Consider the following 110070-nt stretch of genomic DNA (forward strand, 5'->3'; position numbering starts at 1 on the left):
GGACTGGCAGGCATCTTGTCCCACGATATGAAGACGAATCCGCAAAGCAGTCGGGCTTGACGAAGCACGAAGCTGGACGCCATAGGTACCTAGGTAGGTAGCTGCGTGACTGCCAGAGCAACAGTGGGCGCACGGTGACATGGGATGGACCGGTCGCTGTAGTCAGGGCCGCGGTGGTGGGGTCGGTGTCTTGCGTTGGGCGAGGTACAAGCAGTTGGCGTTGGCCGATGTGGGTGTGAGAGTACATGTGTGCGTACAGATCTGTATGGATGGAAGGGCAAGGCACATCTTCATCTCGGACGTGACAAGAGAACTCGGCAAGCCATGTAGTTGGAAGAAACAATCGGGCGAATCGAGGCAACTGGGAGAGGCGTTGGAGGGTTCACCCTGAATGACGAGATACGTACCCTGATCGTCTTCATATTCAGGTCAGGCCCGGCCAAGCCAGCCAGGGGAACAACGCCCTAGGCGATGGAAAGCACTCTGGAAGATACCTGAGATGCCCTGACACCATCAAAAATAGTCGGAGGATGGAGATGGGGACGGGATGCAGCTCCTGCTCTCAGTGCCTTACTATGTAGATGTAGGTACGTTGACTCATGTATTGCGTACAGATGCAGCCTTGAGCTGCTGCGCTTGCTCTTCCACGCAAGTGACCTTCCTTACAGTACCTTGAGTTCATCCCGCTTGCATCCAAGTTCCTACTTACCTACTACCTACATAGCACATAGCCTATCTTACCTTGCCGCAGACGCGACTCGCAGGGCACCTTACCTGCCGCACCATGCGCTTACTACCACTGCACATCCTCCATCGCCTTGCATTAGCACCGTCAATCCTCGGAGGAGAGGAGGGGCAACAACTTCACTCGGTCCATCTCACCAAAGACTTGGAACCACCCAGACTTGCTTAATTCAGGAACCAGCATACGAATATATCCCTTCGCAGTCAGAACAGTACCCGCAGTGGGGAGCAGCCACTATCAATCCGCTATTCGTACGGAGTATCCTGCTTCGAAACTGGACTTCCCACCAACAATGAAAGGGATGGACTGACTCTGATCTCTCTGAAGTCTCCGCCTCGTTGAAGGCTCGAGTCCGTGTCCGAGTGCCCTCCGGTCGGCAGTCGCCGTCCTGTTCTATTCAGGGAGCGGTGCCTCATTAGAGCAATAAGTCCGAAAACCCGGCCCGTTCGCTCCGCTCGTCTTGTCCCGCCGGGACAGTCAAACCTATCAGTCAAACCTATCAGTCAAACCGACACAACTCGAGATGATGCTACTGATGCTCAGATGAAGCCCGAAGTCAATGGAAAAGACGCCTCAGTTCAAACACACACCCAGAACCCTGTTCTTTTTTCCGGCTGACCTTGCGGGCTTGAACACGCAACAACATTGTCTGGTGCAGCGTCTGGCTTCATCACTGCTACTACGCCTTAGTCGTTGCCCGGCTCTCGTGCTGCACTTCGTACAGTTAAATGAGGAAAATCAAGCCTGCAACCAACAAGTCGACGGCGGAACGAAGCCCCGCCTGGAAACCTATCGCTAATCGTCATGGACTCGCCCTAGAATACGATTGATCCACCTCACCGAACACGACTACTTCGTACGGACCATTAGGACGGCCCCTTGGTTTCTCAGGTGGCCCGAATGCCACACCATGATGAGGCACCCTGGTTCAACTTAAGGTAAGCTGCCGATACAACCTTCATCTTATCGGCATATGGGCCGCCGTGGTGCTTGGCCAGCAGCTGTCCGTCGCACCCTGCCTGCTAATCCCTGTGCCAGATCTTTTGATCGCCTCGGTGCCCCAGCTGCCACTTCCGCGACCCCAGGTACACCCTGCACAGCGCGCTAACCAAACCCTCCAAATTGTCAACCCTTCTTTGCTTCGCTGACAGCGTCCCCCAAGACGAGTGACCCAAGGCTGCTGATAACCGGAAGCAACTTTGACATCATGGACTTCAGCTATGCGCCATTTCCCATCTGTACTCCACAAAGTCGAGACGCTTCTCTCCGCGGCGCCCGTCAGGATCGGATGGCCCAAGTTGCACAAACTGCCAATGCTTGTCAAAGTGACGGACAGGGGACGCCGTCTCTGTTCTCCCGCTTCCCTCGGCTGCGGCAACGCTCAAGTTACACAGTGAGGAATTATTGCTGGCAGTCCTCCCAAGCCACTATTATTGCTACGATGCATGTCAAACAAGAAGCTACGCGATTGGCTCCAAGATCGACACGTCAGGTCAACTGATAACGCGGAAAAAAGGCACCAAGTCCAAGGGAACGCGGAAGAAAAGCACAGCCGGAAGGATTGGCCACGCCTGATTACCCCAATCCTAGGCTCGGCATGCTGAACCCTCAGTCTCCCTCAGCAACAAGATTCTGCTGCGTGCAGATGCTATCGAAGCACTTGCAAGGGTCATGGAAGATCGCACACCTTTCTTGGCGGCCACGAACGCCGCCAATTTTGCTCTACCGTCCCGTATAGCCGCTTGGCTTGACGCTGTCTCTCGTTTCGCCTGTCTCTCATCTCACCGTCTTTCCCTTGGCTAAGCTAAGCTGCTTTCTTCTTTTGTGAATTAACTTTCAACGGCTGATCTCACCATCCCCAAAGAAGGAACTTATTATTCCACTCGTACAAATCGGAGAAAAAAAGCAACGGTTCCATTGCAGCAATCTCCGAGTAGCACCCGATTTGCATCCGTATTCCAACAATACGGCTGGGCCAGAGCTCCGGGTTCTCAGCCCATGCCCAGCGGTGGTGACACTGCGGCAGATATGTCGTGTAGGGCCATTGTTTCTCAATGACTTCAATAACCAGAGGCAAAAGCACGTTGAAATCAAAATCAGCTAGCTGGTTTTTACATGCTGTGCCTCACTGCTACGCCATGCGTACCGTTCCATCGCGACTACCCATGGCTATCGACAAGCTGCAACCCTGATACGAGGGCCAGATGAGCAGCACCAACGATGTGGTCAGCACCATACCCCTGGACACCGCCTGTTCTTTGTGCCGAGCCCGGCATATTCCAGCTGGCTCTTAAGCATGGCATGGCCATCCACACTCTTTTCGCAGGGAACAAGACCCTTGCAGTCATTTCCCGCACCCAGATGTAACTCACAAGCGCATCTACAACCCAGCATTTGCATGCGCAGACGGGGAAATATTGCATCCTGCGTCCCCCCAACAGCCCTAATCCCTCTATGAATGGTTGGGTGTGAAGCATCCCGCCTTAGCGCTTTTTATTCACCGAGCCTTGCAGCAGTCCCTGGTCCCGGTCCGCACTCTGGCGGCTGACGACCAAAAAAGGTCATCCCACTGAACACTCGGCCGATGGGCGTAGTAATGGCAGCCTCCCTTGCCAAGGATCAGCGGGGAAGTCTGCGCGGTCGACTTCGTGGCGCGACTGGCTTGGGTTGACAGAACTTCAGTGCGACCGAAGCGATATTGAATGTCAGCTTGAGTCGTGCCAGCTGACGCCTTCTGGTTGCCTCCCGTTGGTGCGGATTCGATTGCTGACGCCGCGCAGGACCAAGGTGTCAAAGTCAAACAGTCCATCACTTTCCTAATCTGGATCGTTCTCCGTTTAAGCGGCCTTGAGACTTCTCCACTCCGCCGGTCGGTCGCCGTGCCGGAGGTGGGTCCTTCCGGGCCTCGCCGTCCGGGGCCGGTCTGCGTGTGCGATGGAACGCTTTCAAATGTTCTGCTTCGCGGCAGACGCAGAAGCCCACGAGGATCAACGTGCTATTTTTCAATCGCTCGGCTTCATCCAAAGATAAACGTCGTTTCAACTGTACAGCGGAAAGCCCCTTTCCGTGAGAACGAGCAGTCGTCGTCCGACAATTGCCCCACGAAGGAAGCTATATGCGCCCACAGATTTTACTGCCAATGGACTCCGTGGAAGCAGTTAGCGGAGGGAGAAACTAGTCGAAAAGCCATTGCAAAGCCCTGTCGGTTCCTGTCAACCCTCCGTGCTTTGACACCAGGAACCAGAGGGTTGGGTCTTTGCTCGCGCTTTGATCGCAACGCAGACCACTGACCTCCCTCGTTACCGCCCAACCGCGTCGGCACCCCACACATTGGAATAATTCCACGGAGCTGCGGCCATTCAAACGGACTTTTACGAGCATCGCGCTCGGTTCCAGTTTGCGTACACACTGGACGGGCACTGGGACTTGACCAGCCATCTTTCTTTTCCACCTGCACGATCTCTCGGCGTACCGTTGACTATGCCCCTTGAATACAGGGGCAAAGTCTGGCTGGTAGAGTCTCGACACAAGGGCGCGTGCGATTGACATGGCCTTCTCCGAGAGGTCGGGCGAGAGTGGATGGGCACCGGGCGGCTGGGAAGCTCCGTACCGAACACGAGACCTTCGCTAACCTGTGGTTTTATCTGCCATCCATTTCTGTCCGCGCGAACGACTATGGCACCGCCGTGTCTAGAACTCTCAATGTAGGGTTGTCGCTAACTACATTACATCGGGTGGATTGGGCATCCCGGTGGGCGGTCTTGTAGTCCGCGAGGGTCGAACTTGAAGATGAACCTGTCGCCTGGGCTGGAAGCTGTGGGCTGGTTGGAAAGTTTCCGGCATGCTGGGCTCTTTAGGGCAAATCTCGATCATTACTACATACACGAAACGGGGTTGGTGTTGAAAACGTCCCGACAGTATGGGTGTAATAACTTTAATCTAACCCGTCAACTGTGACAGATGTCTTTAAACTCAACCAGAAGCGTAGGTTGCTGATGTCGTTCACCCATCCATCACACTGGTAAATTTGAGTCATGAGACGATATTTCGAGATGGCGTGCATGTGAAGCACTTTCAATAGGTCGCCAGCTGTCAGCTTCGCGGTCGTGTCCCGACACAACTCGTACGAGAAAATAATGAAGACCGAATCGAGCAAGTGTAACTCGCAAACGTAGGACAACCACGAGCTTTAACATGACCCTACATGTGCCAGTCGAGAGGCCTAGGAGCCCGAAAGTCTGGACAATCAACTTCTTGAAGTCAACAATGACCCCCTTTCTTTCTGGCTTCTTGGCTGAACTTGATGACGGGGGCTTTGTTCCACTTGACACCTTCACCCAGCCCTGAAATCCCCGCCTCTTATCCTGTCCTCGGGACTTCCGGCTGATCTTTCGGTTTGCTAGAGCTGTTGCTCTACGAGTTTGAGCCGTCAACTATACCACGTCTAGAATGAACCCGGACTTCTCCTCCGGGCGTATATGAAGGTTGTTTTTGGCCGCTGGTATCCCAATATGTTTTACTAAGACTAAACGTGGCCAAAATCTTTGTATCAGCTAAACGTTGTTGTTTAAAACCTTATAAACTTTGGTACATTCTTCTCATATCTAAAGATGCTTTGAGTGCCGCCCATTAGCGTGTCATCGCGAGTCAAGCTCGTGACCCGGCCATATATGGAGGTTAGTACGTGCTGTATGCCTTCAAGGCTATGTTGCTGGTGATGGCTCTTGTGGTTTCGGGCAACTGAGGGTTGCCGTTCATTGGAACTCTTAGGGACATTTGCTTCCAGCGCACTAACATCGAATATCGATTCGCATGTTGGTGAGTTCGGCTCGAAAGCAAAACTGGCTCATCCTACTTGAGAAGAACTCGCAATAGAGGATCTGGTTGCTGTCCCCGTATTTGGCAGATAAATCTTGCTGCCACGCAAGGAACAGACGGGACGGACTGAGTAGGATGCCTTTCCGTTTCATATCGAATACATCGGTTTAGGTGAGTGAGGAGCTGTGAAGACGGCAGAAGGTGTTCCTGAAAGCAAACAGGTCTCTTCAAGAATTTTCGCAGTGGTTATGTACTCCGCTCGAGGCACTGGACAGACGGATCATATATTATGTCTATAGTTGGTATGGAGGAGAGGCTTTCGGAAGCCGGGGAGGCCGGAGGTGAGTTGGAGCTGTGTAGCTTACGACTGGTTACTGATATTGGTTGGTTGACAAACACAGATTCTCGTTTGTCTCGAGAGTTGCAACTCCTTTATAGCTAATATAATGCTACTATGCTGGTTTAGCTGGCTTGCAAAGATATAGGTCTCGTGGAAAAGATACCCGTCAAACTCAAAACTACGTGCACCCCAACGAATCACGCGAATTAGTGAACATCTGTGGGTATGGAATGCTTTTTTAGTTCGCTATTTGACTCGTCTTACTCAACCTTCTCGCCGAGCAATTGACTATGAAGAGGAAGCTGAAGGCCGTAAGGGCGGGCATCACGCAAGACCGCAGTAACAATCGCAGTCGGCCCCGTTGGCCATCTGTCGTCCTCCTTCCGTTCGGCACTAGATCGCCAGTCAGCAAAATCCGATCCAAGATGGGACGTGTACCCTGCGAGACGCGCTCCTCAGATGCGCCCCGCGCAGCTGCGTGAACTCACCTTCTGACCGCAAAGAGTCTTGCAGTCCTGCTGGTCCGTCGGGCTGCAGTTGGAAACCCACTGATGAACACGCTCACAGTTAGCCGATTGACGACTCCCATGTCAAAAGAAGCGCGGGCGGGTTTGAGAAAGCGCAGCCATAGATGGAGGAGGGGAAGAGGACTCACGTTGGTAGGGAATGTGGTTCCACACTTTTGCAATCGGAGAGTGGCGCTCGCGAAGGAGATCTGCAGCGCAGCGAGGAGGAAAGCAAGGAAGAAACGCATTGCGACTGGCGGTGGAGACTCGGCCGATTTGTTATGAGGATGTACAAGAGAGCGAAGTTGTGATGAACGAACTGTGACTAGATAGATGATGAATGTTCGATCCCCAAATTCCGAGAGGAAGCGCGATGTATTTACATCCTCGCCAAGACGGAGCACTCCTTTAATCACTGCTCGGATCACACGAGTTGGATCGTCCAGTTCGATGAAAAGTTGCCTGTTTGATCTGGTTGAGGCTAGGCCAGCGCCGACTGACTCGCAACTCAATCTATTAGACTCAGGAATGAACGTCCCGACATACTCTATCCGAGCCTTATTACTCTAATTTTTAAGTAGACGTACAGGCCAAAAATGGGGAATACACTTGGCGGTGGTTTCACCCTATTTCCTTTTTGTTTGTTCGTAATTCCCGCTGACAACTGTCGTTACGCGGAGAAGAAAGCGAACCCGATGCGAACTCGGGGGGAGGTTGACCTCACCGACAACGAAGTGGGGCGATTCTGAAGACTAACCTACCAACGAACTTGCTCGCGCTTCTAGACGAAGACTTTAAGTGATGGAGTTTAAAAAGTCTTCACGCATGAATCATTGACCGTCTTTTGACGTCAATAAGTTATCGCTTAAGTTGTGGGCGCAATCAAGTTTTTGCTCTGCAATGTCTTCACCAGTCCATAGTAACACATTCATGAAGTTGAGGAGAAGCTTGATGATTCAGATTTAACATCACAGCCCGACTGTGTTTACTCAATCGCTGTCATTCATCGTGCAAGTAGCCGAATTGGCTTTGCCCGAACTAAAGAGTTTTAAGTCTTAGATCATTCAAGTTGACAGTCCAAACTTATAAGAGGCGGGTGGACACCAATACCCGGAAAGCCCACAATAACCCCAGGGCTGTTTGAGCGTGTCAGACAGACCACTTTTGGCGAGATGGTTGCTCGGTATCGTATCCCATTTTCACTTCCCTGCTATTAACCATCAACTGATTGAACGAGTCTTCAGAGGATTTGAGTCTAGACCGGAATGTCAGACAACGTTTTCAAAATCTGCATGATACCCTTTTGTGAAGCAGGTTCGTGTTCCTTCATCTTCATTTTTGTCGCATCAGTAAGGCTCATCTGGTGCGGGTTGCTCCGCACAGCGTAGGACACTTGTGAGGCGGTGAGCTTCGAAATCGTCGAGAACTTGTCTGTTGTGAAAGTTTGACTGGAACCGAGGCCAGGCTGTCTTCACCTCTGTCCTGAAAGCGGGTTCGAAAGGGGGTATTCCAAGGCTACAACCGTGGCCGGGGTTGGCGTAATGACTGTAGGTGTTGAGTGAAGCCATTCTGAGCCGAGGTCAGAGTCAACCTCGACACCTGCTTCGACAACTTCCATGGCAGCCTCTCAACATAGTCACGCCGCTGGGTCGTCGAGCCGAGTATCATGCTTGGTTGAGATAATCTGGAATCATCCAGCCTCCACCCTTCCCTTCAGCTGTTGGGCCTCGGAAATAGGAGACGATTCAATCTCCTTGTCCAGCCCTCCAAGCAAATCTCCCTCTGCATATCCTTCGCCAAACTGATCCGTAGTCTAGATATCACCCATATTCTGCAGGATGGGTGCGGTATGTGGCTCTGCCATCTCTCTCAGCTCGATCCCGACCTTGCTCGCGCTTGTCATCCTCATGTGGCTTGATTGTCGGTATGCCGACCGAGAGTCCTCTGACATGGAGTTCGATCCGACAGGCACGTTTTCGCGTACACAGAGATGGTCTGATAATGTTCAGTAGTAGGTTAAACACATTGGCAGGTTCACTCGACCACAGATCAAGTACCGTAACATCAACCATATGACTCAAGACCAATTATGTTCACATATGCAGTGCAGTGCGAAACTGTCCAAAGTCGACAAACTGCCGATGGTACATGTTGAACACGCTATACCAGAGAACGGAATAAAATGGGAGTCCCAAACGCCGCGACTGGCTTCTCTTTTGATTTGAAAACCTCTCTACCCAGAAAAAATCTCCTCCAAGCCGCTCCATGTCCCCTTGGACCTCTCCTCCCAGTACGAGTCCTTGCCGGTCCTCAGCTTCCAAACCTCCTCGCCCTCTGGGCCTTGTCCGACCTTGACGAACCACTTCGGCCTATGCTCTTCGCCCTTCTCTTCCAGCACGCGACGGCGTGCTCGCTGTGCCTCCTCGAGCTTGACCTTCCACTCCTCTGCCTGATCCAAGTCTCCCTTCTCCGCCAAGCGCTGGTCGGGTCTCAGTCTGCTGTCCGTTGGCGGTAGTCTGTCCTTCTCGATATCGGTGACCTCGTTCAGAGCGGCAGCAAATGTCGTCATACCGTACGTATTGGCGGCATTGTCGACAAGCTTGCCAACGCGCCAGATCTCCTGACCGGCGGCCTTGCCGGCTTCGACAACGCGAAGGCTGCCAGTCCACGTTCCCGACAGACTGCTGCCAGTGTGGACACCATCCGGACCGTATGTTTCCACCTGGACGTCTTCGCCTCGTCCTCCAAACATTCCCTTGCTGCGGAATTCGACGGAGGCCTTGGCACCAGTGGTGTCGTTGGTAATCGGCATAACGCCAACGGGTTCAACGTACTTCTCACCCATGACTACGTTGCGCAGGAACATCGTGGCATGAGTCCAGGAGTACAGCTCATCTGTTCCGTCAGGCAGTCTCAGTGCGACGCGGACGCGGCCTTCCGTGGTGATTTCGGCACTCTTGCCCCAGAACTTTTGTGACGGCGCGGGAGACTGGCTGAAGGACCAGTTTGCCGAATCCGCCTGCATGGCGAGCCTCACCGGGCGATGGCAAACCTTCTCGACAAGCAGGCGAAAGCCTCCTGGTACCTCCTGTTCTGTTCGGAGCATTTCGTACGTTTCTCCGAGAAGCGGGTTGAAGGGCTTGCGGATAGCACGCTCCTTGGCTCGTCCGCTGCTGAATTGTGACACGGCAAAGGCGGTGACGTACAGGAGACGTTCCTTGGGCTCCTTTGCGCGCGCAGCTTGGTCGAGAAGCTGCGCATACTCTAGCTGTTCCGCTACACGTTGCAGGAGTGATATCGGCTCGTTCGCAGACACGGGCATACTGATAGTACTGAGATCCTTGCCGACGTTCTTCCGGACGAAAGCGATCAAACTCGGGGGCTGAACCAAGGCCGGCGGAACCTTGGTTCGCCTGGTTATTGAGATGTCAACTGGCAGCGGCGACAGGCTCTTGGGCTTTGCCGGGTAGCAGCTCGTATCATCTTGCCCAATGCCGGCATCCGACTCTGGTGCCGATGAAATCGAGGATGAATCGGTCAAATTACCCTCGTCCGGCTCAGAGTCCGGGCTTTCATCTTCACTCTGAGCAATTCGGACAATTTGCGAACTCGTCTCCCCTGCCTCGGCATCGAAGAATTCGTCCGTTGACATGGTTTCCATACTCCTGCGAGAGGGGGCGGCGGACAGCGGAGCGGGTGCTCTGCGGCGCTTGCTGTTGGCGATCAGCGTCGTGAACTCAGACACCACAGAGTCAAGGTCATTGAGAAGTGATGCACAGTGCTCTTGTGTACTCTTCTCTTCATGGATTGAGGCCTTTGACTTGGAGTGGTGGTGACGAGGACCATTGGAGGAAATGGTGGTCGTGACCGTGTTCGGGGCCGGAACAGCCAGAGCGGTCGCAGCGGATGCCTGATGCGCCTGCGGCGTTGTAGCTGTTGGGGTCGCATTACTCGATTTGCGCTTCCAAAATGGTCGTCTCTGTGCCTGCTGCTCGGTTGCCTGAGGGGAAGGGGAGGGAAAATAGCTGTCGGGCTCTTCGCCCATGCTGGTGGGAGACAGGAAGCTCGACGCTGCCATGCTGACAGGCCTTTGATTCGACATGTCCTTGACCAAGCGACGCAGAGCATCTCGGGTCCCAACCATTCGGCTGACCAACGTCTCAACCTGCTGCCATTCGCGGTCTTCCTCCATGCTTGTCGCATTTGGCTTCAGATGGGTGGTGTTGACTCGTAAAGGCGCCGACCTGGCATTGTTCGGTTGGTCATCGGGGGCCTCCAACCCTCTGGCCGCGCGGCTGGCCTTTTCCAGAGCCCGCGCCCAGTCGTTGAAATCCTTCGCATTGGATGCTCGCAGGTGCCAAATCTCAGCACCTGAGTCAATGTTGATCTCCCTGCGACGTTCGTCGGCCGCGATAGCTGCGAGGCTGAGAGGTATGGCACCGCGCAGAGCCGAAGAGTTGCGGTTATAGTAGTACGACAAGGTGCAAGACGAGTAGTCGAGGGAGAAGAATCTGCGCGCATATCCTTGGCCCTTCTTCCTCCTCCTCTTGTGAAGAATACCCGTATGGTAGTTGGCATTCTCGCTGCGTCCCGAGGCGGACGTCGGTCGCACACCGCCGCCGGTCTTATGGCTGTGGAGACTGTCCTGGGAAGCGGAAGTGACGGTGGTCACTTGGGGCAGGCTGGTTCTGCTGGCACTCGCATTCGCAGCTTGGAGGTTCGGGAAGGCGTTGGCGGTAGTCTGGGGCGGGGCACCGGTCGGGTAGGTCAGAAGGACGAAGGTCGCCGTCTTGGAAATCTGCTTGGAAAAGGTGTTGTCAAATACCAGGCCGAACATGCCGCCCTGGCCCTTCTCGACATCCCAGGTGCCGGTGGACACCTTGTCTGCATCGCATTTCCCGTGCCATTTGACGGGTATGAAGCCCTTGCTGGAGAGCTGGTCTTGGGCGGTGATGGAGTCGCGCTTGGCAAAGCGACCCTTGGGTTCGGCTACGCCGGAGGTGAGGGCGCCGGCGGTTGCGGTGTCGTCGTTCTGGTTCGCAATCAAGCCGGTGGCACCGGTGCCCGGATGCTTGACGATTCCAAAGTTTCTGCCTCGGCGTGAGGTAAGCACGTGTCGAGTTGGAGAAGTATAGCGAGGAGAAGAGGGGGGAGAGGTACGCACATGGACTTTTTGTGTGGTTGAACGCTCCAGGATATGGTATGGCCTTCGTCGACTTTGACCCAACGGACGATGTAGGACTGGTGACAGAGAGCAGCTGTTAGCTTGGAGATAGGCCTAGGGGAGTCGAACTGAAGACGGCACGGAGGAGAGAGGGCCGGGCAATGACGACTCACGTACCTTGCTATGGATCTCCAACTGCTCAATGCCCGCCATTTTTTCGAATTGGGGCGGGAGCTTGAGGTGGCGCTGACGTCTGGAGACAGCGTGAGGTGACTGCGGTTCGGTCGAAGAAAGGTCGCGGAAACCACAACACTAGTGAAGGCACATGCTGCGGAAGAGAGGGGATAAATATGAAATCAATTGCTGAGGGAGGGAGTAAGGTAAGGCAAATGGCGAGGCAGGCGGAGAAAGGTGAGAAGACGGGACGGGGACGGGGACGGGATGTGACACCCCTGTCCGGAGCTTAGGTTGCAGCAGTTAGCAGGACCAGCAGCAGTTAGCACAAGGCACAAGGCGCCGTAAGGTACGCGGATAGGTGAGGTGTGGTACTGCCCGTGGTGGGTGGGAGGTCGTTTTGGACACCTCAGCCAGCCCAGCCACAGCAGCAGGAGTACCCTTGACAGTTGGTTGGGGGCGGAACGTCATTCGGAGCGATTCCACGGCAGGTGACTGGCTGCGTGCTGGGAGGAATAAGCGGAGACGGGATGTGAGGGGGGACATTCACTGGACACCACTGGCACCCTCAACTCATGGAACTCACCACCTCCACCTCAGGTACTGCGAGTCTGCGACAAGCAAACGACAGACGGACGGGCTGTGCGAGGTGGTGCGGTAAGCCGCGGACGGGCGCGGGCGCGAGACAGCAGGGCGAGAGCCAGCACTCTGCGGTGGCAGGTGCTCAGAAAGTGGATGCAGCTGATGAGGCTGGGGTTCTTCTTCCCCTTGCACTTCCCTACACTCGATAGTGGTAAGATGGCTGCCAACCAATAATGAACGATGAGACCCGTTGACGCTAGGCTGGCTATTTACAGATGCAATGGTCAGTTCGGACTTCACCCACGTTACTGCATTCTTTCAGTCTCCTAAACACTTCAAAGCCTTTCTAATTCGTACTACCTTACGCAGGCAGTCTGTTGGATCTCAGGGACCTTATCTGGGGTCCCCGATATTGTGCCCGTGGATTGCTTAGATAAGAAGGTCGGCAGCGAGTGTCGTCCGTCGCCGTCCGGGCGTTTGCGAGACGGTTCGCTACGCAGTGCCCGCCCTGTCAAACCAACGGGTACGGGCGCGAGCGCGACATCCGCGTACTCCCGCTCGCTGGAAACTTGGTCGTTACCTATTCGATCACGCGGACCGGCATTCCGCTTGTGCCGATCGGAGCCACCAGCCCTGTCTGCCATGCATACCTACTTACACGGCGCCGAGATCATGTCCGTAGCCTGTCGGGACAAGCACGATTAGTGAAGCTCCGCCTCGGCATATAAGATTATCTATCGCCGGTATTGACCAGGTCGCCCCAGAACGCCGAGTTGAACCCACCAGACACAGTTTTGAGCCCACGGTCTTTGTTTGCGTGTGCAAGTAGGCTCTACTATGCATGCATATACGCCAGCCAGGTTCCCTTCATCGAATGGAGGCTCGGGGACAAAGCGTTGAAACGGCTGCGAGAGGGCCCCGATGTCACGATAACAAACCTGCAGTACCTGCCCTGCCTGCCCATACACCGGCAACAGCGGATAGTCATTTTCTGGGGTTGTTTTCTTGTCTGCAGAGACCGAGACAGCCGCACCTTATCAAACAGAGACACGCTTGTCCCTCGGAGACACCGGACGTTGTTGGCCAAGTTAGCTAACACGGCAAGCTGGTGTCAAGTTGGATATTGGCAGCTGAGTCATTTCTCGGAATCACAGGGTGAGATATCGGCAGCGTATATATGCCGACTTGTCAGAGCGATGAGGTCAGACGGCATCTTATGTCATTCTGCCTTGCAATCTGCAGTCGCGAGGCCGTTGCGCAAGGCGAGTTGCAGCAGCTGAAACGACGACCCAATCAAACAGGTCCCGTAGGTCTGGAAACGCGAATCAACACTCGATATGACCGTGGGCAATAGCCTTGCCCGGTTGACCCCCAACCCTGGCAGGACCCCGAAAGCAACAACAGCATAAAAAAAGAAAAATCATGTGAAAGATGTCCAGAGAGAGAGGGACCCCTGAGAAGGCTCAGATGCGGTGGAGCGCAGACTTGAAGACAACCTTGAACATCCCTGCCCTCCCTTCCAGAGCCAGTCGCGTTCTCGGCAGCACCCGCAGCACCACCAACTTCACCGGATAATCGTCGGGCCTGTTTCCGCGGGAAAGGGTCAACGCCCCAGCCATCCTGAGGTGCGACTGGCCAACCAGGTTCGAGGACACGGCCAGGGATCCGCAGCTACGCCTGGTACATGGGCCAGCCGAGAGCCAATTCGCGGACAGCCGAGCAAAGGGTGGGGAACCGCTTCTTATCCACTTCCACGCGTTCTTCGCTCTCCATGTCCACGCTGCCAATTCAATTTATTTCGTAGGTGCTGATGCTGGCCGTGCTGCTGAGCCGGTGCCACTGCCAATGCCAATGCCAATACCAATGGGTGCTGACTGCCTACCTTACCCAGGCGGGACGGATGTCCTTCATGATGGCATGGTCTGACCTGGCTGCCAGTGTGGTTTTAATTGATTATTATTGATTATTCCTCCTACCTTACCTACTCTACCTTAGTCACCGGGCCCCCTCTTTGTCCAGACCCGTACCTAGCCTGCGCCCCCAGCCCCAGTCCAGCACTCGCGAAGGTCATTCACACTATCCTCTTTCGGCTAGAAGACCGACTCCACCCGCGATTTCCCTCCCCCCTCCTCGCACTCGCAGCACTCACATTGCGAGTTGCACTGGTATCCAGTCTGGCTTTCTGCTTCCAGGGCTCTCTGGTTGCTGTTGCTGTTGCTGCCGTACCGCTGATCGATCGTCTCCTTTTTTCCCACGGCTATCCGTACTGAGTCGCGCACTACGCCGCCGTATTACACCAGCACCACCAACCACCACCACCCACGCTCACCCTCCAACGCCGCACACCCAATCCACCTTTGACCAAAACACACGCACATCTGCTAGACCTGGTGGACCGGTGCCTTGTGTCTGGCTGTCTTTCTTTGCTTCCGAAGGCAATCTCCTGTCGCTCCATCCGCGCCGAGGCCTGTCGTCAAACACTCAAAGCAGCTGCGACGAACAACCTCTGCTTCCGCTCCCTTGGCCCTCCTTCACAACACTGATTCGCTGCCATCGAACCGGTCTCAGATACGCCTAGACTCGTCTCGAACTCGACACAGTACTCAGCCTTCCCGACGCATGACGGAGGCCATGGTTGTCGTCGCGGTTCCCTTTCCTCCTTCGACATCGGGTTCCATCTTCCCCAGTGCATAATTTCCATGGTACACCTTGCTTCTTAATACCCCTTCCTAATCCCATCTTTCTGCCCAATTACCTGCCGCCGTCCCTGGCTCGCCCGACAACCCCTCGATCTACCTTCCAATCCCAAGGAACCGCGCCTTCGCCCAATCCAAACTTGTTTTCCACGAATCCCACCGAACTGCGCGCGCGCCAAACCTGCCCCCAACGTCGACCGTTGCACTTCATTCTCCAGAATGACGGGCGTCCTCAGCAAGCGCCAGCAGGCGCGTAACGAAAAAGTCCTGCACGATCTGGTCCAGACGGTCCCGGGAAACAACTTCTGCGCCGACTGTCAAGCACGAAACCCAGGTAGGTGCAACAGTGCCCTCCCGCTCAGACCGGTTCTCGATACTGACAGCACTTCGCAGCATGGGCCTCATGGAGTGTAAGCACCGCCAACCCCTTCCGCGCCCTATCGATGCGACCCCGTTCCGACAGACGACGATGCGGCATATAACGGACAAATACTGACAGGGTGCACAGCTAGGCGTGTTCCTTTGCATGAGATGTGCCGCTATCCATCGAAAGTTGGGTACGCACATCTCCAAGGTGAAATCCTTGAGCATGGACAGTTGGTCCAACGAGCAGGTCGAGGTTTGTCCACTTGTTGCTCGTTATTATGTGGCTGTCGCACCTAACGCGGCGCATCTGTAGAATATGAAGAAAGTCGGCAACGTCAGATCCAACGGAATCTACAACCCAGACAACAAGAAACCGCCAGTCCCAGTCGACGCCGATGAGGCCGATTCCGCGATGGAGCGTTTTATTCGATCCAAGTACATGAACAACAACCCGGCTCCTGCGAGAAAACAACACTCGGGTCTCTCCGATGAAGGTGTCCCGCCACCTCTGCCCCCCAAGGCGGGAGGCAAGTTCGGATTCAGATCTGCTTCGTCCATCTTCCCGTTGTCGTCCCGCTCCAAGAAAGAGGCCGCGATGCGCAACGCTTCGAACCCTAGAGATATGCCTCGAAGCCCGTCGCCCAGCGAACTGCCCAATAAACCGTCCAAGGTCTTTGGCCTGAGCGTTCAGTACGAGCAAGAGGACACCGAGCGAAAGCTGGCCAGCCTCAGGGACATGGGGTTCCCGGACAATCAACGGAACGCTGCGGTGCTCAAGGGCGTCAACGGCAACTTAGAGCGAGCCATTGAGACGCTGGTGCGTCTGGGTGAGACTGATAGGAGGTCTCCATCTCTGACGGGTCCTCGCGAGAGCTCTTTGCGCGCAACGCGTTCGCACGCCAACTTGTCGTCGACATCAAGCGGTCTCTCAGCGCCACAGCAAACATTCAGCGACCACCCACAGTCACCCTCGACGGCCTCTAGCAACAATCCATTCGACTTGCTCCCGCCTCAACCCCAGTCTTCTCAGTCAACTGGAACTTTGGCCAACAAGAATCCCTACGCCAACAACCCTTTCGGGGCCCCCAGTCAGACTCAGCAAGACTTCAACCAGGCTTTCAGCAACATGTCTTTGGCGCCCGCTCAACCCTTATTCCCGCATCACACCGGCGGTCTTCCAGCGTCCCAGCCGCCGTTTGCTCAGCCTCAGCAGCAGATGTATCAGCAGTCCATGACACCACCGGCACTGCAAGCGCAGCAGAACTACAGCCATATCAACTTTAATAGTAATATGACATATCCTCAGCCTCAACCGATCCAGCCTCAGTCGACGGGCTACAACCCGTTCTTCACGAACCAGACGCAGCCTGCTCCGCAGCAGAGTCTGGCCGTGAACACGACCGGCGCGTTCGCAAACAACCCCTTCGCTCGATCACCCACGAGAATCCAATCTCCATCATTGGGCCAGATCCCCGAGCAGACACAGTCGAACTTCTACACCACGTCGCCGCGACCGCTCTCGCCGCAGAACACCAACCCATTCTTCTCACAGATGGCTTCGCAGCCGACAGGGCAGCAGCAAATGCCTACACCGCAACAGCACCAGCAGCCATTCCAGCAGCAGTCCTTCCAGCCGCAGCCGTTTCAGTCGCAGCCGTTCCAGCAACAAGCCCTGCAGTCGTCACCGTTCCAGCAGCAGTCACCATGGCAGCAGCAACCGCCGCAGCAGCCGCAAGTCCAGCAGCAGGAGGTACCTCAGCAACAACAGCAGCAGCAACAGCAGCACCAGTGGCCAGGACAGGACTTTTCTCAGCAACAACAGGTGCAGGCACCCGCTCAGCAGCCCTTGTACCAGCAGCCGCAACAGCCTCAGAGACCTGACAAGGCCTCTATTCTGGCGCTGTATCACATGCCGCAGCTGGCCCCTCAGCCGTTCCAGCAGCAGCCGCAGGAACCTGCACAGGCAGAGAACGCTGCGGCTCCCCAGGCCGGCCAAGAAGCCAACGGACCAGCTGCAGGGACCAAGAACCCCTTTTTGTCTAACGGACCGACTTCGCCCGTCATGACCCAGAAGGACGTTGGCCCGCGCAGGACTGGCGTGAGCCGGGAGAGTATGGCTTTTACGGATATGCAATGGACAAACGGCCGACACAGCCCTGACGCCTTCGCCAGCCTCAGCGCAAGACACATGTGAGAGGCGCCGGTCGTGATGGGTTTTTCTTGTACATAAATGTCCTTTTTGTAAGATAACGTCGATTTGGGACGCTGGAGATCTACATCCCATGGCCATTGGTGTCCACATGATAACGAGGGATCTCCCTGTGGATACATCACCCTTTGTTTTTTTTTTCACACTCTCCGTTTTGGTTCCCGTGTATATGTCGACAATTTTCTGCCATCTGATTTTCCCATTAGAGTTTAGTTGATACGGTTTGTCGTGAACTGCGTGCGTTCGCAGAGTGGCCCGCGGGGAACTCGAGTTTCCACCCACACGGGGGTTCCCAGACGGTCCCGAGATCGGAATTCCCGGGCAAAGCCGGGCCACACTAGACCCGGATCGGATCGGTGCTTACGACCTCCCCACATGGACTTTGCCGGGCCCCGGTTCACCGACTTCAAATCCCGCAATGACTCAAACCCCGGCGGTTCCTTCGGATGGCTCCCGAGGTAGGCTCGTTGTCTCATAAGCGTTGCTGGTTCGCTGTTTGGTAATACAGCCTGATTTTCACGTACCACACACCACACCGCTCAGACACGTTCAGTCGAGAACTCACTCATTCAACAAACATCATGGCATCCCCTGAATTCCACGCCCGGCTCCGCGCCTCCCTCCCGGACGACGACCAGGCCGCGACCCTCCCGCCCGCGACGGCGCTCTCGGCCGCCTCGAAGTCTCTCCCCCGGCCCGGCGGTGCGGGATACCTCGCGCCGCTGGGCACCGAGGCGACGCTCGCGCATATCCTGGACGAGATCGTGCCCGGGCTGAACGGCCAGGCGCGGAGCGGGCGGTACTACGGCTTCGTGACGGGCGGGACGCTGCCTGTGGCCGAGGCCGCGGACAACATCGTCACGGCGTTCGACCAGAATGTGCAGGTGCATCTGCCGGGCCAGACGGTGGCGACGGAGCTGGAGAGCGTAGCGCTGAGGATGCTGGCGGACGTGCTTGCGCTGGAGCAGCCTGGAGAGGAAGAGGTGTGGAAGGGGCGAACGTTCACGACGGGGGCGACGGCGAGTAACGTCCTTGGTCTCGCGTGCGGGCGGGAGGCGGTTGTCGCGCGGCGCGGGGGGAATGTGGGCGAGATGGGGATTCTGGGGGCTTGTGCGGCGGCGGGGGTCAGGGAGATTCAGGTGCTGACCAGCATGGGGCATAGCTCGCTGTTCAAGGCGGCCAGCGTTGTCGGGCTGGGCAGGGGGAGTGTGAAGGAGGTTAGGGTGAGTGATGACGAGCCGTGGAGGTTGGATTTGGAGGCTGTCGAGAGGGAGTTAGGCCGGGAGGGCGTGGCGAGTATCATTGCTGTCAGCGCGGGAGAGGTGAACACTGGGCGGTTCGCGACTGGATTCGAGGAGATGAAGAAGCTGAGAGAGCTGGCGGACCGGTTTGGAGCTTGGATCCATGTGGATGGAGGTAACGTATCCCCAACCCCTGAGTGACGTCTGGAAGGCGATGCTGATGGGTTCAGCTTTTGGTATCTTTGCGCGGGCGTTGGACGACAGCCCCGAGTTTTCCAAGATCAAGAACATGGCGGCCGGGTTGGAACTCGCGGACAGCATCACAGTGGACGGGCACAAGCTTCTGAACGTGGTACGTTGTATCAGCCTCTTACCCCCTTTTCCGAAAACCAAAGAGACACTAACTGTGTCCGCCAAGCCTTACGATTGCGGCATGTTCTTCACACGGTCCCTCGAAACTCTGACGTCCGTCTTCACCAACCCCAACGCGGCGTACCTCTCCTCGGGCCCCTCTAGTATCCCGTCCCCGCTCAACATCGGCCTCGAGAACTCGCGCCGCTTCCGCGCGCTGCCCGCCTACGCCGTGCTCCGCTCCGAAGGACGCTCCGGTCTCGCCGCGATTCTGGGAAGGATGGTCCTGCTGGCGAGGAAGATTGCGTCGTGGATCCGTGAGTCGGAGGCGTACGAGCTGCTGCCGGAGGGGGGTTGGAGCGTGGAGGACACGACGCACATGGTGGTCCTGTTCAGCGCGAAGGATGAGAGTGTCAATGAGGAACTTGTCGGACGGATTAACGGCACGAGGGAGATGTATGTTAGCGGGACCAGCTGGAAGGGGAAGAAGGCGGTCCGGGTTGCGGTGGGCAGTTGGAGGGTTGATGTCGAAAGGGACTTTGAGGTGGTCAAGAGGGTGTTGGAGCAGGTCAAGGGGTGAAGGGCAGATGTTGCAGAGGAGGAATTCCAGCCGTGTCTTCCGTCCCGCACTTGTGGTCCCTAGATTTCACCTGCTGCCCCCGAGGAGGAAGGCGCGCCCCTGGATCCGCTCCTTCCCTCCCACGCCCGCCTCACCCCATATTCACCTTCACCTTTTTCATCCCAACCTCCCACGCGTCACGCGCCCTCGCTACCGTAGAATCAACAGAAGCGCACCCTGCCCTACTTTGTTCCAAATCGTCTAGAGACTGTCACCACTAGAAGGCATCTTGGTCAGGCGGGACAAGTCAGGTCAAACTAGCTGGTGAATCGCCAAGGTCGACCGTTCGAATCCCGATCGAAGCCTACTCGACGACAGGCTACCCCCCCGACCGATACCTCACCGATCCGAGAGATGCCGCACCGATCCGAGCGATGCCACACCGATCCGAGTGATGCCGCACCGAACCGAGCGATGAAGATATCCCAGCATGAGCACCAAGAGATGTAGCCCACACCGGTGGGTGAACTCTTTTGACCCTTTGATGCTATTGATCCATGCTATTTCACCTGCGCGTGGAGGTCTACAAAGTGCGCTTGCGCGATGCGCTGCTGAACGAAGGAGATTGTCGCAAGAGTAATTACGACGTACTGTCGCGACGCGCAAGTTCGCACCTTTGTGGTGTTTACTCTCTACTCTCCGCACTCCACGATTGTACCCTGACAAGAGCTGCGACGAGCCCTCTCGCGGGAAGACATCTTTACTTCCACTGGTCACTCGTGCGCTTTCTGCAGTGGCGTACGTTTTGCGAATCCCATTTCTGCTGCTTGCCTTCGCAACCCGTCTCGCTCAAACGATGATCTGAATCCTTACGCACCCAGGTCTTGAGATTGAGGATGCCCCGGGAAATGCGACGAGATAGCTCAACGAGTTGGACACTGTTGCTCTCGCAGTTATGCATGGCGATCTACTGTCGCAAGCGCAAGCGCAGGAAATATTGCCAAATGTACACTTTATTCATCACCCTATAATACAAGTCTAGGCGTCCAAGATGCTCTCCAGTGGCACACCCCAATACCAGCCGGCCACTCCCATCGCACCCATGCTCATCGTGAATGCCATCAGGAAATTGACATCATTGTTGTCCAGGAGATCCCATCCAGTCTCAATCACACGCGAAGGCTGCGCGTCGCCGAAGCTAGACTTGCGGTGCTTGTCCTTGGGATCATATCTCGTGGCGTCTGCACTCATCTCAGGGGCGTCAATGTCCTCAATGGCGCTGTCCGTCTTCTCCATTTTCTCCACAGCGGCCTTGCCCTCTCCGTGGAGCACCGCAGCCTTGACCGCGGCGCGCTTCTGGTTCTTATCGGCGTGGTCCGACGAGTCGCCGGAGATCAGAACCTTGGTGCCGCCCTCGCCCTCGACAATCTTGCCAGATCGCACATCCTTGACAGAGCGCTGGAAGACGGCGCCGAGTACACTGTCGAGGAGACTGCCGAGGACGCCCCAGGCAGTCAGGCCGAGCATGAGTGTCGACCGCTGCTGCGTCGTCCAGCCACTGAGTCCACCGCCGACCTTCCCAGCAGTGCCTCCGCCGCAAAGAGGGAGGAAGACCATCGAAGTGGTGACAATGATCATAGATCCGAGGGCTCCAGCTGCAATTCCCAATGGCGTCACACCTCCATTCGTGCCCCGCGGGACCTTGCGGAAGGTAGGGGATGTAATCAGTCGAGGTTCGCTCTTGGCCAGAATGCCCAGTTCAGAACTGAACGTGTCGGCGGCGACGGCGGCATAATTGGCAATGATACCGATGACGAGGAGATCTCCTCCCCAGGAGAAGCAGAGGGTACCGGAGGGGTTCGGGGTCGTGGTGTCCAGGATCGCATCCTTTCGCTTGTTGAGTTGGTAGGCGTGGAGAAGGGACAGGCACGAGGCCATGAGGGAGTTCGCGAAGACTGTATTGCCAAGTATTAGATCGGTTCGCATACTCGAACGGGCTTTTGGGAACGTTCTGACTGACCTTGGACATGGGTTCGCGGGCCTTCACCTCCCGGCGTGCCTTGGGAAGCGACCGTCAAAGTGGCCTTGATATCCTTCTTGACCTGCTGCTTGTGAGAACTTGCCGCTCCACAGAAGCAGCGCGCATACCTTAGTGGCCCTCGTACCAGCGAGAAAGAACACGCACAGCAGGGCGAAAGGCAGGTTCCATGGGTGGTAGGCGTGAGCAATGGCAGTAATGACAGCTGCCGCAATGCCTGCGGGGGTCAGCGACTGGTGCGACCAGGCTCGATAGACGAGGGCAAAAGTCGCCGGAACGGCGTAGATCGCTTTCATCGTGGGGTTTGGTAGACAGTCGCGATGTTTGGGGAAAGTTTGGGGTGTCCTTGCGACCTCGAAGGTGTGATGGACCGAAGTTCCTGTCCTGGCCAGACGGGTTGGACTGGTGCTTGCTTCAGTGAATGGACGTCAGCTCCACGTGACGTCAGTCTGAACGCTGAGGCAGGAGCTCTCAAAATCGGGGGGTAAGCTCTGGACCCCTGTCACTCCCCCAAAACGTCTCGCGTACCCCCGCACGGTCCACCGAACGGTCCTTATTCTGTTTAAATGCATCAAAAGTAGTGGGATGGACCCCGGTTAGGAGCATCCAAGCTCTGCGATCCCCTCTGGCTCTTTGATGTAGAACCAACAAGATCATCTCGTCATTTATCTTAGGCTAGGTATTTTCGGATATAGATCTGCACTTTTCTTTCTGGTGTAGCCATCGCCATAACCAGCCCTGCGGCGCTACAGCGCAATTATACTTAAATACTCCAGCAGCCAAGCTCGCTGCATTATACCATGAACTGAATCCCGGACATCGTCTATTCTGTGACCACAAAGCCATGACGGAACAACTCTCCTTGACCACCGATTCTTCTGCGATTGATGCTGCGCTAGATCATCAGGAGCAAGCGCCATTCTTTCGTCTCCCCTGGGAAATCCGAATTGACATCTACGAACTCGCATTTCCTCGTATCAACTCACCACAGCTCATCTACACTGATGTCGGAGGCATACCCTCATTCAACGATATCGGCAATATCCCCTCCGGAAGCCCTCAACAATTGAAACGAATCGCATGCAACGGCATATTCGACGATAAGGGAAACGAGATCAGGGCACAACGTTTCGCTGCACGTTTCAAAGCCGAAAGATTCGACGACGGGAACGCGTTTTTCAAGTCTGTCCTGGACTTGATCAGGCGCCCTCACGATGAATCCATTTACCCACTCCCTCTATTGCTTGCATGCCGACGGATGTACGAAGATGTCGCACCTCACTGCGACCAGTCCCTTGCAATTCAAGATTTCTTCTCGCTCGAACTGTTTTTAGACAGAATGTCCAATGGGGTTTTGGCAGATGGCCTCTCGTCTCGCCTCAATAAAGTCTCGCTTGATGTCAAGCTCAGTAGCGACGGCGCGTTCAAGCCATCATCCCGGAAAAAGATTCTCGGCAGCTGGTCTAAAGCATGCCAAAGGCTCACATCACTCAGAAGTATTAAGCAGTTCCATGTCCGACTCGAAATCCCACTGTCTCAGCAAAGATCAGTGCCTGGACATATTCATCTCGAAATGATCAAGCAGTTGAGTTCCGTCGCTGCAGTCATGCCCAAGATTGAAGTCGAACTGATGCTTACATCAACGGTTCATCCCAAGTCGGAAAGGATCTGGGTGTACCGGCCGGGACCGGTTGAACAACATCGTGGCTACGAGGTGCCGGGATGGACGGCGGAGATATCGGTATGGGGCTCATTTCCCCGTCTCGACGATGTCCCATCGCCGCTGAAGCAGTTTCGTTAGATTATTTGCGGCGCGCAGCAAAGCAATGACGTGTTGAACGAACGGGCCAATGAGGCTTGATGCGTATGCGATTACACCATCCGTATCTATCTATCCATAGCGTCGGTCCGATACAAGCTTATCCGACCCCGGAGTCGGTTCCTTTTGTTTAGCGAGCCAAAGAGCTTCATGATTCATGACGACGGAGTTAATAACTCAAGGTGTACACGACGTTCTCGATTGATCGCGTTCTTGCAATGGATATTGTGTGATAGCCACTGCGGTAACCAGGAGACAAATTCTCTCCTGTAAAGCCCTCGGAATCTTCCGCCGGCTCGACGGAAAGTGACGATAAAATCAATTGGGATCCCTGCCGGTCACTCGAAATCTCACTCCGCAATCGCACTCATATCACCGTCCCAGACAAGATGGCTGCAGACGTGAGGCAAAGACAGGAGCAGGCGCCCAAGCCCGAAGTGAAGAACTACAAAGGCTTCGTTGCCGGCGTGTTCTCCGGCATCGCGAAACTCTCAGGTTGGTCACTCATTACTCACGGCGTCGCCAGCTCGTCTCAATCACTGACACTGCGAAGTCGGCCACCCTTTCGACACAATCAAGGTCCGTCTCCAAACGACAGACATCTCCCGCTTCAGCGGACCTCTCCAATGCGTCGGCCAGACACTGCGCAATGAGGGAATTCCGGGTCTCTATAAGGGCGCCACGCCGCCCCTCGTCGGCTGGATGTTCATGGACTCCGTCATGCTCGGCTCCCTGACGGTCTACCGCCGCCTCGTCGCCGAACGCCTCTTCAAACTCCCCGGTCCCGAGAACCTGCCCTCGTACGGACACGGCATCGCGGGCATCATGGCCGGCAGCACCGTCAGCTTCATCGCGGCGCCCGTCGAGCACGTCAAGGCGCGCCTGCAGATCCAGTACGCCGCCAACAAGGCCGAGCGGCTGTACAGCGGGCCCGTCGATTGCCTGAAGAAGATTTACTCGCACCACGGCATCCGCGGCGTCTACCACGGTCTCAGCGCGACGCTGCTTTTCAGGGGTTTCTTCTTCTGCTGGTGGGGCAGTTACGACGTCTTCTCGAGGTGGATGAAGGACAACACGAAGCTGAGCGCGCCGGCGATAAACTTCTGGGCTGGAGGACTAAGTGCTCAGATCTTCTGGCTGACGAGTTACCCGTCGGACGTTGTGAAGCAGCGCATTATGACAGATCCGCTGGGAGGCGGGCTGAACGACGGCACGCCGCGGTTCAGGAGGTGGAAGGACGCGGCGACTACGGTGTATAGGGAGAGCGGATGGAAGGGATACTGGCGCGGATTCTTGCCGTGCTTTTTGCGGGCGTTCCCTGCCAATGCGATGGCGCTGGTAGCATTCGAGGGTGTCATGCGCGCCTTGCCAGAGTAGACAATATGTACACTTTTAAAAGGAGACATGGATAGACATGGGTGGACACTCGCACATCATAGACTGTAAAAGGATACCCAAAATCACTTCTCACGGATGCATCGAGGAACGAAAATGTGTGGTGGCAGATCAACAAGCACACGAGGGTGCTAACTTTTGGTATTTCCCATTTTTAACCTTGCCAAAAACAGTGCCCATGCCGACCCAAGTAACCTGAACCCGACCCATGCACACGTGAAACCATGTTACTGGTCACGTTTACTCGTCATCCTCATCAGCCTCGTCGTTAACGACGTTGAAGAACTTGAGCTCGTAGACACCCTTGGAGGTAGAGACGACACGGAGCCAGTCACGGAGCTGCTGCTTCTTGAGGAACTTCTTGGTCCTGCGGGATAACGAAAAGTCAGTAATCTGCGTTATGCGACTGCGGGTACCAGCTGTTGCGGGAATACTCACAGGTACTTGAGGTAGCGGCCGGAGAGCTCGTTGTGGGCGATGATCTCGATCTTGCCCTCACCCTGCTGGGAGATCTGGACCTGGTCGCCGAGGTTGCCGACGCGACCCTCAACCTTGATCTTGTCCTGGAGGAACTTCTCGAAGGCAGCGACGTCGAAAATCTTGTCGGAGGCGGGCTGAGAAGCGTTGATGATGAACTGATGGGCGCCAATTGGTTAGCCTTCTGTGGTTGACCGGATCGCATCGCATCTTGGAGGATTGGGTTCTCACCTTCTTGGTGACCTTCTGGGCCTTGCCCTTGCCGGTGCGCTTGATCGCCTGTTGAAAAAATGACCTTAGCCTACTGTTTCACGCCGCCGCCTCTTTCGAGGCTTGGCCAACAGCAAAGCGGTGTGATCATGTACATACTGCTTGAGGAGCCATTTTGGACGGATGTGTGGAACGCAAAGAGGTATGATCCTGCGTCTGTTGGTTGTGGTGTGGTGAGGGAAGAGAGGTTTTTGTCTTCTGAGATCGCTGGGGTCCGAACTTCACGAAATTCCACGGGTGGATTTTCGTTGTGGGCTGGAAAATGCCCGCGAAAAAAAATTAGGGCAGCGGAGCAAAGGTTCTTCCGGGTGGTGCTCACCGAGGTGAAGGCGGGAGGGCAGGACGGGACTGGGCAGGATTGCAACCCACTACCTAGCCATATTTAGAAGGTGGGTCTATCCCTGAACCCTGAACACTGAGAGGTTGGTTCCCTTCACCATTCATCGTCTTCCTTCAACACCATTACTTTTCCCTCCAGTGTCTTTTTTTGCAAAGGACTTCCTCGAAGGTCGCAATTGAAATCGATTCAAACACCGGGACAATGGACTTGTTTGCCTGGCCTTCTGCCTGCACCCCCACGTCAGAAATACCGTGCATGCCGCTGCGTGAATCACCGGAGTCATCCCCAGAGAGCCGACCGTGGGCCTGTCATTGGCCAGCTTGACATGCAGCTCTGTTTCGTCGAGTCGTACAGGTCTGCAGTCCAGAACCAGTCAAGTTTAGATCGCTCAAAGTGCCGGCTTCTCGTGCCCTCGAATCTCTTCCCAAGGGGGTTCTCGTGGCATGTGTTGCGGCTCCAGGTGGACCAGTAAGAGTCTGTCTGGGGCACAGGCGTCCTGTATCCGATCATTCTCTGATGCTTGTCGGATCTTGCATCCGCGAACCGTTGCCAACTCCAACTTGAAACGAATGCCATGCAAAAAATAAGTGGAAATAGCCTAAGCACCTCGTATTCGAGGCAAGTGGACGGTGTCAACCGACTTCGTCCGCGCCTTCTGGCGAGTAAGAAGGCTCATCACGAACGACCAGTATGGAATCTCTCGGAGGACTGGCATTGCCCAGCCGTTACAACCAAAGGCTTCCGATAGTACGTCTCCAAAACTGCGGGTTCGTAGTCTCAAGGAGGGCTATGCGTTTTCAGGCAACCCTTCTGAAATACCCCAACGGGGTTCTCGTGCTGCGCAGGCGCTTTTCTTGTGATAATGACCTCGTCCAGACAGCGTTCGCGATATGGTCGCGTGCGAATATTTGAGCTCCATCAAAGGTCAGCCCAACGTCATCCGACAGGCAGCCAAAGTCTCGGCCAACCAGGTCTGGCTGAGTAAATGTAGGAATTCTTGACGGCGATGGCTGCCTCCTATATCATGACGACTTCGGCAGCTCGTAGTCGAGAGGTGGAAAAGAAGGGTCGGATGACGTTGATCAGAGCCATGGGCCCGCCATGGGCCCACGTAACACCAGTCGCACAACGTCGGTCTTAACAAGTTTACCTACCGTTGCGGTTTGCCTAAACGGAGAACTTTGGCCTCGTTCAATAATTAAATGAGAGTGAGCCAGTAGTAGCCACTCCGGCCCTTGTTGTATCAGATAACAAGGTGGTTTGGCCGCATCCTGTCCGCCGGAATTAACCATATATCTTGGCAGGAGAGCAGCTGAGGCATGGATACAGGTGGGGGGCATGGCATTGGATTGATTCGATTCGAGGAGAGTCGGCAGGCTAATCCTCTGAGGTTCGCTCATGGTCTTCATCGTCGAGTAGAATCCATCTAGGTTACTCGCAAAAGTCATGGTCGTCTGATAACTGCTTGAAAGTTGCGCATCCGCGAAGAAAGGCTGTCCCCATCGTCGCCGGTCATCGTCAAGTTGGGATCCCTCTCTCGGCGCGCTGAATGATGGAGTCAAAGGAGTGCCTGGAGGCTGTGATGAGATGGATGGAGGCGAAGTTAGTCTTCTGCTGTCGGAGGCTGGACCTGGTTTAGCGGGAAGGATGATGAAGGAATGGGGATTGGGTGAGATGCGAGTGAGTTCCCGTAGTGCAGTGCAGGGGGGCAAGTCCTTTGACGCACAGACGGGGATGTTTTGGTTTGTGCACAATCCCTCCTCTACGTATGCATTCACAAAGTAATTATGCGTAGGGCTGAAGTACGTACCGAAAAGGCCCCCAACCGGACTATCTCCATTGTACAACGGTTACTGCAACAGTACCCGTCTTGAGTTTGGCTTGCCAGAGAACGATTTCTCTGATCCAATTGCTGCAAAGTTAGGCATCCAGTCCCGTGGCTGTGTATACACACAGAAGCCTGTTCCCCCGGTCAGCATTGCGCCAATGGCAGGCTGGCGCAACGCGTTGTACACTTCGTCACGACTCTCCCTCGATCCAACGTCGATACCTTCCAATCGTCTGCCGCAGCGGCATGCTCAGCACCGTTACATTTCCGAGAACTCAAAGGCTCCTGCCTGTAATTGTCTTGGTATCTTTCATCCGGTTGAGCCTCGGTGAGGTGGACCTGTCTGGCCGTAGACCACCCACTTTCTGTTCTCATTCGATGCCGGACTCCGGGCTAAAGGACTATCCCACCACACCACCCTCGACCTGCCTATTTGCTGTCCACTGAGATATTGTCGTTGCCATGTAGTCAACTCAGTCATCTGCCGTGAGTACGAACTCAAAATTCAATGACCAGTGTCTCTCGCGCACATGCTCGACCTGAGCCAGCCCCAGCCGCCCTTCAGTGTGTCCCCAACTTGTCCCACGCCCCTCTCGCCCTCCCGCATGTCTCAACTCGAAATCTGTTTGGTCTTATCATTCTACAATTACAGGCGCCACGGCCTAGTCTCGCCGGACGTTGATCGCGTGTTCACGCCAGGGTTGACTCATGGCGTACCCCTCGATGACGACGGGTGGACGACGCGACTTCGGGAAACGTTACAGACGACATAATTGTGGCTATCAGATGAATTGTTTCAGATGACTTACACTCCCTCTGTGTGGTGAGAAGAACTGTGCCGCGACCTAGGAGTTGGGACGTCGGTTCTTGTCCGTATGGGTGTGCACCTGCAGCCGCTTCTCAGGGCCAGGCATCCTTGCTGCTCCTTCTCGACCAGGTCTTAAAATCAGCCCCGGTAACAAGTACAGTTTACGACTACCAGTATCAGGGCAGGTACATGATATTAAGAAAACGTCGTTCTGCCTCATGGCTCATATGAGCAGGACACCTCCGGTGCGCGACGCGTTCACTACCTCATCAGCGACCACTCGATCTACACCACGACGAAGTTTAGGACCCCACTTCTTCTTCAAAAACTACTCTGAAGCCGCTCTGGATGTCTTGAGAGTATAGTTACATGACTTGAACATTCGACTCGTCGCCATCGTACACCGGAGTCTTCCGTTTTCAAGATTGTGTTTGGGCTCGTAGACTCTATATTGGACCTCGACTCGAGCCGATAGGCTTTTCCGTCTCGTTGCCTTGTAGCACAGTAACCAGTAGCATTCAGATAGCGGCTTGAGTCACTGCCTTTGTTCTCAGGTGGTGTGGACTACATATCGACATTCTGATTCGACTTCACGGCCACGACGTTACAGCAATGGCGTACACAAGGCAAGTCGTCTCTACAAGCCGCCGCTAATAGCCCCTTGAGCGGCGAACATATAACCCGGAATCCTTATAACCTCCAAAGCACATCTCCTCTAACGTTCCTCAGGATCATCTCCCAACGAACACATACTGCCGCAGCTATGATGAGAATTGCAATCGCAGGAGGCGGTGGTTTCGCTGCTATCCTCGCTCACAACATCGCTCTGACAGCAAATGCGCTGGTCGTTCTCTCGAGAGAGGTAAAACCAACGTTCCCTCTCTTTTATACAGTAGCTCATATCTTCCCAGCCAAAACCAGAGTTTGAACAACGTTACGAGTGTCAAGTAGCCGTCGTTGACTATGACGATGAAGAGAACTTAAGATTCGCCCTCATGGGAATCGACCTCGTCATATCCACCATCCGCGGGCAGGAGCAGATCAACCTCATCAAGGCTGCCCGCCATTCCCGCGTCCGACTATTTGTCCCCGCCGAATTCGAAGGCTGCATTTCTCACCGACCGTCAACATCTGACCATCCGCTAGACTATGGCTCCAACGAAGCTCTTGAGCTTCTGAAACACTATGCCAACTCCAAGTCTCGCAAGATGGATTACACCGTATTCTCTTGCGGAATTCTATACGAGCGCTTTGCGCCAGGCGGTTTGGCAGAGTACGGAATGGGAGCTCACCAGCATATACAGGGTCAGGGCAGCTATCTTGTCGACGTTGGTAACGCAACCGCCGACATAATCGAGACAAACGGCTCAGGACGGCCAGTTCAGGTATCCATGACCTCAGTCGCTGACGTTGCTCGGTTCGTTGCTGCTGCAATCGAGCTGGGTCCAGGCACCTGGCCGAGGGAATTCAGGATGCGTGGAGACAGAATGTCTGTTCGGGACATCTTTGCTAAATGCAGCAATGTCCGAGGAGGTGAGTATCGTTCCGCCCCTTAATATGAAGCGCAAATTCATGAGCTTCATTTCACTAAATTCCATACAGTTGCCTTCTCTCTTAGGACCCGCCGATACTCCAAACTGCAAAGTGACCTCTCGAGTTACGAACGAAGGCAAAATTGGGATCAGTGGTGGAACATCCAGAGACTCATCGCCACCGCTGATGGTCGGTACGATTTCCGCCAAACAAATCTCAACGAGGCTGTCGAAATCGAACCCGTCAGCTTCAGAGTTTGGCTGGAGTCGCAATGGGGCTCTGGTTGACCAGGATGGGAACATGCATCTGGTCTTTGATGCATGTATGAACGTGACGGTTGCTTTTCTCCCACCCACCTTCTCCATCGTCTCTGGGTGTGATGGTACGCATCCTATTTTTGACCCACTCTCATTTGACAATTACAAGACTGCGAAGCACATGCATTATGCATCATGTATGTGCTCCCATGGAATCCCTTCTAGGCAAAGCCCTGCCTCTCGACTTAGACCACACGTTTGCTGCAAGTCGTGCCACGAGCACCAACTGAGTCCCAAGACTCTGTATTGCAGTAACTTTCATAGCTCGTCAATCGTATAAGCTGTTATTGCATCTTATTTTCCTATGAACATTTTGAACCTCTTCTCAAGGCCCGCAGTAATCTAAGGAGGCCTCATGAAGAGCTGAAGTACCGATCTCCGGAGGAAGCCACCCCAAATCGGTACTCTGAAAGCCTACGAATCCTTCGAACTTCAGCCGGTTTAGCTGCAAACTTCACCGATCAGCCTTACCAGGCGAACCATTCGAAAGGCAGCAACCAGGTCCCCTGAAACGGCTCCGAATACATGAATTAGCGCAGGTGCGTTGACGCACATGGTCCCAAGTCCCAGGAAACCCACCCATCCCCCGTGCTGCGCCTCCCAAAAGGGGTTACATTTGCTGACATTTCCCCTCGCTCCGACGAGCTGGTAACAAACTCCCATTGGTCAATTATACTGATGTCGGCCAATTTCACACCTGCTGCTGAACCCTGGCACATGTACGGATACCCAAAAGCGGTAGATGGGCCGTCGCTCCGGGTGACGGCATGAGGAGGAACCTTTGGCGTGCGCGCGCACGCTGCAGGGCCCTTTGCTCGGAGCTTCCGCATGCGATTGGTGATGATCGAACATGTCCAAGGGATTGAACATCGTATCTCAACGTCATACCATCTTTCACATCTTGATTTACACGGTGGGAAATTTGACACCCATCAAGGCAGCTGGACGCCTATCGTACGGTGTAGCCTTACTATATTGTATGTTGTGTTGTCTTCATTCTTTTATACCCCCAATTTCCAGAGCCGCGTTGAATGCCCCTGTATCCGCGGTGTTGAAGTCGTAAACCAACATGACCAGCCAGTAGATGTAGCTCCGTTACTGTTGAACTCCGTTGTAGACATGCTAAATTCCGTTGCCTTTCGCCTCAATTGACGCTCCTCTAGTCCGCCCGCCCCTTTAATTTCCCTGTTGAATGATCACTCTTGTCATGACGGTTGAAGTACCCGGCCCCCCATCTTTTACGCCTTGTCGGACTCTTCACCGAACTCCTCAACGATCCAGAGACAGAATTTCTCCCACTCAGTCGACCACTGCTTAAGCCGCTCAGCCTTGACACCAGAACCAAGGCTTGCCTCCTTGACACCAGCGGTCCACTCTGCCGGTGTCTCATCCTCGAACGCGGACCACCGCACGCTGTTCTCCGCCAGCGAGCCGAGGCCCTCAAGCCCGACATTCTCCCAACCCTGCAGCGCCTGCCAGTAGTCGTGAGACATACCCTCCGTGTCTTGACCCAGCATTGCCGGGTCGTCGTTGCACAGCGCGCAAGGTACGCCACGGGCCAAGAGCGCTGGGAGCGGGTGCGACATGATGGAGCCACAGAGACGAAGGACCTCGTTGCTGATCGGGCAACTTTCTACAAGGATGCGCTTATCCTTGACCATGTCAATGAGCAGCGGGTGCTTGTACAGCGAGAAGCCGTGGCCGATACGGCGCGTGCCGAGTAGCACGGCATCGAAAAGATTCTGATCCGTCGCGTCGCCGTCGCCGAGCGTCTCACCGGCGTGGAAGAAGAAGGGAAGGTTGACGCCTTCCTGAGCGCACTGCTTGCGGAACCAGAAGAGTTCGGGGAGCAGGTCGCGGAGGGGTCGTCCCAGATCCTCCTGGCCGACGAGATCGTAGCCTGCGATAAGGTGAGGCCAAGCCATCTTGGTGGTGATGCAGTTGTCCATGCTCTCGACGATTTCGCGAGTAGGAAGGATACGAAGGGTTGTCCAGATGGTGCGCAGACCCCAGAAGGCGGCGTTCTCTGACTTGAAGCGTTTAACTTCTTCGTCAATGACCTGGAACATGTGGTTGTAGTCCTTCTCGGGCTCCTCTTGGCTAGTACGGCAGTAGTTCAGGGGCCAAGTGAATCTAGCAACGTTAGAATATGCACCCTCGTGGAGTTGGAAATGTGCTCTTACCTGACTTCAACCCAGTAAACGCCGTCAGCCAGCAGTGATGACATCAGTCTTCTCAGGAACGCTCTCAGAATGGGCTCGTAGTGGATGATGGTGTTGGTCACCGTGAAACAATCGGCAAACTTGCGCCAGATCGCGTCAATGCCATGATGCTGCTCCACGCTATCCGTCAAGGAGATAGTGCAGCGTCCCTTCAGCCATTTCAAGAACCCTGGCCTTCCACCATCCGGAAATTCATCCGCCGCCGTGGTCAACAGTCGGAACTCGCCAGGAAGGTAGTCCTTGTCCCAGATTGCCCTTGAGCTGGTCTCCTTGTTTCTGAATCTGAAGTGAACGCCCGAAGTTGCCAACGCCTTTTCGTTCGATAGAGGCTCATTCGCTGCAAAGTGCATTCCTGGCTCATTCAACAAGACCTCAAATAGGAAATCAAAGTCAACCATGGCGTCCAGGTGAGCGTGAAGGAGCGAGCCCTTGGGCATCTTTTGCACGATACGCCACAGTCTTGTGGTCTCGAGACGTTGCTTCGCCAGAGTGAACATCATGCCCGGGAAAGGAGCCAGACCCTGGCTGGTCGCAAGGTCTTCCTCAGCCTGAGCGTTCCATGTCGTCTTCTTCTCCTCCTCACGGATGCGAGCAACGATGGCAGCCGCGCGCTTCACAATCGGCGAGGAGTTGGCGCGGAAGGAGGCATCTGAGCGAGACTTCTGCTCCTGGGCGATAAGCGCCTCGCGGCCGTTAATGTATTGTGCCAGGAAAGGTTCCGAGGTCGACGGAATCTCCTGACGGATCTCCTCCCAATCTTCGTTGCTAAGAGACATGTTGGCCGTTGGATGCGGGGTTGTTGAGAGAGGTGAGATCGGGTCAGGTGCTCAACGGTTGCGCGCCTGGTGACTCTTTATCGAAGTCCGTTGGATGAGCCTTTGTTGGCAACTCGAACGCCGAGAAAAATGTGGATGCTGACGCCCGGGAGATAGACAGGGATCCGTGGTGTTTCCGTCCGGTCGGGTCCGGTGCTGCGATATGGAGGACAAGTGGTTGGCGTTGGTGGTGTGTTGCCGGCGGATTGCGATGGAATTAGGCGGTTGACGACGGTCAGGGGCAACGCGGGGTTGGAATGGTCAGTGCGCTGATATCCACCAACGGGTCCCATTCCGGAGCCCCGATCCGGCGAGCTGGTGGAAGGTGCGGCAGGCGGGGCCTTTCGGCGCCGGGGCGTCGTGTCCGGTTAATCCAGGCTTAGTCCGGTTTTCAGCGAAGCCGGGATGACTCATTTGTGACTATGACTCACAGAATTGTCCATGTTCTGATTGTACATGATAATCGAGCGACAACAGTCTGATCTGACTGGTTGCCAAACATTGTCTTGGCCTGGTCAATGGGCTGGAACAATGGAAACAAAGTTTGAGTGTTCTGAGATCACAGCGACTGAACGATTTCATCTAAGATCATAAACTTGAAGTGATTTCACCCTCGGTATGGAGATTCGACCTCACTGGCTCCCAGCGAAATGTGTTTTACGAGGAACGTTTTATTCAATTGACCATGCTAACGGGCCAAACACATCTAGCCGAAGGACAGGATTGTTTTCTATGTGGAATCTTGGAGCCTCACTCGTCGTCAACTACCTCAATCTTCCGAACGGGCCATTTCTTCGAGCACCAAAGAATGACCAAAGTCAGGACAATCTCCAACGCAAAGAACATCGTGGCCATCTCGTATCCAATGGGGAACTTGGGTGCATCACCTGTGTTGTACACCAAAAGTGGAACCCACGCCTGAAAAGTGAAAGCAGCCGTTTCCACGACGCCAATAATAACGGCGCGGTGCTCTGCAGAATGAGAACACACCTCGTTGACCCAAGTAATGATAAGAGCCCCGGCTCCGGTCTCGAGGAAGGTGAGAATCCATGCGGCCATCATAGCTGGTATGTTATCCTCGGGATATACGCTCAAGATTATCGTACCAATGATGGAGACTGTACAAGCAACTATGACAAGAGGCCAACGAAGACCAATCGCGTCACTCGCCCACGCATAGGACAACGTAAAGAAGACCTGTGCTCCATAGCCCGCCGTGGGGATCAGATTGATTTCTTCCGGCGTGAACAGGCCTGTGGATTTCAGCCACACGTTGAAGTAGGCATAGATGCGGATACCAAGGACATGTGCTATGAAGATGGCACTGAAGAGCCAGAAAGGCCAGCCCTTGGCGATGTCTTTGATGGTGCGCCAGGTGAGTTTGCGGATGGGTTCCCGGCCGCAAGCTTCCATGCGCCCGATGGCCATTCTGCGATCGTCAGGCTTGAGCCACCGGGCTCGGGACGACGTCGGTTGATCTGGGATAGCCCAATAGCCGTAGAGACAGACTGGTATGCCGATGATACCTGGAATTAATATTAGCTATTGCTGAGGTGACTGGAAAAGACAACCTTCATACCGTCAAAGATGAAAAGCCATTGCCAGGCTCTAACTCCCTTGCGGTAGTCCATACCAGCAAGGAGACCAGCCTGGAGATACCCGGAGAACATCTGCGCTACAGCAGATGAAGCCTGGAAGATACAGGCTCTCTTCCCAAGTTCTTGTGGCGTGTACCAGTTGCCGAGGAGAGTCATGATTCCAGGATAAGCCGATGCTTCCATTAGGCCCGTGATGAATCTCAGGGCGCAAAGAGTTTGCAAGTTTTTCGCACCGGCCATGCCCATGACGACAAAGCTCCAGATAAGCTCCAGTGACGGAAGCCATATCGATGGGCGGATGCGTGTCAGAATCAACTGGGAGGGCAGCTGGCCGATGATGTAGCCGATGTTGAAGAAAGTTGTAAGATAGTTCAGATCATTGCCGGTAAGCTGCAAGTCTTCTTTCATGCCAGAAACGTATGCATTGCTGCGTGAATAGTGTTAGTCAAGCTGTTATAAGAGGTGATGGTTAGCCACGAGATTCGCACCTGACGTTCGTCTGGTCAATATCTGGAAATTTGTTAGCGACCCATCACATCTGGGTTAACCCACGTGAATGAAAGGACTCACACTTGACGAAATATGCAACACAACAATACGACAAAATCCACCAGTCGATCTTGGCAATGAAACCTCTTTCTTCCGGTGTTTTGTCGAGACTATCCCACACAATTCCTGCAATTCTTTTTCGCAGAGACAGTTTTGACTGGCGTTGGCCGGGCTCGATGGTGACGGAAACGACATCCTTGCCGTCAGTGGTTGACGTTTGATCCATGTTGTCGTGATCGCGTTCCTCGACCCAGGTATGAGTGAAAGCAACAGACCAACGAATATCGTGGTTCTTGATCAGGAAATCGACATCGGTGACAGTCTTAAGAGTATGCTCTTGACGTGAGCCATTGGTTAGCGGGCTGAATTCTCTTGCAATAGCCAGCCAGTGATGGCGTCAACCGCCACAGTCGGAGAAGCCCCGACAACTACTCTCTTTGACGGTCGCATCGAGAATTAATAAGACGATTTCGACTGTCGATGTATCCAATTGGAGCTCCGATTCTGATAACCTGTCGCATGAATGCGACAGGCTGATATGGAGCAAGCTCGGGTTTAAGGTGGCAAGAGCACAAATCCCACGTGGGATAACAATACCCGATGAGAATCAAGCTTCCTTCCAAGAAATTTCATGGTGATTATCTTCGGGCCGACGCCGAACATTCACGTCTTTATCCCGATAGCGATATGGGTGGTCGGCCTTTGGCTTGAAGATACCTTGTACAGTGGTCGGAGGCAACCACCGAATCGGCTTCAATGCACAGAAATAATGATCCAATGGGGGGAAACATGAGAAGAATTCGAATGCTGATGGTTCAATTCGGCATCGCAATTGCGTTATCGAAGGATCCGTTGAAACCCATGCCGTTTGTGGGCCGATTGCCGCTCCTGGGAATTCTTACCGGACGTTCCCCGACAGGCTGTTAGTATGCCGTATCTCTGTACTAGGTCCCGGTAGAGCGCCGGTGGGATCTCTATGATGGCTGCTACTCACTCTTGGGATTTCGAACGTTGATTCAAGATTGAGGCCTCGCCTGAATATCATAGCTTCACCTCCTACTTCACTCCATTTGAATCTAGCCGACAGGGAAATACTGAAATCTGACACCATTCTTTGGTCCTCGTCAACAAGTTAAACACCATGGTGACGGAATCGGAAGCCCGGGCAATCTATGCCTCAGCCATTCACTTTGATGGCCTCAACATCGCAAACTGGGGTCGCGACATTTTCGAGTCCTGGCACAAAGGAGGCATCACAGGCGTTTCTTGTACCTGCGGCCTCTGGGAAGGCCTCCGCGGTAGTCTCGCCAATGTCGTACAGTGGAAGCGCTGGTTCGAAGAACACTCTGACTTGATCGTGCAAGCGCACACTGTTGCCAACATCCGCGCTGCCAAGGAAGCTGGCAAGACCGCTGTGCTGCTCTCATGGCAGAACACCTCCGGCATCGAGGACCAGCTCGACTACCTGCGAGTCTTCAGGGACCTCGGAGTACGCAAGATGCAGCTCACGTACAACACCCAAAACTACTCAGGCTGTGGCTACACTGAGGCCCGGGACAGCGGGCTGACAGGGTTCGGACGCGAGGTCATTGACGAGATGGCTCAGCTTGGGATCGTGTGCGACCTTTCTCACGTCGGACCGCAGACGTCGGAGGACGTTATCGCGTACGCACCCGATGGCAAGCCGCCGTGTTTCTCCCACATTCTGCCTGGGGGGCTGGTTGATCACCCGCGAAACAAGTCAGACCATTTGATCAAACTCATTGGCAGCAAGGGTGGCTTCGTCGGGTTGTCACAGTTCGGGCCACACATGCCCAAGGGCAACGACAGCACAATTGACGATTATGTCGATGTGCTCGACTATGTTATCGGCCTGATTGGGGAGGATCTGGTGGGCATTGGGTCAGACTCAAGCGAAGGGCACGCGAGGCCGAGCGAATTTCTGGAGTGGTGCAACAAGGACAAGGGATATGCGAGAAGGCTGACTCCTTGGGGAAGCCAAAAAGTTGTCAAACCTCTGGGTCCGTTGGCTGATCGGGCGGAGTTGGCTGTGGCAATGGCAAGGAAAGGCTGGAGCGAGGGGAAAATGAACAAAGTTCTTGGCGAGAATTGGCTGAAATATCTCGAAAAGATCATTGGATCATAGGTTTGCTTTTGATTTGCCGTATAAAGAGATTTAAATTGAAACTGACTGAGTTGCATGCGAAAATATGGTGGTCTCGCAGAATGATGGTGGTCAGCATCAGGCTGCGAGTGCGAGGGCAGGTGTTCTATTTTTGATGGCACATTAAAAAACATGACAGACAGCCTTGTCGGCTCCTGTCAAGACGAAGATAATTTCCACTCTCGCTGTCTCTCCTTCTCTTCCTTCTCCTTTTCGTCCTTCACCTCCTTCTTCTTCATCGGCCAAACAGTGTCTTTGCTTGTCCAATGTCTGCAAATCACACCCTCGCCATAGAGCTTGTGAGCGACCGTTATGCCTTGGTCAACGCGACGTCTGGCTTCACCTGGCCAGAGGCGCTAAAAGACACATTACCCAACGATGATTCTCAGTCTTTGACAATAAAAATTGCGAATCAAACGTCTTCCGATTACTACTATTACTCCGATACCACGCAATACAACTACGCCAAACACTGCAAGGATTCACTTTTCTATCCTCCAAGCAGAGTATATGACTGCGCTGCAATCGCAGTATCTGCAATTCTAGTGCAAGAAGGCGGCTATAAGACTGACCCGGGAAACATCCAAAAGGCGAACCAAAGTCTGGAATTTGGAGACCTAGACTCATTCGATGGATTTGGAGTTATCCGGCAGATTCTCGAATGTACGCGGTCATCTTGTCAAGGTCCCACAACCGAACATGGTAGATTGTTGGAGGATCAATTTGGCCCCTGCGGAGAGGATATCAAGGACCTACCAGAGAGTTTCAGTAAAGTCGAAGATTTATCCAAGATTCTATCCCCGTTGGAATCTCTTTGCGCCCAGGTCACGCGAGAGCCAGAGCCGGATATCTCAGGCCCAGGTGTAAGTTCAACTTCCTTCGCAGATGGCCCTCATTCGTAACGGAACTTTTAGATCACGATGGCCTACATCATGCAGATTGTCTTGGGAGCTTGGTTCATGCTGTTTTCCACCTTGATACCTCAACGCCCAAAATATTCCTTCGCTGTGAAAATAGCAAAAGCTGTGCGCCGCTTGAAGAAAGGGGGCCATAGGCAAGGAGCCTCTCGTGAAGGACGTACCGAGGCCTGGATGGAAAGGTTGCGAGCTTCTCGATTCTCCGTGGCACTTTTCTCGTCTCTCGTCGAGTTTCAAGAAGCCCAGGTCTTCTTCACTTTAGCTGTGCAGTTGGCATCCGTGTCTATGATGGTTTTCAACGATTCGTTAGGTGCTGTTCGAATCGATTGGAGAGCAGCTAAACTTTTCCAAGCAGGAAACACCCTGGTTGTTCTTCTTGTTCAAGGAGAACTGCAAAGGAGAAAAATGCACTGGTGGTATACCTATTTACTAACGTTGATAGTGTGCGTTTTCTGCCTTACGATTACGCAACTTGGTACTGAGACTGAGTACCCTGGCTTCAAGGAGCTTCCCGGGTGCGGTAAAAGTACGGCGAGTATACTCGAAACTTGTCGGTCCGGGACCTATAGTAGTGAAGGGTTCCAAACAGATGCGATGGCAGGGTACTCGACGTTCTACTTCACCACAGTGTTGGTTGGCATAAGCTTCATGTCTTTCGACCAGATCGCACGAATCCGTCGTCTGCACGACTGGGTGGCCCAACGAGTGGAATCCTGGCGAGAAAAATCTCGAGTTTTGAAATGGATGTTCAAGACCGCATCGATATTTTGGAGTCTTTTCTGGTTTTTCATGAATTTCTTTTTGGCGTATCTTTTGTTCGGGACGACATACATCATCCTTCACAAAGTCGGAGGCACGCTGCGCAAGAAGGACAAGTGGACCTTTGGGCAGATCGTCGCGGTTCTGCTGTGGGCCCCAGTAGTGTTCAAGTACCTTTATCTCAACACATGTAAGTCCCCTTTACACACAGGTCGTCGACTTTGAACCATGCTAATCGTTGAAGTCGGTGTCAAACGAGGAGTCGGGAACCGAATAGACAACCATTACGAGGTAGTCAAAAAAGGCCAGGATCAGTCAGCCCTAGGACCATCTCAAGAATCCACGGACGGAATACCATTGACTAGCACCGGGTACAAAAACGTCCCGAATAACGAAGATGGCCGGGAATACGGAGGGTTGGAGGATCCAAGGACGCCGAAGTGGGGCCGTCAATATTCGGCCAGCAGCCGGGACGGCGCATCCTCGGTCGGGATTACAGAACCGCAAAGCTTTCCTTGGTCAAACTCTCGATGATTCTTTTCTTTCCTTGCGTAATCGACGGACCAATAATTACATGACCTCAGAGGAAGCTTGCGAGGCGCGGTGGTGAGGATTCACATTTTCATACTTTCTTTCCCCAAGATATTAATCTGCATCCTAATTGACGTAAGCCAGCCAATTTCTGTGTGACAAGACAACAGAACCTCTATCTCACCTCATACGAGCTATGATTCTTCAAAACACCCGCTCCCCGTGTGATCCCAAGACATGGCAAAATTTCAATTACGCGAATGTGTGGACGTTTTTGCCTCTTGGCGCGAAGTGCTTATCGCCATTGAAAAACGTCAACTGACCACCCTTCAACACATTCATAAACCAATATTGTAACCCTTGAATGATGTTTGCTCATCACGATAGGTCCAAACATACCCGCAAGCACCCATCCATCTCAGAGTTGGATATCAGAAATCAAGGCTTGACCGCTTTCAACCCCGGTGAACACAACCCCTGCCCGGCACCCAAGCCCGCATTTTCAGATCTCCAACGCCATATCAGAACCCACCCATCCCCGAGTTCCCACGATGATGACAAGAAAAGAAAAACAGAATACTCTCACTCGCACTCACACCCACACCCCATTCAATCAAAATAGCCTTTATTGAATCCGAGCCCTTGCCGAACTAGGGAGGTGCGGATCAACCGACGCCAAGAAGCTAAGCACCCTAAGGCAAGCCAAGTCCCCGCATCCGCAGCTAAGCACCCCGGTTTGCCGTCTGCCTAAACCCACGCGACGCGGTCTCGTATCTCGCAAATAAGAAATGTCTCACGGCCGATGCCCGCGAACTTCCCCAATAACTCCACGCGCAAATTGGCTATCGCAGCGAGCTAGACACGGGGACGGACGCGCCTGGTAACACGAAAAGTGAGAAAGGGTGCAATTTTACAAATCTCACATCAGCTTTCAAAGAGATCCAAGCCTTTGGTTGTGGAGCCACGGGCCGCGATCTGCACGCCTTACCACTGGTCCCCTGGGTCATATGTCGAAGCGGGATGGCGATTATTCAGACACATGCAGGAAATGCCAATATTCGGAACAGGGGGTATGAAATGGTGCTAAGGCTAGCTAGGTTTCGCAGCTGGCTAGACCAGCCATATATGTACGAAGCACTTGGGTAATGACGATGAGCGGAAATGAAGGGTTTGCTTCATGATAGGACTTATAAATAGCTGTCGAGATCCGCTCAAAAAATGTGTAAAGATCTAGAGTCGCAAGGCCTCCAGCGAGTCAGTCTTCATTTCCTTCTTTTGAACGAAGATTGGGACACGCCATGAAGCTGCTTCCTCCATTCCTTGCGATCCTTGGGATCGGGGCCGTCGCCGCTCACCCGCACGCGCCCGGCAGTCTCGAGACCCGGCAGAGCTGCTCCGGGCCCGTGGAGACAAGCCCGCAAACGTGGTGGCGCGCGGCCATCGGCCACAACGGCACAGCACCGACAAGTACGGACCCGACGTTTCAATACTACCGGACGGTAGTGCAGTATGGTGCCGACAATACCGGCGTCCAAGATTCTTCTGATGCTTTCAATTGGGCTATTGAAGGTGTGTCTGCTCACTGCTCTCACCTGCCCTGGGATATACTGACCAAATACAGCTTGGAGCCGTACTGGAAACACCGTGACAACTCGTCCGGCGTACGTGTATATCCCACCGGGAAAGTACCGTATCAAGAAATCGATCCAGATGCTCGTCACGACGTACCTCATCGGCGACGCAGTCAACCCGCCAACGCTCATCGCCGACTCGGCGCTGGGTACATCGCCCGTCATCAACGGCTACGACTCTCATCAAGGCGACGGATCGGCGACGAAAAACTTCTACATGGCTGTTCGCAACATCGTCATCGACACAAACGAGATCAGGACGGGCGTTCAAGCCGTCGGGCTGGACTGGTCAGTTTCGCAGGGCTGCTCTCTTACCAACGTGAAGATCCGCATGCCAAACTACTCGAGCCACATTGGCATCACCATGAACGCCGGCGGTTCTGGCATCCTGATCAGCGACAGTGTGAGTGTCTGCCCACTCGGATTCTATCATTGAAATTCTGCTGACAAGACGGCAGCAATTCGAGGGAGGCGCCATCGGTATCAGGGTGAACGGTCAGCAGTACCAGTTCAAAAACCTGAGCTTCAATGGCTGCAACGTTGGCATCTCGGTCAGCAGCATCTTCGTGGCCGTTGTTCGAGGGTCGACTTTCATGAACTGCAATTTTGGCATCGACATGGGCCAGGCGACAGCCGGCACCGTCTCGCTGGTCGACTCGAGCGTTCAGGCCTGCAACGCAGGTGTGAACCAAAAGAGCACTGGCTATGGCGAGAACTCGCTCATCATCGACAACTTCCAGGTCACCGGCGCCGCGGCTGTCAAGTCTAGCGATGACGGCTCAACGCTCCGTTCGGGTTCTGTTCCGGCTGGTCAGACTTGGGTCATGGGGTACGTTAATTCGAACAACTTACAAAAGGGCACCACATACCCGATCGACAGACCGAGTGCTCTCTTGTCCGGTGAAAAGTACTTCACCGCGCCGCTGCCTCAGTATGAGAAGTATGCCCTGGATCAGTTCATCAGTTTGAAGGGTGACCCCTCGCTGCCAGTTTACGGCGACAACTCTCATGATGATGGACCCAATATCAACGCGATCCTCCAGAAGTACAGGAACTGCAAGATCATCTTTGTCCCACAGGGCATTTACCTCACCCAGCAGACGATCTACGTCCCTCCCGGAACGAGACTGGTCGGCGAGACGCTGAGCATATTCAACGGCAACGGCTCGCGTTTCTGGAACTCTGACGACCCTCAGCCCATCCTCAAGGTTGGCAACTCGGGAGAGGTTGGCATTGCGCAAATCAGCGATATTACCGTCGAGGCGGCCGATGTACTCCAGGGCGCCACTTTGGTTCAGATTAATATGGCTGGATCAAGGCCTGGGGACGTTGGTATCTGGAGTAGCGTCTTTCGCGTTGGCGGCACCAAGCACTCGCTCGCCAACACCAACTGTGGTGGCTCCGACCCCGCCTCCTGCAAGGCCGCCTTTGCCCTGATGCATGTGACCTCCACGGCTTCTGCGTACCTGGAGAATGTCTGGGGCTGGGTGGCAGACCACTCCTTGGACGGTGGTGCGGCGCAGAACATCGCCGTCGGCAGAGGCGCACTCATTGAGAGCACCAAACCCACGTGGCTGGTGGGAACCAGTTTCGAGCATTGTGTCTTGTATCAATACAACCTCCACAACGCCCAGAACGTGTACATCAGCCTCCAGCAAACCGAGGCACCTTATTGGCAGGGCGAGGGAACGCCTCAGCGCGCGCCGTCTCCATGGTCGTAAGTTCCCCAACCCCCAGTCGTCCCGTTTGGTGTTTCGTCTGAGACCGGCACGGGTGCTAACCCAAATGAACAGCGTCAAATCGGCCTATGGCGATCCGGACTTTAGCAACTGTGCGGCTCAAGGACAGGCCAACAACGACCGATGTTTCCGGGCGTGGGGTCATTACATGACGGGGAGTTCGAAGGTGGTCATCCATGGTTCGGCACTGTGGGTGTTTTTCAACAAGATGAACGATAACCAGTGGCAGAATGCGCAATGTGAAAACACAGGAGGCAACTGCATGACGAACCAGGCCTTTGCAGATGGGGCCAAGCAGACGTACTGGTTCGGGTTGAGCTCCAAGAGCAGCACGAACCTCTTGTACGACAAGACTGGCGGTGAGGTCTGGCAGGTCGTAGCTAGCGACAACCCTGGGTCTTGGGGCGGCGTGCTTGCTGCGTACCTTCGAGATACTGGCGCTTGAGGAGCCGCGGCTGGCTGTGCGTCGTCACAACGGATCTGCAGTCGAGGCAGACGCTCGTCCTGAACTTCAGACAGGGGTTGCATGTCTTGGGGGCGCAGGAAACCAGAGGGTAGTGGCCGTGCCAGGTCGGTCGGTTGTGGTTGTAGAGTCCCAAAGTTGGAGTCGGACGAACTGTCAGAATGGAACGTCAGTGAACTCATGTCAAGGTCAAGATTTCTTTGATGCTTCTGCCGAGGTCCCTTTGTTGTCTTTGTCTTGAGTGTTTGTGATGCAGTACCGCACTCGGACTCGTTCTCGTCGCAGCTTCCCAATTGGGTTTTGCAAGTCTGGATATCCCTCCACCTAGCCTCACTTTCCCCTCCCCTCGGCTGCTGTCAAATTTCATGTTGGAATTGGAAGCCGAGATCTGCTGCGTGGTTGGATGTTTGGCAGGCATCGATCAAAATACATGGCGATCAAGATCGTGGCGTAAACATGCGCGAAAGCATGAATCGGGCGCACGTGGGAAGTGAGTCGTTCGATTGGCCGCCGTCGGAAGTCTGTTTCGGAGCAGGATAGCTTGAACAGCAGGGCAGTGTTGTCTCTGGATGTGCGTCGACTTGTCAAAAACGGATTGGGTAGTGTGTTCGTTGCCTCGTGTTTCTTTGATGCCTCGGTGTTTGCGAAACAACTTAGCTTGGAGGCGGACGTCTACGAAGGGCCTGGAAGGCATTCTCTGTGGCTTGAAAGGATGTGATGGGGAGGGTCCAGATCCATGACCTCAATGCATTTTCGTTATCCGTACCAGCACCAAGAGGTGGCTTCTCCAGGTTCGGAAATGGAGTCATGGGAACTGGAGAATGAAGCAATTGCGGAGGACTGCTGCGGTTGCCTGTGCAGAATGGGTCCTCTTTTCCTTGCTACTCCTGCCTCCGATTCGTTACCGAAATCCGGAGAAGCTTTCCAGAATCCAGAAAGGGGAGGTAGATGTGTACGGAGCAGGTGCCTTGCAACGCTGCAAGTTGACGGTTGCGCCGCGTTTCTGGCAGCAGCGCATGCTCACTGGTCCTGCCTGTGCTCGGCATGGCCGCCATCCAGTCCCTGAGCCCGCTGTCGAATGCCACACCAGCAAGTAAGGCATTCTGTACGGTCCGTATGTACGGCGCAGCGCGTGGCGGCCCAAGCCGGATCCAGGTGGAGTGAACCTGGAATGAGTGCTGCACTTGTCGGCCCCATTGATCGTCACTGTTCCATGGCTGCTGGGGTGCTGCTGCTGGATGCTTTGCTAAATTGTGGGGACCTTTCTGGGGGCGGCGGCGCGCGCGCACATGACGCCGTGCTAAATCGCCGAGGTTCACATGCGACACTGAGCGTCATCTCTGGCAACTATTCCTCCTCCGTCCGCAGCGCTCCCCCAACCTCCGACGCACGGCTTACCGTTACCATCTTTCAGTATTTAAACTATCCGGTCATCCCCCGCGTTTCGGTAATCTTTCGCGATCTGCCAACATATCTCGCACTGCTACTTTCAATCAATTCAAACAAACTCTCAAGTATCTACTATTCATATACGTCCAAAATGGGTCTCGCTAACGGTATGCGATCTCGAACAAAGAACTCTCCTCGTTGCTGTTGCTGACCGCGATCTTCTTCACAGACAAGTTCCCCTCTTCCGCCGCCTTCGACGCCATTAACGATGCGCTGAGCTCGAGCGAGGCCGACCGCAAGGAGGCCGTCAGCCAGGGCAAGGCCATCTTTGCCTTCACGCTCAAGAACTCTGCCGGCGAGACCGACAGCTGGCACATCGACCTTAAGGATAAGGGCGCCGTTGGAAAGGGTGTTGGCGAGAAGCCTACCGGTATGTCTCCAGGCCGTTTATTCTATCCCGGTCGTCACTAACACGCCCGTTCTAGTCACTTTGTCTCTGTCCGACTCCGACTTTGGCAACCTGGTCCAGGGCAAGGCGAACGCCCAGAAGCTGTTCATGTCTGGCAAGCTCAAGATTAAGGGCGATGTCATGAAGGCCACGAGGATGGAGCCCATCCTGAAGAAGGCCCAGTCCAAGGCCAAGTTGTAAAGAATCACAATGGGGATGTCGTGTGTTGTCGGTAATACCCTGTACCATAACCTACATGTTGGACTAGGAGATTGGAGCTAGATCTGGATATGCGCCATAGTAGGTGCTCGTAGGAAATGAGATTATGAGAAATCTTTCAATCCAGACAAGCTCTCGGAAACTTTGGAATATTTAGCCTCCGATGTTAGCTGCGTAATTGAAAAGCTGCCTACCGAAACCCTGGAGAACCCAATCCCAGGAATGCGGTCCCCTATGTCCAGCCGGTATCCGTCGAGCACGGCGAGTGCACGTCGACTGACACGTGCTTCCGTTGGTACCGGCTTTGGGGACGGGGAAGGGGACGGGTTGAAAGAATTCCCGATTATTACCGGTCCGACTCAGGCACCACATCGTCCGGAGAATCGACGACGCCGACTTGGATACGCCGGCTGCCGACTCCTTCAAACGGGACAGACATCCACTACCAAATGACATGATGGAAGAAGGCCTTTTGACCTGGACGCCAAATGTAATTCCATGGAGGCCTGGCGGGGAGCTCAGGGGAATCGAGTCGGAGAGGCAGGACTCGCGAAAGCGGCCGCGGCGCGTTACCCCTGGTTTCAGTGGTGCAGTCGCATTCACCAGTATGGCTCCGACTTTGTCGAGGCACATGCAACAGAGCAGGAGTGCAGCTGACTTGCGAGTGTGTTGCACTGCAGCTCTGGAATCATCAAAGGAGGTGTTGACTAAGCACACGACACGGCCAGGAGGACACGACCAGGAGCTGGAGCTGGAAGAGGAAGCGCGGACCAACTGACCCTCCGGAGCTGTTGCTGGCGAAAAGTGTACGTACTTTTCCTTACCTAATGGATCGGAACGCTGCACACTGGACAATGGGTGGGCAGATGAGACGCGACTGGACTCTGACTGGCTGGTAGAACGTGACCCTAGTCGGTACGTACTTGCCCTAGGCAACCCGGAGCCCTGTCCTCAGCAACGGACGGGGACCTTCCATTTGGCTGGGGAAAGCTTTGGGCAGTCGCAGAGTCGCCGTAGGAAAAAAAATCGAAGCGCCCAAAATCAACCAGTCGCGTCCGGTGCCTGTCTCACCAATCGCAGCCAATTGAGAAGCGGTTGCCTTAACACTGAGGTTGGTGACGGCAGAAAAGTGGAACCACGTCCCTTCCCGGTTGTACTTGCACCCCCTGTGGCCTGCTTTTTTTACTGCTGCTGCTGGCCCCGTCCCATCACCCGTCATTCGGACGTGCCACACCAAAAAACACCGCCAAAATCTTCCGTCGTCTCTTCAGCCAGACATCAAGGCCGTCTTCGATGCGCCATCCAGGGTCAGCTTTCTGATCGCTGCGTCATTGTCTCCCGTTGCCGTCGAATCTCTCATTGCATTTCGGCTTCTTTTCCCAACCTCATACCCTCCATTCGACGTCGCTTCTCGTCGTCGCGCCAGCTTTCCATTTCGCTCTCGTCGCTTTGTTGGCGCATCCTGCGTGAACCAAGACGCGACTCTCTCAACGACGCCAACCCGACCGGCGTCTTCCTCATCACCAACAACTAATTATAATCCTCCCACCGAATCCCCCGTCACTGTTCATCATTATGGACCACAGAAATAGCACCCCGCGGGCCCGCCCGTCGCTCAAGTTCGCAAACCGTAGCTACCAAGCTTCGCCTCTGAACCCGAACAAGCGACTCGGCACTCCTCAGACTGCGCCTTCCCAGAAGGTCTTGAACCGCGATCCCTTGCCATCCAGCAACCTCAACACAAGCACCATCTCTACTGCTTCAAACCTCTTCCGTTCGTCCTCCATTACCGCGAGCCCGGCCGCTGCCCCTTTCGCTCCCAGCCTGCCTGCGAGCGCCATGAAGAAGGTTTTCGCGCCCGGCGCCACTCCGGCTTCACAGAAGGTTTATCGCGAGAACATTGCCCAGGCCACCCCTCGAGGCTTCGCTTCCAAGTCGAACTCCGCCGAGCTGTTCCACATGCGCATTCCCTCTCCTCCTCCCGAGCTCACCGGCGAGGCTCTTGCGCGAGATATCCCCCCCGAGCTCGAGGCAAAGGGCACCGTGTACGCGGATCAGTACCTCAGTCATCTGGTTCCTGCCGAATATGACGACTTGCAGCGACGCCAACTCTTTTGCGTTCTGGATCTTCGTCGTCTCAAATATGCGGCCAACGAGATTTTTGCCAAGAAGGACTGGAAGCTCAACATCATGAACTTCGCAAAGGAGTTTGAGAAGAGCCGGAGCCTGATCATGCTCCGATATGGCCTGTACGAGTTCAAGAACGTCAAGCCCTCGGATGAGGTTCTGAAGAAGTGGAGAGCCGCTCACAATTTGCCTGAGCCTGAGGAGGACGCCGCCGCCGATGCCAGCCCGTCCAGGCAGACTACTCGCTCCAAGCGCAAGGCCGAGGAGCAACTTACCCCCAAGGACACGGCACTGTCCACGGCATCTCCCAACAAGAACAACAAGCGACGTGCCTTTGACCGAGAGGAGGAAGAGCCCGTTGCCACGCCTGCACCCAAGAACAAGAGGAAGGCTACCGTAACTGACGAGGCAGACGAGAACCAGCCCTCCAAGTTGCAAAAGTCAACTTCGACTCCCTCCTCCAACACCAAGAGCATGTTCGAGCGTATCGCCAACAACCAGGGGCCTGCCTCAACACCGAAGGCAACCCCCAAGGCTCCCGAGCCTAAGCCTAACCCTTTCGCCGGGGCCTCCCAGGGCGCCAACGGTGGACCCACAAAGTCGGTCTTTGAGAGTCTCAAGCCGCCTCAAGGCGGAAACATCTTTGGCTACCTCTCGGACAACAGTTCCGCGAAGAACAGCGGTGTGGAGGCCGACGGTGAGAGTGAGACCGATTCCGAGGAGGAAGAGGCGGAGACTCAAGAAGCCGGCCAGCAGAGCTACGAGCCCAGCGTGGCCGCTAGTGGTGGCGCCGAGACGCCGTTGGCCCAGCCCACTTCTAGCCTCTTTGCTGCGAAGAAGCCACTCTTCTCCAGCGGCGCTGCTACGGGGCCCTCTAGCACCTCTTCCGACGCCAGAGAGACCACGCCGAAGAGCCTCTTCGACCGCGTTACCAAGGGAAATGACGGTCAGCCTGTCCGCGCGGACTCTGCTGAGCCCGCAGCCGAGGAGCCCGCGCCGGCCCCCATCGATGCCACCTGGAAGCCCGACAGCCCGATCAAGTTCGGTGCTGGCCCCGCTCCTACCGCCGGCAGCAGCCTCTTTGGGGCTTCTACTAACGGAACATCGAGCTCCATCTTCGGTGCCAAGCCCGCTGCGCCCGCCTCCAACTTATTCGGCGCGCCGAAGCAGGACAAGCCGGCCGAGGAGCAGCCCAAGTCGAGCAAGCGTTCTGCCCCCGACGATGCGGAGTCTGACAAGGAGAACAGCTCAAAGCCTCCTGCCAAGTCTCCCTTTGCCGGGTTTTCTGCCGGTTTCCAGCCGAAGACTACGGAAGAGCCGAAGAAGGATGAAGCTCCAAAGCCCACTGCCCCGACCTTCTCGTTCGGTGCTTCCGCTCCCAAAGCAGAGGAGGCCAAGCCTGCGGCTCCGGCTTCCAACTTGTTCGGCTCTCAGGAGAAGCCTGTCATGCAGTCGGCCACACTGTTCGGCGGCGGCAAGCCCCAGGAATCTACTCCCGCTGCTGAACCGGCCAAGCCCCTGTTCGGAGCGAGTACCTCTGGAACCGCCAGTCCGTTCCAATCCAGCACTCCCTTCGGTGGTCAGGCGCCTGCCTCAAGCACTTCCAGCCTCTTTGGCGCAAAGCCTCAGGAGCCTGCTGCTCCCAAGGCACCTGAACCGGCCCCAGCCGCCTCAGCAGCTCCCATCTTCAGCTTCGGTGGCAGCAAGCCTGCCGAGCCTAACCCTCTCTTCGGTTCGCAAAAGCCAGAGGCGGATCAACCCATGTTTGGTGGTAGCCCCATGAAGCAGGATGGCCCTCCGGCGAAGAAGCAATTCAACGCGCCAGCTCCCTCCACCTCCTCTTTCACATTTGGCGCCTCCCAGAGCGCCCCTTCCTCCAACTTGTTCGGTGGTTCTTCCGAGCCCCAGACCAACGGAAACGCTGCTCCAAGCTTCGGGTCTGGAGGCGGTTCGTCTTTCACGTTCAGCGCCGGTGGCGGTGGTCAATCGTTCAACAACCCCTTTGCTTCCAACGGTGACTCCAACTCTGCGCCTACATCCTTCAACTTCGGAGGTGGATCTTCTGCGCCCTCCAGCGGATCCACTCCCTTCCAATTCGGTGGCGGTGGTTCATCTTCTGCTGCTCCGGCGAGCAGCTCTCCTTTCCAATTTGGAGGTGCTTCGTCGCAGCCTGCAGCCCCTGCTGCTCCAAGCGTTTCTTCATCTTTCACCTTCGGTGCGAACAACGGCGCAAGCAACCCCGCTCCGGCTCCATCTGCATCCGCCTCATTCACATTTGGCGCATCCAACGGTGCTGGAACTTCCGCCCCTGCCGGCCAGAAGCCTCTGTTCGGAGCGTCCAACTCTGCCCCCACTAGCAACCTCTTTGGTGCCAAGCCTGCGCAGCCTTCCGGCATGTTCGGAGGCCTGCAGCCTCCTGCTGGTGCTTCAACTACCGGGACCAACTCACCCTTCAACTTCGGAGGTGCCTCTAGCCTCGCTACGACGCCCGCGACCGGTACGCCCGAGCCTGCAGCGGAGGCTGAGAAGGCGGCTGCCAATGGTGAAGGCGACGATGCGGATGGCAAGCCTCACGAGCAGATCAAGCTCACCGAGGGTGGTCCCGGCGAGGAGGATGAGACGGTCGCGCATGAGGTGCGCGCCAAGGTCATGAAGTTTGTCCCTGCTGGATCTGAGGAGGATGACGGGGATGACCAGCCGAAGAACAAGAGCCCTTGGTCCACGAAGGGCATCGGGCCATTCCGTCTTCTCAAGCACAAGACCACCGGCGCCGTGCGAATGCTTCTCCGAGCCGAGCCTCGTGGCCACGTTGTGCTCAACAGGACGGTCCTGCCCAGTGAGACGTATAAGGCGGAGAAGAAGTACGTCAAGCTGACCACTTCGAACGAAAATGGCACTGGCCTCGAGACCTGGATGGTCCAGGTCAAGACCGAAGACATGGCAAAGGGGCTCGCTGCTGCCTTGGAGTCCCACAAGTCAGCCAACGCCAAATAAGCGTTGGTCAAGATCGCATCGCATGAAGGAGACGATGGAATGAGCCGAGCGTTTTTTCTTTCGATTTATTCCCCTTTGGACTTTCTGTTGTTCGGGTTATACTAGATGAAGAGACTGCGGGCTCATTAGCGAAGAAGGTAAGGCATAGCATTGCTCTTTTGGGGCTCGGCGTTGGGAAACTGCATTTTTATCATTCTGTTTATCATGCCACCAGCTTCGTCTGCTGGTTTGGGTAGGGCGCGTATGCGAGGTGCGCCCTACAGGGGAGGATTGGACGAAGCGCGAGGGAGATCAAAAAAGTACAGCTTAGAAGAGAATGTCTTGTCGGGGATTAGGCACTTGTAGTACAATATCAAAGGAGAACTACTTCTTAAGGAAACATTATGGAAGCCCATGCAGTGACAAGGTATGCGACGTGTATTGGAGGCAGAGCCATCCCACACCACACATGATCCATCTACGTATCGACAGAGTGCAAGTAACTAACCGGGTTCTGCACCAATTTCTGGCCCAAGTAAAACCTGCCTATAGCTGAACCTGATATTGCCCAATCAACCCACAGGGGCGAAATCATTTTTGATGGCAATGACGGTGCAAAGAACAACCTGTATGTAAGTGGCACTCTGCATAAACATCAGTTCCAAATGATGAAGCACTTTCGTGATGAGGTATCAAAGCTTTCGCTACTCTTTTAACTAAGAAGCAGAACACAATATAATACGAAGAGCCCCGAAAGACAGGCGTTGTGGGTGGCCCCCGCCAGCTTGACGGTCGAGTGGGCCGTGGATGGAAGCGCTCTTAGTGTGCTTTTGCGCTGCCTCTTCCAATTCACCAAGCGGGGCTCAGCCCCGTTACTCCCCTTGGTGTAGTTGGTTCATCACGTTCGACTGTAATGGTTACATTGTCATCGAAAGGTCTCTAGTTCGATTCTGGAAGGGGAGAACCGATTCTTTTGCCCAATGTGGCTTTTTTTTAATGGCTTCGAAGTTGCGGTTGATTGCCGGCGGCTGTGACTGTGTTTTTTTGGGTTTTGCATCGTCCCATGTCTTGTCGTCAATTGAGTTTCACGCAACCTCACTTCCTCCAAGTTGACAAATTGCAATTCAGTGGCACGCAATATTCTGCTGGTCTATCTGGACTACTAGTCTCTTTGCTGCCAATTCATCCTAGACCATGATCAGAATGGTCAGGCATTGCACCAGTGGCAAAGCTGGGCATTCCTGAGATGCAATTCAGTTAGTTGCGAAATGGAGGACAGAGCGAACGACTCAACGTCACATATGCCGCCGGGCTTACAACTAGCTTGGTTCCGGACCCGAAGTACATTAGGCCTCTGAGGCGGATCATCTGAACAGATAATTGCATATCACACTGAGCTAGCAGAGCCGAGATCATATGCCGCTTAGCCTCTACGAGTTCTCGAATGGTGATCTCACATGACTAAGGAAGACGACGACTTCAGACGAAGGCTGACAGACTTCCGCCTCACTCTGTTGCGCGGGGTTGTGACGCGAGGCATCATGGTCACCTAGCAAGGACCCAATTCGTCTCTAACGGTTCTTCGTACTGCAGTTTGCCCTAAGTGGTTCTCTTGTGTATTCTTGATCCCTTCGCTCTGATAGACTAACATCTTCCATCCGTACACTATGACTGGCATCCTCGATCGATCAGCTCCCAGGCCCGATGAGCTTGATGGCATGGGAAGTCTTTTAAAGTAAGCTAACATTGCATTTTATCAAGACTCGCTCGATTGCGGCGGAATCCCTTGTTCTACTACGTTGTCCGTTTTATCATTCATATATCACCATGAGGCAATGGCTTGCGGTTTACGTGGACATAATCCTGCTTTCCTAGAATCTCCGGACACTCTCTCATTTTGAGTACATCTCTATGAGCAAATACTCCTGAAGACCAGAACCACCTCCGAAGCCTGAGACCTCTCATCACATCAACAACAATTGACCAATCGCACAGACAACCCCAGACCATCATCTGGCTCAAGACCGCAACGCAGTCCTTCGCCATCCACAAGTCCCTCCTCGTCGAGTCCTCAAAGTACTTCCAGCGCTGCCTCGACGGGCCCTTCGCCGAGTCCGTCTCCAACACCGTCGACCTCGACGACGTGCAGCCCCTCACCCTCGGCACCTACGTCAAGCTGTGCTACTTCACGCGCCTGACGGCCGCGCGCGTCAAGCGCCGCGCCGCCGACGCCGAGGGCACCGTCTACGAGGTGTCCCCCTTCAGCATCAAGCCGTGCGACATGCACACGCCGCACGACCTGCCCGAGCTCGTCGACATGTGGGCGCTGACGGACCGGCTGTTCGACGACCTGCTGCGCGGCAAGGTCGAGACGGCCATCCGCGAGACGCTCGACGTCGCGGCTGCGAAGCTTGCGGACCCGCGCTGCGCGGAATGGTGGGTGGTAAACCTCGCCAACGGGTACGTCGCGCTCGAGGCGCTGCCGCGGCGGGGTGGCGGCGGTGGGGGCGAGGATGATGCGGTCGAGGGGCTGGTGGTGCGGATGAGGGATTTGTTCGTGGCCAACTGCGCGCCGGCGACGTGGAAGAGGCTCGCGGCGCAGTTGCCTGGGGAGTTTGTGGTGATGATGTCGATTGCGTTCCAGGCGCGGCTGGCGGCGCTGGTTGCGAACGAGGCGGCGATTGTGAGGGTTAACCAGGCGAGTTTGTGTTATGAGTGTAAGACGAGGGTGCAGATGGCCTTGAAGCGGTAGATGGTTGCCTTGTGAGATTCTTTCCGACTTGCTGGGGTTTGGGGTTGCGAGGTAGGGGCTAAGATGTACGGATCCTATTCATAAAAGGCCAGTGAGCATGCACCAGGCCATCAGAATAAACGTGTTATCCACATAGGGCGACGGGGTGAAACGCAAGAACGGCTTTCAAGGTGGAAGTGGTCTCTACCTTGAGTGAGCAAATGTACTTGCAGCATTGTGATGGCCAGAGTCTCACACTGGGGCGAGGTGGTTGGTTGGCTCGCTACCACAATTTTTTGACAGGTCTCTATGTGGTATCTCATCAGACAGATATATATACGCAAGAGTCTCAAGAAAGCTGCCATGCCAAATTCATCTTTCACTTCGGTCTCCAGCGTGTACCATGGATATCATATTCATCTCCCATCATCTCTCAAACCAACCCTCATCTGCCCCTTGCCACCCCTATTCGACCTGAAATAGAACGGCACAAACACAAGGTCCCTCTTCTCTCCCTCCTCTCCACTCATCACCACTTCAGGCGTACGTACCCAACCGGTCGTCTTCAGAGCAAAGTACTCTTCCCCCCTAATCTTGTCAACTCTCCAAATCTCCTCAATTACACCGCCTCGCTTGATGCCAACATCCTTGAAGTGGTTCTCCTCCCACTCATTATCTGCATCCTCGACGCAGTACACAATCGGCCCGCGCGCAAGGGACAACGTCCGCTGGTTCGTGTACGGATGCGGCGCAATGCACCGCGGCTCGAACCCGTAAATCACAATCGCAAAGGCCGGGTTCTCGGCCATGTACGCCGGGCCCAGGTGAAGGTACCCCCTCTCCACCTTGGACTGGCCAACCTTCGGCGCGGGAAGAAGCATGAAATCACCCTTCGCCCACGCCGGAATCCTCAATCGCACGGTCATGTCCACCCCCTCGGCGCCGTCGAGCCGGAACCCCACCTTGCCCTCCCACGGCCAGTTCGACCTCTGCTCAAACCTCACCTTCCGGCTGCCCCCCTCCACCTCGAACTCGACCGCTGCGCTCGTGTACAGGTGCACATTCACGAACCCCTCCCCGTAGTCCCACAGGTACCCGCCCAGGCTACCAAACAGCCGCGTGACATTCGGCGGGCAGCACGCGCACACGAACCAGTCCTCGCGCTCGCTGCGCGCGGCGTCGCAGCTCGCGAGCGCGTTCTCGTACGTGAAGGCTTTCCCGTCCGCGCTCATGGCCGTCATGACGTTGTTGTACAGGCACAGCTCCATCACGTCGCCGTAGCGGCCGTCCAGCACCGGGTCCGCGTGCAGCAGCCGCTCCGCGAGCATCATCACCCCGACGCTCGCGCACGTCTCGGCGTACCCGCCGCCCTCGTCGGCGCCCTGCGGGAGGAAGTAGTCGATCCCGAACCCCTCCCACTGCGCGACCGCCCCGATCCCGCCGGTGAGGTACATTTTGCGGTCGACCATGTTCGCCCACAGGCGGCGCAGCGCGGCGAGCCAGGCGTCGGCCTCGGCCAGCTCCTGCGGCGTCCCCGAGGAGGCCCCTTGGCAGAGGTTCAGCAGGTCCGCGGCGGCGGTGAGGAGGTACATGGCGCGCACGGCGTGGCCCTCGACGGTATCCTGCCGCAGGATGGGCGCGTGGGCCTGGCAGTACCAGAAGGAGCGGTCCATGGGCCACGAGTTGGGGCGCTTCCAGCGCGGCTCGTCGTCGCGGCGGACAGCGGCCTCCCAGTCGTAGAAGTGCTGCCCGTCCTGGCCGCGCGGGTTGCCGCGCTCCTCGAGGAAGAAGCGCGCGAGGTCGTAGGCGTCGCGGCTGCCGGTGGCGGAGTGGAAGCGCAGCAGGGCGAGCTCGATCTCGGGGTGGCCCGGGTACGCGCGCGTCTGGCCGGCGCCGGGCCCGAAGCGGGCGCGGATGTGGGCGATATACTTTGCGAGGGGCTCCATGAGGAGGTCGTTGCGGTAGTACTGCTGGTGGGCGAGGGCTGCTTCGATGAGGTGTCCAGCGTTGTACCTGATTTTGTTATAAGTCAGGGCGTGTGTTAGCTTCAGGCGACTCTCGGGAAGACCGACATTTCATGCATGTCGCGGATGTTGGTCCAGCGCTGGCCCGGGGCGACGACGGAGAAGTGGATGTTGAGGTAGCCGTCGTCGTGCTGGGCGTCGCGGATCATGGCGACGAGCTCGCGGACGGCGGCGTCGATGCGGGCGTCGTACTCATCGGCGAGGAAGTAGCAGGCGCCCTCGATCCATTTGGCGACGTCGCTGTCCCAGAAGAGGTGGAGGGGCGCGGGCCAGCGGGAGTTGTCGTCGTAGATGGGGTGCCATTTGAGCTTGAAGGCGTCGTATTGGCCGTTTGCGCGGAGCTGGGCGAGCTGGGTGTGGAGGGTCGTGCGGGAGACTGTGTTGCGGCGGGTCAGGAGGAGGGAGGGGTGGGTGAAGGTCGTTTGGCGGAACGTGAATTGAGGGTTGGACATTGTGCGGAGGGTTTGGGTGTGAGGTCGAACATGGAGCGATTAGAGGTTGGGAGTGCACGAGATGAGATGGAGGAGGTTGAGAGAGAGCGAGTGCTTGGCACTTTGATGACGAGGGAGCTTTCTGGGGTTGCAGGGATGTGGGTTGGAGATCGATGGGGGATGGGTTCCCGGAAAGGCAAGTCGATGATAAGAGGGATGGTTCCTTCGTTGGAGACATGGTATGAGCAGTGGCGGCTGAGGCGAACTTGATCGGGATTGTTCCCGCGGGAGCGTTCCCGGAGTGCAATGAAGAACAGACCGGATCAATTCTAACCGGGTATTGTCAACTTCCGAGCGGACGGGATGAATGATGAAGTTGAGCGTGTAAAAACATCGACAACCGCCTATCTGAAAGTTAAAAGACGGCTGATCTCTGATGCGGGGTTCATGGCGGCTTGGATTCGGCACCTACGCCGATACGTGAGATATGGTTAAAATGACTCTGGTGAGTTGTATGTAGCGTTGCGGCGGTGTCACATTCTCTCACATATGCTCTTGTCCAACTGGAATCGAATCGAGGTTGATGGTTTGGGCTGCATTCACAGGAAAAAGATGTTAAAAATGGAACTCGTCCTCGTAAATCGTAGTCAATTGCTTTTGGGGTTGGTATCAGTTAGAAGAGGTCATCAATGGCCTTGTCGGCGTCCTTGCGGATGAGATCAACCATGCCCTGGATGGAGGTTAGCATCATGCTCTGAGAGCCGCAATGGTGTTCTTACCTCGGGCATGATGGGCTCGCCGTTCTTGTCCGTCACGTACTTGAAGGGCATCTCGGTGCTCTCATGCTCGCTGAACTTGAGCTCGGGGTAGGTAACGTAGGGGATCTTGTCCAGTGGTGCTGCATGTTGTCAGTGAATGGTTGAAATTGACAGGATTGCATGTAGGCGGAGCGCACTCTTCTCCTCGACAACGATTCTGGTGACACGGACGGCGGTGTCGGTGGTCATTTGAGTGGGTCCGAGCCGTCTGCCTTCAAATCCCTTCTTCCTCAACTCGGAGGTCCGGTCTGCAAGGGTCAGAATGGATGCCAATGTCACAAACGGATTTAATCAGAATTACCTCTTGGGGGGTCATCGCCTGTGTACGAATTAGAAACGTCAGAAATTAGAAAAAGCGTCGGACGTGAGGAGAATCCATACCCAGGATGCCGCCAAACAAAAAGGCGTCAAATTTTTCACCATCCTCGGGGCTCAAGTCACTGGCGGCGGCGGGGTCGAGCAGGCACACACGGGACTTGTCGTGGGCGTACAGCTCCTCGACGCCCCGGTTCTCGGCCTTGAAAGCCGGGACCTCGCTCAGCTTCTCCGGGGCCTTGAAGGCGGCGGGCAGGGAGGACAGCAGGAAGGTGCCGGCGGCGGCATGGGTCTCTTTGGCGATGGCGATGTACTCGAGTTCGGACCAAGGCCCCAGCTCGGGGTCGAGGTGCTCCACGATGTACGTCTTTCCCATGTTTGCGTTGTGAAAGGCAGCAAGAGACGGGACGGGGGTGGTTGTTTGCGGGAGACGAGGGGTGACTAGGAGGAGAGGTGTGTGTGTGTGTGTGTGTTCCAGACTGTGGCTGTTTTGCAAGGAGTGTGAGGTGAAGCGTGTGGTTGTGGGAATAACACTATGCAGTACCGTGAGGCCGCGTAATAGTGTCAAAGGGGACCCAGTGGGCGTTGGGCTGGCGGGTGTTGTGTGTTTGATGGGCTGAAAAGTTGGTCAAACGCTTGTTTGGAGTCATTGAGCAGATCTACACTAGGTAGGCGCTTGCTGGTCTGCTAGGCTGCCCTAAGACACGGAACGGGTACTTTGCAAGACCCAAGAAAAGATGCCGCATCCCACTTGGCAACGGCTGTCTTGATACCTGATGGTCAGAGGCAAGAAAGACGCAGCAACATGATCAACATCAACCGTGATTTCGGCCCCGTATCATTTGGAAGGTGTCCGTCTTGGCTTTCTTCTCCAGGAGTTCCAGCATTCATACCCTGTGAAGGGCAGGTACAAGGGATGGGAGATACGCAGCAGCGTTTGATGTCTCAGGTTGCACGTCTAAAAGCTGGAGATTTGCTTATCTCATAGGTACGTACCCATTTTGAGGAGGCAAAGTACAGGTATGGTAGGCACGTAGGTGGATGGGTGCCTTACCTAAGCCGGACCCTGAACCAGGTTTCGGCGATCCGTATGGGAATTCCGCGCGTTCTGCTGTCTACATGTAACCCGACGCTCCTTAGCATTTCATTCCGGCCAGCTCCCGGTCTGACCTGACGGTTGTGAAGCTCAACGGCATGAGGGGGTTCGATCGACAGTCCAAGCATTGCACGGGGTATCTAGGGGATGGGCTGGAAATAGTCGCTGGCGTCTTACTATCCAGCTCTATCACTTACAGTATTGGTTGCGCGTTCTCGAGTCTGAGATAGTGCCTACTGTTCGTACATAAGCAACCATACGGGACAAGAATAACGACGATGGAAACTCCAGAGTGCACCTCTGTTTTACGCAAGGTGCATCCAGCAGCCCGACACCGCACAGCCGCAGCAGTAAAGTTAACCTCGGGCTCCCTCTGGTTCGCTAAGAAGCGAATGCTGGAGCCTGTCCTGGATGGCATCTCCCGTCCACCCTCATCGCTCCCGTCTGGAACCACTGCAGCGCACCAAAAAAAAGCTGGGGCCTGCCCCACGTCACTTCCAGCAAGTACCTACCTGCTGAAGGCGACTGTCCCTGGGTCTAGGTGAGGTGAAGCAGCCAGCCTGTAAGCCCCTTGTTTAGAGAGTGCCACAGTGGCCCCCCGCCCTTGCGGCACCTTCCGGCTGCGCTACTATCCGCCGCCGCCGGTCGACTCCAGGGCGGGCAGCAAGTGAACGGAGGCGAACCCCCCAAATTCTCCTTCAAGTCTGGCAGTCTGTGCAACGCTGCGCCAGCCAATATTGGCCAAGGACCTGGACCCGACAGGGATGCCCGGCGGACAGCTGCGCAACGACCGATGAGTGGTCAACGGGCATGCACGAGTCTAGAGTACACCTTTACAGATCTGTCTCTGCATGTCCCGTCCACCGCGTGCTCCTGCTGCCGCTACCGCTCACTGCTGCTGCTGCTGCGCCGGACGGAATTCAATCAAGTTCGCGCATCGCATCTTCTTTTCCCCATCTCCCTTCCACAATCCGAATCCTCCCTCCCTCCACCTAGACTTCACTGCAACCATCTTCCCTTTTCTTTTTTTGCTTGTGGTCATCGGCGAAGAGAGAGTCTCCATGCAATCACAGATCGGGTCACGCTCGTAACCTTTTTCTGTCTAATACCCCCATCAAAAGGTAGCCTTGGGGAGGACACACTTCCCCAACCATGGCTATCCTACCGATGATGTCCGCGCTGGTGCTTGCGCTGGCATCATGGACCGCACCGGTGCTCGCCCAGAGCCAGGCCGACTACTTCGTTCACGATCTGCCCGGCGCCCCGAAAGAGCCATTCATCAAGATGCACGCAGGGTAAGCACAGGATTTCCCCCGACGCTTCCGTCTCGCCGCTTGGTGAAGCTATTCCTGCTGACGCGCGTTTCATCACAGCCACGTCGAAGTCACCCCCGAACACAACGGAAACCTCTTCTTCTGGCACTTCCAGAACCAGCACATCGCAAACAGGCAGCGCACCGTCATCTGGCTGAACGGCGGCCCCGGCTGCAGTTCCGAAGACGGTGCCTTGATGGAGATTGGCCCCTACAGAGTCAAGGATAAGGACACCCTCACCTACAATAACGGCTCCTGGAACGAGTTCGCGAACCTGCTCTTCGTCGACAACCCCGTTGGAACCGGTTTCAGTTATGTCGACACCAATGCATACCTGCACGAGCTCGACGAGATGGCCGAGCAATTTGTCAAGTTCCTCGAGAAGTGGTTCGCCATGTTCCCCGAGTACGAGCATGACGACGTAAGTCCGAACAAACCAGACCATACCAAGAGACCGAAGCTGACGGAGAACAGATCTACATTGCAGGTGAATCCTACGCTGGCCAGCACATTCCTTACATCGCGAAGGCGATGCTCGAGAGGAACAAGAAGCCCGGAACAAAGACCATCTGGAACTTGCAGGGTCTCCTGCTCGGAAACGCTTGGATTTCTCCCAAGGAGCAGTACGATGCCTACCTCAAGTATGCCTACGAGAGGAAGCTCATTGAGAAGGGCTCGCCCGTCGCTCTGAAGCTTGAGCAGCAATGGCGCATCTGCCGAACATCACTTGCCGTCGAGAACACTGTGGACTTTTCCGAGTGCGAAACTGTCTTGCAGGATTTGCTCGCCGAGACGGCCAAGGTGAACGCCAAGGGCCAGCGCGACTGCATCAACATGTACGACATCCGCCTCAAGGACACGTACCCTTCGTGCGGTATGAACTGGCCTCCCGACTTGGTCAACGTTACTCCCTACCTCAGAAGAGCCGACGTCGTCAGCGCTCTCCACATCAACCCTCAAAAGAACACCGGCTGGAAGGAGTGCAACGGCGCGGTTGGCGCTGCCTTTAGAGCCAAGAACTCGAAGCCTTCGAGAGATTTCTTGCCCGACCTTTTGAAGGAGGTTCCCGTCATCCTCTTTTCCGGTGCCGAGGACCTCATTTGCAACCATATGGGAACTGAGCAGATGATTGGCGACATGGAATGGAACGGCGGAAAGGGATTCGAGATTTCACCCGGAAACTGGGCGCCGCGCCGCGATTGGACTGTGGAAGGCGAGCCTGCGGGATTCTGGCAGGAGGCGCGCAACCTCACCTACATCCTCTTCTACAACTCCTCCCATATGGTTCCTTTCGACTACGCCCGCCGCTCCCGCGACATGCTTGACCGCTTCATGAAGGTCGACATCAGCTCCGTTGGCGGAACGCCCACCGACTCCCGGCTGGACGGTGAGACTGGCCCCGCCACATCGGTCGGCGGCATCGGCAACAGCACCAACACCGATGAAGAGACGCAGAAGAAGCTGGACGAGGCCAAGTGGAAGGCATACTACCGCTCAGGCGAGATTGTCCTGGTCATTGTCGTCATTGCCGCCAGCGTCTGGGGCTGGTACATCTGGCGCGAGCGTCGCAAGCGCAGGGGCTACCAGGGTCTCATGGGCGGCCCACCGGCAACGAGCCAGAGAGGCGGCACACGGGGCCTGGATGGTTTCCGTGACAGGCGTAGCGGCCGGGACGTGGAGGTAGGCGACTTTGACGAGAGCGAGTTGGACGACCTGCATGTGGCGACCCCCACCCACGAGATGGACAAGGATCGGTACAGCGTTGGAGGGGACAGCGACGACGAGCCCCAGGAGAAGAAGCCCTCGGGGGCGGCCAACGGCAGCCGCTCGAGGTAAGAACCCGGACAGCCTGGGAAGGCAATGAACGGCTCGGGTTGGTTGAACTACTATTACGGCTCCTCGGATCAATGCATGGGAAGTTTAGCGGATCACAAAAACAAAAGGGAGCCCCAGATGACTACTACTACGACTACGACCACCACCACTACTACTCGGATCCATTCAGCACGGGACGGAGTTGTATGTGTATCATCAAGTATAGAGCAAAATGTTGTCTCTAGCGAAATGCTATTTTTATCGTTTGGTTACGGCCTACAAATGCCTTTGCTTCGTTTGCCCTTCCCCATGCTGGTGGGTGGCGGTGTGATTGATCCATTCAGTGTCCTCCTATATATATCGCTGCCCCGTGTTTTTCATACGCCTCAAACACCTCAAGACAATTTTTTTTCTAATGAGAAGCGCCCAATCTGGCGTTTGCCGCCTGCCGTGATATTCCCCCGCCGAATTCCCTTTCCCCCCAATCCAGAAAATGCATGTATGCACAAGCTGCTGTAAAGGTATGTATGTACCAGAGGCTTCTGCGTGATCCGATTTGTGCCAAAAAAAAAAAAAAAAATGATTGAAACTCCCCGTGATATGCCACTCCCAATAAAACAAATTTCGTGATAAAGAGAAAGCTTCGCATTACAGTTGGATATCGTTGTTGAGGATGCGCACCTCCTCGCCGGGCTTGAAGGGGGGCAGGCCGATGTACGGGCAGCCGTCGCAGCGGAAGGCGTCGCCGAGGGCGCAGTTGCCGCAGGAGCCGACCTTGCCCTGGACGGTGAAGTCGACCTCGGCGAGGTCATCTGTGTCGAGCTTGACGGGCGCGGCGGCGGCGGCTGCGAGGGCTGCGTCGGCGGCGGCGCGGGTGGCGGCGTCTTCAGCGGCGATGCGCTCTGCGAGGCCGCAGGTGCAATCTTTGCAGGCGCGGCGGCGTTTTCCGGCCTTGGGGGCGCATTCGGGGGCTGTATTAAAAGAGTAGGTTAGTCAAGACAATTTCCCAATGTTTCTGTTGTGGCTCTTTCTGGAGGGTTGGAAAACGTACGGATGTTGAGGGGACGAGAGAGGTCTGCGTCTGTGAGGAGGGCGTCTTCGTCGATTAGCTCGTCGTCGTCATCGTCCATGTCGAGGTCGTCGCTGAAGTCGACGAAGCCCACGCCCGGGGGCGCGGAGACGGCTGGGGCGGTCGAGGGTTTGCTGCTCAGTGACACGGCACCGTTGCTGTTGAGCGAGACAGCACCTCCTCCGTTGAGAGACACAGCACCGCCGGTGAGGGACACGGCACCATTTCCGTTGGTGGCAGTCTTCTTCTTGCCAAAGGAGAGAGTGACCGGCGCCTCGTCGTAATCGGGCTTCTCGAAAGCACCACCAACCGCTACAAGACCGGCGAGGACGGCCTCGCGGGCGACGGCGGGGTCGTTTGCGAGGTTGCCGCCGTCCTGGGCGCGGAGGCGGGCGGCGGGCTTGAGGGCCTCCGCGACGGCGGAGAGGACGGCGCGATCGGAGAGGAGGCGGGTGGACTCGACGCGGGAGCCGTCGGCGTCGGTGAGGACGAGGACGAGGTCGTAGGCGGACTCGGGGAGGGCGACGAGGCGGGCGGAGAGGCGGTCGAGCATCTGCAGGTCTGTGGCGGCGCGGTCGTGGGAGGCGAGGGCGGCGGAGAGCTTGTTGGGCGCGGAGGAGAGGGAGGGGGGCGCGAGGAGGAGGGTTCGTTCCTGTTGCTTGGGGGTGGCCGCGGGCGCCGCTGCTGACGGGGGCAGGGCGGAGGGGGTGAAGTCGAAGTCGGGGGTTGTGTCGAGGGTTATGATTGAGGGCGCCATTGTTGCTGCGGTTGTTGGCTTTTTTTTTTTCCTGGAGAGGAGAGGGGGTCGCGTGTGACGGTGGGATGTTTAAGGTGTGTTGTTCACGCGGGTTGGGAGGTTTTGTTGGAGGTTCAGGCGGCTATGGTTGAGTGAATGGTGAAGAACGTGGAAAGTCTCTGGGGTAGGCTGGTGGAAATTTCCGACTGGAGGTTGACGTGAGGAGAGAGAGGAAGGTGATTGACTGGATGGGATGGCTTCTCTTGGGAGGGGATTAGTCAAAGGCAAATTCGGAGGAAAACTGTGTAGCGTACTGTCCAGTTTGCGGTGCTTGATAAGCGTGGAATGGTGAGGGGTTGGCGGGGTGGGCACCGTAATCGGGAGGCCTAGTTACACGGTATTGCGTAGGTTGCCAGTGAAGTGGACGATTCCGCGGGGACTGGTCTTGCAGTGGGCAGTGGGTATTGCAGACGTAAGGTGCAGGATAGGCAGGCAGGCAGGATGCGTGGGAGGAACACACTCACTGAAGGGGGGAGAAAGGAAAAGGCGGCTGATAAAAGAAGTTGTTGGAAGCAAGGTACTGCTACGGAGAATGGCCGGAGAACGGCGAGACGGGGGAGAAGGAAACGTTCTGTCCACTCCGATCAACCCACGCTCATTAATCAGATCTCTTGCTTACGGATGCGACAAAGTCATTGGGTCGTTGTGCTTTTTTCTGCCTTTTGCTGTGCCTGGCCTTGGGGGTTGCAAAATAGGGGTCCGAAAGCGGAACGTCACCCTTCGACCATTCCAGTCAATCAGTACCCTCTCCCCGCCCCCATTTGCGCAAGACGCAGGCGCTCACAATAAAAATCCACGGGCAGGGCGATGTCATGGACGGGGGCCCATTACGCAGTGTGCTGTAGGGGAGAGACCAAGGGTGGTGCACCAGGGGTTTGCAGAAGAGGGAAGATGACCATCAATGACCTTGCATTACTGCACCCGGATGAAGGGCGACGGCCCAACCAAGGGCCTCACGATTTCTGATTTCCAATTGCCCACCTGAATCTTTTCCCTCAAGGTGAAGGGTTTTTCTTCACTCCCCCTGCCATCCGCCCTGAATCGTCAGGTGGGCGGTGCAGGAAGCGCTAGGAAAGCACTGTGGACAGCAGTGCTGACCGAATTTAATGTCAGTGACAAACGGCTATGGTCCGGTTCTCATTGGTGGAATGCCTTGCTGGCTGCTGCCATCTGGACCCTTGGGTTTGGCAGCTTGGGTGGCCACCACTACAACCCTTGTCTTGCCGCGCGCACACTGGAGAGGACGCCTCACCCGGCCTCTGCCGACCCCAAGATCCGACCGGCGATTTGGGAAGGTCCGGCTGCGATTGGGCCTCAATCATTCTTCGCGGGGTGCTGCGACCTGCGTCTTCGGAGAGCATTCGGCGCTGGCTATGGAGAGAAGAAACCTTGGCGATGCTGCAGACCCTGCCGGCGTCGGATGCTGAGGCTTGGAGTTTCTGTGTGTCATTTCGCCGTCGACCATGTCATTACCACCGTCGATAATGGGCTGGGATTGTGGACGACGTGTGGGAGAACAGACATGTGCTTTTGTTGCGAATTGCCTGGCTTCCTATTCGTCTCATACGGAAACAGACAGAGCAAGGTACGGAAAGATGAATGCTTTTGATTTTGCGATACATGCAAATTACTCTGGGCTCTATATCGCGCCCAGGAGGAATGACCGACAACGCCCGTGACAACTCCGTCCACATGCTTACACCATCCACCAGCGACGGCGCCCTCTACAGCTTGAAGCTGCTGCTCGTCGCCTGCGCCTGTGCCTTGGCCTTGTTCCCGTCCACGTCCACCACCTCGCCCTTGCGGTTGATGACCTTGACGCCGCCCTTCTTCAGGTCCGCGAGCGTGTCCTTCTGCATCTGCGCCTTCTTGCCGAGCGGCTTCTTGGCCGCGTCCAGGCCGCCCGCCTTGTGGATCCTCTCCTTCTCCCGCCTGCGCCGCCTGAGCTTGTCCTCGCGCGACATCTCCTGTCGCGCCACCGGCAGCCCGTCCTTGCCCACCACCTCGCCCCGCTCCGCCGTCTCCTTGCCGGCCTTGTACACCTCCTGGGGCGCGAGCGCGCTCTGCCCGCCGCTGACGCCCTGCGCCGTCGTCGGCTGCGCGTCCTCCATGCTGATCGTCGCCGCGTCCGACACCACCGTGAGCGTCGGCGCCGCCGGCTTCGGCTTGTAGTGCCAGCTGCTCAGCGCGTCGAGCCGCGCGCTGAGCTCCTTCCACATGCCCTCGATCTCCTTCTCCTCGCGCTGCAGCTTCTCGTCCGACTTGGACACGTAGCCCTCCGGGTCCGCGTTCTTGAGGTGCTCCTCCTCGTACACCTCCGCGAGGCCCTTGCCCTTGGAGTCGTCGAGCTCGATGAGCCCGCGGCGCGTGTTCTCGGGCAGCTCCGCGCCGGGGCGGCGGCGGATCACCTCGTCAAAGTCCTGCGCGAGGATGCGGCGCTTGATGAGGTCCTCGATGCCCTCGCTGACCTCGGCCGTGATGACGGGCACGGGCTTGCCGACGTGCTCGAAGGCGAGGTCCTCCTCCAGCAGGGAGTTGGTCGGGCGCTCTACGGCCGAGGCCTCTCCGGACAGCGTCCACGAGCGCTTGGCGACGGATTCGGCCTCGAGCTTGCGGATCTCCTCGGCAAGCTTGGCCTGGCGGCGCTCGTGGGCTGACCTGCGGGACCGCGGGTCGCCGGCAGAGACGTCGGACAGGGCGTCCTCGGAGTCGTCGCCGTGGTCCGAGTCGTCGTCAAAGAGGTCTCGCTTGACGTCCTCCATGGCGCGCTCAACGTCCTCCTCGCTGACCTTCTTGGGGGCGAAGCGGACCGACTTCTTCTTCTTCGGTTTGTCCTTGTTCCACTTCTTCGCCGGTGGCGCGAAGAAGTCTTTGTAGTAGATGCCGTTGGCGTTGAACTCTTCTCCCTCCTCGGCCATGTCCTCGTCCATGTCTTCATCATCGCTGGCACCTTCGGGGGCGTTGAGGTCCATGTCGCCGAACGTGGGGCCGTCCTCCTCGTCAGATTCCTCAACATCTTCGGCGTCTTCAGCAGCCTCGTCCATGTCATCGGCGTGTTTTGTAGATTTTGATTTGCTGGAAGAAGCGGCCATCGGGTCGGCATCCCAGTCGATCTCTTCATCGTCGCTGGCGGCGTCCGTGTTGGGGTCTCCCTTTGCGTCTTGCTCCTCGAACCATTGTGTCTGCTTGTTGAAGTCGTCGATGGAGAAGAAGCCGTCGTTGAGTCCGTTCGGGTCTTCGACGTACTCTTCTTCATCATCCTCCTCTTCGTCGTCGTCGTCCTCTTCACCTTCCTCCTCGTCCATGTCTTCCAAGTCTCCGGTCAGGCCTTCAATATCGGACCCTTCTTCCAAGTCTTCTTCGTCATCTTCGAGGCCCTCCAGGTCGGATCCCGAGAGCTCCTCGTCTTCATCAGAGCCTGCCTCCTCGCCGTCGAGCTCAGATCCCTCCTCGTCAGACTCCGCAAGGCTGTCCTCTCCGACGCCGTTCGTCACAACCTCGTTCCGGTCCTCGAGCTCCTGCAGCGTCTCCTGCGAGTGCTTCAAGGCGCTCTTGATGATCCGCCGGGCCTGCTGCCAGACCTGGCCCGTCTCGAACCCGTCAACGTGCACCTTGCGGATCTTGAGCACGTCCGCCCGGTCGGCATCCGCCCTCTTGCGCTTCTTCGTGGCCTCCTTCAGCAGCCGCAGCTGCTCGTCGCTGATCTGCCCGGCGAACGCGTCCAGCGTGTCCTTGACGACCTGCAGCGAGGCCGACGGGATCGCGGGCGGCGGCTGCAGGAAGGCGTGGCGGTTCGCGGGGCCCATGTTGTCGAGCAGGGCGCGCACGTCGGCGGCGCTGGCGCCGGTCATTGGGGGCATGTGGGCGACCATGCCGGGCGCGAAGGAGAGGGTGTGGGAGCTGTGCGATGTCGATGTGAGGGAGGAAGACGTGCTGCCCGCCGCCATGATGTGGTGATATTTTTTTTTCCCCGTTCGGAAGTTTCTCGCTTGGTCCGATAGCAACCTGGAAGATTTACAGCAACTTTTTTTTGGCCTGCACCTTGCAGTCCTGGAAAATTTGGGACCCCGCTAAATGCCTGGGATGAGCGGTCGACATGTGATTGGCCAATGAGATCAGTGAGCTCGGTTTAGCGTCGTTAGGTAAGCGGCCGTTGCGTCTTGTCTCAATGCGCTGGTTCATCCAATTCTTTCATCACGAAGTCATTTCTGATGCATTATTCATCAATTGCGGCTCATTTTTCTACCATCAAAATTTTGATGTACATGGCTCAGTGTTTGGAGGGGCTTTTAGTGAGTGCTGCACTGTGAAGCTGGCTACCAGATGGTGTTGGAATACCACAGACACTCTCATACTGCGTTTGTATCAGAATGCGACGTTCATCATTAGATCTAAATCATTTGATCTCTCCAGGGCAAATTCAAGAAGGATCTGTTCGTTGGGAATATTAGAAATCAGCTGAGAAAGACAGCTCAGTTGATTTTACAGCCGGTCCGGCCGCGGTGGCGGGGCCGGCCGGGTGGCCCACACACTTGGGCCTTAGTGTCCGACTTAGTCATCTGCGTTTGGTGATTCAACTTACAATATCTCCCTCATCCCAAACCAATCTTCTTTCACCAGCTACCTACACTTTCTGAACTTTCTACTTTATTAACTCACGATTGACGAAGCATTTTCATCTTGAGCCCTTTATAGCGCACCACAAGAAGAGTTCAAGTCATACCGGCGTGTAAGTTACATTCCCTCAACTCTCGGATGTGGGGCTCATGTCGTGTTGATGAGTCGAAGTCCATCTTCTCGGTACTGAAAGCCGCAACCCTTGGTGCTTTCTCAAGGGAGAGGGCCATGGAAACGGTGCTAACACTGAATACAGATACACGAGAACTCTAGCAGCCCTGATATTTGACTCTGTTCAGCCACACCTCCTCAGAAAGACGCACAAATGTCTGACCCCGCCGCAGAAGTCGCAGCGTCTCGGGACGATGGCAAGGTGCACCTCTTACTTTGCGCCTCAGGCTCGGTAGCAACCATTAAGATTCCAAATATCATTGAAGCGCTCGGAAAACATGAAAATCTCTCCATCAGACTCATCCTCACTGCTTCCGCGGCACAATTCTTGACCGGCAATACGGAAGAGCAGCCGTCACTAGCCACGGTCCGCAAGATGAAGAACGTAGACGGGATTCATCTTGATGAACAGGAATGGGTATCTCCTTGGAGACGCGGCGCTAGCATATTGCACATCGAGTTGCGGCGCTGGGCGGACATGATGCTCATCGCACCGTTGAGCGCGAATACCCTCGCCAAGATTGTGAACGGCTTTTCGGACAAGTAGGGTTTCATTTCAATTTCGGCCTATCCCCGGCTATGCTGACTTTCTTCTAGCCTGTTACTTAGTGTTGTTCGGGCGTGGGACCCAGAAGGTCTGATTGATGGACGGAAGAAGAGGATCCTCGTCGCCAGCGCGATGAACTCTGCGTAGGTTCACCCCTGATACACTCGGAGAGAAGCCAAGCTGACTTGTATCAAAGTATGCATAACCACCCTATCACAGGGAAGCAACTGAGTGCTCTCCGGGAGTGGAACTGGTTTGAGGTGCTGCAACCCATGGAGAAGACATTAGCTTGTGGAGATACTGGTTCGGGAGCGATGATGGACTGGAGAGATATTGTTCAGATCACGGAAGCACGCCTGGGGCTTTCAAAAGAGTAGCAAAGGAAATTGTTTGTTGGTTCAAATATCAAATCCGTCTAAGTATATAGATGAGAGTTATTGCAAAGCACGTTGCCCGACATGCTCATCGTCGTTCCAATTGAGTCTTGCTATCCGGGCGGATACTTCTAGCTAACCGGGCGGATAACTGTTATATAAGGTCTAATAGTTATTTATATACTAACAATCTATTAATCTTATCGCCTTTTTCGTTCTTATTATCCCTATCGTCCCCGTTATCCCTGTTATCCCCGTCGTCCCCGTCTTCCCCGTCGTCCCCGTCTTCCCCGTCGTCCCCGTCTTCCCCGTCGTCCCCGTCTTCCCCGTCGTCCCCGTCTTCCCCGTCGTCCCTATTATCCATCGTTCCTGTTGTTATCGATGGTTACTACCCGCCCGGATAGCATAACTCTCCAATTACCCTAGGTTCGGTGTCTGAATCCGTTCGCAGATGTACTCGCTCACAAGTTTCCTTGGCGAAACCGCAAGCTCGCAGGCCCAGTAATCTCCAGGATTAGCGCGGATTGCTTCAGAATCCCATGGGTTCAGATACACTTCTAGAAGCTTCTTCTTATATGCACCTGTGGGGTCCCAGTGGTCCTTTCCTTTGCTGTCCAACAGGTCAATGAACGATGAAGCGATGTTCCACATTGAAATCTGATCGTCGTGAACGTGATCGAGGAAATCTTCAAATTTCGTCCCGGACGTGAAACCGTAACCGTCGCCGTAGTAACTGACATATCCATAGGGGCCGAGAGACTCAAGTTGCCACTCGTTGAGAGGCTCGGCACAAGCATCTTTGTTGCCGATGAGAAGATAAATGTGGCTTTGTAGCTTCTCCCTAATGATTTTGTCGGCAATCCTGAGGCACGCCCCTCGAGGCCCTGGCATCTTCATCATCTTTTCTAAGACCTGAGGATCGTCTCCCAGTGCACTATGAAACTCCCACGATTCGTCGCATTCGAACGCAATAAACTGCGTAGGTTGTATTCTGGTTCCTTTCAAGGTGTATGTTATAACCTCTAGCGCTTCGTCGACGTCGAGGTGTTCATCTTCTGATACTCGGAAGCAGGTAATGACTTGGTTGAACACGTCGAAGACGACTTCCTCTCCGTTTATATGCATCATCCGACCGAGCTTGGCATGTCTTCCGAGCTCTTCTCTGGAAGCGTGCTTTAGGACGTGTTTGGAAATGACTTGTCTCGACTCGGTGCTCGCAGTCCATAATCCAAAGTCGAAGAATTCTGAAGTGTCGAGAGACAGGTATCCAGTTCGATGGTCTTCCGACGGACCGGCCGCATCATTCTTACTGGTTGACTCCGGGTTCTCGTGCTTGTTGAGGGAGACGACGCGAACAACACAAGCGCAGGGCGCGGAGCTCATGGGTGCGATTGCCATTTCCCAAATTGTGAGCCTAATCTCAGCTGGTAGGTTCCGAAACGAGTGGAAAGTGGTAGCCATATTTGATAAGAGGACGTCGTTTGTGAGGGTTTGTTAGCGGACGGGTTGGTTGTTGTGGGCAGAAACTTGAGATCTGGTGGACTATAGACCAAAAAAAAAGAAAAGAAAAACGCAGCCGGGGCCTCAAAAGTCAAGACTTTTAAAAAAAAAACAAAAAAAAAAAAAAAAAAAAAAAAAAACTCATACAGGTTCGCATTAGCCGCCGATCGTGGGAATTTTATACTGCCTACCTTGTGAGCTAGGCACGAATGCCACGTTTGTGGCGATTGGGGCTACATATATTCGCCGAGTGCCATAAGAAGCAGACATCAGCAAAAAAGTTGTAATTGATGAATTCATCCCCCATTATCTAGACCCGCGCCCAAACCTTCGGGCGAGCCACGGTCTGTAATAAGCAAGATGGCGCCTCCTCTGCTGCGCTGTCACCTCAGGAACATCTGCCACCGCGCCTTTACTCCTGAGTAAGTCCATCAGCTTGCGTCCCATATACTTGATTCCATCTAATTCGGTCGGTCCTAGCCTTGTAGCGTCTGAATCCGCAATTTGTAACGGGCCAAAATGGTTGATCCAGGGACACTCAGATATGGTCCAGTCCGGCCTGAGACTTTCGAATGGAACAAAGTTCCCAACGTATGTTCCCCATCGGCTTCGGGTACACGGCCTGAACTCCTTCAAGAGATCATCATGGTACACAAGACCTTCGTAGAGTGCTGTTTGAGTAGTCTCCAACTTGTCAATGAAAGCGTACTGTATGAGCTGTAAAGGCTTGCGCTTAATGAAATGACTGGCGGAACCTCGTGCACTCCGCTCTTCGAAGGAGACTTCAGCGTTGGGGTCTGCACCGCTAATGACCATGGAGGTCACGATGTCGGCTAATTGTTGAGCTCCTTTGATGCATACGATGCGGAGGTCGTGGAGAGTTGTCAGCATCTCTTTCCATGGTGTCGTCGAGGCTCCGGCATGAGTGATGGAGGCGTATGCCCGGTTGGGGTCTGCGCCTAGTTGAAGAACGTGACTGACGATTTCTGGGCGTATAGCACCAGGCATTCTTACCAGGGCCGGGGGTGGTCTGCAAGCTGAACTTAATAAGGGCTGTCCTTCCATCCGAATCATAGAAGCCTGGACCACGGTGCGTAACTTGGAGATGGCGTACTCTGCAAGCCCGAAAGACATGGCGAATGAAACAAAGGTGGGATGACAAGCATAATAGTCCACAACGTTGTCGCCGTAATATGTGATTTTCCCTCGCCCAGCCCATTGATTGTTCCAAGGGAAATAGTTCGTCCAGTGGTCCATATCGAAGCGCCGTCTCATGGCTTCTGACCAGTGGCCAGGCACTGTCCAGTAATTGGTTTTTACGAACGTCATGATTCGATCAAGCTCGTCTAGTATATCGCAGGTAGTCGAGAATGCCCAGTCATTCGCGTGCCGGGCTAATCGAAGAATGATTTCAATGTAGTTCCACTCTAAAGACGGGCACCCTATGTTCCAATTGCGCCACACCTCCGTGCATGTTTTGAGCCTCGCAAGAAAGCCCATGACTAGCAACTTGTCGGTTTCAAAGTGTGTCTCTTGAACGGTGCTCATGATCTCCAAGTGAACTTCGGGTCGGTCCAAAAATTCGGCGACGGAATGGTGCAGAAAGTGAACTTCTAGGTCCTTCGAACGGTCCGAGGAAGAGTTGGACGGGCCTCTAGTTTCCAGAAGACCGGCACACCAGCTTCTGAGTCGGTTATCAACTTTCTCCTTCGTGTCTTTCAGAGTTTCCGGATCAGGACTTGCTATCTCCTGAGATAAAACCGTCGAGGTATCGCCATGTGCCAAGGAAATACAAATCGCAGTCAGACAGTGTGACGGTGGTTCTGGAAGCGTCTTGTCCGCAGTGGCATAGTACCATGGCGTTAGTGTTTCCGAAAGAGCAATGTTTATCCTCGCAAGCTGCAACAGCTGATAGCCTCGAGGTCGGTGATCTGTACGGATCCGTCGCATCATGCCGAAATAGAGAGTCTGAAGGCCTTCGGGAAATACGCCCACCACCTGGTGGAGGTCTTGAATAGTATTGCAGTCGTTGAGATGTTCCATCAGAGACTGGACAACGAGTCGCAGCCACAAGAAGACACCCTCGGACTTCGATACGATGGCTTGAATTAGGTCGTAGAAAGCTTCTTGGCCGCGGTGTTGGGATTTTAGATACGGTACCCTGGCATGACTGGACAATGTGTCGGTTACGTATGTTTGTATGTCTTGCTGGGTCAGATGGTGCAGTTGGAGTCTGTTACAACCTTGGAGCGTGACCTCGAAGGCTGTATCAGGCCTACTCGACACCACAACTTTAATATGGGTGGAAACGGCGACTTGTGCAAGAAGCTCAACAACTTTGACCCGGTCTTGAAATTCTCCTTCGCATTCGTCGAGCCCATCGATAAGAATAGCGACGTATGCAGGCGAGGGTTGAGCTGAAGCAAGTCTCTTGAAGGCTCTCTTGAGTTCATGCAGCGTGGGAAAGTCCCTCTGCCAACCCGATCGAGCAACCAAATGATGGTCTGGGAAGAGATGTGATCCGTATGCGGGTATCCTCTTTATGATCTCGAACAGCAAACCCTGAAGCAGGCCTCGAAGAGAGTTTTGAAGGCCATTGCCTTGTCGGTCCCAGAACCAGTATGTCGCCATGATGAGCTCATGACAGCCAGCCCACCTCTGGAATGCTTCTGTTATCTGCGGATGTGTTGCGATGTATTTCATCAAAGTGCTTTTGCCGGTGCCAGCTCTTCCGCTGAGCAGGTAGAGTCCATTGTTGGACTCTATCCATTCCGAAAAATCGCATGATTGTTGGCCCAAAAATGTTTGGTTGGGAAGGATCCAATCAAAAGTATTCTCATGTGCGTTTTCAATGTCATCGTGCCTGTCGCTGAGGCTAGAAACCCACAAGGCGCTTAGCATCTGTTCAGTGACGGAGCCCTGGCGATTTGAGCTGTTGTTGTCCTCTTGCATACGTTGGCCGATTGCAAGGGACTCGATGATTTCGGCGTGATAGAGCTCGGCATTTCGATCTATATTATCCATGCGTTCTTCTAACATTGACGGTAAATTGTGCGTTTGGTTCTGAAGTCGCTCAAGCGCAATGCTGTTCTTTAGACTGGAGTATTGAATACCATCCCTCATGGAAACAATGATGCGAAACTGCAACTCGTTGCGAATCGTCTCCAGACGCGACATTTTGTCTCTCATCCTTCTCTCTCCCCATATCTGAAGGAAAGCGTCGCGCATGCTGCCAAGTGGAGTATGCCCGACCTTACGTTGAAGTAAGCTGCGCTCGATGTCAGCGGCAATGAGCCTTGCCTCGCATGCCAGGCCACATAGTGCCGAATCATCGTGGGCGACGGAGCTGTCGTCTCTAAGTTTTCGACAGCAAGATTCGAGGTCCGTGACGATCGATAGACGATCAGCTGCCGTGACAGTCGTCCCCATGGTACGGATCTCAGATGCTGCAGACAGAACTTTGAAGCAGAAATCGACGACCGTCAAAACGTTGACGGCGAACCCGAAGGCGGACGCCGGGTCCATTGTCTCATGATCCCTAACGAGCGGGCTGGCATGATGTTCTTGGGAAGCTTCGTTAGCTGGGATGCGCCCTCAGAAGGCCTGGCTGTGGAATTGATGCGAACTGGGTAGCGGACGCCTTGATGCTAGCGCTCTATCTGATACGCAATTGCATGGCTGGGCGGATGCGGGCTGGGTGGGTGGCTTCGCGGGGCCCCTGAACATTGCATGCATCTGTGCCTTGGTTGGTTCGATAGAAAGCAATTATGAAGCTCAAGTCGGATTCTATTCGTCAAGAGACAAGGTGGGGGGATGAACCGTTGCATTAGGCGTTCTTTGGAGAATCGATGTCCAACAGGCAGACTTCGGGGAAAGGCTTGGGAAGCTAGAGGGCTGTGAAACGGGCGGACAGACAAGATATGCGTACCCCTCAATCAAAAAGCCAGGAAACGGCAAACGCCACAGAGGCATTGAAACGAGAAGTATATATGTAGGCATTTTGAACGTCCGCATCAGATTCTCAACTGACTCTGCACATGTCCTCTCCAACTATAAACACTGATAATACCAAGGCGGTGAGACCGCAGAACAGCTCGACCCAGCCGCGCACTTCGTCGCGCCGGTATATCCCGACCCGCCACACTGTCCATACTTTGTCTGCGTCGGCTCAGGCACCGGAGCCTGCGTCGTCGACCGCGATGTCCCGGAGCTTGTTGACGTTGTCAAACGAACCGTGGACGTGGGTGTCGGCGGCGGGACCCATTGCGTCACGGTCTCGATGACAGTGTCGATATCCGTGACTGTCACGACGGTTGTCGTCCAGCTTGTGATTGTGACCGTGACGAGGGAGGTCGGTGCCAAGGCTAGCTTCGGGGTAGGAGTGATAGTTGTAGTCTGAGTTGAGTACCTGATAGCTGTTGGGGTGGGAAGAGGGGTTAAACGTTGGTCTTGCGCCGTTGCGGAAGCACAGGCAACTAGGAGCGTTACCAAGATGGATATGGGATGCATGGCGAGACGGTATCTCTGATCCAGGGACCAGAGAACTCGACAACTAAGAGCTGAAAGTGTTCAAATCGAAATCTCAGCTGCGGCGGATGAGTGTTAGGAAAGAACAAGATTAAATACTCATGCTTTCGTGCGTTTCGTTCTCTCATACGGCTTCTTCAACAAGTGTCAGATGTTGAAATCGTGGGTGTGACTTCATTTGGAAGAAAACAAAACACCGGCTTGGGGAGGTTGCGCAGCCAAGGCTAGCTTGACTCTAAATGGGCTGGGGGTATTCCCTCTTTGGACGCAAGGTTTGCAACGCATTCTCGAAATTCACTTGAGTTGATGCCCATCAGGACGGGCAGAGCCCGAAACCGACCTCTTCGAGCCATAACAACCGGGCTTGGCTACCAACGCGCACCGACGTGGAAGCCAAGTCTCAGAAAAGGCAGCCTCAACTCCCCGAAAAGAGACAGGAGAAGCTTGGTATCACTCAACGGACCACAATTCCAACTTCCGGGCTTCTTGAAGAAGGAACGTGGGGTTCTGAAAGTATGGTTATCATATGATGAGATTTAGCCTGATTGCTGCTTTGCGTCGCTGGATGGCCGACGGGTAATCTAACTCAATTTCCCATTCATTTGAGCAACGCGGCAGAACTTTTAGCGAATTGCAACGCTCACATGATCAAACTCAATCATGCTCGTCTGAGTTGTAGTGTAGGAAGAATCGGCCATACTATGGACTACATAGCGTGTCATCATTGGCTGACAATGGAGTGGCTCGCGATAAGAACCTCAGCCAGCTCTAATCGACGGCGCCGCACTGACCCTTATCGAAAGTTTGGACATAGAGGATGGAACCCAGAGAGAAGGGAGACCAGATAGGTAGACCAGACAGGTAGGCCAGAGAGGAAGGAGACCAGGGATGCAGTATAAATCATGAGCAGGCTGTGCCCATCTGTCATGCCTAGCATGCGACTGTGGGATGGGTCAGTATCGAAGGACGAGGTGCCGACCAATGTCGGCCATGAAAACCTAAGCCATGTCTGTTATTTGAGGCTTGGTGGGTCGACAACAACCCGGAGTTGATGATTTCCAATGCGGATAGCAGCAACGGCCGCGGCTCGATGGTGACTGCGTTGATTGGTGCCCTGCCTCACAACTCTTGCGCGCCTTCGCCTGCCCCTTCGCCTGCCCCATCAAGAGGTCCCTGGTCAATATGCTCTTTCGGTCGAGCCAACTAGGCGCACTAGCAGGAGGGGCTGGCAGGCTAAGCCCTCGTGCGGCTCAAGCAGCCCACAGACCCCATCCTAATCTTGACCTCACCCAGTCAAAGTGAGCGCTTCAACCGTGTTTGGCACTTCAGCAAAAGGATCGCATAGAAACGTCAAAATGAGGCATTGGTGTCGATGCCAACCTGGCAATGGAACAAGGCGTTGTCTGAGATGGTCCTCTCCACCTGATGACATGTCGGTAGGAGAAGCTGAGTCCGCCTAGCTAAGCTGTGCGGCTGCTGGCAAGGTCAATCAATTCCTTGATCCTGGCACAGTAGTGAGGCTGTCATCTGCCTCAAAGATATCCTGGAAGCGAAGGTGATGGTGATGAGCCATGAGCGGGCTAAAACGAATCCTTCTGGTGACCGAGCAGCAATAGTGCGGGGTTCTGCCTTCGCAATTGGGGCCAGCCTGTCCCCGGCAGAACGTTGCATCGCTCCAGTGTATGCACCCTTAGATTGCTCGCTTCATCGTACGATCAAGGATATATGGAGAGCGCACGCCGTCTGGGTTACCGACTCGATACCCCCCAGATGCGCCAGATTATCCCGAGCACGTATAGTACCATCAGCGAAGCCGCCTCGTGTGATAACAAGGATTCATAGTGTCGAATGTGCAGTGAGGGCAGCCTCATGGTCGAGTCACATTCATGATGGGCGTAGTGTGCTATCGTATTTCATCGAATCCGGCCGAAAGGTATGCTGTCTCGGATATCGTGGATCGTCATTAGCAAGGAAGTTGAACAGCACACCACCAGCGGGGAGAAGGAGGGGGCGAGGTCTTGAAGGGGGTGGCGGGTTACTGATTACTATCCATCGGCACTTCGAAAGCCGACAAATCCGGCGCCGTCCGCGCCGATCACGGCAGCCCTGGGTTCCAGGAATCCGGGACCAACAGTGTTGACGGGAAGGGTCCAGGGTTCATCCGGATTGTTGAAGAAATCGACATCCTTGATATATAACCTCCTTTGGAACAATGAGTGGCCGCCGTTACTTCTCCCCGCATGTTCGCCTTGAAGTCAGAAACCACGATCGACATGATCGGCACCCTTGGCTGCGAGTGACCAACGGCGCCTTACCTAACCCACCCACCAGGTCCATCCCTGAATAGAAACATAAGCTGAGAGAAAAACCAGGAAGCCACGAGGACGAGATCCATATCAGCATGTTCGCGGATGGCGACGACGAGAATGACGGACCTGCAGAAGCTGCAGCCGGGAGTCGTCATTGGATCTTGCAGCGGAATGATCCATAGTCGAGAAGTGACGAATGGAGAGAACCCGACGTCTGATTCGATGGCTAGGGTAACGGCCGAAATTATCGAATTCAATTTCGTGGTGATTCCGAACATGACGGGGTCTGTTCATATGTGATTCGTGGTTGGTGGTGGCGAGGGATTTGAATGGCGGGTGTGAGGCGGACTTGTCATGGGTGGGTGCCGTCCGCCTCACTTTTCTGCCTATCTACTGCATGCTCACACCCCCCGACCTGTGAGATGGAACGCAATCCAGATGGATGGTTCCCACTTATGAGAAACCGTCAAGACAATGAAGGTATGTGGCGTAAGGCCTTGCATGCAGGCATAGCAGAGGCAGGTTCTGACGACTGAGAACTCGAAGCGGTGAGGATGCCGACAGCTGAACCCAAAAGGGCAAGACTGTGAAAGTGCTTTTCTTGTCTTGCACTTGGTGCAATAATAATACGACTTGTACACTCGTAATCACCACTTGAATGCAGTGCGTGAGGATTGGCACGCCCTGATGGTCGCATAGTTGGCGAAGATAAATACCGTCGTCGTCCTCCTGATCACCATCAACCAAGAACAGCATGCGCCATCTTATACACCCCGGGTTTCCGGATAGACAGATCACCTCCTTCATGCTCGAACAATCGCCATAGCCATGCCCTCGTCGTCAGAGATGAACAGATACTGGATTCCCAGGTTGGACATCCACAAAAAGATCATCACTCAGGAGCTTCCCTACTACCTTGGTCCGGATGCGACGGTCAGACCGTACACAAACGAGGTGTGAACATCTCAGACAAGATGCCCGAGACGCCTCTCACAGCATCAATAGGGAGAGGATGGTTTCCTCATCACTACCCCAGGCCCCTGCCTGACAGATGTGAGCCTCGTCGTCGCTTGCCCCTGTTTGGCGCAGAACTGTAAGCCACTGACTACCGTCGCCTGCCACAGGAACAAATCGACGATATCTGCAGGAAATCCAAAGAAATGTGGGAGCGACAAGCCGCGATTAGGGCTCAGGAGGCCGACAAGCCTCTCAAGAGACCGCTGCACCAGCCGGTGGTCATATCCAGAGGGTCAAACGACTCGTCACGAAGGAGACACGATGCACACCGCAGCCACGAGCGGCATCGACGTTACGATGATAGGCGACGTGAATGATGTTGAGCGATTCGGCGGAGCCGGACTGAAGTGATCGAGATCTCAGATTGGGCCAGATTTTTCTTTGGATCTAAGCACACAGACGACACAGGCGCTGCAGGCGGCCGGGTGAGCCCTTTCATGCATAACGGCACGAAATTTGTGGGATTTGATGATCCAAGGCGCTACCATATGCGACGAAGGTGTTGCTGGTGGTGAGGGGAAGCTGATTTGTGTGGCCTGGTGGCCGCAGCGGACGGTGGATCCTTCCGGACTCTCGTTGTTTTTGACTGGTTGAGCGACGGGTGGACGAAGCAGTATAACCAAGTCTGTCTGATTGGGACAGGCCTGGCTTTGTGTCCCAGAATGGTCCAGAAACAGCCTGCCATCTGGCATTTTTGGGGGCCAATGGTGACGACCGACGACTCCAGCGTCGTCTGCCCATTGCTCCTAATAGGTATGTTTATGCGGAATTGTTGCAAGAGGCGCATAGCGAAACGGCGCGTCGGCGAATGCGACCAGCTAGCTTTTCGTCCCGTCCAGATACCCAATAGGCATATGAATTGGATTTCCCAAATAGACAAGTTGCATAGAAGTCGAACCGAATAAGTTCTGAGGACCAACGGCAGCACGTGTTTTATCCGAAGATGGCTGCTCAGTGGGACGTCCCGAAGGTATGCGAATCCCGACACTAATTTCGGCCCGTGTCCGACTTCAACCCGTGAAGCATGACTCCATCAATGATCGGGAAGAACTGGGTCTTATCGAGGTGCAATGGTGCGTTGTGTGGAGGGGCCAATGACCGAAGCAAGGCTGGCCGGTCAGGGTGGTGAGCAGAGAGTATGTGTGACACGTCTGCCTGTTCACGGCGTAGGAAGGGCCATGTCGACATGTGTCGAAGTCAGGTGGCATACCCGTACCCCTCAAGTGGTGCGCTTTGCCTCGTCAGAGCATCGGGCGCAGACCCATCCGGGGTCTCATTCATGATTTCTCGAACGTTGCTTCGTACCGCTGAAGATTGAGAGGACCGGCAGACCAGAGCATCAGCGCTTGAACGGCCACATGCTGCGGCTCGCGGGTCGTCCCTTTGGCCCGTGTTCCCAAAGAGGTAGGCGTGAGATAGCCGACCACGTTCACCCACTCGCCAATACGTGTCTGCTCTGACTTGAGGTTGCCGAGAAGGAGGTTGACATCGACCAACGCACTAACATTGGATCCTTTGGGCGATTCGTGGTGTAATGTAAGCACAGCCGAGTCCATTGAATAGGACGTGACACTGGAGCCAAGTCAGCAGCCAGAACATGAGAAAGCACCGGTAAACTCCCGATGACGAGGAGCAAACGTCGCATTATGAAGAGCGTCGTTGTGTTATGAATTTGGGCACCCTACCATCCCAAGAACCGGACCTTTTCGCCTGGAGGTTTGGAAGGCAAGTCTGACAGGAGACTGAGCTTTGAGGGGAATGGGCCCCTTGACATGGTTGATGCGGTTGTCAGTCTAAGGCCGTGGTGTCATGTTAGCATTGTAAACGCAGTGTCTTCATGTATTTCCGGTTATCGTCGATGACTGCGGTTAAAATATGACGATGCGAGGATTGAGCAGACGTTTAGACGGAGTGGAAGAGAAAGGTGCCTTCCGCAGTCAACGCATCTCTCCGCCAGTATCTTACCAAGCTCGACTCACTGGGCGGACCGATGCTGCATTATGTAAGCAGACTCTTCTGATAAGGCGATAAGACATCGGTCTCGGAAAAGCCTCACGTGCGCGGCGGAACTGGGTCATCTGATCGGCTAAACCGCGGAGGCATCAGGCGCCCAAGGTTGCTGGGCGAGCACCGTCATTGCCCGCCGCCCACTAAACGGCATCGCTAAGCCAGTCGGGAGCTTGCATCATACCTGCCTACGTACCTCGACTCTATCTCTCAGCCTTCTGCCTATCGGCCCTCGCGATATTTCGACCTGCTGGCCGCGAGTCCTTCGTCGCACCATCTAGAGCCTCATTACTCGAGTCCGCCAATACCCTTTATCCGCTGCACGGTTCGTTGACGACGCCTGGTGCCCACTTGCGTCCTGTTTCGGTACCCCGCCATCAAACTTCGGCCTGCTGCCACGCAACCCGATATCACGGCTGCCTTCGAGCGGTAGCTGCCTGCGCACATCCTCAAAACCGACTCGCATCTTCTCGAGCGACACTTTGCGATACCCTCTTTCCGACTACCGCGAAGCGAATATCATCATGTCTGGCGTCTGGGGCTGGTTTGGCGGCGGCGGTGGCGCCAAGAAGAAGAACGATGCCAAAGATGCGATCCTCGGCCTGCGAGTCCAGCTCGATATGCTGCAAAAGAGAGAGAAACATTTGCAAAACTTGATGGATGAACAAGACGCTATCGCAAGGAAGAACGTGAACACAAACAAGAACGGTGAGCGGGCCGAGCGGTATTTCATGGTTTGTAGGCCTGGGTGCTAACGCAATGTTCCGATAGCTGCAAAGGCTGCCCTGCGCCGCAAGAAGGGCCACGAGCACAGCCTGGAGCAAACAGTTTCCCAAATCACGACACTTGAGTCCCAAATCAACGCTATCGAGTCTGCGAACATCAACCGCGAGACGCTGCTCGCTATGGAGAAGGCTGGCCAGGCTATGAAGGGAATTCACGGCAAGCTCACGGTCGAAAAGGTGGACCAGACCATGTATGTCCCCAAACCTTATCACATCAAGATGTTTCGACGTACTTACCAGCGGATGCAGGGAGGACCTTCGAGAACAGAACGCACTCAGCGAAGAAATTGTCAACGCTATCACAACGGGACAAACGGACGCCATCGACGACGTGGACTTAGAGGACGAGTTGGAGCAGATGCAGCAGGAGCAGTTGGACGAGCAGATGATCAGCACCGGCTCGGTCCCCGTATCGGATGCTGTGCACCGCATGCCCGCTCCGGCAAACGGAGAACGTAAGGATCCTCCCTCATCCACGCCCGGTCTAGATCCAATGACTAATCATAGCCGCGCAGTCAAAGGCAAGACGCCCGTCGCTGTCGAGGAGGACGACGAGGAGGCAGAGCTCCGCAAGCTGCAGGCGGAGATGGCCATGTAAGAGGCCCAAGACGTCAAGTGATGCTGTGGGGACGGTCGAGAGTGGTGGCATAGCATTCCTGGTTTGGGACGGGGGCTTCTGGAGGCATGCATGGAACTACGGTGCGCACGAGGGCAAACCGAGGTGCCATGCGAATGGTCCTTTGCCCGAGAGAAGTGGACGCTGCACGACATACCTCGCAGCGCACAGGCACAGGCACGCTCGAACGCAGGGCGTGCTGTGAAGCAGAAGACGTCCTGCGCGGCCTTGGTTCACATGTTTCGCAGTCAGCCAGCTAGCCCCTCTCCCCTTTCCAGACCTGTCTACTGGCGTTGGCGTTTTGGGGCACTTGGGTGCTATTCGATGGGAATCTCGCGGTTGTGGAGGCTGAAGGGAGTTTGACAAGCTTTTTCTGCGTTGCGGGAGGGTACTTTACACAGTCTACGTCTACGTCTACGTCCAAGTCTTCATAGAACACACATTGACCATTGTTGAGAAGCTAGAAGGGTCGGTGTAAGAAATACATGCAGTGTCTATCATTGGAAACCTAGGTAACTCGGGAATGCATCGCTGGCGTCTGTTTTCCAGGGTCCTTCTAGAACTAGAATGGGTTGCTTGGCTTATGCGCCGGAGACGCAGCCGCGCTGCAGCGGTGTCTGGTCCGGTGAGCGGCGGGCGAGACATCGACGGTCCACCTGGGCTCGATGGATCATGGCGGTGTTGGCCGCCTGAGTCGAGGTGAGAGGGTCCCACCTGACCGGGACCGGGACAGAAGCCACTGCTCACGTGTCTCGGCACACCGCCAGTCGTCAGGAGTGACCGATTGTGATGATGGACATCCGAAGGTACGATCAATTTCCCCGTGGGCGTCGAGGTGGCGGCGATGGCGATCCGGAGGCCTCGTTGGCCGCAGCCGTGACCCGAGTTACGGTCTCCGTAAAACAAGCGGGGTCGCTATGCGCTGGACGATGCTATCTCGATGATATAGAGTGGACTCGACCATCAGGAGAAAAGAAAATGAGGCTTCACGACGTGTTCATGCAAAGAATTGTTAAGGGTTGAGTGAGACCATGGACGGTGGGTGGACGAGGCGGGTGGTGCGGTTGGCTCAATTGGCTCTCCAAGAAAAAGTCAGGGACGTTTGCTGAAGAAGCGGGCGTCCGGCGATGCTGCAAAAGTATCTTTGGACCCAATTTGCGCAGATATTGGGCGATGACGGGGATACCGATACTTGTTTCTTATCGAGGCCCACACGAGATGTTTATCACGGCAGCTAAGAGCAGGCTTCTAGAGACGGGACAAGCGCGCTGGAAGTGTGGCCTGTGTCTGCTGTGTTTCTGTCTCATTTAGCGCCCAACGCACTACCGCCGTATTTTCTTCTGCCCTAATCCCAGACGTTTACAGGGCACGTCCAACTTTTGAGCTGGCATTCCAGCCCAACGGTGCCCATGGTGACCTGTAGGGTCACAACGGCCCTTCCCAAAGCACTGGCGGTGACGTGACAGCGGCCAGTGCGCCTTCCAGAACAACGGAATGGAATGGCAGCCGACCTTCCTTTTCCCTGAGCTGGTAAATTGAAGGGCCAACTTAATTTTTTCCATCTGCCCAGGAAACATCCATGGACCGTTGCTCGTCCAGCATGAACAACAAAACAACTCGCGATCGGACAATTCTACCTCCATCACGCGAATACAACAGGACACCTCACAGACGATAGCAGCCAGCCATCTACTTCGCCTCGTGTTCCCAGTAACGATACCACTCGATATCACCTTCGGTATCGCGATGGCCTCACCGTGAGCTTCAATGCCCTGCCAGCCCGACTGGCGTCCGTCAACGGGCAACCACCGACACCTGCCAACTGTTCACCCATTGTCGGGATCAGCCTGAATGGATGTCGCTGCCAGACAGAAGTTGGCACTAATCAGCGGCCATGTCGTCGGCTGTCGTGCTATCAGCGCCTAACCAACCCCCGGGTTTCGACCTCTGCGGCCCATCGCATCTCCCTCAATCTTGTCCCCCGTCTGTGGCATGTCGTCGGACCAAGTCGGGTTCCCGCAGGGCATCAACGGCGCCAATGGCAGTAATTGCTTTTGCGCGACGAGACGCATACTCGCTGCACATCTCCTTGGGCCAGACTGGGCTACTGCAGCTTTCACACACCGTCCTTCGGGAGGAGCCATGTGGTTACCTCAGCCATCCACCGCGACCATCATCCCGCCCAACCTCCGCTACCTACGTTCTCGTACCCAGGTAGACGCCAACCTCTCCCCACGACCCGCCAGTGACAACCATGCCAGAGGCTATGCGTATGCGTACATCTGACTCTGTACAACCCGCACCCTTCGCGTCGGGCGCAAGTTTTCCAAGGGGCATGGCGCGCGACTACCAACTTCAGTCTTCCATGCTGACATGGTCAGCACTTGCTTGCTGGCCTTCGCAATTCCGCCTGACCATCATATCTCTGCTCTTCGAAAAGTCTACCGAGTAACTCACTGTACTCTATTTGCATTTACAAACCGCTACAAACCGCCGCCCAACCCCATCATTGCGACGGCCGGTGCCACTATCGCTGTCACTGCAGTCACATCCGCCCCTCCCGCCAGCCCGCGGTCCGGACTCTGCTGCATGGATCTTCACAGGCGAGCCTCAACCAGGCGAGCCACGTTGCACGTCGCTGACCGGGGGTTAAATGGCCGATGAGAAACAAACCGCGCTCTTTCGCCTTCCAAACCCCCACCGTCACCATTACCTGCCGCTGCGACCTGCCCTCAGGGACGCTGGAAACTCCTCTCCCGCTTACACAAAACTCTCACACAGAATCACACACATACAACCCATCTCACCCTGCCGTTTGACTGCATGTAGCCAACCCGCGGGTTCTCCCTCGTCCACCCTCCATCTTCTTGAACAACGGATGACAGACCACTTGGGTTGAGGGTGTCCTCCGTTGTGTGATTCCAGGAACCACTCTTCCGTCGGCAATCTTTTCCTTCTGTCCTGGCAGGCACCATGTACCTAGCCAACAGCAAGGATCCGCCTGGCTCCAGTGGGCCGGCCCATCGTGTTCCCTGTCTCCTATTGCCCGATACGCTCGAGTGCGCTGGGCCAGACGTTGACGACCAGCGCAGCACAGCAATTATTAGCTCATGACCGCTAAGCAGACGGTCACTCGACGCTTCACCGGCTGCCGTTTCTCAGGTTTTTCAGACAGGCACACGGGATAGAGGAATAAATGGGGCCCTCTATGCCTCTTTGGGCCGACCATTTCACGTCTGAAAAGTCTTCCCTGGAGGATAACGGTTGTCTGGACTGTCTCTCAACCGTGGCATTTGTCTCAAATCTTGATGCTTGCCTTCTTAGTCTCAGACACGGCCCATAGTACTGGACCGAACTTGTCTCAGTTTCCTCTCGAACTTGAAAATATCTGGTTAGGATTGGGCTCATTGGGTTGATGCAAGTGTTCTACCCTACAGAGCTAAAATACCAGGACGCGGAAGAGCAAAAAGAAGATAATTCACGACAAAAGGGGCTAAGGCTACATAATTTAATGTACATATCCCGGAAGAAATCAGCGGCATTCATGCCCGCCATCGTCGAGCCGCCTCGCTATGCCGGTTGGCCGCTTCATCCCAATTGCATCGTCGTTGGGCAGCCATTATCCCTCCTTCACCTCGGCTCCTGGTCCGTCCGATGTTCACCTCCTTCATGTCTCTCCTGTCTCTCATCACATCATCTATCCCTCCAACTGTCAAGCCCCCCGAATTCCCAAAAGCCTCAAACCCCAGTCCAAACCAACCCAATTGCGACGTGGCGCCAGTCTCCTGCCGCCTCACTTGAGCCAATGGCTCTGGAGCACGACAGTTGATCACTTGGACTCAGAGATTGCCCGAATCTGTCCCCATTCGTGGGGACGACGTGGGGTACGCCTGCGTCAGGGACCCCTTACTCCCGCGCCCTGTACCCTGTCTCCAGCCAGTGATGCTTGCGATGTTTGGCACTGCTAGGAAAGCTCCCCCCTGCTTGTCGAGAACCTACTTTTTCTACCACGTCTTGGCCCAGTTGTGCGCTCCTGGGTGTGCCTTGGACAGTTCGCATCTCGTCATTCATGGTCCTTATTTCCCCCTACCCTATCCATTGTCAAGCCGAGACAACAAACCTGCCACTTCCCGGTCATCAACTATCACCAATCCATCTGTTGTCTGTTTACACTGCTACATTCGTCTCATAGGCGACGAGATACAAAGCTGTACTTCCTTTTGAGTTTCGCGATACCCGCCCAAGAGACTCGGTTCCTCTCGATTCTGGTTTGGGCACCACACACTGCAACAAGACAATCGAGAACCCAACGTGAGCAAAGACAACACCCAATCTCACTCTCACCAAAAAGATCCAATCATCCAGGTACGCCACAGACAACATCAGACCATCACCCCCGGATCTGCATTGACTGTGTATCAGATTAGGCAAGGGCACCCATAATCACCAGTCCCGGACAGCATGAATTCGAATGAAGATCCGGTCGACTACTGCCCGTACCGGGCAAACGTTGGCTGGGGCCAAGTCCAGACACAGGACTTCTCCAAGGTCAACTACTTTCAAGCCTCGGATGACGAGCTACGGAATGGTAAGAAAGCTACGTACCGCGCATGCTTTAATTGATATCGCATTGTCCAATTCTGACCTTATTAATTTCCAAAGACGACGACGTATTCGCCAACGGTCAGGTGTACCCCGCGCAGCCACAAGCTTCATCAAGTAGCAAGAAGAAGAAGAAGAGCAAAAAGGACAAGAAGGCCGCCGCAGCACCATCAGCCCCGGCCATCTACGACGAAGCACCAACACCACCCGAGTACGCCGCACCAGAGACACCACAAGAAACCGTCTTCGCCGATGAAGAGTGGGCGCCAATAACCAAGGCAAAGAAGAAGAAGAAGAAGAAGGGCCAGAAGGAGGAAGCTGCACCACCTCCTCCCCCTCCACCGCCTGTAGAACCGGAGCCGACACCTGAACCTCAAGAGGAACCGGAATCTCAGCGCGAGCCAACAATCCCGGAGGAGCCAGAGCAAGAACCGGAGCCTACACATGAGCCTGAGCCCGAGCCCGAAGTCGTTGCAGAGCCGCCGCCCTCGCCACCTTCCAAAAAGTCCAAAGAGTCCGCCAAGGAGGTACCCAAAGAAACACCGAAGGAATCCTCCAAGAAGAGCAAGAAAGACAAGAAGAAGGACAAAAAGAAGAAGAAGGGCGCCAAGGAGGCTGAACCGGAGCCGGTTGAGAGTCCCAAGTCCGTTCCCGCGGAAGACGCCAAGCCGCCCAAGATGGACGAGCCAGAGGTCCCTGCTGCCGACCGTAGTCTTGGGGAGTCCAAGGACGACGCCGACAAGGGCGACTCGAGCGCCATCCCAGCAGCTGCAGCCGCAGCCGCGATTGCGACCGCTGGAGTAGCGGCCGTTGTTGCGACAGATGCGGCATCTTCAGATGCACCGGATGCGCCCGCCAGCGAGGAGAAGCAGGAGGACAACGATGCGGAACCCTCAGACACGCCTGCTCCTGCTCCTGAGCAGGAGGAGGCTGCGGCTGAAGCGGAACCCCCTGCAGATGTCTCCGCTGCTGTTGAGAATGCAGAAGAAGAAGCTCCCGCAGACACTCCAGATGCTCCTACAGAGCCTTCAGACGCGCCTGCTAGCGACGACAAGGTAGAGAGCAACACGGATGCTCCTGTCGACGATACCAAGCAGGATGATGAGGATGCAGCTCTTACGGACGCTCCCGAAGCCCCTGCAGATGCAACAGACGCTCCCGTGGAAGAGGAGAAGGTTGAGAGCACGCCTGAAGCACCCGCCGACGATGAGAAGCAGGGTGAAGAAGCTGCTCCTGCAGATGCTCCAGAAGTCTCAGAAGCCCCTGTGGCCGACGAGACGTTGGAGGAGGAAAAGGCAGCATCTTCAGATCCTGTAGATGCTCCTGTGGAGGAGGAGAAGCAGGAAGCTGAGGATGCGGCTCCTTCCGACGCCCCTGATGCTCCCGCGGACGCGCCAGATGCGACAGACGTTCCCGTCGCTGACGAGAAGGTCGAGGCTACAGATGCTGCTCCCGTAGACAGTGCTGAAGCCGCCGCTCCGGAAGACGAGGCCAAGGCTGCGGAAGAAGCCACTGCAGACAGCGCTGAAGCTGCTGTGCCTGAGGAGAAGGCCGAAAACGTCGACGAATCACCAGCAGATCCCACACCTGAGTCCACACCGGAGGCTCCAGGTGAAAGTACACAGCCGACAGAACCGCCTGCCGCTGAAGTGTCTGAGGATCCTCCAGCTGCCGATGCCACCGCCAGCGTTCCCGAGGAGGAATCAGCCGACAAAGCCGAGGGTGATGCGGCGGCTGAGGCTGCTCCTCCACCTGAAGACTCTGCGCCAGCTGATCCTGCTCCTCCGGTTGAAGATGCTGCGCCGGTCGAAGATGCTGCGCCGGTTGAGGCTGCTGGTGAAGCTGCTGCCACTGAGCAAGCGGAAACTCAAGATGCCCCGGCCGTTGACACAACCGATGATGTACCGGCTGCCGACAATGCGCCCAGCAAACCGGAGGAAGCAGGCGACAAGCCTGCCGAGGATGCTCCTGCCCCCGAAGAAGCGAAGAGCGAAGAAATCGAGCCACCCGTTGCTGAGGCTGCCGAAGAACCAGCGGCTGCCGATACAACGTCCAGCGATCCCGCAGAGGGAGGAGATACACCCGAAGAGACTGTCGCCACCGAAGAGACTGTCGCCACCGAAGAGACTGTCGCAACCGACGAGACTGTCGCAACCGACGAGACTGTCGCAGCCGACGAGACCGTCGCCCCCGAGGACCAAGAGAAGCCAGAAGCCGCGGCGGCAGAGGTTGCGGAACCCGAAGCGTCCGCCGCTCCTGAAGATGAGGCCTCCGCCCAGCCTGAAGAGTCGGCTTCTCCAGACCAGCATGGTGACGAGGGCGCCGCGCCTGCGGAGGAAGACAAGGCAGATGTCGCAGACGAGACCGCTGCTCAACCAGATCCTGACACCACATCCGCAACTGTCGAAGAAGAAGCCAAGGACCCGCCCAGCGACACACCTCCGGCGGAACCCGTCAGCGAGACTACACCTGATGATGCGGCCGTGCCAGTAGAGGCTGCCAGCGAAGAACCAGCTGAGGCTGCTAGCGAGCAGCCACCCGAACCTCCCAGTGACGAAGCGGCACCGGCTGAGACTGCCACCGAGCCAGTAGCCGAGGAGCCAGCGGAAAAGCCTAGCGATGCTCCTCAAGAGGAATCTGTCGTTGAAGCTCCTAGCGAACAGCCTGCGGAACCTTCCGGCGAACAGCCAGCTGAGGTTGCAAGCGAGGAGCCAGTCGCGGCTGCCGCTGAGGAGGCGGCTGAGACTTCCGCCGAGCAACCTACCGATGGACCAACTGAAGCCTCCCCGGAGGATGGTCCTGGTGATAAGCCAGCCGAAGACACAGCTGAGGCGCCAGTCGAATCAGCCGAGCTGGTTACTGAAGAGTCCGCTCAAGCCGAGGAGTCTACCATGGAGCCTGTCGAAGAGCCTGTCGAAGAGCCTGTCGAGGCACCAGTCGAGGCTCCAGCAGAGGCGCCGGCAGAAGCACCGGCAGAAGCATCGGCTGAGACAGTCGAGGCGGCCGCCGAGGAGCCCACCGATAAGCCCGCCGAGGATGCCAGCATCACTCCGGCAGAAGTACCGGCCGCCGAGATCCAGCCTGAAGACGCAGCCCCAATTGAGACTCCTGATCAGCCATCAACCGAGGAAGCCTCTTCCGAAGAGGAAACCGAGGACAAAGCTGCCGACGCTGCCCCGGGGGCCAAGCCCGAAGAGGATCCGGTCTCAACGTCCCCTGACGAGGAAGCAGCACAAGACGCACCCGTGTCAACTGAAGGTATGGACCAGTACGAACTGATTAGCGACGGCAAAGACTTCACCTTTTCGGAAGCAAATCTCAACACAGAGACCAAAGATGCTGAGACAGTAACAGAGCCAGTCCCGGAGACCGAGGAAGCTGCCACGGAGGAGACCCCTGTTGATGTTCCCGCCGACGCACCAGTGGAGCCCACTCCGGTTGCGGACGCGGACCCTGCGGCCGAACCGGAACCGACTCCGGAAGCCGAGACCGCGGCCGATGCGCCCGCAGAGCCTGCCGAACCGGCCGAAACTCAGACTCCGGATGATGCCAAAGCCGAGGAAACAGCCGAGCCCGAACCCACTACTCAGGAGGACGACGTTCCAGAGCCTGCCGCCGTGCCGGAGCCCGCCCCCGAGAGCACCGAAGCGGAGACCGCTGAGGCCGCGCCCGCGCCGGACGGCCAAGAGGAAGTGGCTGAGGCCGCCGCTGAAGCAGACTCGACGCCGGAAGAAAGCAAGGCTGAAGCGACCGAGACCGAGGCCGCTCCACAGCCCGAGGCTTCCGACCCTGCTCAAGAAGTCGTCGATACGCCGGCGGAAGAGACCAAGGAGGAGGGTGACGATGCTCCAAAGCCCAACGATGAGCCAGCTGCTCAACCGGCCACTGATGAACCTGCCACTGCTGAACCTGCCACTACTGAGGAGGTTCCTGTCGTTGACGAGAGCCCCGCCGCGGAGGCTGCGGCTGTTGACGGCGGCGAGGCCCCAGCTGCAGAGGAAGCACCCACGACAGCACCTGCAGAAGAAGCTGTCAGTGCTGAGCAGGCTCAAGAGAGCCCTGCCGACACCCAGCCCGCTGAGGAAAGCGTTGAGGACCAGCCTTCAACTGCCGAAGACAAGCAAGAAGATGCAGTGCCAGCCCCCAACACGGCCGAAGAGGTAGCTCAGCCCGATGCACCTGCTCCCGAGACTGAAGAAACCCCTGCGGACGAGGAACAAGGCAATGACAGCCCCGCCGATGGCGACGCAGCCCAACCAAGCAATGTCGAAGAGGAACAACCCGCTGCAATCGATCCACCCGCAGCAGAGGAGACCGCGGAAGACAAGCCTGTTGTTGAAGCTGCCCCAGAGGAAGACGCTCAGCCTGAAGAAGCCGCCGCTCCAGCGGAAGAGACTCAAAACGAGAGCGAAGACGCTCCCGCCCCTGCTCCTTCAGACGAACAACCGGAAGCTTCTGCCGAAGAACCCAAGGAAGTCTCTGCTGAAGGCGAGGCCGCTCCTGAAACTCAGGAAAGCCCCGTCGGTGATGAGGTCGAAAAGGCGGTTGTCCAAGAGCAAGATACCCAGCCAGACTCTTCTGCAGACACAGCCGAGGCACCAGCTGAGGGACCACAAACCGACGAGGCAAAGGAACCCGAGAGTGATCCTGCAGCTGAGCCTGTTGAAGCCAGCGAACCGGAACAGCCCGTTGAAGCTAGCGGACCCGAGGAACCGGCGGCCGAAGCCGCCGAGGCCTGTGAAACTGCGCCCGAGCCTGCCGAGCCCGTCGAATCTGAGCAACCTGCAGCGGAGACGGCTGAGACGGCTGAAACGGCTGAAGCTGAGCAGCCTGCCCCGGAGCCCGTCGAGGCCACAGAGGCAGAGCAAGCTGCGCCTGAACCTCAAGAACAACCGGTTGAGTCCAGCGAGCCTGCCACGCAGCCCGAGGCCGACCCGGTCGAGCCGAGTGAGGCTGTGGCAAGCCCTCCTGAGGGCAAGGAAGCTCCTGCGGAACCTGTCGCAGCCGAAGCTCCCGCTGAGCCGGTCGTTGCCGACCAAGCTCCAGCTGAACCTGCTGTAGAGGAACCTGCTTCTGAGCCAGCTGCTGAACCTGCTGCTGAGTCTCCTGCGGCCGAAGAGCCTCCTGCGGCCGAAGAACCTCCTGCGGCCGAAGAACCTCCTGCGGCCGAAGAACCTCCTGCGGCCGAGCCTGTTGCAGAAGAGCCCGCCGCTGAGCCTGTCGCGGCTGAGGAAAAGCCCGCGGAGCCAGCTCCTGCCGAAGAACCCCAAGCTGAGCCAGTCGCAGAAGAACCTTCTGCTGAGCCTGCTGCGGAGCCTGCCGCGTCTGAGGATGCCCCTGCTGAGCAAGTCACCGACGAACCTGCTGCTGAGCCTGAAGCTGAGGAGTCGCCAGCTGATCCTCCTGCGGCTGAAGAGCCTGCAGCTGCTGAGCCTGAGGCGGAAGCACCCCAAGCTGAACCAGTCGTATCTGAGGAGGCACCTGCCGAGCCTGCTGCGAGAGAAGAACCTCCTGCTGACCCTCCGGCTGTTGAAGAAGCCCCAGTCGCGGAAGAGGCTCCCGCTGCTGAGGAAGCTCCTGCTGCTGAGGAAGCTCCTGCTGCTGTTGAGGCACCCGCTACTGAGGAGGCACCTGCCTCTGAAGAAGTGCCGGCCCCAGAAGAAGCTCCCGTTGCCGAGAAAGCGGCTGATGATGAAGTCCCGGCTGCTGAAGAAGCCCCCGTCGCGGAAGAAGCCCCCGTTGCGGAAGAAGCCCCCGTTGCGGAAGAGGCTCCAGCCGCTGAGGAAGTTCCTGCTGCTGCGGATGAAGTCCCAGCCGCTGAGGAGGCCCCAGCCGTTGAAGCTCCTGCTGCTGAGGAAGCTCCCGCTGCTGAGGAAGCTCCCGCTGCTGAGGAGGCTCCTGCCCCTGAAGAAGCGCCGGCCCTAGAAGAAGCTCCCGCTGCTGAGGAGGCTTCCGCCCCTGAAGAGTCTCCTGCTGCTGAAGAAGCCCCGGCTGAACCTTCTGCGGTCGAAGAACCTGCTGCTGAGGCTGTTGCCGCCGAAGAACCCGCCGCCGACGAACCTGCTGCTGAGGCTGTTGCTGCTGAAGAACCCGCTGCTGAAGAGCCTGTTGCTGAGGAACCAGCTGTTGAAGAGGATCCCGCTGAGCCTGCTGCTGAAGAAGCCGCCGCTGAACCTGCTCCAGCTGAGGAACCTGCTCCGGCTGAGGAACCTGCTCCGGCTGAGGAACCTGCTCCGGCTGAGGAACCTGCTCCGGCTGAGGAACCTGCTGCTGAACAAGTCCCTGTTCCTGAGGAACCGGCTGCTGAAGAAGCTCCCGCTGACCCTGCTCCAGCTGAGGAATCTGCACCAGCTGAGCCTGAAGCGGAACCCGCGACAGAGAATAGTCATGCAGCCGAGATTGCCGCAGGAATTGCGGTTGCCGCTGCTGGAGCGACTGCTGCGGCTGCTGTGGCTGACAAGACTGCGCCGGAAGGAGAGAAGACACGAGGTTTGGATGTTGAGGAGAGCAAGGACTCGGTGCCGCCGATTCCTAGTGAAGAGAAACCAGGTGAGAATACCCCTCCTTCCCCCGATTCCCCCGATGGAGATGCACGGGAAGGACCGGATGGAGAGAATCCCGAGGGCGCCACCGAGGATGTCCCGGAAGATGCCCCGAACACCGAGGAAGACGATGCCGCACCGGAGCCCACTGGAGAGGAGACCGAAGTCCCAGCTGGAGAGGCCGCCGACCCGGATGCCCCCGAGGCACAACCACAAGAGAGCGATGGCGCGCCGCCAGCCGAAGAAGAGGTTTCACCGCAAGAGGACTTGACGACGACCGCTGAAGAGCCTGGGCCGGAGCCAAGCCCGCCTGAAGATGAGGACGCCGCCCCTGTCGAACAGACCGAGCCCGAACCCGCGCACGAGCAAGCCGAGCAGCAAGAGCCTGAACAGGTCGAACAAGAGCCCGAGAACGTCGAACAAGAACCTGAACAAGCTGAGCCACAAGAGCCTGAGCCTGCCGAGCCCGCTGAGCCTGTTGAGACTGAACCGCAAGAACCTGAGCCAGAACCTGAGCAAGCCCAGCCACAAGAGCCCGAGAACGTCGAACAAGCAGCTGAAGAAGTCGAGTCGCAAGAACCTGAGCAAGCCGAGTCACAAGAGCAGTCTGCTGAGCCCGCTGAGCCCGAGCCAGAACCTGAGCAAGAGGTTGAACAAGTCGGACAAGAATCAGAAGCAGTCGAGGCACAAGAGCCTGAGCCCGTTGAACCGCAAGAGGATCAGGCACCTGTCGAAGAAGAAAGTTCTCCAGCAGAAGCCAATCCTGTCGAAGATGCACCAGAAGAATCGACAAAGGACGCTCCAGACGCCGACGATACAGATGCTGCCATCGCAGGAGTTGCAGCCGTTGGTGTTGCCGGCGTCGCAGGCCTGGTAGCCATAGATCAACTTGGCAAGGACTCCGACGAAACCATTTCACGACGCGGCTCTTCAGACAAGCTCACACAGACTCTTAATGGCAACATTCCAATGTCAGGGTCCGCTGCTCTTACGGGATCCAAGCCGGAAGACGTCGACGTGGATGCCAACTTCAGCCCGGTGGAGAAGGAAGGTTTTTCAGATCAAGGCACGCAAACAGACAGCAGCTCTGTCTTCGGCTTCAGGCCCTCGACTCCAGCTGTGATCCTGCCTGATCTTTGCGATCCTTCATCACCAGCCTCCAGGGCGAGGGCAAAGGCACTCAGGCGGCAACGCAAGCTCTCGGTTGCTCGGGCCGAAGAACTTGTTGCAGCGGCCGTGATTATCTATGCTACGGCCCAGACTCTCAGCCCTCCGAACAGTCCCTCCTCCCAGGACAGCACACAGCTCATCAAGGCTATGCCCAGCTTGGACCAACAGTTGAAGATGAAGCCAAAGAAGGCTCGAGCATTTTTCTCGCGGGTCCTACCAAGCCTTCTTTCCAGACGCAGGAGTACTACCACTAAGGGAGCGGATACAGTCAATGAGTTTGGTGCTAACCAGTTTATAGAAAGAAAAGAGGAGCGCGACAAGCACCGCCGACACCGCCGTTCATCCCACTCTTCCCACCATCCATCTTCATACTCCAGTCGCCGGGCTGAGGAAGAAGGCCGCGACAGCAGTCGTCGTCATTCGTCTCACTCCCACCAATCTTCTCACCGCCGTCACCGCACCGACAGCGACCGATCATCTTACCGATCTCGCGACACGGCTCCAAGCACGCCCCCGAGAACGCCCAAGAGACAAGACAGTGGGTTCTCGGAAAGCCCACAGACACAGACCACCACCCGCCGCCGCCGTCACAGCGAGCGAAGCGAAGGTCGCAGTGAGCATACGGAGAGAAGCGAGAGACGTTCTGAGCGCACTCCTGAGGAGCAAGCAGCTCATGATAGAAGAAAGGAAGAGCGAAGACTTGCAAGAGACAAGGAACGTGCTCGCGAGCGCGAGGCGGAGCTCGAGCGGGAGAGGGAGCAAGAGCAAAGAGATAGAGAGAGAGACAGAGAACGAAGAAGGGAGAGGGAACGGCAGCGCGAGCGTGAGCGGGAGAGGGAGCAAGAGGAGAAGGGGAGAGAGCGCCATCGCAGCACCAAGGGAAAGGAGCCAGAGATCCTCGACAGGTCACAGGAACCCATGGAGCGCAGCCACCACCGTTCTTCTCGTCGTCACAGTACCTCGGAGCACAACCGCCCCGAGCGCGTTATCCCGGAGCGCACTTCCAGCAAGCGAGAACGCAAAGATGTGCGAGAACCCTCGTCGGACAGGACAGGGCCAAGACGGTTCTTCAGCGTCAGAAACCGAGAAGGTACGGCTTCATCGGCAGCAGCCCCCCCTCAGGATCCCCCCCTTGCCAAGGACGACATGCCAATGGATGACGACGCAGGACACCAAGACGCAGCGGCTACTCGCGACATTCCTAATCGGACAGATACCACGCGTTCCAGGCACCGTCACCGCCGCCATTCCGAAGACGGCAGCGGCAGGGCTAAGCTCCAGAAAGTGCGTGACCAGGTCGCCGAGGAGGCCAGGCGAGTGGCAGAGGAGAAGCCCCGCTCGAAGCATTCTTCTCATCACTCCCATGCCAGTCCGGACGACTCTCGTCGCAGAGCTCGTGAGGAGGGCAGGAAGAAGACGAGAGATGTGGAGAAGGAGAGGGAGCGGGAGAAGGAGAAGTCTGGTGGCATCAAGGGCATGTTCAAGAAACTGTTCAACTGATGATTTGTGTGTGTAATGATGTTACGACTACGATTTGTACGCGGACTGGATCGATGCTTTTTTCCCACGGAACGACAAGATCGCACGGGTTTGATGGACTGGTTTAGAGGCGTTGGGTTTGATTTGGAGACGTTGATGATTTCATGGTTCTGGATTATGAATCATTTTTAATGATTTAATCGCTTCATGATTAATGTGTTTAGGAATCAATACATGTCTGACGAGTTTCGAACATTGAACTCTCTTGCCCCTTTTCCCACCACACTTGCATTATCGTCACTGTGATATTCAAACCCATGACCGGAGATTACACGTACGACAACGTCGAAGCGGGATCCGGATGTCACGGTCTACACCTCGTATCGCTACGACGTCCTCGGCCATTCTTCAACATGACTCTTTCTCGCAGGCAATAATGCAGCTCCTAGCGCCTGCAGTGGAACACACACAGAGAGAGGTCTGTTATCGTGGTCTTGGTCTAGCCTGCCGCGTCATGCAGCGGACAGCACCGTCCCGAACCGCAGCTGCCGCGGGTGAATCTAGACTCTCCACGCGCGCAAACAGGCGAGGACCTCACTTTCCACAAGTTCACTCATCAACACCACCACCGTGACATAGACCGATGTCCAGGTCAATTTCTGGTCTCAGCCATCCACGTCCATCCACTGATTCATGCTTAATCCGGCGCGTTCCATCCGGATGCTCCCGCAAACTCAAAGATTGTATGCTGTGTCCTCCTGACCCCGAGCGACCCGCAGCAGCAAACCCCGAGCCTGCCTCGTGGCGCCGGCGAAGACTCATCTCCCCGAGGCCGAGACGGGCAATGATCGGTGAGGATTTTCAGGCACGACGCCTGTGAGGGGTCTAGCAGCATCGACCTGAACTAGCGCGATGCACGTATTTTCAGCAGATGTGAACGTTTACATGGGTACTCTGCAGTAAATTGACGAGTCGCTTTTTTGTTTTCTATCTTTAATGGGGGGCGTGCAGTTCAAGAAGATGTTCTAGGCTGGGGATGGGGCTTGTCGTCCAGCGGGACGGACCTTAATGAACTACACTATCGTCGGCTCCAGCCGTGTGTTTACTTGAGGGGGGTGTTCACTCGCGACAATACGATGTAGGATCGTGGAGTCGCGAGCTGAATTCATGTTTTGTAATGCCAATGCTATCGGTGATGCTATCGCGCCTTTCGCCGTCGCGGTGCATCGGCGAAGTCGGAGTTGGTTTTTTTCCGCTTGGGAGAGCGTCGGCGCGGTGGTTTTGCTGCGCCGATGTTGTTTGTGTGTTTTGTTACTCAACACTTTGCCAATGTTATTGAAATGGTGACGACCTCGAAAATCTGGATTTCTCATCGTGAGCGGCCCAGCCCCGGATCACCGCGCCGACCATCCTGACACATGTAGCCGGTCACGCGAAGCGAAGCCTGTATTGAGTTTCCTGGCAGGCCGGGGGTAGGTGTTTAAGCACTAATTTGCTGCATGCACGACAACAGGTTTGACGATGCGATGTGATGCCTGGGATTACTTTCTTCAGCTGCAATCCGAGAGTGGATGTGTGGTCGTTATCTTCGTTTGCTGGCTGCCCGTCGGCTTTCCTTCCACGTTCTCGCACCTCGACCCCGGCGGGCTTACGTGGCGGCAGCTGTACCCCTAGGCGAATGTCCACCGACGCACGCGAGGTCCTTCGTAGAAGATTGGGAAACATGCATGAGGGGAGGGTAAAAATGCGCGTGATACCTTTTCGGTCACGTCTTTAACCAGGGCCTCGGTTCATTGCTGCGCGATAGAGACTTTCACGGCGTCGAGTCTGCGTGGGTTTTGTGGTTCTTGCGCAACCATCACGGATTGGAAAGATGCGAATTGCAGCGGCCGAGTCCCCGGGGCCGGCCCTTGTCCGACGCCGACCACCACCACTACCCCGGCGCCGCCGTTGTGTGTGCCCACGCACCGACATGGGTCCCGGTCGGACAAAGGCTGAGCGTCCCTGGCTTTAGCGCCGCCGGCCCTGATTTCCCGCGCTCTAAGGTTAATTGGCGTGGGCGACTAGTTCGATGTGCCAGGTTTTTGACCACACCCTTTTTCTCTAAATTCTTGCCTGTCCCGAAAAGCCAAGACAATTCTATCTTCGTTGCGCTTAAGCGGCTGCGAGTTAAATTTCTGGTGACGTGGAGGTCCGTCGGTGGGTGGCTGCGCAGGCGGCTGGGACGGCCTGTAGATAGGTGAGGCAAGCTGAGTTGTGATGGTTTGTAAGTGAGCGAGAGCGCACGCGAGAGAGAGAGGAAGAGAGGGGCTTTTCCGAGGCGCCGTACTTCTCGGGTGTTGTTCCCAAAGCAGAGGGTTTACGATATCTTCACGGTGAAGCTGTAATGAGCGCTTCGTAGACGCCGGCTAAGGCGGCCTGTCTGTGATTCTCGCCCACCTGAAAGATGAAGCTAGGGTTCGCTACGGCATGGCGCCGAGTGATGTTGAATCTGGAGGTTGCGATGCTAGAGGCTCCTCGTGTTCACGATGTTTCCCCAATACGCGTGTTCACACCCCTCCTCCACCATCCCCTATACCTGCTTCACAGGGCGCCCGTTGGATTGCTCCGGGTGGCGATGACCGTCTTGACTCGGGGAAGTTGCTCGGATGGACGGCTGCAGGTAGAAAGCTCAAATGGATTCAGACGAGAATATTGGGAGAAAGGGAAATGCAGTGCTCAGGAGAACGGCGGTGAGGAGGTTCACCGAACTACCTGGACCAATGTTATCTCGCCTGAGGTAGGTATAGACCTCCATCACGTGGTATAGGCATAGGGTGGGAGTTTTTCTTCAGTCTTTCTCGCTGGCTGGCAACAGTAGCAGCGGCGGCAGCAGCAGTTCTCCCAAGACGGTGGATCGCAATCAATATCCATGGAAGCTTTGACAGCAGGAGTTCGTCCCGGAGACCTAGCATCTGGGAATTAAGCATACGGCTTCGGTATTTTTGCTTTCTTCTTCCAGTGCGCAGGCTGCCGACGGTGCTCCCGAATGTGCCGACGAACAGGTCATTCGGGAGCAACCGATCAAGGACACAGCCAACGAACGGTGCCCATCCATATTGAGTGTTAAGTTATTGAGGTTCATGCTAAGGGCGGAATGAAAGAAGGTTAATGACACACAGAGTCAATGGGGAGGGGCGGGTGCGGACGCGGATGGGCGGGAAGAGGCGCAGGACGCAGGTGCTTGCCTGTAGCAGCAAGTCTATGACAGCGATAATTTGGGCGTGAGGCATTTGCGGCAATGCCGTGGGAGGACGAGTTTGGCGATGCCAAGACTTTATTACCAGTTTGGGTAATCGTGGATAGGAGCTGGTGGAGATGGCTCGGTGAAAGAAGTCGGCGAGAGGCGGCGAGTTGTTCGGCATAAGACTGTCGGACACTTAGCTGCGCCTTAGTCAGGACTGATTGAAGTAGGTAAGGAAGCCAAAGGCCCCCTTGTTGTGTGTATATTGCAGAGGACGGCTGCGATACCACGGGCAGAAACATCGTCGTCGTCGCCCTTGCTGGTGTTTGGGGGTGGTTTGGTCGCTTCAGTGATACACTGATGGTCGTCCAGGGCGCCCAGAGGTGAGGGTTTCGGGCATGATGTCTGGAGGAGGTTGCACGCTGGTCGGGGTCGTCGACCGTCGAGATGGAGGCTCAGGGCCCTGACCGCTGACGCTAGGGCGGTTGGGGCTTAGCGCATGCAAGGCGGCATCCGGCATTTGTGCGAGCAGACGGCGCACTGGGCAGGAGAGAGCCCGTGTGACGGACCACCTCGATACGTACCCAGTTGGGGCTGCTAAAAGCGGGACCGCGTCCAGAGATGAGGCTTGCGCGGCCGGCCAGGGGTTGAGGCAGGCACGCAGGTCCCAGCAACCTCCTCCTTCCTGCTGCCGCTACCATGGATGCACTGCTGATGGATTCCCATTGACGAGATTTCTGCCCATCCACATCCACCTCACACACAACCTCACATCGTCAACGTCGACGCCAATACCGACGGACCCTGGCCTGCAGCCTGCCAATGCCCAGACCAGCACCAACACTGCCAACACCAACCCTCGACTGAGACACGCCTACACGCAAGCAACGGAAGCTCACATGCATCCCATCCAGATGATCCAGTCCATCGACGCTGCCTGCCCTGTGCCATCCCAACCGCAACCACAACCGCCCAGCGCTAGCCTCGTGCATCTCGTTCTCCTCTCGTGCCCCTTGGGCCCTGGCAATCCCGTTGGCCCCTCGTCCGCGCAGCTCCTATCGATATCCCATTGGCATTGATCCTTCACGGGGACCGCTTTTGAGGCGCTGCATCTTACCTGCAGTATCTCGCTGCTTCAGGTGCATGACGATGTTAGTTTGCCAAGTCTCCCGCCGCCGGCTTCGCTACTGAAGCCAGCCGGAACCTGCAAAGACGGACATCCCACGGACATGGACAACCGACATCCTCCGCCAATCCTCCTGTCCCGTCATGTCAGTCTCAGGCGCCCATGCTTATCCGTACGTACCGTCAAGAACCGCGCCAACAATAGCAACAGGTGCCCTGCGTACTAGGTAAATGGATGGCTGACAGGCAGGCAGACGTGCAGCAAACATGCAGAAACACAGGCACGCAGGCAGGCACATGGTCGACGCACCTTCGGGAACCCCTGCTCCCATCTTCGGCATTACCTTTTCACCCCCACATTCAACTCGCAGGGAGCCGGGGACTACGTACGCAATCCATCCCTCCATCGTCCAATGGCGGCTGCTCAACGACCTCGATCCCCGATTTCCATTCTCCTTCCCGCGAATGACCGCCCGAGCCCGCCATGGGGAATCACGGGAGCTTCTTCCAATCAAGCATACTCGCAAATGATCACGAAATTGAAGTCTATTGAACCGCCCCTTACCCTCTTGGGCAATAGAGCCTTTCTCGCTCTCGCATTATCGCAGTCTTTCTGCACACTAACGCATCACGAAATAGCCATCCTCGGTCGTCGGCTCACGCCAACCGCTCGCAAATGCCCCCCATCTGTCTCCCTGTCCTGTCGCTATCCGCGTCGACTTTTGCTATCGAGATCCTGCGGGAGATCCGGCTTTCGGCGGACCACGTTTTCCTTTCCCACTCTCATCCCATGTCCGTTTCTTCGTTTTTTCTTCCCCTGCCTGCCTCAGTGCCAAGACGACGTGAGACCAGGCGGGATGTCGCTCTTTTACTGAACGAGCACTCTGGATAGAGATGACGACCAAAGTCGAAACAACTCCATGAAAGGGGGCAGGCAAACGTTGGCCGTTTTCAACACGTGGGACTACCTGCAGCGCAACCGTAGCATCGACTATCGTCTATCAGTGGGCTTCTTGGACAGAAAATGTGGTCTGGGACGACCGAGCTACACGCGGGGAACAGACGCGGATGCAAACATCAAACAAATCCCACCACCGTTGGACCGTCGACGTTGCGTTCCTCCGAGTCAGCGGCTCAACAGAGTTAGTGGACAACATCGGACAGATTTTTTTTCTCCTTTGTCAGTGCCCAACGCCACTGCAACCTAGTGGCTTGTGCCCTTCGACCCTTCTCCATATTCTCTCTCCCCTTGACCCCATCTCCCAAGAGCCAAGAGTGAAGAGTCCCCAAATCCATTGCATCCCATGCCCGTTTTGACGCGCCCGCCCCATATCGAACGGTTTTCCCTTTGGCGCCGTTGCATTGGATGACGTTGACCGCGGCCGAAAGGGGCCGGGGGCCAGCGCCGCACCGCCGGCATGGAGGGATACCCTTGGCAAGCCGCGTCTTTTCGGCCGGGCATGTCAGCGGAGGAACGCCACGGATTTGGCCATCTTCACCACCCTTTTGAGCCTTTCCCAATCCTTTTCTGCCTGCCCGCCTTCAATTATTGATTAGCTTCAATTCTTATCACCGTTGATGTTTCCTTAGCACCACCGTACCCGCCAATAGGCGTTCCCCGTCATGCTTGGCATTCGGCTCTTTGCAATTGGGCAGCGAGGGTGCCGAACAGTGGACTCTCTCTCTTCGCCGACTCTCTCTCTCTCTGCGCGATGAGGCTCTGATATTGCTGACTGGTTCTTAACACAATTTCCTTAGTCATTGCCCATTTCCTAGTCTGGATCTAGGCGGGCTCAAAGTCCTCCTGTTACTCCCTCGTTACTCCCGGACTGAACTCCAGTCTTGGCAAGGGAGGCCCGGTCTTAGGAGACGTCAAAATCATCCTATGTTTCGTTTACCCGTCCGTCCTCTACTCGGAGGTATCCATCGCAGAAGAAACGAAGGAGCGCACGGGGTTTGGCCTTGCTACCCGCGGGACTAATGCAGCCACACAGAAGCACGTTTCGATAGTTGCTGCTGGCTGTCAGGAGCACTACAGTTACGCGTCAGCCGTGTTCGACCGTTTGATGGCATGGGGTAGACTGACTAAGATAGTCAGCACGTCGTCTCGTCTGAAATCGACTTAGTATGTGGCTCGGGCTGGAGATCATCAACGTCGTCTTGTTTCCTTCCCCATCTTTCCCTATTCCCTACACCCACCGTCGTCTTGCAGCCCTTAGCCGCCTGAACTTCACACATCCAAGATGGGTCGAGATATGGGGCCGCTCGCTCACAGGCCACGAGCTAGTGTACGGAAAGACCAGCGCCTATGCAATTCGCATGCAGGTCATCCATATCGGTCAGGGATGGTAGGTGGTCGGCGGGTATGGCAAGCAGTCTTGCACTCGTCTACTCCTTCTCGGTAGCGACAGAGCAACATCACGCATGGGCCTTTGATGGCCGGCCCCCTTCTCTGGATCTTTCATCGACATGGGTATCAAGTTCTCGCTCGTATAGCTTCTATGCTTGATTGTACCCCGTCTGTCATCGTGGAGCAGCTTGCAGGCGGACTCGCCAAAGTTGCCGGACGCCGATGTTCTCGTGTCAACCCGGTCGTTCATGATGGCCTCCTATGTGGGACAGTACCCTTCGAGTCAGGGGCGATCGGCCTCTCGCCCCGAACTAGGTCCTCAGAGCGCAGCATCGAGAGCTACGCTGGGTGCTGTGCTTGCGAGTTCGTGTCGGGGGCATCTGGCTCTCTCGGCTCGCTTAGACGAAGTTGATGAGACTGAGTGCATCTTGTCCATGTCGTGATCGAATCTCGAATTGTATAAAGGCAAGTCAGATCTCCCGTCGGTTGATCCAATCCAGAACATCACCATCCGCTTCATCAAGCTTGATCTTCCTTCTCTCTCTTGCCTACATTCGTTTTTGGCATTTGATCTTCGTTCTTTGAACATTCTCTCGTTTTCGACACTCGTTACTCGATTACACCAATAATCATGTACAAACACTCGCTTTTGGGGTGCGCTGCACTCCTCTTCCCTGCCTTGACGGCCGCCGCTCCCTCTCTTATCGAGAAGCGTCAAGACTGTGTCTTCGACTCTGCCACCAACCCTTCCTGCTGGGATGGCACCTACGATCTCAACACCAACTGGTACGAGGAGGCTCCCAACACCGGAGTCATCCGTGAGTACTGGTTCGACATCACCAACACCACCGCCGCTCCCGACGGTGTCGAGCGCATCGTCCTCGCCGTCAACGGATCCGTTCCCGGCCCTACCATCATTGCTGACTGGGGTGACACTGTCGGTAAGTTTAAAGCGGCAAGGACCAGCCTGCGAGATCTGTTTGCTGACCACATTAAGTCGTTCACGTGAGAAACTCCATGCAGAACAACGGCACATCTCTTCACTTCCACGGTATCCGCCAGAACTACACCAACGAGGCCGACGGTGTTGCTTCAATCACTCAGTGCCCGACTGCTCCCGGCGACTCCATCACCTACACTTGGCACGCGTCTCAGTATGGCTCTTCTTGGTATCACAGCCACTTTGCCCTCCAGGCCTGGTAAGTTTTCCGAATCCAATATTCTCAAGACCCCTATCTAACAGATCCCAGGAACGGTCTCTTCGGTGGTATCATTGTCAACGGGCCTGCTTCCGCCCCCTACGACGAAGATCTCGGCACCATCATGCTCAGCGATTGGTTCCACCAGACCAGTGACGAACTCTACCCCACCGCAGCCACCAACGGTCCCCCTACCGCCAACACCGGTCTGATCAACGGCACGGGCATGTATAACGGCGGCGGCTCCCGCTTCACCACCAACTTTGAGGCTGGAAAGTCCTACCGCATGCGCCTGGTCAACGGTGCCATCGACACCATGTGGAAGTTCATGATTGACAACCACACCTTGGAGGTCATCTCTGCCGATTTCGTCCCCATTAACCCTTACAACACCTCCAGCATCTCCATCGGTATCGGCCAGCGCTACGATGTCATCGTTCGTGCCAACCAGGCCACTGACAACTACTGGCTGCGCGCCATCCCTGAGCTCACCTGCTCTGCCAACGAGAACACCCTCGACATCAAGGGCATCGTCCGCTATGACTCTTCCTCTACTGCTGACCCCACTACTGAGGTCGGCACCTACATGGACGACTGCCGGGACGAGTCCATGTCTGACCTGGTCCCTGTTGTTGCTATCGAGGCCGGCCAGCAGACTTACGATGAGACCCTCACTGTCGGTCTCCAAGTAATCAGCAGCCAGTTCAAGTGGACCCTGAACAACAGCACCTTCCTTTCCGATTGGGGCTACCCTACTGTCGAGCAAGTCATCGACGGCAACGACACCTACTCCACCCAGCAGAACATCGTTCACCTTGACCAGGCTAACGTCTGGGTTCACTTCATCATCGAGAACCCCATTGGTCTCGCTCACCCGATCCATCTCCACGGTCACGACTTCTGGGTTCTTGCACAGGGCACCGGCACCTGGGACTCTTCTGTCACACTGCAGACCACCAACGCTCCCCGCCGCGATGTCGCCATGCTTCCCGCCTCCGGCTACCTCGTCATTGGTTTCTACACTGACAACCCGGGCACCTGGCTCATGCACTGCCACGTAAGTAATCCCTTCATAGCACATGCTCTCAGAACACGCAACTAACAACATTCACAGATCGGCTGGCACACTTCCCTCGGCTTCGCTCTCCAGCTCATCGAGCGCCCCGACGAGATCGGCGCCCTCTACAACCAGGACACCCTCAACAGCACTTGCGCCAACTGGAACGCCTACGCCCTCGAGGACTCTGTCCACCAGGAGGACTCTGGTGTCTAAACGCACCGGTCTTGGCCACATCGCACACTCGCACATACTACAACACTCTCTCTCATGACGATATAACGTGAACATTTTCTTATGTGAATATTTCTTATTACAGGGGACGCTGCAAGGGGGATGTGTAATTACGCAAGGAAGCACAGCACATCAGACACATAATTTTTGTTGCTTATTGTACATAGTAATCCATAATGCTAAGCCTGTCATTGTTATTGGAACACACTTTTGGATCTCACATCTCTCTTTCGCTATAAAGTGACTTTTGCTTGCCCGAAAAGAGTATCGCCTTCGTGAATGTCTATTTTCCATGGTTCGGATCTGGGGTGACATTGGGAACTACCCTAAATTGTATCTTGGTTGCATTCTCCCCCGTTCTTAAATTATATTCCGCTAGTTTTTGCTTTTTGGGAGTTGCTTATCGCCGATATTGGGGTGTTGGCGCGAGCGATGCACCACTCTTATCTGCACGTCGCGTCATCATGTGATTGCAGTTTCTGGGGGGGATGTTTGTCGTCGTCATCGATGTTACTTCAGGCATAGTCGCGTGCCGTCGCGTATCATCGCGCATTTCCCCTGATTTGAACTGTTGCTTGGTTCAGCCGCGGTTGTTTTCGTGATTAGCTATGAGAATGCTTGGTGGTTGCGATTGCGTCCGATGTTCATCGGGCTTCGAGCCGCATGTCTTGGTCCGCTTCTTGGGCCGAAGCTTGATTGCGCGCCCTCTCCCGCCCCTTTTGAGAGTGTGCCCCGTGCCCGGGAGAATAACTGCCGAGGGGAATGAGGGTTTGCGGGGTAAAGGTGGAGACTTTGCGGTGCCGGTCCGGGTGTCGCAACGGCGTAGTTGCAACGCTTCGGTAAATGAATAGATTGTGCGCGCCTGCATAAAATAAGGGAGTGATGAGTGCTAAATGTGTCAAAATCTTCTCGAGCTGCGATCCTGTCATTAAGGCTCTCTGGGGCTTTCGGAGATGAGGTGAGATTAGCGGAATATCTATCGATACATTCAGCTTATGTTTTTCTATTAGGGTCTTGCGGGCGGGTAGTAGGGACGATGACGAAAATAGCGACAGGGAAATAGATAGGGATAAGGGAGACAGGGACAACGGGGAGACAGGGACAACGGGGAGACAGGGACAACGGGGAGACAGGGACAACGAGGACGATAGGGATGATAAAAATTATTGAGATGAAACAAACTATTAGACCTACCTTAGTGTGTTATGTAGTTGTCTGCCCGGTTGGCCAAGACTCTTCTGTTAAAACACGGAAGAAGGAAAAATGAAAATTGAGTATTTCGCCAAAGACTAGATAAGATGGATACCAAGAATCAAATGTCAGTCTGCCCTTGCCTTGAAAAATCTGCGAAGCAACCCGACCTGCTGTCCTGTACTCGCACCACCACTCCTAGTTCCATCATTCTCAACAATGAATCCAGGCGCGGCAGCGTCGGCGATGAACCTCGCCACGATTTTGTCTGCCAATGTCTCCAACTCCTTCAGCTGCAGCAGTGGCACGTCCATGCCATTCTCGTCCGGTTGATCTTGATTCTCATCCCGAATCATCTTGAGATTGTAAAATGGAAAAGGAAATATCGTCGACTTCCACACCGGCCATTTCCCCTTATCTCTCATGCTGGAGATAACCGCTGTGACTAGCAGGACGGTCGTGGAAACGAGCAGAACTCCCGGGTAAACCAACCATGGCCAGTCCGCTCGTATGCAGACTGCACTCTTGTAGGTGGTCCCAACAACGTTACAGCGGTCATTACGTTCGTCCTCCCAATTATTCCGCATGAAGTCGGTGTATCCTGTCGCCATGCCATCGAAAGCGGCGGAGATTGATTCAAGCGTTGCGTTGCCCAATTTATCCACCGTGGGCAGCCAAAGCATAGCCCATGGATCTCCAATCCCTTCAAAGAAATAACAATCGGCCTGCATGGTTGCGTTTTGAAACATAGCGACCCCTTCGCTCATTACTGATTGAAAACCCATGATGCAGTCCCGTGGCCCTTCATGCGTGCTGTTGTCGCGGTTCTTCCAAGAAATCCAAGTGCTATCTTTAGGTAATTTGGTTATGTTGGAAGAATCATACCATCTGCCGTCAACCTCACAAGGCTCAAGGAGCTTGATGAACCACGGATGCCACGGACTAAATTCATGACCTTGTAGTGTCTTTTCCATGTCACCGTAATCCATCGGCTCTTGCGATACCAGCTTTTCCTTCAGGCTGCCATGTGATATCTCTCCGCTGTAACGACGCAGACAAGGCGAAAGGCTGCAGTTCACAGCCAGGATTACAGTATTCTCCCGCCAATTGACGTACCATTTGATGCCGTCGGGTTTCATCATGCGACAGGTCGTTTTGTTGTGGATGTGGCCTCCTTCAGTCTGCTGTGCGCAGGAAGCAGCTGAGAACGCCATGATTGACGTTGTAGCTGTCATTCGATCCATTGAGAGACGTACTTCGCCATCGTCACCCTCGCGGTCAATATATGTCCTCATACGGAAGTTGGGTGATACAAATTCTGGAGGTGGCCAGGTCAGGTTTAGGCTCAGGTTCTGGGGGAAGTGATATATCGTGCTGTTATCCTTATCATTGAGGTTTACCTCGATCAGGTCAGACATAACATCGGTACAGGTGTTGCAAATGCCGACAGAGGTGTGTGAGATACCCTTTCTCACGGGAAAGGTGCAGTTTCCTGATGGACATTGAAATAATTGGCTTTGAATATTTTCGGCCACCCCGTAAATCAGACCGCTCATCGCAGCTGCCCACATAGGTGGACGGTCGATATTAGTGTATCCGCTGACTATTCTGACAACAGCTATTGAATCTGTATTCTCATAGGCTATTTTGCAAGGATACGTTTTGGTAAGTTGTTGTGAGAATGGGTCAATCACGTAGGATGTTATCATCAAGAGGGCGCTGACGATAGCCAAGTTTTTACTCGGGATACCACAGCAAACATCAGCAAATCGATATTCATCAATCCATTTGAAGAAATACGGTAACTTACGGCTTTGAGATGAAGAAAAGAAATTTAATGGACCCCCAAGCTCCCCTGCCAGCATTGTCCAAATGCTCAACGTGGCGAAGAGGACGCAGCGTCTCCAACCATTCCCATTTTGACTGCCCGATGACTATAATACTTTAGCATAGGGTATTGACATTATAGACTGTCATCTGAATCCCACCTTCAGTTGCAATGAAAGCCGTAGCAGCCCTTAGGGTGGTTGACAAGATCGCGATGACAGTGTTGATGTTGACATCGCGGGCAAACTCGGGCTGGGGCTGGCCATTATAAGCACCTAGAACTGCTATGATTCCCGCATATGAGAAGATTGAAGCGAGGAGGGCCAAGAATTCGAACAGCCATGATCTTAAGATCTCCAGCTTCTCAGTCGGCTCTTGTGGCTTTCGTTGGCACTCCCCTGTTTTGGAAGAATCAACAGCCGTCCCCTTCCCGGACGTAAGGGAACCAGCATCGCTTGTCGGTACAATATTATAGCCTCCGCCTGTGCAGCTCGTCATCTCGATATCATTTTCGCCTTCTGTCAGGTTCGCACTGACTTCATCGTTGACGGTACTTGTTTCCTGACGGTCGGTATCAGTCGTGTGCCCTGAAGCAGCACTCAGGGGTACCCTGCGGTTGCTGTGCGGGTCCAACATAGGAAGATGGCTTCGTTCAAGAGCTGAGAATAAGGAGAATTAAACAAACCAACTTGGGAGACCATAGGTAGGTAAAAAGGAGGGCATGGGGAAACTATCTTAACCCTTTTACTCTAGACCCAATTTAACCTGTACGCTGCCATGTATGACGGCCGAGTGAAACCATCATAATCATAACCTGCAGTGACAGGCAGAGAACATGGTACTCTGTGCAACACACTAGGTAGCAAAGTTAACACAAACTCCGTCATCCGCGGAACCTGAGACTATTCCGAAAAAGGCAGTAACGAGTCCTATGACAAGTAGCTTTACGGACTCAACATCAAATGGTAAGTTTGCAGATGATAATATATCAGAAATTCTGAGCCCAACCAAAACTGCTCTTCACAGCCTCAACTAAAGACCAAAACGGGGAGCAGTCTGTATCATCGCGGGATAATTATGAAAGAAATATGCTTCTACGCGCAAAGGCTGTTTAAGGTCCCCGCACCAGTTCGACCTTCGCGCTGAACCAATCACAAAACGGCCGAAATACAAGCCATGTCGTCATTGCATTTTCGGGAGTTCGTCCCGTTTCGTCGTTGGAGTTAATATCGAAGCTGCAAGTGTTCTTCTTCTATATGCAGGGCATTAGATATGGTATTAAACCGGTTCTTTTCCCATCTGCAAGATGCTGCAACATGAGCGACCGGCATCAGCAGTGAGACAGGTAGACCGGGGCGCGAGCTAAGTCTTGGTTGTCGTGCCATCATGACCTGAGAACTGCAGACGCCGAATCCCTAGGGCGCGATTTCGCGAGTATATATTTCCGTCTCATGTTTCTTCTTCACCAGGGGACTTTTTTCGTATTACATTGCCGCACTTGTTGGGCGAAAGTCGGAGTTACTCCGCCTTACCCCAGTCCCTTCCCCCGCACACTTGCCTCTGAACGGGACCCAACCCCGGATTTTGCTAGCGGTGTGTGGTCCCTTTTCCGTGTTGGCTTGGAGTCGTCACCAATCTCCAGGCTCAACAGCGTGGTTGCGATGGCTTCTTTTACGTATTTGTAAATATTCGCCGAACGCGAGAACGAGGTGGTTTCATTATCGAGTCTTGGCTCTGATCTGCCAACCAACTATTCGGGCTCGAAGTTCTCCGCAAGAGCCCGCAGAGAACTTCCTTTGCGCCGTAAATCGCAGCTTCGAGATGCAGGTTCTCCGCACCAGAATGACGGTCCTGTCAAGCTCATGCATTTCTCCCCCCAAGCTTTCGCCACGCGAAAGATGATTATCTTTGGGACGATCCCGACATCCGGTCCCGTGTCGTACCTGTCCAGCGCGTGGTTGGATGGCAAAATGGGGGAGAAGATTGTCATTACCTGGTCGAGAGGGGAAAGGGAGTTCTGTCATACTAGAAATTTGAATGGCTGGGGTGAGATTAAGCTACCCCACGGGGGAG

General features: G+C 55.4%; 29 protein-coding genes across 29 annotated transcripts; 16 read left to right on the plus strand and 13 right to left on the minus strand.

Moving 5' to 3' along the window:
- Positions 1 to 6075: 6075 nt before the first annotated feature.
- CGCA056_v013326 (uncharacterized protein) lies at positions 6076 to 6657 on the minus strand (the record flags this gene model as incomplete). The annotated part of the gene is made up of 3 exons (XM_037328570.1): positions 6076 to 6081; positions 6392 to 6451; positions 6559 to 6657. 3 exons carry the CDS (start codon positions 6655 to 6657, stop codon positions 6076 to 6078), a joined length of 165 nt encoding a protein of 54 aa, XP_037173400.1.
- A 1985-nt stretch (positions 6658 to 8642) lies between these two features.
- CGCA056_v013327 (Oxysterol-binding protein-like protein 3) lies at positions 8643 to 11786 on the minus strand (the record flags this gene model as incomplete). Its single annotated transcript, XM_037328571.1, has 3 exons — positions 8643 to 11499; positions 11574 to 11650; positions 11751 to 11786. The coding sequence occupies 3 exons, from the start codon at positions 11784 to 11786 to the stop codon at positions 8643 to 8645; spliced, it is 2970 nt and encodes a 989-aa protein (XP_037173401.1).
- Positions 11787 to 15244: 3458 nt separating this feature from the next.
- Positions 15245 to 17585, plus strand: ucp3 (UBA domain-containing protein 3; the record flags this gene model as incomplete). The annotated part of the gene is made up of 4 exons (XM_037328572.1): positions 15245 to 15359; positions 15419 to 15435; positions 15534 to 15644; positions 15705 to 17585. 4 exons carry the CDS (start codon positions 15245 to 15247, stop codon positions 17583 to 17585), a joined length of 2124 nt encoding a protein of 707 aa, XP_037173403.1.
- A 596-nt stretch (positions 17586 to 18181) lies between these two features.
- On the plus strand, positions 18182 to 19772 carry ddc (L-2,4-diaminobutyrate decarboxylase; the record flags this gene model as incomplete). The annotated part of the gene is made up of 3 exons (XM_037328573.1): positions 18182 to 19016; positions 19072 to 19193; positions 19260 to 19772. 3 exons carry the CDS (start codon positions 18182 to 18184, stop codon positions 19770 to 19772), a joined length of 1470 nt encoding a protein of 489 aa, XP_037173404.1.
- A 1017-nt stretch (positions 19773 to 20789) lies between these two features.
- On the minus strand, positions 20790 to 22085 carry PGR (the record flags this gene model as incomplete). Its single annotated transcript, XM_037328574.1, has 3 exons — positions 20790 to 21706; positions 21772 to 21853; positions 21900 to 22085. The coding sequence occupies 3 exons, from the start codon at positions 22083 to 22085 to the stop codon at positions 20790 to 20792; spliced, it is 1185 nt and encodes a 394-aa protein (XP_037172680.1).
- A 1912-nt stretch (positions 22086 to 23997) lies between these two features.
- Positions 23998 to 24985, plus strand: mcfL (Mitochondrial substrate carrier family protein L; the record flags this gene model as incomplete). The annotated part of the gene is made up of 2 exons (XM_037328575.1): positions 23998 to 24103; positions 24162 to 24985. 2 exons carry the CDS (start codon positions 23998 to 24000, stop codon positions 24983 to 24985), a joined length of 930 nt encoding a protein of 309 aa, XP_037172838.1.
- Positions 24986 to 25243: 258 nt separating this feature from the next.
- On the minus strand, positions 25244 to 25864 carry rpl22 (60S ribosomal protein L22; the record flags this gene model as incomplete). Its single annotated transcript, XM_037328576.1, has 4 exons — positions 25244 to 25370; positions 25442 to 25638; positions 25712 to 25759; positions 25850 to 25864. The coding sequence occupies 4 exons, from the start codon at positions 25862 to 25864 to the stop codon at positions 25244 to 25246; spliced, it is 387 nt and encodes a 128-aa protein (XP_037172840.1).
- A 3474-nt stretch (positions 25865 to 29338) lies between these two features.
- swnR-1 (Oxidoreductase swnR) lies at positions 29339 to 30546 on the plus strand (the record flags this gene model as incomplete). The annotated part of the gene is made up of 4 exons (XM_037328577.1): positions 29339 to 29343; positions 29456 to 29588; positions 29638 to 30259; positions 30329 to 30546. The coding sequence occupies 4 exons, from the start codon at positions 29339 to 29341 to the stop codon at positions 30544 to 30546; spliced, it is 978 nt and encodes a 325-aa protein (XP_037172839.1).
- Positions 30547 to 31814: 1268 nt separating this feature from the next.
- Positions 31815 to 33574, minus strand: ada2a (Adenosine deaminase 2-A; the record flags this gene model as incomplete). Its single annotated transcript, XM_037328578.1, has 2 exons — positions 31815 to 32709; positions 32760 to 33574. 2 exons carry the CDS (start codon positions 33572 to 33574, stop codon positions 31815 to 31817), a joined length of 1710 nt encoding a protein of 569 aa, XP_037172836.1.
- A 789-nt stretch (positions 33575 to 34363) lies between these two features.
- Positions 34364 to 35986, minus strand: liz1-4 (Pantothenate transporter liz1; the record flags this gene model as incomplete). Its single annotated transcript, XM_037328579.1, has 4 exons — positions 34364 to 35139; positions 35193 to 35638; positions 35700 to 35721; positions 35782 to 35986. 4 exons carry the CDS (start codon positions 35984 to 35986, stop codon positions 34364 to 34366), a joined length of 1449 nt encoding a protein of 482 aa, XP_037172835.1.
- A 915-nt stretch (positions 35987 to 36901) lies between these two features.
- Positions 36902 to 37906, plus strand: CGCA056_v013336 (putative dipeptidase; the record flags this gene model as incomplete). The annotated part of the gene is made up of 1 exon (XM_037328580.1): positions 36902 to 37906. One exon carries the CDS (start codon positions 36902 to 36904, stop codon positions 37904 to 37906), a length of 1005 nt encoding a protein of 334 aa, XP_037173085.1.
- Positions 37907 to 39015: 1109 nt separating this feature from the next.
- CGCA056_v013337 (uncharacterized protein) lies at positions 39016 to 39825 on the plus strand (the record flags this gene model as incomplete). Its single annotated transcript, XM_037328581.1, has 1 exon — positions 39016 to 39825. One exon carries the CDS (start codon positions 39016 to 39018, stop codon positions 39823 to 39825), a length of 810 nt encoding a protein of 269 aa, XP_037172837.1.
- Positions 39826 to 41429: 1604 nt separating this feature from the next.
- Positions 41430 to 43946, plus strand: EXG1-1 (Glucan 1,3-beta-glucosidase; the record flags this gene model as incomplete). The annotated part of the gene is made up of 4 exons (XM_037328582.1): positions 41430 to 41700; positions 41753 to 42165; positions 42221 to 43479; positions 43556 to 43946. The coding sequence occupies 4 exons, from the start codon at positions 41430 to 41432 to the stop codon at positions 43944 to 43946; spliced, it is 2334 nt and encodes a 777-aa protein (XP_037172842.1).
- A 1558-nt stretch (positions 43947 to 45504) lies between these two features.
- SCP2-0 (Fatty acid-binding protein) lies at positions 45505 to 46002 on the plus strand (the record flags this gene model as incomplete). The annotated part of the gene is made up of 3 exons (XM_037328583.1): positions 45505 to 45520; positions 45583 to 45783; positions 45839 to 46002. 3 exons carry the CDS (start codon positions 45505 to 45507, stop codon positions 46000 to 46002), a joined length of 381 nt encoding a protein of 126 aa, XP_037172841.1.
- Positions 46003 to 47595: 1593 nt separating this feature from the next.
- On the plus strand, positions 47596 to 51141 carry NUP152 (Nucleoporin NUP152; the record flags this gene model as incomplete). The annotated part of the gene is made up of 1 exon (XM_037328584.1): positions 47596 to 51141. One exon carries the CDS (start codon positions 47596 to 47598, stop codon positions 51139 to 51141), a length of 3546 nt encoding a protein of 1181 aa, XP_037173284.1.
- Positions 51142 to 52787: 1646 nt separating this feature from the next.
- On the plus strand, positions 52788 to 53872 carry KLHL30 (Kelch-like protein 30; the record flags this gene model as incomplete). Its single annotated transcript, XM_037328585.1, has 2 exons — positions 52788 to 52855; positions 53116 to 53872. The coding sequence occupies 2 exons, from the start codon at positions 52788 to 52790 to the stop codon at positions 53870 to 53872; spliced, it is 825 nt and encodes a 274-aa protein (XP_037173285.1).
- A 395-nt stretch (positions 53873 to 54267) lies between these two features.
- hypBA1-0 (Non-reducing end beta-L-arabinofuranosidase) lies at positions 54268 to 56327 on the minus strand (the record flags this gene model as incomplete). Its single annotated transcript, XM_037328586.1, has 2 exons — positions 54268 to 55864; positions 55924 to 56327. The coding sequence occupies 2 exons, from the start codon at positions 56325 to 56327 to the stop codon at positions 54268 to 54270; spliced, it is 2001 nt and encodes a 666-aa protein (XP_037173286.1).
- Positions 56328 to 56979: 652 nt separating this feature from the next.
- Positions 56980 to 57815, minus strand: SFM1 (Protein arginine N-methyltransferase SFM1; the record flags this gene model as incomplete). The annotated part of the gene is made up of 5 exons (XM_037328587.1): positions 56980 to 57036; positions 57086 to 57204; positions 57262 to 57372; positions 57426 to 57443; positions 57506 to 57815. The coding sequence occupies 5 exons, from the start codon at positions 57813 to 57815 to the stop codon at positions 56980 to 56982; spliced, it is 615 nt and encodes a 204-aa protein (XP_037172888.1).
- Positions 57816 to 59687: 1872 nt separating this feature from the next.
- Positions 59688 to 61684, plus strand: KEX1 (Pheromone-processing carboxypeptidase KEX1; the record flags this gene model as incomplete). The annotated part of the gene is made up of 3 exons (XM_037328588.1): positions 59688 to 59830; positions 59909 to 60269; positions 60323 to 61684. The coding sequence occupies 3 exons, from the start codon at positions 59688 to 59690 to the stop codon at positions 61682 to 61684; spliced, it is 1866 nt and encodes a 621-aa protein (XP_037173281.1).
- Positions 61685 to 62652: 968 nt separating this feature from the next.
- DRE2 (Fe-S cluster assembly protein DRE2) lies at positions 62653 to 63489 on the minus strand (the record flags this gene model as incomplete). The annotated part of the gene is made up of 1 exon (XM_037328589.1): positions 62653 to 63489. One exon carries the CDS (start codon positions 63487 to 63489, stop codon positions 62653 to 62655), a length of 837 nt encoding a protein of 278 aa, XP_037173278.1.
- Positions 63490 to 65252: 1763 nt separating this feature from the next.
- On the minus strand, positions 65253 to 67475 carry MPP10 (U3 small nucleolar RNA-associated protein MPP10; the record flags this gene model as incomplete). The annotated part of the gene is made up of 1 exon (XM_037328590.1): positions 65253 to 67475. The coding sequence occupies one exon, from the start codon at positions 67473 to 67475 to the stop codon at positions 65253 to 65255; it is 2223 nt and encodes a 740-aa protein (XP_037173282.1).
- Positions 67476 to 68470: 995 nt separating this feature from the next.
- Positions 68471 to 69240, plus strand: CAB3 (Coenzyme A biosynthesis protein 3; the record flags this gene model as incomplete). Its single annotated transcript, XM_037328591.1, has 3 exons — positions 68471 to 68859; positions 68914 to 69006; positions 69060 to 69240. 3 exons carry the CDS (start codon positions 68471 to 68473, stop codon positions 69238 to 69240), a joined length of 663 nt encoding a protein of 220 aa, XP_037172883.1.
- Positions 69241 to 69654: 414 nt separating this feature from the next.
- CGCA056_v013348 (uncharacterized protein) lies at positions 69655 to 70698 on the minus strand (the record flags this gene model as incomplete). The annotated part of the gene is made up of 1 exon (XM_037328592.1): positions 69655 to 70698. One exon carries the CDS (start codon positions 70696 to 70698, stop codon positions 69655 to 69657), a length of 1044 nt encoding a protein of 347 aa, XP_037173288.1.
- Positions 70699 to 78401: 7703 nt separating this feature from the next.
- CGCA056_v013349 (uncharacterized protein) lies at positions 78402 to 78907 on the plus strand (the record flags this gene model as incomplete). Its single annotated transcript, XM_037328593.1, has 3 exons — positions 78402 to 78527; positions 78579 to 78626; positions 78698 to 78907. The coding sequence occupies 3 exons, from the start codon at positions 78402 to 78404 to the stop codon at positions 78905 to 78907; spliced, it is 384 nt and encodes a 127-aa protein (XP_037173289.1).
- Positions 78908 to 79867: 960 nt separating this feature from the next.
- Positions 79868 to 80364, minus strand: CGCA056_v013350 (uncharacterized protein; the record flags this gene model as incomplete). Its single annotated transcript, XM_037328594.1, has 2 exons — positions 79868 to 80162; positions 80276 to 80364. The coding sequence occupies 2 exons, from the start codon at positions 80362 to 80364 to the stop codon at positions 79868 to 79870; spliced, it is 384 nt and encodes a 127-aa protein (XP_037172721.1).
- A 757-nt stretch (positions 80365 to 81121) lies between these two features.
- On the plus strand, positions 81122 to 81980 carry SNF7 (Vacuolar-sorting protein SNF7; the record flags this gene model as incomplete). The annotated part of the gene is made up of 4 exons (XM_037328595.1): positions 81122 to 81305; positions 81369 to 81573; positions 81632 to 81837; positions 81898 to 81980. The coding sequence occupies 4 exons, from the start codon at positions 81122 to 81124 to the stop codon at positions 81978 to 81980; spliced, it is 678 nt and encodes a 225-aa protein (XP_037172720.1).
- An 18263-nt stretch (positions 81981 to 100243) lies between these two features.
- Positions 100244 to 100670, plus strand: CGCA056_v013352 (uncharacterized protein; the record flags this gene model as incomplete). The annotated part of the gene is made up of 2 exons (XM_037328596.1): positions 100244 to 100350; positions 100394 to 100670. 2 exons carry the CDS (start codon positions 100244 to 100246, stop codon positions 100668 to 100670), a joined length of 384 nt encoding a protein of 127 aa, XP_037172719.1.
- Positions 100671 to 103120: 2450 nt separating this feature from the next.
- On the plus strand, positions 103121 to 104961 carry Laccase-9 (Laccase; the record flags this gene model as incomplete). Its single annotated transcript, XM_037328597.1, has 4 exons — positions 103121 to 103430; positions 103487 to 103688; positions 103740 to 104745; positions 104803 to 104961. 4 exons carry the CDS (start codon positions 103121 to 103123, stop codon positions 104959 to 104961), a joined length of 1677 nt encoding a protein of 558 aa, XP_037172718.1.
- Positions 104962 to 106298: 1337 nt separating this feature from the next.
- Positions 106299 to 108495, minus strand: CGCA056_v013354 (uncharacterized protein; the record flags this gene model as incomplete). The annotated part of the gene is made up of 3 exons (XM_037328598.1): positions 106299 to 107907; positions 107981 to 108104; positions 108159 to 108495. 3 exons carry the CDS (start codon positions 108493 to 108495, stop codon positions 106299 to 106301), a joined length of 2070 nt encoding a protein of 689 aa, XP_037172717.1.
- Between the last annotated feature and the right edge of the window lie 1575 nt (positions 108496 to 110070).

The sequence above is a fragment of the Colletotrichum aenigma genome (genome assembly GCF_013390185.1).
Source record: "Colletotrichum aenigma strain Cg56 chromosome Unknown KSG_Cg56_contig09, whole genome shotgun sequence".
Lineage (NCBI taxonomy): Eukaryota > Fungi > Ascomycota > Sordariomycetes > Glomerellales > Glomerellaceae > Colletotrichum > Colletotrichum aenigma.